This window comes from Stenella coeruleoalba (genome assembly GCF_951394435.1).
Source record: "Stenella coeruleoalba genome assembly, chromosome: 4".
Lineage (NCBI taxonomy): Eukaryota > Metazoa > Chordata > Mammalia > Artiodactyla > Delphinidae > Stenella > Stenella coeruleoalba.
Genome location: NC_137149.1, coordinates 71,685,953 through 71,830,131, shown reverse-complemented (window position 1 = coordinate 71,830,131; position 144,179 = coordinate 71,685,953). Strand labels below are relative to the sequence as shown.

The 144,179-nt window shown below is 41.5% G+C and overlaps 1 long non-coding RNA gene across 1 annotated transcript; it reads right to left on the bottom strand.

Annotated features, from left to right (window-relative positions):
• Nucleotides 1-91,559: 91,559 nt before the first annotated feature.
• On the bottom strand, nt 91,560-132,258 carry LOC307185989. The gene is made up of 3 exons (XR_013828231.1): nt 132,066-132,258; nt 102,819-103,044; nt 91,560-91,582 (listed from the first exon to the last, which is right to left on the bottom strand). It is a non-coding gene; the product is annotated as an uncharacterized lncRNA (long non-coding RNA).
• Nucleotides 132,259-144,179: the final 11,921 nt, after the last annotated feature.

Sequence of the window (144,179 nt, the reverse complement as noted above, 5' to 3'; positions counted from 1 at the left end):
AAGGACAGCTAAGCCATTTATCATATGTATGAAATTAAGCAAGTGACCATCTCTTTGTGTGTCAGTTTCCTCACCTATCACTTGGGAGATAATGATAGTACACCTGCCTCCCAGGGTTGGTGTGAGATGAAATGGTGTGTGAAGTGTTCAGGACAGTGCCTGCAAATGCTATAAAGGGCCAATGCATGCCACTCTGTGGCATAGGATTAAATACCTGCATTAGAGTGGGATAGGACAATAATAGTTAACATTCATAGAGCACTTATCTCGGGGCTAGGTGCTTTACATATATTAACTCACTTTATCCCCACAGCAGCCTAAGCTGTAGATAAACTCTTACTTTCATCGTCATCATCACCACCATTATCCCCATTTTACAAACGAAGATACTGTGATCCAGAAGGTTAAGTGGCTTGCTCAAGGTCACCTAGCTTGCAAGTAAGTAGCCCCGCTGGGGTTTGAGCCCCTGTAGTCTAGGACAATAGGCAACATTGGCTTCTCCCCTATTCTAGAAGATGAAGGTCCACAAACAAAGGGCACATTAGGAAATACCACATTAAATGTTTGCCCTGTGTTTCGTTAACTTCGGGGTAAAAAACTTAAACATCATTTATTTTCAAGAAACACAGCAACAGTCTTTCGCTTATGCTCTGAGGGCTTCTTTGCCCTTGTTCTTTTCAGCTCTGAGGCCGACTACCCACATCTGTGATGCCCCACCGCATTCACATCCATCCATCCATTCCTGTGGTGGAAGCTACAGTTCTGAAACCATCTCTAATTTCAGGGGCATGAACTCTTTCTCTTTCTTTCCTCTTCTCCAGGCTTTTTTTTTTTTTTTTTCTATTTCTTTCTGCCTCTTCCTTACCTTCTCCGTAGACTTCCTTTCTCTCCTTCTTCTCCACAACTTATTTAGGCCTGAAAAGCAGCCAGGGAAATGATATTTGCTTTGGGAGGAATAGAGAAAAATAAAAGTTGAGCTAGCAAGTTAAAAGAATAACTCTGATTTTCTACAAAGGGCTACTTCATGGAAAGATTGTGACTTATGGTTCTTTATAGTGGCTCTCCCTTTCTCTCTCTCTCTCTTTACTTTAGGAAAAACAAAGTTGATGTAAACAGCTGGAGACCATAACTTGAAAAACCAAGAAAGTTAAGCTGAATAAAACTTCCTGTTTTCCTCTCCTACCCAGGTCTACAGGGGGTTGGCCTACAAGGCCGCCTTCCAAACCAGATGTTTGATTCCCAAAGCTTGTTTCAGAGTCTCTGCATATCAATTAATCTTTACACAGCATGACCAGACCTTAGATTCAATTACGAGGAGCATGCTTCAGCCAAGTGCCTGCTGGGACACAGGTGCCTCTTGGGAAAAGCAGGGTAAATGTGGCCAGCACATGACATGGGACCTGCCAGTTAAATTCTCTTTTATCACAATCTAAATTACATCCAATGTTAACAGAACTCCTCCTAGAAGCCAGGTACCATGCTAAGACTCCAGATTTAATCTCATAGAATCCGCATGACAACCACACAAGGGAGATACAATTACTAGTATCTCAGTTTTATAGATCAGGAAATCAAGCCTTGGAGACGATAATTACCTGACCCGAGTTTCCACTCCTAGTAAGGGTTTCCTTCCACCCCTTCCTAACACTCAGCCCTTCCCTGTTTAGAAAAGACGAATGCATGGGAAAGAAACCTCCTCTCTGGAAAGGAGACATTATCGTCTGCGTCCCTCTGCTCCTGCCTAGGCTGCTGAACGTGTTGCTTTTCTCCTTGGCTCTTCATCCTCTTTGGAGACATGCTGCCTTCGATTTTGAAGATCCGTCTGCCTCCTCTGAGGTCACACTCGGCCAACGGTCCCAGGACCCACTGCCAGTAATAATGCAGGTTCCTTTCAGCCCATCTTTCCTCCTCAGATGCATAACCCAGAGCAGGGAGGATGAATCCCTTTCATGATAAAACTCTTTCAGTGCTCCAGCGGATCATAAAAATGAGCTCCAAGCATGACACCCATCTATATTTGTCCTTTTCACACCGAGTGACCCTCTGCCAATAGGATTAGTGGTAGGGCTGTTATTAACGGTCTCTTCCCGGCAAAACAAGGCACAAATCACGTGCTTTTGGTAGAAGCTGATTCTTGCCTGTTGGGTAGTTTTCAGTAGCTAGAAATACAAAGTCATTAAAATGGATATTTTGTTTGCTTTGTGGGATCTTCAAAAAGTCCCATCATTTCCCAACTGTAAAGATACCAGGTTTAGCTTTTCAACCAGCTAACGGGCACCCACCAGTAGAGTTCGATGCTTTTCTGGGTGGCCTCCACGTCAGGTTCAGCTCTGAGTGACCACCCCTCTCTACAGTTTGCCACATCCCCGTGGAGAGAACATCCTCACCATTAGCACCCCTACCCTATGCACCAAGCTCTTCAAGGAACAGAAACGTAGTCTTTTCTCACAAAGTTCAGGAACTCCCCGTGTATCTCCCTTGTTCTTTTCAGGCAAGGATACCGTCCGCCAGCGTTTCATGTTCAACATCTGGAAAACACTGATTTAAATGAAGAAACAAAACAGATGTCTTTACAGCAGATATTCTCAGTGGCCTTAATATCCTAATGTCACTCTGAGTCCCCAAGAAGGGAATGTAATATGTAGAGTTTCCCAAACTTTTTTGACCTTGGAATCCTTTACTTGGAAACCTCTTATGGTATTAATGTCCCACAGACACACTTTGGGAAATCACAAAGCCATACAGCCACCACATGTTGAGGACTGATCAATGCTGAACACTCTGCATCCATTTTCTCACTTAACATCCATCACGTCCTAAACGGCACACCTTATCATCATTTTACAGGCACAGAAAACAAGGCTTATGGAATTTCAGTTACTTGCTCAAGGACACACGGCCAGCAGAGGGTAATGCAATAGCAGGACCAAAGGTTTTGAATGCTAAATCTCATCTTCTTCTTTTTCCTTAAGAAACTTTCTTTCTTTCTTTCTTTCTTTCTTTCTTTCTTTCTTTCTTTCTTTCTTTCTTTCTTTCTTTCTTTCTTTCTTTCTTTCTTTCTTTCTTCTTTCTTTCTTTCTTTTTTTCTTTCTTCTTTCTTTCCTTCCATCTTTCTTTCTTTCTTTCTTTCTTTTTCTTTCTTTCTTTCTTCTTTCTTTCCTTCCATCTTTCTTTCTTTCTTTCTTCCTTCCTTCCTTCCTTCCTTTCTTCCTTCCTTTCTTTCTTTTTCTTCTTTTAAGAAATTTTTAAAATGCAGAGAGAACATAACAAACACCCACCTTTCTACTATGCAAAATTAGTCATTTCTTGTGGTCATATTTCTTTCCAGTCTTTTTTTTTAAAAAAAGTAAAATATTACAGATAAAAGTTGTTCATTTCTTATCAGGCTGCTTCCTTGTTATCAATGAACCCCAACCCCAGGAGCAAAGTCTTGAAGGACCACAGTCAAGGCTGCTTTCGGCTGCTGTCTTTTCAATCCATAAAAATATTTCCTCTCACTTATTTATCATCTCCCCAGTGCCCTCTTGAGTTCCATTCTAAATCTGAGGCACAAAGAGAAATATTTTAAAATAACATGATAAGCAAAACCTGAGGTCAGTCGCGGATACCTTGGCCCACGGTTAAGAAAGGAGCCCCATTCAGGTTTTCAGAGCAGCGAGTAGAATCTAGGGGGATATTCTCAGGTGGGGCTGGGGTGGAATGTGCTGTAGGAGCGGACAGTCCTGCGGAGCGCTAGCTGGTGACAGCACGCAGTGTAGCGGTGTGGTCTACCCGTGTGGACCCAGATGGCCCTGTGTCAAAGCCCGTTATACCTGCAATCGCTCCAGATCACCCCATCTAAGGTGAAACTTCCTGCAATTCTCTTTCTCCTTTATTCATTTTTCTACATAGTTACCCCTTCCTGGCAGTATGGTACATTTTTACTTGTTTATTGTTTCTTGTGTGTCTTCTCCACTGGAATGTAAGCTCTTGGAGGCAGGGCCTTGTCTGCTGTTCACTATGTTCACCTGCCCTCCGTGGCTGCAGCTCATCAGAGAAGATTAAGTGCTTCTGGAGAGCATGGAAGGAGACAGCCAAGAAGGAAGCAGGAAAACTTTTTTTAAAGATTTCAAAGCATCAAAGGAGAATCAAATCTCATATCATAGATGAGTATTAGTTTCTGACACAGAGAAAAAGAAGGCAACACTACAGTTGGTGTTACTCTCCTAGGAGTCTCTTTTCACAGGAGGCAAATATGGACATTTGGAAAAAGAACTAAACTCCACGCTTCATGGAACAATGTTTCCCAGTGAAGAATACTGCTGCTGGTCACTGGAGGGAGGAACAGTAAATAGAGATTTTTTACCTCCCATCTTCGGGCTCTAGAGGTAACTGTGTGAATACCAGAGGTGGTTAAACCAAAGGCACATTGAGCATCTTTGCTGTGATAACAGGTGACCCCCAGTTCCCTGTGGCTTGCAAAAACAAAGGTTTACTTCTGTCTACTATGACCCTGCTGGACTCTGCTCTATTTGGGTTACAGGCTGAGGGAGGAGCCTTTATTTACAACATGTAATTCTCATGGCAAAGGACTTCTCTTTAAATGGTGGCATAACTCATATCCGCTTGCATTCTATTGGCCAAAGCAAGTTACATGGCCAAGCCCTACGTTGAGGGGATGGGACTGTATCTTCCTCTTCTCAGAGGAGTCACGGAAAGTCTATGGCAACAGACGAGAAGTGCAATTCTTCCATAGGAAGGAAGAGTGAAGGGCTAAGAGCAATAATATGATCTACCCGCCAAATTTTTTTTATATTCCTGGAAGCTAAGAAACATCAAACCACATCCCATACATCCTTAGAAGAAGGAAAGATTGAGAAAGAAAATATATAGAATCCTGTCACAGACTCTTAAAACAAGGGAAGAAAAAACAAGAACATAGGATGTGGATGAATTTAACATCCCCTCCACCATTTTTCACTTTTGCAGGCATGGACAGCAAAATCACAGATGTCAAAAAATGTGGCCTTATGCATCACAGCTTTGACATTTGATTAATAATTTGATAGATTGCATTATCATTCCTGATTATTTGCTGCCCCTCCCTGTGAGAGGATTGAGTTTTCCTGCCCCTTTGATATCAGAATTGGTAATGTGACTTACTTTGTCCAGTGAAATATGAGCAGAAGTTTTGTAGCATTTCAAAGCTATTGCTTTGTTTTTTAAGCACCTTGATTACAAACAGGTTTCAGTGTTTGCTGTCATTTTGTAACTTTGGGCGTTTAGTTGCTACATTTAAAGATCTTTTTTTTTTTACTGCTGCAAAAAATTACAAAGTATGAATATATTAGAGTATATTTACCCTTTCCCTATTAATGAACACTTTGATGGACAGTTTTTTCTCTATTATAAACAAGATTACAATAAAAATTCTTAAACATGTGTTTTCAAGTAACTGTGGGACAAGAAAAATTGCTCGGTGGAACGGGATATACAATTAACTAGTAAAAAAGTCTTCCAAATATATAGCTCAAAATACTTTACCAATTCATATTCTTACCAGTGATGTATGTCATTTTTCTGTACCTTGAAAGCAACGTTTTTTTAAAAACATGTATTGAATATTTACTATATCTCAGGAACAAAATGCTCTGTGTATATCAATTTAATTATTATCAGAACAATGCTATGTGGTAGGTACTGTTATTATCCCCTATTTACAGATGAGGAAATAGATGCAAGAAAAGTTAAGTGAATGCCCAAAGTCACACAGTTACTAAGTGGTGAAGCTGGGATAGTAATTCACCCAACATGAGCCCAGAATTGTGTTTTGCCAGGAAAATGGGAGGAAAGTGGAATGCTGTTGTTTCTATTTGAATTGCTCTGGTCAGTGTGAGAATATCCATTTTATTTTCTGTGTGCTGGGCTTTCATTTTCTTCTGTGAATTTCCCATTTGTAACCATTGCTTATTACTGTGGACCACGTGCACCGTAAGACGGAACCCCATGATTATTCCTCTTGCTATTCACAGCCAGGAAATGGTGTGAATTCACACCCATGTGTAATCACTTTTGAGCGTGGGCTGCACCTAATGACTTACCTCTAACAAACAAAACACAGGAAAAGTGATGGGATGTCCCTTCAGAGATTAGGTTACAAAAACCTCTGACATCTGTCTTGATGCACTCTCTGGCTCTCTCTCATTTGCCCACTTTGAGAAAACCTGCTGCCATTTTGTGAGATTCCCAGTGAGGAATTGAGGACCTCAGTCCAACAGCCCACAAGAAACTGAATCCTGCCAACCACCACGAGTGATCTTAGAGGCATATCCTTCCCCCATAATTTCTTGAGATGCCTGTAACCACACTCAAACCCATGATTGTCTAATCTATCATTAATTTACTTTTATATATGGGGTGAATTAAGGACCTCCTTTTTCTTTTTTTTTTAAGTGGACTGCCAATTTTTACACCGTCTGTTAAAGAGTCCAAATTTGAGGTCATTGATTAGATATGTCACCTTCATTGCTTGTTATATTTTCAAATATATGTGAATCTGTTTTTCATACTTTCTGTCTGGCCACTGATCTATGTGTGTATTGTGTCTTAATTCTTGTCTTGAGTTTGATGACTTTATAATATATTTTGATATCTGGCAGCCTAGGATCTCTCTCATCACTGTTTTCCAAAAGTCTATTACTTAAGGTTTTTCAGATGACATTTAGAAAAATTTTTAATTTCCATGAAAAATCCTGTTAATATTTTCAATTGAAATGCATTAAATTTGTAAGTTAACTTCGGAAGAGTTGACATATTTATAATATTGTGTGTTCCCTTCTAGAAACATGGACTACCACTCCACTTCTCCAAGGTTTCCTTAATATCTTCTCAGTAAGGTTTCATAGCTTTCTTCTTGTACCTCTTGCACATTTTATTGCTGCTGTGATTGAGATCATTTTCCTTCTAACCAGTTACTGTTGCTCTATAGGAAGATCATTGGTTTGTTTATTTCATGTTTTAGCATGATATTTTCTGGTACTTTCTCATGCTCCTAGTTTATGTGTTGTGGTTATTTAATGAGAAATGGCTGCTGAAGTTTAGCAAATGCTTTTCCACATCTATTGAGGTGCTCATGTGGTTTTATCCTTTAATCTGTTAGTACAATGAGTAACATTATAAGATCTTTAACATTTTCAACTCTATTTTTGCATTATTAGGTTAAATCCTACTTAGTTATGATGTGATATTCTTTCAACCCACTACAGGATTTGATTTGCCAACCTTCTATTTAGGGTTTTGCATCAGTGTTTAAAAATGAAATTAGCCTGCTATTTTCTTTCTTTGTACCAGCTGTGTCTGGTTTTAGAATCAGTGTTAGGCTGGCATTAAAATTGAGTTCAGGTGTTTTCTTTTTTTTTCATATTCTGGGACAATTTTTGTAACATGAGAATTATACATTCTTGGGACATTATTTTATCTGTCACCTGTAAACCCATTTGGTGCTAGTGCCTTTTAAAGAGGTACTGTGTTATTTTACAAGTAGAAATCTTCTCCAAACGTGAAAAAGGAAAAAGTTTGTTTTATATTTATTCTATTTACTAAGAAAAACTTATTTTTCTCTCAAAAAATTTCTAATAGGTTATTGTTTTTATTTGGTTTTTATTTTCTTTAGTTGCTTGGAAATTTTATAGTTTTTTTTTTTATTATAAATTCTCTTTCAAAGTTACTGGTTTTCTATAACCCTGTGTAACATTTCCTATTTAGGCAGAATCCATTCACCATTGAAGAAAGACTACTTAAAATTGAAGGCTTTGGCTTTAGTTCTCCATATTAATGTAATAAGTAATCCTGGAAAATTTGTACAGACATTTCAGGATTAAAACCCAACATAGAAGTGCAGAAGTTATTTTCCCTAGATGAAACATATATGTTCTTGATTCATGCGATAATATAGTCTGGGAAAAACCTCAGACCAAAATAAAGCCTGTGCAGATACAAACACATACACTATATTCACTAATATTTAAAACCATTGGAGACAGAAGCTACTCATTATTTTAAATTACAAAACACAAGGCATGCATACGGGAGCTCTTCTCACCCTGCCCTGGACAGTGCCCCTGGAGCATCCAGGTCATCCCTCAGGTGCCTGAGGCCAAGCGGTGGCATCGTTTCCTGTTCCCAGGCAGCCCCTCATATCCCCACTGCAATGGTGTGTCCAGTGAGCAGCTTTCTTGGGGGTCAAGAAGCCATGTGGCTGACACAGTGTTGGTGCTCTGGCCAGGTGTCAGTCCTGAGCCTCTGAGGTGGGAGAGCTGAGTTCAGGACATTGGACCATCAGAGACCTCCTGGCCACATGTAATATCAATCAGCGAGAGCTCTCCCAGAGATCTCTGTCTCAACAATAAGACCTAGCTCCACCCAATGACCAGCAAGTTCCAGGGCTGGACACCCATGCCAAACAGCTAGCAAGACAGAAACACAACCCCATCCATTAGCAGAGAGGCTGCCTAAAATCATACTAAGTTCACAGACACCCCAAACACACCAGTGGATGCAGTCCTGATTACCAGAAAGACAAGATCCAGCCTCATCCACCAGAACACAGGCACCAGTCCCTTCTACCAGGAAGCCTACACAACCCACTGAACCAACCTTACCCACTGGGGGCAGACATCAAAAACAACAGGAACTACAACCCTGCAGCCTGAGAAAAGAAGATCCCAAATACAGTACGTTAAGCAAAATGAGAAGAAAGAGAAATGTGCAGCAGATGAAGGAGCAAGGTAAAAACCCACCAGGCCAAACAAATGAAGAGGAAATAGGCAGTCTACCTGAAAAAGAATTCAGAGTAATGATAGTAAAGATGACCCAAAATCTTGGAAATAGAATGGAGAAAATACAAAAAACGTTTAACAAGGATCTGAACAGCTAAAGAGCAAACAAACAATGATGACAACACAATAAATGAAATTAAAAATTCTCTGGAAGGAAACAATAGCACAGTAACTGAGGCAGAAGAACGGAGAAGTAATCTGGAAGATAAAATAGTGGAAATAACTATCACAGAGCACAATAAAGAAAAAAGAATGAAAAGAATTGAGGACAGTCCCAGAGACTTCTGGGACAACATTAAATGCACCAACATTCGAATTATAGGGGTCCCAGAAGAGGAAGAGAAAAAGAAAGGGACTGAGAAAATATTTGAAGAGATTATAGTTGAAAACTTCCTTAATATGGAAAAGGAAATAGTCAATCAAGTCCAGGAAGTACAGAGAGTCCCATACAGCATAAATCCAAGGAGAAACATGCCAAGACACATACTAATCAAACAATCAAAAATTAAATACAAAGAAAAAATATTAAAAGAAGCATAGGAAAAGCCACAAATAACATACAAGGGAATCCCCATAAGGTTAACAGCTGATCTTTCAGCAGAAAGTCTGCAAGCCAGAAGGGAGTGGCAGGACATATTTAAAGTGATGAAAAGGAAAAACCTATAGCCAAGATTACACTACACAGCAAAGATCTCATTCAGATTCGACGGAGAAATTAAAAACCTTTACAGACAAGCAAAACCTAAGAGAATTCAGCACCATCAAACCAGCTTTACAACAAATGCTAAAAGAACTTCTCTAGGCAGGAAACACAACAGAAGGAAAAGAACTACAATAACAAACACAAAAAAATTAAGAAAATGGTAATAGGAACATACATATCAATAATTACCTTAAATGCAAATGGATTAAAGCCTCCAACCAAAAGACATAGACTGGCTGAATGGATACAAAAACAAGACCCATATATATGTTGTCTACAAGAGACCCACTTCAGACCTAGGGACACATACAGACTGAAAGTGAGGGGATGGAAAGAGATATTGCATGCAAATGGAAATGAAAAGAAAGCTGGAGTAGCAATTCTCATATCAGACAAAATAGACTTTAAAACAAAGACTATTACAGAGACAAATAAGGACATTACATAATGATCAAGGGATCAATCCAAGAAGAAGACATAACAATTGTAAATATTTATGCACCCAACATAGGAGCACCTCAATACATAGGGCAAATGCTAACAGCCATACAAGGGGAAATCAACAATAACACAATCATAGTAGGGGACTTTAACACCCACTTTCACCAATGGACAGATCATCCAAAATGAAAATAATTAGGGAAACACAAGCTTTAAATGATACATTAAACAAGATGGACTTAATTGACATTTATAGGCCATTCCATCCAAAAACAACAGAATACAATTTCTTCTCAAGTGCTCATGGAACATTCTCCAGAATAGATCATATCTTAGGTCACAAATCAAGCCTTGGTAAATTTAAGGAAATTGAAATTGTATCAAGTATCTTTTCCGACCACAATGCTATAAGACTAGATATCAATTACAGGAAAAAATCTGTAAAAAATACAAACACATGGAGGCTAAACAATACACTACTTAATAACCAAGAGATCACTGAAGAAATCAAAGAGGAAATCAAAAATTACCTAGAAACAAATGACAATGAAGACACGATGACCCAAAACCTATGGGATACAGCAAAAGCAGTTCTAAGAGGGAAGTATATAGCAATACAATCCTACCTCAAGAAACAAGAAACAACTAAAATAAACAATCTAACCTTACACCTAAAACAATTAGAGAAAGAAGAACAAAAAACCCTCAAAGTCAGCAGAAGGAAAGAAATCATAAATATCAAATCAGAAATAAATGAAAAAGAAATGAAGAAAATGATAGCAAAGATTAATAAAACTAAAAGCTGGTTCTTTGAGAAGATAAACAAAACTGATAACCTATTAGCCAGACTCATCAAGAAAAAAAAGGAGAAGAATCAGATCAACAGAATTAGAAATGAAAAGTAACAATTGACACTGCAGAAATACAAAGGATCATGAGAGACTGCTACAAGCAACTCTATGCCAATTAAATGGACAACCTGAAAGGAATGGACAAATTCTTAGAAAAGCATAACCTTCCAAGACTGAACCAGGAGGAAATAGAAAATATAAACAGACCAATCACAAGCACTGAAATTGAAACTGTGATTAAAAATCTTCCAAAAAACAAAAGTCCAGGACCAGATGGCGTCACAGGCAAATTCTATCAAACATTTAGAGAAGAGCTAACACCTATCCTTCTCAAACTCTTCCAAAATATAGCAGAGGGAGGAACACTCCCAAACTCATTCTATGAGGCCACCATCACCCTGATACCGAAACCAGACAAAGATGTCACAAAGAAGAACTCTACAGGCCAATATCACTGATGAACATAGATGTTAAACTCCTCAACAAAATACTAGCAAACAGAATCCAGCAGCACATTAAAAGGATCATACAACATGATCAAGTGGGGTTTATCCCAGGAATGCAAGGATCCTTCAATATATGCAAATCAATCAATGTGATACACCATATTAACAAATTGAAGGATAAAAACCATATGATCATCTCAATAGATGCAGAAAAAGATATTGACAAAATTCAACACCGATTTATGATAAAAACTATCCAGAAAGTAGGCATAGAGGGAACTTACGTGAACAAAATAAAGGCTATATATGACAAACCCACAACCAACATCATTCTCAGTGGTGAAAAACTGAAACCATATACACTAAGATCAGGAACAAGACAAGCCTGCCCACTCTCACCACTATTATTCAACATAGTTTTGGAAGTTTTAGCCACAGCAATCAGGGAAGAAAAAGAAATAAAAGGAATCCAAATCAGAAAAGAGGTAAAACTGTCACTGTTTGAAGATGACATGATACTATACACAGAAAATCCTAAAGATGCTGCCAGAGAACTACTAGAGTTAATCAATGAATTTGGTAGAGTAGCAGGATACAAAATTAATGCACAGAAATCTCTTACATTCCTATACACTAATGATGACAAATCTGAAAGAGAAATTAAGGAAACACTCCCATTTACCACAGCAACAAAAAGAATAAAATACCTAGTAGTAAACCTACATATGGAGACAAAGGACCTGTATGCAGAAAAGTATAAGACACTGATGAAAGAAATTAAAGATGATACCAACAGATGGAGAGATATACTATGTTCTTGGATTGGAAGAATCAGCATTGTGAAAGTGAATATACTACCCAAAGCAATCTACAGATTCAATGCAATCCCTATGAAACTACCAAGGGCATTTTTCACAGAACTAGAACAAAGATTTTCACAATTTGTATGGAAACAGAAAAGATCCCGAATAGTCAAAGCAATCTTGAGAAAGAAAAACGGAGCTGGAGGAATCAGGCTCCCTGACTTCAGATTATACTACAAAGCTACAGTAATCAAGATAGTATGATACTGGCACAAAAACAGAAATATAGATCAATGGAACAGGATAGAAAGCCCAGAGATAAACCCACACACATATGGTCACTATATCTTTCATAAAGGAAGCAAGAATATACAATGGAGAAAAGACAGCCTCTTCAATAAGTGGTTCTGGGAAAACTGGACAGCTACGTGTAAAAGAATGAAATTAGAACACTCCGTAACACCATACACAAAAATAAACTCAAAATGGATTAAGGACCTAAATGTAAGGCCAGACACTGTAAAACTCTTAGAGGAAAACTTAGGCAGAACACTCTATGACATAAATCACAGCAAGATCCTTTTTTGACCCACCTCCTAGAGAAATGGAAATAAAAATAAACAAATAGGATCTAATGAAACTTAAAAGCTTTTACACAGTAAAGGAAACCATAAAAAAGACGAAAAGACAACCCTCAGGATTAGAGAAAATATTTGCAAACAAAGCAACTGACAAAGGATTAATCTCCAAAATATACAAGCAGTGCATGCAGCTCAATATCAAAAAAACAAACAACCTAATTCAAAATGTGCAGAAGAACTAAAGAGATTTTTCTCCAAAGAAGATATACAGATTGCCAACAAACACATGAAAGAATGCTCGATATCACTTATCATTAGAGAGAGAAATGCAAATCAAAACCACAATGAGGTATCACCTCACATCAGTCAGAATGGCCATCATCAAAAAATCTACAAATAATAAATGCTGGAGAGGGTGTGGAGAAAAGGGAACCCTCTTGCACTGTTGGTGGGAATGTAAATTGATACAGCCACTATGGAGAACAGTATGGAGATTCCTTAAAAAACTAAAAAATAGAACTACCATATGACCCAGCAATCCCACTACTGGGCATGTACCCTGAGAAAGCCATCATTCAAATAGAGTCATGTACCACAATGTTCATTGCAGCACTATTTACAATAGCCAGGACATGGAAACTACCTAAGTGTCCATCAACAGATGAATGGATAAGGAAGATGTGGCACATATATACAATGGAATATTACTCAGCCATAAAACAAAAAAGAAATTGAGTTATTTGTAGTGAGGTGGATGGACCTAGAGTCTGTCATACAGAGTGAAGTAAGTCAGAAAGAGAAAAACAAATACCTTATGCTAGCACATATATATGGAATGTAAAAAAAAAAAAAGTTCTGAAGAATCTAGGGGCAGGACAGGAATAAAGACGCAGACGTAAAGAATAGACTTAAGGACACAGGGATGGGGAAGGGTAAGCTGGGACAAAATGAGAGTGGCATTGACATATATACACTACCAAATGTAAAATAAATTGCTAGTGGGAAGCAGCCGCATAGCACAGGGAGATCAGCTCAGTGCTTTGTGATCACCTAGAAGGATGGGATAGGGATGGTGGGAGGGAGACGCAAGAGGGAGGGGATATGGGGATATATGTATATGTATAGCTGATTCACTTTGTTATACAGCATGAACTAACACAACATTGTAAAGCAATTATACTCCAATAAAAATGCTAAAAAAAGTCCCACTAGGCGCATTTACAAAATAGCAGGGTTTCCCCTCTTCCCCTCCCTGGGAGCCTTGGGAAAGTTGATTTGGGCCCCACTCCTCTGTAATATGGGGCATAGATGATTGCCTTCAATGCCTGGATTCACCCAGAGAGTGTAACAAGTTTGCACTTTGCCCTGATAAAATTTTATACACTTTGAGCCAGTAATGGTAATGTAGCCTCATGATAAGAAAACCAGGTGAGGCAGCAGCCCTGAGATGAGGCTGCATTACTAATTCTGGTCACTAAATAAAGGTATCAGTAACTTCAGGCAGCAGTTTGCAAGGGTACATCAGCTGTCTCAGGTTTCAAGGCAAAATTATAGAGGGCAAATTTGATCCCTGGCACACTCCCATGCTCTTTTCTGAATCCCATTCCCACAGCTGTCCTCTTCTTCCTTATCTCCCTATGTGGTAGGTTCAATGGTGAGCCCTTAAATGATATATCCACCTAAAACGTGTGAATGTGACTTTATTTTGGAAAAGGGTCTTTGCAAGATGTTACTAAGTTAAGAACCTTGAGATGAGATCACCCTGGATTACCTGGGAAGGCTCTGAATCCAATAATAAGTGTTCTCATAAGAAGAGAAGAAGACAGCAGGAAGTGATGTGAAGACAGAAGCAGAGATTGAAATGATGAAGCTCTAAGCTAAGAAATACCAAGGATTTCCAGCAGCCACCAGAAGCTAGGAGAGAGGCATGGAGTGGATTCTTCTTCAGAGCCTCCAGATGGAACCAACCCTGCTGACACCTTGATTTCAGACTTCTGCTCTGTAGAGTCATGAGAGAACAAATTTCTGTTGTTATAATCCACCATGTTTGTAGTAATTCATTATGGAAGGTTCGGGAAACTAATACACCTCAGTGGGGAGTTCTCTCTCTCTGTCTAAAACTTCTCCGTCCCTCTCAGGTCTTCCTTCCAAAATTTCCTCCCTCATTTCCCTGACCCATTAAAACAGTCTCTGAATTACTACTGATTGAATTAAAGTGGTTTGCCATACGTGTAAACAAACTTTAATTTTCATTTGGTGGTTCTGAGGAGTTTGTGAAAAGCTCGTGAGTACTAGTTGGGGAGCTAGTACTGAACTGGGGGTCCTCCTTCCCGTAGCTAATGTGCGAGAGTGGTCACTCCCGCTTTCCATGGTCTCTTCCTTCTTGGTGCAACTTTACCAGCAAAGAGTTTTAAATAAAGGAAAATTTCTTGGAAGAAAGACATTAGACATTGAGATAAAATTTGGAACCAGAATAAATTAATGGAGGAACATTATCATCTCCTGGATTCGGCATAGAGAAATCACCTCCTTCAAAGTGGTCGCTGAATAAACGTATCAGTAAACTTGGGCAGGGTACATCGGCTGTCTCAGTTGAAGTCACAGATGTCAATACATTTCCACAAGTTTCATGTTGAATCCCACCTTTCAATTCAATAGTTCCCCTAGCTTCCATGTTCCAAAGGATGTGTTCCACAAGGTCAGTCTGTGGAGGAGGTGGCATCTCCACCAATCACTTTGGAGTGACACGTCTGAACCAAATGCCCACCTCTGAAGTACAGCTTTCTCTGGGAAGTGGTAAGATTTAACAGTTCACTGAAAAAACTAGTTTACAACCAGCAAAGTTCAAACCACTCTGTTTTGAATTGGGTGAGGCTTTGGGGGAAATAGAGGTAAACAATGTAGTGAAGTTAATTTCTGGTGTAGCCAGAATTCATCTATTAAAGTTGGGGGGGGGGTGCGTGGTGAGAGGGTGGCCTTCCTACCCATCTTATCTCCTTCATTAGCTAAGCTGGATGTGCATTTTTATGAAAAAAAATCTGATAAACAAAGTGCCTGATAATGGGTGAGAGATGTTTATAAAAGCCAAGCTACAAGTGGCCAAAATAATGTAGTTCAGGCCCTTTAATGGTCTGACTTCCTCTAAATAAAATAACTGAAATCAACTAAAAGAATGATTTCTCAGACAGTGCTTTACACATTATCTGAGGTCGTCCAGTCTTATTGATTGAATTGTGTGTCCTCTGAAAAATAAGTCCTAACCCTTAGTATTTCACAATATGGCCTTATTTGAAGATAACATCTTTACAGAGGTAATCACATTAAAATGAGGTCATTAGGGTGAACCCTAATCCAATATGACTGGTATCCTTATAAAAAGGGGAAATTTGGACACTGAGACAAACATGCATAGAGGGAAGACAATGTGAAGAGACACAAGTAGAAGACATTCATCCACAAGTCAAGGAGAGAAACCTGGAAAAGATCCTTCTCTCTCAGCTCTTAGAGGACTTCTAGACTCGGACTTCTAGCCTCCAGAACTGTGAGACAATAAATTTCTGTTGCGGTACTTTATCACGGCAGCCCTAGCAAACTAAAACATCAAGAATGTAGGATTAACCTCAAAAGCATTTCTTTCTAAATTTTAGAGAATTTAAGAATGTTTAGGGGTTAATATCCAAAATATATAAACAGCTCATACAACTCAATATTAAAAAAAACAAACAACCCAATTCAAAAATGGGCAGAAGATCTGACTAGACAGTTTCCAAAGAAGATGTACAGATGGCTAACAGGCACATGAAAAGATGCTCAACGTTGCTAATTATTAAGGAAATACAAATCAAAACAATGAGATATCACCTCACACCTGTCAGAATGGCGGTCATCCAAAAGTGTACAAATAACAAATGTTGGCAAGGATGTGGAGAATTGCATTGGTGAGAATGTAAATTTCCACTATAGAAAACAGTATGGAGGTTCCTCAAAAAATTAAAAATAGAGCTACCATATGATCCAGAAATTCCACTCCTGGGCACATATTCAGAAAAAACAAAAACTCTAATTCGAAAAGATACATGTACCCCAAAGTTTATAGCAGCACTATTTACAAGAGTCAAAGTAAGGAAGCAACCCAAGTGTCCATTAACAGAAGAATGGATGAAGAAGATGTGGTATATATATACAATGGAATATTAGCCATAAAAAAGAACAAAATCCTGCCATGTTCAGCAACATGGATGGACCTAGAGAATATTATGTTTAATGAAATAAGTCAAGCAGAGAAAGACAAATACTGTATGACATCACTTATATGTAGAATCTATAAAATAATACAAACAAATGTATATAGCAAAACATAAACAGGCTCACAGATGTAGAAAACCAACTAGTGGTTGCCACTGGGGAAAGGGAAGGGGGAGGGGGGACCTTAGGGGTATGGGATTAAGCGATACAAACTACTGTGTATAAAATAGATAAGCAAGAAGGATGTATTGTATAGCACAGGGAATTATAGCCATTATCTTGTAATAACTTTTTATGGAGCATAATCTACAAAAATACTGAATTGCTACGATGTATAGTTGAAAATAATATAATATTGTAAATCAGCCATACTTCAATATAAAAAAGGGAATTTTGGAGTACACACACAATGTTTATGGTTGGCTAAAGGACTAAATAGCTCTAATAGGATATTTTAAGTGAGGTTCAAACATCTTAAGGATGGCCAACCTCCTTGGAAGCTTTGGCATAGTATGCTCTGCTTAAAAAGAGCAAAGTGTCATTTAATGAATGAATGAAGGATGAATACAGATTACAAATAAATTTACTGCTTTCAACATGATTTATGCAGTAATGTGAATCAATCAGGTGGAGAGTGAGTTACATTTCACATTCTATGCAATCTAGTCAGTCCCTTGACTAATTTAAAGAGACACAGTTGTCAAGGGATGGAGTTTATTTAAGCACTCTGAATTGGAATGGTAGATGAGAGACCACAGTAGTACTTGAAAAGCACTATGTTACTTAAGTAAGTACATTTTACTTAAGCTGGTAAATAGATATTATCCTAGATCTGCACCCTCCACCCTCTGTCTTGTCCCTTATCAATTCTACTGCTTTTACTTTTCCATAATCTTTACAGCAGACATTGTATTGATTGACACTGGAGTCAACTCTCTAGACACTGATTGTCAACCCTAATCTAGCTCCTGACCTGGTCCATTACATCTAACAGCAGCTAGGTAAGCACACCTGGATTTTTTTTAAACAACTTTTTATTCATTTATTTATTTACTTGGCTGCTTCGGGTCTTAGTCGTGGCACACAGGGATCTTTGTTGTGGCACACGGGCTTCTCTAGTTGTGGCATGTGGGCTCAGCAGCCCCACGGCATGTGGGATCCTAGTTCCCTGACCAGGGATCGAACCCATTTCCCCTGCATTAGAAGGTGGATTCTTAACCACTGGACCACCAGGGAAGTCCCTGGAGTTTTTTTTTTTTTAAAGAATTATTTTTCTCACGAATGTATTTTATTTTATTCATTTATTTATTTATTTTGGCTGCACTGGGTCTTTGTTGCTGCACGCGGGCTTTCTCTAGTTGAGGCGAGTGGGGGCTACTCTTCATTGCAGTGCGCGGGCTTCTCTTTGCCGTGCATTCTCTTGTTGAGGAGCATGGGCTCTAGGTGCATGGGCTTCAGTAGTTGTGGCACGCGGGCTCAGTAGTTGTGGCTCGCGGGCTCTGGAGCACAGGCTCAGTAGTTGCGGTGCCCAGGCTTAGTTGCTCCGCAGCATGTGGGATCTTCCCGGACCAGGGCTTGAACCCGTGTCCCCTGCATTGGCAGGTGGATTCTTAACCACTGCCCCATCAGGGAAGCCCTGGATGTCTTTTTCAGTAGCTTACACTCGATATTACTAAACGTGAGCTCATCTTCTGTCTTTCCCTTCACGGTTCAGTGTCTCTTCTAATTTCAGTGTTCAGACTAAAACCCTGCCAGTCTCCATAGCCTCAAAATAGAGAGTCAGATATACATATTGAGATGTTTACCACGACATATATGTTATATGTGGAAACAGCCTAAATGCTCAACTATAGAGGAATGGTTTAAATCAATCATTTTAATGCATATAATGAGTTATGATATATTCATTTACAGTAGGTTTCCAAGGAATGTTTAACGACTTGAGATGGGGCCCATAATATAAAAGTAAATAAATATAGACACAGAGGGAAAAAATGTAATATTTTAAAGTCAGACTTCAGTCAGGAAAACAAAAACACCTCCTGTCTTCCAGGTAAAGAAGGTTTTAATACAAGGAATACGAGGATTCCAGAATTGTTGGACAGGCTGGGGGAGCCGCCCTGATCATCCGAGCCTGCATCCCTGAGGCAGGTGGCTCTCAGGAGCTCACCGGGAAGCCTCTGCAAATCTCAAGAACCCCCAGGAAGTTCTGGCCACTGCCTTTGTCTGTAGCAGTGAAGTGGCTGGTTTTCAAAGGCTCATTCCCCTTAAGCCACTACGAAGTGCACAAGCTCCTCCTCTGGCGCAGCTGCCTCCAGGCTTAACGGCCTCTCCTTCTAGGTTGGCTTTCAAACTGACATGAGCGTCTCTTATTAGCAAATCCCAACAGGAGAACCATTGGGCAAGAGGATTCTGGGAACTGTAGTCTCCAGAAAGAGCTAGTGGTGATGTTGTGGCGATAGCAGATATTCAGTAAGTTACTCTAAATTACTGTGCTTCCATATAATGGAATACTATGCAGGAACTAAAAAGAATCAGATGGCTTTACATATATGTTACAATCAAAAGATTCAAGACATATTACATAAGAAAGGGATATTGCTGTACAATAATTACAGTATAACCCCATTATAAAAAATTTTAAAACACGTGTTGCTATAAAGAAATATATTTTTATAATTGCAAAGAAAGCTATCTGAAAGGTCATATATGAAATTCATAGCCACAATTAATTCTGGGAGAGAGAGTGGAATTGGGGGTTAGTGAAGAAGAGCTTCCACTTTTTAATATACTTCTTTATTGTTTGACTTTTTCATAAAAATCAATTCATGTACTACTTATATAATTTAAAAATTTGAACTATACTTATATACATATATATATATGTATATGTGTGTATATAGGTATATCTATCTATGTATGTATATAGATATATATCTCATCTATCTATCTATCTATCTATCTTCATTCATGCATTGTAATGTGCCAGATATTGGGAAAAAAATGATGACCAAAACAGACAGAGTCTGGGTCTCCATAGAACTTATAGTTTCCCCTTCTTAACAACCTTTAATGAATTCCCACTAGTGACTTGTTAAGTTCTTGCCTCTCTTTACCTACTCATTTTCACCAGCTATCCATCTGAGTCTCTTTATTTCACCTCCCAGAGGCATTCTCCTCTCTTTCTTCTTGTTTAAATTCTATCGAAATTCTACAGACTTCAAGGTTTTGTTCAACTCTTAGTTTCTCTATAAAATATTGTGACTTGGGGAACGATTCCCAAACTTTAAGTCCCATCCTGATCTGAAGGTCAATGTCAAGTTTCTCCCTGGGAAGCAATCTTCCTGCCTTGTCAACATTGTCAAGCACATGGCTATTTACAATCCATTTAATAGACAAGGAAACGAGGCTCTCTGAAAGCCAGACTGTGTTTCCCAGCTGCCTGAAATAAATGCAGTGAAACTGCCTCTACTTCCACTCAGTCCTGATATTAGATGCTGTCTGATGTCTGTTTGGATTGTGCTGTTTTGAGAGGAAGGCTTGAAGGAACAGAGCTCAGGAGACATGTGATACTTTATACACAGCACAGACTAGCCCTCTGTTCCCTTGTTGAAGATTGTCAAAGTGCTCATTTTCTATCCATAGATGTAATTTGAGATCAAAGGTGCAGGTGTTTTGTAGTAAACAAACAAACAATGGACTTGCCTTTCAGCAGGAAAAGAAGAGGAAGCCTTAGGAAGCCTTCACCTTTTCTCTGAAATCTTCTTGAATAACTCCCTTTTATAGCCATGTTCCCACGTAGGATTAACCTGAATGCTCTTGCTTCCAGAGGGTTCCGTTCTTCATGAAAATATGTCACCGATCACACAGGGTTATGGATAAGTATAGAAGTAAAGGTCTAGCTCCCCTGTGACATTGTGCTACTCTCTGGAAAGATGGTAATTAAGAGACGTGCCTGGCCTCGATGAGCTCACAAGCTCAAGTTTCTCAGAACATGTCACAAGTTCCTTTGGGATCTAAGCTTCCTGGTAATCAGGCCTGTGTTCCTATCCCAGCTTGGACAGATGGCACCAGTGTGTGATTCCACTTGGCTCTCGGGACCAGCATGAATGAAGGTCCTTGAGGGTCCAATGTAAATAACATTCATCAGTCAACAACTATTAATTGAGCGCCTACCAAGAGCAAGGTGCGGCAAGGGTAGGGACCTGATGCTGAGTGAGATGAGCTCCTTGCCTTTTAGGCAATTGCACACCAGAGGTAAGTTTCCTTAGTTTTATTATAACTAAAGGCTCTTTCTGTTACTATCTTCTCTATGCCCATGACTCTCTGGTCTTGTGATTTTGAGCCTCTGCCACTGCCATGAAAAAAACATGCCTAGGCTATCTCCCTAGTCTCAGGGGAAGGATGAAGAAGTTATGCAGCAAAGCTGAACTGTCCCAGCCCAGTCCAGGCAAGTGAGCTGACACTCAACTGGCCATCAGCCCCAAGAGAATAAGTTGTTGCTATTGTAACCCACTGAGTCTTGGGGTTGTTTGTTATGCAGAGAATCTAAGCCAATCCGCAGTATGATATTAAAGTCCGCGCCCCATTTACAGCTGGGCCTTGGCTAGCTGTCTTACAGGTAGGCAAGTTTGAATATTCAGATAAACGACACGATCTTTCTTTTGTTCCTCAGATTACGACTCCTACAGTTCTTAAAATTTGAAGGACGTAAGAATTATGATTAATTTGATTAAGTGAGATTTTTCTATTTACTCACTCATTTTAGAAGCTAACCCCAATTAAAGTGGAACTCCACTATGTTTATCCACATTTAGGTTGTAAGCTTCTGGAGGAAGGGACTGTATTACATTTATCTCTGTGTCCGCCTACCCCCCCACTCCACTCCCATGCTAGCTCAGTGTTGGTTTAATTGAATTGTTTTGTAGTCATTAAGCATCCCATTGCACAGGACAGCGTTTCTAGAGAGCTCTAGGGACACTGTTTGTTGCTGCCAAAAGCTTGCAAGCTAAGGTGTGTAAGTGTTCATTCAAACATTACATAAATCTTTTAATTGAAAATTTAAAGCCAGGGAACACCAGTCTCTTGGGTGTACATTTCCCTTGCCAATTAAAGCAGCAAGATTTTCTTCCTCTCTGCCAACCAGGTGCAAATTAGAAACAGGATATTTTAGAAAAATTGTCCCTCCCTCAGATTTCATCACACAGCTGCTCTCAGCTCACACACCCCGGCAATTACAGAATGTCCCAGGAACCATTGCACTTGAAGGAGGCACGTTCAAAGTCCTGGCCTAGGAACTGGAGATCTTCTGTAGGAGGCCTGACCGAAGCTCCCACTCTGGCTGCAGGAGGATACAGCCCATTTCTCTTCCCAAACCTGCCCCTGTGTGATCTAGGTCAACACAGCCAACCTCCTTTGTTTGTCCAGCTGGACATTAGGGATAATGACACCCAACTCTCTCACCAGGGTATCGAAGAGTTCAACAATTAATCACATTGAAGCCCTTGGTTGAAAAGGGCCACAAAAGTGGGCAGGAGAGAGAAATCCCCTTCAGCGAAAAAGGAAGAGCTGTGGCAGAAAGACCCCTCCAGCAAAAAAGCCCTTCCCCTCCCACCCCTTAGGTTCCCCGGGTATTAGCTAGAAGACAATCCGCTTGTCCCCCAACTGCAGGGACCCATGTTAACTTTCGCAGAGCCCCTGCCTTTTGACGTTTGTTTAGGAGGAAGCACCCTTGCCCGGAAGTGAGGGTGGACCTTACCGCACACCAGCAATTCTGTCTCCGACAAGCTTTCTCATGCCTCCAACTCTTTCCTCAGCTTCAAAAGCTGGAGATTGATGGTCAGTTAAGGGAAAATCCCAGTTTTCCACAACTTCCTATTGCAAGTCCTGCCTGATGGTCTCACATCTCACTTGGGAATGTGGCTTCTGTATCTTGACACCTCAGGTAAACTGTAACAAGAAGAATCCAATTTTTTTAAAATTAATTAACTAATTTGTTTATTTTTGGCTGTGTTGGGTCTTTGTTGCTGCTTGCGGGCTTTCTCTACCTGCGGCGAGCGGGGGCTAAACCTCATTGCGGTGCACGGGCTTCTCTCATAGCAGTGGCTTCGCTTTTTGCGGAGCACAGGCTCTAGGCACGCGGGCTTCGGTAGTTGTGGCTCTCGGGGTCTAGAGCACAGGCTCGGTAGTTGAGGTGCACGGGCTTCGTTGCTCCGCGGCATGTGGGATCTTCCCGGACCAGGGCTCGAACCCGTGTCCCCTGCATTGGCAGGTGGATTCTTAACCACTGCGTCACCAGGGAAGTCCCGGAAGAATCCAATTTTAACACCCCGTTATTTTGCTGGTAAATTGCCAGGCTCATAGGCACCTGATAAATTTTGTTGAGTGAATAAATATTGCTATTTCTTTCTTTATCATTTGTTTTGTTTTGTGTTTTTACTCTCCAATTAGATTTTCAGCTACTCTAGGACAGAGACTATGCCTTGCATAGAGCAGGACCACAGTGAGTCCAAGTAACCCAAAGTATGGTCCTGGGACCACTAGCATATATTATATCAGTTACTGGTCTCAATAGAAGTCTCATTGTCAGTTGTCCTAGCAAAGTGCCACTAAATTTCCTTGCTTTCTGTTTCTCTCTCCAAGAGCAATTTGTACTTTTACACTGTAGAAGAAACAAATAAAACCAGTCCTGATTTATCACAGTATATTTAGTGTATTTTTGACAGTTCTATCATGTTTCTAATGTTACACATTTTTTCTCTTTCTGTATTTTGAGAAAGGTACAAGTTCAACTCATCCTCCAGCATACAATAATCCCCCCCACATACTAAATTTATTGTTGAAGTGTTTGATTTCTTTGAGATTTCCCTTTATTGTGCCTACTGCCCTACAGGCATACAGTAAACGCTCAATAAATGTTACAATCTCCTGTCAATAGAGTTTTGATGAGAAATTCAGTGATTAGTAGGAGAGAGTGGCAAACCCAAAGCATTAGGGTTATAACATATTGGCATAAAGATCGTTCTTGGGAAGAGGACAGAGAATTATGAGGAGAGACAGAGTCTGTAAATGGGTGAGGTAATTAGAAACACCTGGTGTGCAAAGATCAGTGACTGTGTTAATGTTTTGGTAAGGATAATCACAATTTTAGTTATTCTCCAACACTACAGATTTCTGTACTGACTCCTATTGTTAAAATATGCACCTGCAAATCTCAAGTAAAACTTTTTTTACTTGTTTACTTGTCTCTTGTTGAGCTCATCTTAAATGTTGGCTGGAACTTCATTTTTTACTAGGGGAAACTTTATAGCTATTATCTGGAATGATGAGTACATGCCTTGAAGTTAACAAGGATTTCCCAGTGGAAATGTTTCACTGTTACAAACTGGGAGCATTCAAGATGCAGGGAATAACGTCAGCATAGGAACTGGGCATCCATTTCTCCCTACTGACTTTCTTGGTCTTTTTGGACCTCTGCAGAAGATTATATAAATTCTTTGGAATTTGACCTTATACACAAGCTGGGAGAAGGATCCCACAAAAGATTGATTGCTAACTCTATAGTGCTCTACACAATGTGATGTCGTATAGTTGGAGTGCAAATGTGGATAATCTGAGCCTCTCGCTGTAAATGAGAATATGACAACAATAGAGAAAAATTAACAAAAGCAAATATTGGTTCCTCTAAAGGATCACCCAACTTGACAAAACTTTAGCTAGACTAACAAGAACCAAAGAGTAAGGATTCAAATTACTAAAATCAGGAATGAAAGAGAAGATATTAGAATTGACCTTCCAGAAATAAAAATGATTATATGGAAATACTATGATTAATCAGTTTATCTGGATGAAATGGAGAAATTCCTAAAAAACACAAAATACCAAAACTGACTCAAGAAGAAGTAGAAAATTTAAATAGACTTAGAACAAGTAAACAGATTGACTTAGTAATTTAAAAACTTTTCACAAAGAAAAGGCCAGGCCCAGATGACTTACCACTGAATTCTACTAACCATGTAAAGAAGAAGTAATGCCAGTTCTTCACAAACTCTTCCAAAAAAATAGAAAAGAAGGAAATAGTCCCCAGCTCATTCTATGAGGCCAGGATAATCCTGTTACCAATGCCAGACAAAGACATCACAGAAAAAAAAAGTAGGGACCAGCACCCCTATGAACATAGATGCAGTAATCCTCAACAAAATACTAATAAAATGAATCTAGCAATGTATTTTAAAAAGGATTATACAACATGACCAAATGGAATTTAACCCCCAAATGAATTTTATGGTAAGTAAATTATGTCTTAATAGTAAGCAGTTTTTAAAAAAAGGAAAAAGGAATCTGAGATCCCAGGCACAGTTGTATTTTGAGGAAGATCAGTGAGGAAGTTTCCTAACTACAGTATCTTCTGGACGTATTGAATACCCACTTGGTACCATATTGTTTAGTTCTTCACATCTCCCCTGAACCTTTTTGTGCCCCTAACATTTCCCCTGAACTGATTTTTGTCGGCAGCTTTGTCCTTAGATTTACAGTAGACATCTCAAACTATACATATCTCAAATTGAACCCTTGATTCTCTCCAAATCTGCTTCTTCTCCACTTTTCTCCATCCCAGTAACTGGAATCACCATTCACCTAATTGGGCAAGCCAAAAACTCAGCTGCCATCCTCAGTTATAATCTTTCCTCCCACATCTTGTTACCAAACCAAACTTCGGCCCACTCACCCATGCCCAGTACAGCCAATCTACTGGTACCGGGTGGTGGTGAAAGAAAGTGCAGCATTTATTGTAAGGCACTATACAAGTAGTCCAAGACAGTTAGTGCTCAAAAAGCCCGAACTCTCTGAGCAAAGCATTTTATAGGCAAAATTTTGGGGGCGGGATGCAGGGTATGTGACCCTCCTCTGATTGGTTGGTGGTAAGTTAACAGGGTGGTGTTCCAGGAATCTCAACCCTCAGCTTTCTGGTTCCAACCAGTCTGGGGTCCACGTCAGTGTACTCAGCCTGAAGTTACCATCCTCCACCTGGGTGGGGGACTTAGTTCCTGTAGAAGAACTCAGAGATATGTATCAGGCCCAGAGAAGGAACCAGGCCCAGGCCCCATGCTGCACTGTTGTTTCTTTCTGCATTCCCTCACTCCTCTAATTACTGTTTGAATCTACGCTTTGGAACTCAGAGAAGGTCTAGGAGGCTGAAAGATTTTTCCTACAAACAAGAGATGGGGGACACAGAAAGACCTTTGTATTGGGGAGGGCCCCACAGAGTCCTGAATGGTTTCAATCCCTCAGCTAGTCTTGATTATACAACTCCAAAACCTATCCTGAATCCATTTACTTAAATTCCCTCCCTGCTATCAACCTAATCCAAGCCACCAACATCTCTCTACTCTGCTGGGCTCTGGTCTAATCTCTGGCCTTCTACTCTTGCCCCTACAAAATCCATTCTCTTCACATCAGCAGACTAACATTTAAATATATAAATCAGATCATGTCACTCACTTGCTTAAAAACCTCAGGGCATTTCTGGTAGTCACCCTTTCAGATGGCCTCAATGATATCTGCCTTCTTATATTCATGCCCTTGTGGATTCCATTCTCACACTGAATAAGGCTGACCTGTGCAACCACTAGGATATTGTGGAACTGATGCTTTGAAAATTCCAGTGCTAAGACATAAGACACCATAGCTTTCATCTTGCTCTTTCTCATATCACTTGCTTTGGGGGAAGCCAGCTGCCATGTCATGAGGACATTCAAGCAGCCCCTGGCAAGGACTACATGACAAGGCGCTGAGGCTTCTTGTTAACAACCAACACCAACTTGCCGGTTATTTGAGTGCACCATCTTGGAAGTGGATATTCCAACTCCAATCAAGCCTTCGGTGACTGCAACCCTTGCCAACACCTTGATTATAACCTATGAGAGACTGTGAGTGAAACCACCCAACCAAGTTGCTCCTAGGTTCCCGACTCACAGGAACTATGTGAAATAAAAAATATCTGTTGCTTTACACCACTAGATTTTGGGAAAATTTGTTACATGGTAATTGATAACCATTATAGATTTTGGTACATGGAAGTCAGGTGCTAACATAACAAAAACAAAATGTGGGATTGAAACCAAGCAGGACCCTGTGGGGACCTCCCAAATATAAAGGCCTTGCTGTGTCCCCAATTTCTAGTTTGTAGGAAAAAGGCTTTCAGCCTCTTAGACCTTCCCTGAGTTCCAAAAGTCACATAAACAATCACTGTGTAGGAGAGTGAGGGAATGCAGAAAGAAACAATAGTGCCTCGATGGGGCCCGGGCCCGTTCCTTCTTTGGGCATGTTCACAACAACCTGATACAAATCTCTGAGTTCTTCTACAGGAACTAAGGACCCCACCCAGGTGGAGGATGGTAAGTTGAGGCTGAGCACAAGCATGTGGACCCCAGACTGGTTGGAACCAGAAGACTGATGATCGAGATTCCTGGAACACCACCCTGTTACTTCACTGTCAACCAATCAGAGAAGTGTTACACACCAAAATTTGTCTATAAAAACTTCTTCCCTGCAACCCATTGGGGAGCTCAGGTCTTTTGAGCACGAGCCACCCATTCTCCTTATATGGCCCTTGCATGAACATTTCTCTGCTCCAAACTCTGACAACATTTCAAAGTTTGTTTGGCTTCACTGTGCGTCAGGCACACGAACTTGGGTTTGACAAAAGGAGTAAATTTGTAATCAGGAAGTGGGTGAAAGAACTTTTAGGAAATTGTGCTAGTGAAAACCTAGGAGTTTTGACTAAGGTTTAGCAGAAGCCCACTGGTCCTAGAGGAGGCTACCAGAGAGAATTTAAAGGGAAGGAAGAAAATGGCCTTGGAAACTGGAGGAAAGAGGTACGCAATGGTAGAAAATTTAGCAACCCTAAACAGTGGGATTGTGGGAAAAAAATATGTGCCCAGTGAACTAGCTGACCTAGGGAAGGAAATTTCCAGGCAGTGCTGGAGGAGCCTCCTGCTTTCTTCTTCCTGCTTATATTTAAATGCAAGAGGAAAGAGATACAATTGAGGAAGGATTTTTAAACAAAAGGAGTCTGGACTTGCAGGTTTTGAAAATTCTCAGCTTCTTCTAATGACAAAGAATAAAATTTTAAATTGGCTTTGAGGGAACATCAATTCTACTGCAGCAATCCATAATTTGTTACACAGCAGTACATAATGTATATACTTTCCAACACTTTCAGAATGAAGTCTTTAATCCTTTACCAAGGCCTTTAAAACTCCCTTTTATCTATCTCTCCAGCTGACCAACTCCTGTAGCACCCTCTTCCCACCTCACTGGGCTCCAGCCAGGCTGAATTTCTCTCTCATTCTTTAACACTCCAAGCTCTCTTCCATCTAAGTGACTGTATCTGCTATTCCCTCGATTTCAAATGCTATTCCCCCACATGTCCATGGATGACACTTTCTTGTCTTTCAGTCCTTCCTTTTAATTTAGATCAAATACAAAGGGAAGGATTAAAAGAAAAGCCAAAGTTTCTCTAAGGAGGCAACATTTCAGCTGTGGTCTGAATGACAAGAAAGAGTTATTAGTAAGTATCATTCAATAGCTGGTATTTTCATTTATTGATTTGTGTATATTTTAATTGTCTCTACACCCCATCAGAAATGTCAATTCCATGAGAGACCTTGTCTTTCTTATTTCCCACTATATCCTCAGTACTCAGAATGGTGCCCAGCACATAGTAGGAACCTGATAAATGTGTGGTGAATAAACAATTGAATGAATGAATAAGTGAATGAATGAATGCCTAGTTTAGGGCCACATGCCACAGCTAGCAAGGGTGAAACTGGTAACTCAACATACTTGCCCTTAACCTCTCACCTCAATTATTAGAACATTTCCAATGAAATTAATGTTGTTAATGACTTCAGATCTCGATATATATTGACACAACGTTTTTCACATGTATTAACAGAAACACACAATCTACCCAGAACAAAAAAAAATTGTAAAATAGTAGTTCAAGAGGCTCTTATCTTTTTTTTTTTTTTATAAATTCGTTTTATTTATTTATTTGGCTGCGTTGGGTCTTCGTTTCTGTGCGAGGGCTTTCTCTGGTTGCGGTGAGCAGGAACCACTCTTCATTGCGGTGCGCGGGCCTCTCACTGTCACGGCCTCTCCTGTTGCGGAGTACAGGCTCCAGATGCACAGGCTCAGTAGTTGTGGCTCATGGGCCCAGTTGCTCCGCGGCATGTGGGATCTTCCCAGACCAGGACTCAAACCCATGTACCCTGCATTGTCAGGCAGATTCTCAACCACTGCGCCACCCGGGAAGCCCGAGGCTCTTATTTTGTTATTATTGTAAGATGTATTCAAAGTCTGAAAAAGTATTAATTTCATTTCATCTTTTCTTTCTATATATTTTCCATAGAATTTTCCTTTTTTCTACCACACTCAGGTAAGTAAGGATTTAGGAGTTCATCCTTTCTCCCTTTATTCCTCTTCCCAGATTTCACAGAAAAAATATATGACCAAAGAAAAGCCCACTGAAGGGAATAATGAATACTGAGAGGCCATATGGAGCTGAGTGGAAGCCATTAGAGTCACTTCATCTTGTTTGGAGGGTAAATCACTGGCAAGTGCAGGCGTGACATGAATTCATTGCCACATGGCAGGGAGTGTTCTGGCTGAGTGATTATTTTTGCAACTCCATCTGCCTGGCATCACCAGAGCCTCCAATAGCATGCAGGTACATTGAGACAATCTCACCTTGGTCGGGGGGAATCCAAGCTCTTCCATTATTGGGTTCCTCTGGGGCTTATGGGGGTCCTTTCCAGCTGAGAGGTCTGTTTTGATCTCACTAGGGGTGAAGTCCGTTACTCTCTCTGGGATGGCCCTATGGGCTCACTCAGCAGCCCTCAACCATTTTAGCTTCATACTGAAAGCTTTTCTTGACCCAAGGAAGCAGGAGACGTAAACAGCACCCAGCTTTGAAAACTGTGGGCAAACTGTGTCTCAATTATAGTGTTCTAACCGGTAAGTCTTACTCCTCCCCCATAATAATCCCTCAAAACTCACACACACAAACACACACACACACACTACCTCACCACACACATTGACACATACACACACATACACCATACATTACATATATACATAAACACATAGATACACACAAACACACACACGATCCCTTTAACAGTGACACTTTCAAATTAGCGTAAAAACACAAAGACTGTGCTAGGTTTCCATACTTGTATCTTGCTCATCTTAATTAAGATTTCCTGGATTTGTTCTTATCTAAATTTCTTTGCAAGTTACATGGAAGTTAGATAGGCAGGAAGGCTAAATTGAAATAATAGTGAAAATACTTTCCCAAGGCTTGGTCTTTGCCTAAATGCTCATCCCAGCAAACCAGAGCAGCAAAATGCAGTGCAAATTGGTAGCTATGGTGGGAGGTGACAATGTAGTGTCTACACATTGCACCCTCAATTTCTAGTACCTCCTGGGCTCTCTGTCTGGAGCAATATTCTAACTGGGGATTTGGCATCAAATCCTCTCTGGAATAAACTAAGAGCGTGACAGAGAGAGCGAGAGAATTTGTTTCATAGATGTTACTTGGCCATGATGGCATCCATTGAAAAGGTGGTTTGACACACAGGAAAGGGTAGGGGTAATTTGGGGACACTGAGGAAGGGTGTCCCTGCTCTGCTTATGGGTGCAGGACCCAGATCAGTCATCAGAAGAACCTCATCAGCCTGGTCAGGCATATTTCCTAGGGAACTTTAGGCTTACCTGATCCCATACTCCAAGAAGCCTCCACAGCTATCAATTTGTCCCCGGGATATATAGATTTCATTAGCCCCCTCCTGGGATTTTCGAAGCCCCCAAGCCCACAGTCTGTACAAACAAATGTTCTCCTGTCCTTTCTGCCTCTCAACCACCAAAAATTATGTAAATGCCATTACCTGGTACTGTTTATGGAATGTTTGTAGACTGAACAAAGGTTGTATCATGGGATGGACAAATCACTCACCTAAGAATTAGAAGATGTGTGTTCTGGTCCTCTGCTGAGAGTTATTCCCTGTGTAAACTTGGGCGAATCCCGAACCTCTCTGAGACTAAGTCTCCCCGTCTTTAAAACGGAGACAGTGGTAATATCTGCTCTTCCAAACGGGTCAGGATCAAAGGACTTGAATATGTGTAACAGCCCTAAAAGGTGTGTTCCAGAGGAAAGGCATCATTGTGGTTTATGTCAGGGGGCTGCATGGAGTTTATTTATTAGAGTTTATAGTTTATTTCAGGGGGCTGTATGGAACCCAGCCGGAGAAATCTTTAATGTCCTTCACCACCCCACCAAAGCATGTTATTTTATGTATACTAGTGATTCTCAACTAGAGGCGATTTTGCCACCCAAGTGGCATTGGCAATGTCTGGAGACAGTTTTGACAGTCATGGTTGTGGGAGAGGGAGCAGAGATGCTACTGGTACCCAGAGGGCAGAAGCCAGGGTGCCTCTACAGATCTAAGAGTGCACAGGGCAGCCCCTCACCACAAATTACCGGATCCAAAACGTCAATAGTTCTGAGATGGAGAACGCCTGATGTGTACATATGTTTACACCCTGCGCCTTAAAGCCAGAGAGCAGTTGTTGGGTGACTTGATAGCTGCTAATCCTCTGATACACACCCTGAAATCTTCTCCTGGAGAGCTGAGCCAGGTAGAGGGTGTGAAATCCCTTGCAGCAGTTTCAAAGGGGGTGGGGTAGAGGGGGAGCTCCTGAAGTATCTAAACCAGTTCCTGTCAACGTGTGGTCCTCAGACCAGCAGCATAAGCACCTCCCGGGGAGCTTGTTAGAGATGCAAAAACTAGGCCCTCACTCCAAACATGCAGAGTTGGTGGGCCCCGACAGTCTGCATTTTAGCAAGCCCTCCTGGTGATTCAAACCCAGGCTGTAGTTTGAGAACCGCTGACTGAACAATAGTCACAACTCAGATTTTGCCACATAGCACTTGGAAAAGCATTAGCTTGGGCCCAGCTGTGGGGACTCCTGACAATCTTTTCAGCCCAGGAATCTCCCTGCTAGCAGCTCTATGCTTCAAGGAGCTTAGGCAACCTCTAGCTGCAGAAAGCAAATGTCGTTATGACTTAGACCTCTTATTACAAGACGCCTTGCTGAGAGCCACCTGGGGGGAGAAATGCCGCCAGATGGCACACATTCAGATGTGATCAGGCTTTAAATTTAGTTATTTATTTATTTTTGGCTGTGTTGGGTCTTCGTTTCTGTGCGAGGGCTTTCTCTAGTTGCGGCAAGTGGGGGCCACTCTTCATCGCGGTATACGGGCCTCTCACTGTTGTGGCCTCTCTTGTTGCGGAGCACAGGCTCCAGACGCGCAGGCTCAGTAGTTGTGGCTCACGGACCCAGTTGCTCCGCGGCATGTGGGATCTTCCCGGACCAGGGCTCGAACCCGTGTCCCCTGCTTGGCAGGCGGATTCTCAACCACTGCGCCACCAGGGAAACCCCCAGGCATTTTGAATGACAAATTTTTTCATAGCAGAGGGGAGTGTGAGCTTAACGCTTCCCTGCAAGGGGCTGGCTCCATGGTCCATGGCCCTGCCACAAGGTATGGCATGATATGAAGCAGTACTCTCTCTGGCTGGTCCTCTAGGGATGTGATTGAGGCAGGCGGGGTGGACAGGCACTGAAGTTTCCAGAACCTGTGACTTTTCCTTCATGAGAGTCTCCTCAGCTTCTAGACATTTACTAGTGGACCCAGGTTCAAACCCCAATGGGAAGAGAACACAGCAAATTCCCTCTGTCTCCACGTCAGTTATCTGGTTCTATCTCTGAACGTTCTCTGATCATGTGGCCCTGCGAAAGTTAGTAAACCTTCTCTAGATCACACTGCTTCATAAGTAACTTTGGAGGAATAATACCTTTCCACTACCTCATCACAATATTCATTCATTTAATAAACATGTATTCCATACATACGAATGGAAGATGCATGATGCAAACTCAACTGGAAACACACACATACACTCAATTGTTTATAACATAAAGTGATAAACGCTACATGAAGCCTGATGGGAGCCCAGAAGAGGAGATGTGGAGGTCATCCACCGAACCCCAGTCCCCTTTGTTCTGATAGCAGCACCCAATTCAGCGTTGGGTAACTAGGCTTCTCCCGTTGGACCCAGTCTTGGTGGAAGTGTCCATCAAGCAGTACAGCTCTCTCCTGGCTGAGGGCAGGCCCGGGAGCCATGCTTGTCCAATCAGCCATTTGGTCCCTAGAATTACATTTTTGAGCTAAGGAAGCAAAGGCTGAAAAACATTCGTATCTCATTTATCCTCACAGGGAAAGTATGAAGAGACTATCTGTCTCTATTTCCTGGATACCAGTGCTGCTTTCTGAGAAATTATTGTTCACCTTTTTCCTTCAGTTCTGCAAGGACCCAACATCACAACCAATAAATGCCTTCTTCCTGACCCAGAGTTGTTCCTGTTGCTCACAACCAGGGGACTCTAACTAATACAGGGATTGTGAGTATCAAATGGGCAAAGATAGGTTCACTGGGAAAGCTCTCTGAGCTTGGGCATCAGGACCCCTTCCAAGGCACTCATATGAGCCCCGGCAGTGTGTTCACATGGTTGTATGTTTTCACCGCAAAAGGAAGATTTTAATAGTAATTGGTTACAACCGCTGCTCCTTTCCACTCTGGCTTTCCCTTTATCACGTTTTCCCTTGTCTTGGGTGAAAATGGAGCGGCCAAAGGTATTTTGAGAGCTCAGCTCAGGGGAAGCCAAGTTAAGAATACATTTAGTTTAGGTTTAATGGAATACTTATTAGATTTTCAGTCATTTTCAGATATAATAAAGTTATTTCTAGTCATTCCAGTTTAGGAAAATCACAGGTTTTAGGCATCCTAGGTCACCTATAATAAAAAAATTTTTTGATTAATGATGTTAGAGGAATGACTAAATTATATTGCTATTTCTCTATTGAGAAATTATATTATAATATTATGAAACTTGTGACTTGAAGAAGTGATAAAAGAATATGCAGCCAAAAAAAAGTTAGGGAAAAAGTAATATAAAGATGTATCAGGTAATTGATTAAAGTATTCACTGATTTTTGTGATGTATTGTCAGCTTTTCAAAACTTGAATTTGTTGTGATTTTTCTCATTCTAAGTAAATATTCATGTTTACATCTAATTTTGTATTCTTTACTTAAAGAAGTCCTTCCAAATTGAATAAGGATCAGGTCTACAAAACATGATCTACCCCTGAAGATAAGATTATATATAAAATATATGGGATGGCCCTTTGGAAGCTGTGACTCATATGTCGATGTAAAGGATGACTGATTCATCCAGCAAACATTTTATTGGGAGCTGCCTTTATGCCAGGCATTGGGTAGGTACTGAGGATACAAAGTAGAAGAAGGCAGTGGTTCCCAAACCTGGTTGGGCAGCAGAACTCTGATGAGCCTTAAAAATATATAGATGTCTGGATCCAAATGAGACCCACTGAACCCAACTATCAAGATGGAGCCTGTGAGTCTATATATTTAACAAATTCCTCAAGGGATTTTATGCAGCTAAACCAGAATTGGTCCTCCAGCAATTAGAAGGCACTGGAAGGACACTGTAGGCTGTTCTTGCTGCCTACAAATTACTTCAATTCCAGTGGGAGAGACTGAGAACTAAGTTCATAATTACAGTATTCTGTGATAAAGGCTATGAGAGAGATATAAGCATTTAAGAAACAGGGAATTCATGTACATCCTCATCAGACTAGAAGGTTAGTGAAGGTTTCTTTGAGGAGGTGATGCTTACATTGGACCCATTTCGGGTTAAATCAAGGAAAGTTAAGTCCCTGCTTTTCTCAAGGTAAGCTTGTACTTTCACATCCAAAAGCTAAAATGTTTGACCTTGGTTGTTTCCTAGTGTACCAGCACCATCCAACATGGCAGCCCTGTCACTGCCTGTGTTTATATAGATGAGAAGACTGAGGATTATAGGGGGTAAGCAGCCTGCCCAACCCAGACAGCTAAGTGGTGAACCAAAGCCCCAGGCCCTGGCGGTCTGACTCCAAGTTCACGTTCCTCCAACCTCAATACATACGACCTCCATTTAATCACACACAGGACTCTGGAGGGCATCAGCCTATAGAACCTCGCTATTCAAAGTGCGATCCAAGGACCAGCAATGGGGTCATCAGTGAGCTTGTTAGAAATGCAAAACTCTAAATCTATTGAATCAGAATCTGCATTTTAAGAAGGTCCTGGGGCATTTGTGTGCCCAGGAGAGTGAGAGGAACACTGTTCTGGAAAAGAGGGGGCAGATGAAGAAGCCAGCTTCTTTCCTACAGATACAGGCCAGCTTTATCCCAAGGGCGTTAGGATTTGATGAACACATTCTTCTCCAGAGGAGGGAATTCCCAAACATATAAAAGAGGATGCTATTTCCACTGAAATTTCTCACTCAGAGGTTCTGCTTCCCCCACCCATTTTGTTTTGAACTTCTACACCCATGCGTTGTCCAATATGGTAGCAGCTGGTCACATGTGGCAATTTGGCATGTGGCTAGTCCAAATTGAGATGTGCTCTAAGTGTAAAAGGCACATCAGATTTTGACGACTTAGTATAACAGAGAACACTTTTTCATCAATAATTGTTTGTATTGATTGCAGGGTGCATTGGTAATATTTGGGATATATTGGGTTAGATTAAATGTATTATTACAGTTAATTTTTACCTATTTCCTTTTAATTTTTTTAATGTGTCTTCTAGAGCATTGTAAACCACATTCGTCCAAGGACAGCAAGCATTTGGGGCTTGTATTCTATTTCTGTTGCACAGCATGGACCTAACACTTGAGTTTCGGTAGTAAAGAAGGACTGAAATTTCTCTGCTTTTCTATCAAGTGATGAAAGGTGAGAGCAGATTCTCTAAGGTAATTCACAGGATCTACATTTCCGTTGAGATCAGGTTGGAGTCTGAGCAGGGTGCTTTCTGCATGGGCTGAGGCAGGAGAGAGTCCACGTCTGTCTCTGTGGGTTTGACAAGAGCTGGTCTCTATGTGCATAAGGGCTTTGGATTGGGGGCTGGGAGAGAGTCATTTTCTGGGAAGCAAGGTGGGAGAGCTGGGGAATGAAGGAGGACTCAGTGTTGTGGAGGCCTCCACAGTACAGGTAGACGCATTTCCCATGCGCTGGCCACTTGAGGGTAACAGTGATGTTTTCCTCCTTGAGTCCTTCTTAACTCGGGACATGCTTAGCTACCTTACAACCTAAATGGATAGAGAATACGTAGATGGAATAAATATTAAATTGCATCTCCATGAATGATTCACATAAAGGTTAACAGAAAAAGAAAAAAATGCAGAGCAAGTCATTTTTTCTATACAGTTGCCTTTCAAGCACACATTCTGGGATTATATGCCAGGAAAACCAAGTGGGGACAATGAGCTAGGTGCTTCCTGGAGACCAGAGCTGCAGCCCATATGGAGTTTTCCAGGCCTGCCAAGGTTGGCTTCACTGTGAAATAACCTTCAGCTGCTCCTACGAGCTGCTGCTTTCAGCTGAGTTCAACGGCTTAGTTCCTCAGCTCAAGAAGTGGGGAGATCCCTGAAGACTGCATTTTAAAAAACAAAACAAAACCTTGCTAAAGGTGTTCCAGCTTTTCCTGTCCCAACCCAGAGAGCTGCTTAGTGGAGCTCATGGATGTCAGTGCTATAGAACATTTCAAATACGAAGGGAATTCTTATGATTTCCTAGTGAATTAGAAGGGGGCTCATCTTTTGGTGGGGGAAGGGGGTGGTAGTGGATTTAAAAACATTGATTATGGGCTTCCCTGGTGGCGCAGTGGTTGAGAGTCCGCCTGCCAATGCAGGGGACACGGGTTCGTGCCCCGGTCCGGGAAGATCCCACGTGCCGCGGAGCGGCTGGGCCCGTGAGCCATGGCCGCTGAGCCTGTGCGTCCGGAGCCTGTGCTCTGCAATGGGAGAGGCCACAACATGAGAGGGCCGCGTACCGCAAAAAAAAAAAAAAAAAAAAAAAAAGATGTGGTACATATACACAATAGAATTTTACTCAGCCATAAAAAGGAACAAAATTGGGTCATTTGTAGAGACATCGTGGATGGACCTGAAGACTGTCATACAGAGTGAAGTAAGTCAGAAAGAGAAAAACAAATATTGTATATTAACGCATATATGTGGAATCTAGAAAAATGGCAGAGATGAACCGGTTTGCAGGGCAGAAATAGAGACACAGATGTAGAGAACAAACATATGGACACCAAGGGGGGAAAGCGGCGTGGGGGTGGTGGTGGTGGGATGAATTGGGAGATTGGGATTGACATATATATACTAATATGTATAAAATAAATAACTAATAAGAACCTGCTGTATTAAAAAAAAAAAAACCTTCTGGAAAGGATTCACCATTCTATATGCCATTAAGGACATTTGTGATTCATGAGAAGAGGTCAAAATATGAACACTAATAAGAATTTGGATAAAGTTGATTCCAACCCTTATAACTTTGAGGGGTTCAAGACTTCAGTGGGGAAAGTAACTGCAGATGTGGTGGAAATAGCAAGAGAACTAGAATTTGAAGCGGAGCCTTGAAGATGTGACTGAATTGCTGCAAATCTCATGATAAAACTTTAATGGATAAGGAGTTGCTTCTTACGGCTGAGCAAAGAAAGTGGTTACTTGAGATGGAATCTACTCCTGGTGAAGATGTTGTGAAGACTGTCGAAATGACAAGGGATTTAGACATAAGCTTGGTTGATAAAGCAGTGGCAGGGTTTGGGAGGATTGACTCCAATTTTGAAAGAAGTTCTACTGTGGGTAACATGCTATCAAAGAGCATCACATGTCACAGAGAAATCGTTTGTGAAAGGAAGAGTCAATCAATGTGGCAAAATTCATTGTCGTCTTATTTTAAGAAATGGCCATCAGTGACCACCACCCTGATCAGTCAGCGGCCGTCAACATCGAGACAAGACCCTCCACCAGCAAAAAAAAATATGACTCACTGAAGGCTCCACTGATGGTCAACATTTTTTAGCAAACAAGTATTTTTAAATTAAGGAAGGCACATTGCTTTTTTTAGACATAATGCTCTTGTACACTTCATAGACTACAATATAGTGAAAACATAGCTTATATGCACTAGGACACCAAAACATTCATGTGACTCACTTAATTCTGATATTCGCTTTATTGCAGTTGTCTGGAACTGAATCTGCAATATCTTGGAGGTCTGCCTGTACTTGGGGCCAAGATACACACTTGCTTTATGGGACAGATGCAGGAACAAGTCCCCTTGGCCACAGCGGTAGCCTGCCAATCACCCTGATGAGCGCCTTTGGAGTGTACTCGTGTTTTGTGGGCAGAGGATACATGGAAACAGAGTGGATCTCACCATGGTTTTCTCACATTAAAACCATGAATATTAAAGGCCTTGTATGGCTGGTGTCTATTTAGTGTTTCATGAATATTAGGTTTCTCTTGGTCCTTCCGTCCCTTTCTATGTTCAACGCTGATGGGCTTGTTTTGCTTATTAACTTAATATTTAACTTATAAAACTCTGACTACATCTCACAAGGTGCTTGCTTACTCATTATCTATACTTGTGTTATCTCATGAGTTTCACATCTCCTATAGTAGAATCGAATATTCTCAAATGATACTGGAAACACACATCACAACTGTTTAACGCAAACCATTTCCATTGGGATAGAAGCTCCCACAAGTTAGACTTTGTCCGTCTTGTTTATTGCTGTATCTCTAGTGTCTAGTGTATTATGGGTACCCTTTAAATTGTTGAATGAGTAAATGAATGTCATTGAAATATGGAAATACAGAGAATAATTAGGCTAAAGAAAGGAAAGAAACACATGCAAAAGCTTCCTCTGCTAAAAGCCATACATGGGTCCCAAGTCACAGATGCCCTCCTCTCCCTTGTTTTTTTTTTTTGCGGTACGCGGGCCTCTCACTGTTGTGGCCTCTCCCGTTGCGGAGCACAGGCTCCGGACGCGCAGGCTCAGCGGCCATGGCTCACGGGCCCAGCTGCTCCGCGGCACATGGGATCTTCCCGGACCGGGGCACGAACCCGTGACCCCTGCATCGGCAGGCGGACTCTCAACCACTGCGCCACCAGGGAAGCCCCCTCTCCCTTGTTTTAACCAGGTCTGTGATTCTGCCAGAGCAGCGAATCTCAAAGTGTGGCCCCCAGACCAGCAGCTTCAGCATCATCTGGGACCTGGGTAGAAATGCAAATTCTCAGCTCCCCAGACCTCTCCCCCATCTACTGAATCAGAAACTCGGAGGGTGGGCCCAGCGATCTGTATTTCCAGAAGCCCTCCAGGTGATGCTGCACGTGCTCAAATTTGAGAACCACTGTGCTAGAGTATTGCGGTGTTATTGTGTTTTATTTCAAGACATTTTTCTTCCAGGATATTTTGTTTCTCCCCTCTGGAAATAGGAGTCCAGCTTCATTTGTTTGTAAATGAAACCATACATGTGTTTGCAGCCTCCTGGGATGATGAGTCTACCTCACTGACAAATACTAATGGGCAAGACCCTCCCAGGACACCCACAGACAGTGCACAACCTACAGGCTGGCTCTTTCTAGAGTGAAAATCCAACCGGAGAGACAAGAAAGAAAGAATGGTGAAAGAGGGAAGTATCAGGACAAAGCCAGCCACGTGAGGGATTTTCCTCCAAGGTTCATTGGGAAACTCAGGCATGCGCTACCTTTGAGAAGAGCACCCTGTCTTATCAGCTGCCCGGTCTTTACCACCAGGCTTGGAGCCTTTGGGAGAAAACAGATGCAACTGGGGCCCAGTGGGTGGTAGATCAGAGAAAGCAGGACCAGGAAGGGAACTTGGCATCACACGGCTAAAATAGCCAAGCATTGCGTTTGTCTCTCCATGAGTTTTGTTTTTGGGAATTACAAATATATTTTAAAATCATGCTCTGTTTAATTCTAAATATAAAAATAATATGGTTATTGCAGAAAATTTGGAAAACGTAGGAAAGTATGAAGAAAAGAATTGAATCATCCATTACTTACTGCCTAAAGATGACAACTCAATGTTTTAAGGTATTGCATTTGAGATAGAAAAGTTAATAATAGATGTCTATATAATATTTTTATACAGAGTAGGAAAGCTTGATTTTGTTTCCTTTTAAAATACTATATACTAATATATAGTATACTATATATTTTAATACTACAACACTGTATATAATTCTTCTAAGCATCATTTTTCATAGCTACAAAATATCCTGTCATGTATTTTGTTTAGCCATTTTCTCATTGTTAAAGATTTAGGTAGTTTCTAATTTAATGCTAATATAAATAACATCTTCGGGTCTTTCCCTGAAGCTCTATTTCTTTAGGCTTGATTCTTAGGAGTAGAATTACTGGATCAAATGGCATTTTGTGGGTGTAGTGTGAGGTGGAAGGGTGCATCTAGTCGGGCAAGAGCACGGAATTGGCATTCAGGAGACCTGGGCTCCAACCCCAGGTTTGCCAGAGATTTGCTGTATGGTCTTGAACACGTCACTTCCTTTCTCTGGATGTGAGTTTTCTCCCATGTTAAATGAGAGAGCAGGAATAAGTCCTTGCATCTTGAATGGAAGTATTATACCACTCAACTAAAAAATGTAAAGCATTACTTTTTTATTAAAACAAACTCAGGTATACTATGGAGCAATTGTAGAACTTACATTTTTTTTTTATCCCCCTCCTTTCCCCTTTGGAAACCATAAGTTTGTTTTCTATGTCTATGAGTCTGTTTCTCTTCTGTAAATAGGTTTGTTTCCATCATTTTTTAGATTCCACATATAAGTGATATCATATGATATTTGTCTTTCTCTTTCTGACTTACTTCTCTTAGTATATAATCTCTAGGTCCATCCATGTTGCTGCAAATGGCATATTTCATTCTTCTTATGGCTGAGCAATATTCCACAGTATATATATACCACAATCTTCTTTATCCATAGAACTGACATTTTTATTTTAAGATAAAATACAAAACTCCAAAAAGCTTCCTGCTTGTATTTGGCCAGTTAGATTTCTCCCAGAGACCTCCCTCAGAGTACGTGTTCACTATCCTTGGCCCACAGGCGTATGTCAGGGAGAAATTTGAGAAGAATTGAACTTGGTGATCTTATATATTGCTTGCAGTCTGGATATTCTGTGCATACGTGGTTCCTGTCCCGTAAGCTACAATATCTTTAGCAAATCTTCCAGGTCTGAGTTAGTCTTCATCCTGGGATTGGGATATTTTCATACATTTTTCTATTGGCCAGCTTCATGTGGACTCAGGTTAAAAAAAACTCTTAGGGTTTCCCTGGTGGCGCAGTGATTGAGAGTCCGCCTGCCGATGCAGGGGACACGGGTTCATGCCCTGGTCTGGGGAGATCCCACGTGCCGCAGAGCGGCTGGGCCCGTGAGCCATGGCCGCTGAGCCTACGTGTCCGGAGCCTGTGCTCCGCAACGGGAGAGGCCACAACAGTGAGAGGCCCGCGTACCGCAAAAGAAACCCCCAACAAACTCCTAAATGTATTTTAAAACCTGATCAATCCCTCCCTTCCCTACAGCTGCTTAACACACATCACACTGGTTCATAGAAGCTCACCTTCAGGCACTACTTCACTCACACAAAAATACTTACTTTTGTCCAACACTAATATGTATCAGACAACATCATGAAAGGTCAAGTACAAAGATGAATAAGATATAATCTCTATCCCTGTCTTCTTGGAGTTAATAATTTATTTCCCTCAAAGTATCCCAGAAAACACCCAATGTCAATAGGTATCATTTAAAAAAAAAGTGTTCATATGAAATATGTTTGAGAAGTGTTGAGTTAAAGTAAGTTAAGCAGGTTTATTTACTGCAGGACTTTTCAGAACCTTTAGTGTGCTAATACGCATTGTGAATCCTCAACAGGGATATAAAGTGTGCAGTGTTCCCAAAGTTATTTGTTTAGGAAACTCTTCATTTGTGGAGGATCTCTTGGCACACAATTTGAGAAATGCTGACCTAGTAAAATCTAATCAGTGTATTTGCTCAACAAACAGGTAGTAGTTTTATAGGTAGACAACAAAATACACAGGGAACTGAAGACCGATTCTTCCTCTTGAAGAGCTTTCAATCTAATAGGAAGGGCAGTCCTGAAACACACACAGGGAATATCCACAAATAAACAGATGAAAATCAGTATGAAAGTGTGGAGTCAGCAGAAAACGGAAGGGAAATGATTGAAATTAATCAAGGAAAGTTTCATGGAAGAAGTAAGGTTTGGAGACAGAATTTCTTTCATACACTAAGATTCCAAAATTATTTTTCTTAAGAAAATAATGCAGGCTCATTAAGGAAAAAAAATGTTTTAATTACAGAAAAGTAAAATAACCCCCCCGAACACATACACATACACACACACACACACACACACACACACACGTGTGTGTGTGTGTATGTATATATATATTTCTTTTAATGAGGGAAGATTTTCTACTAGTGTTTTTAATATGCATAGGTTTAGGAGGAGTTATTTATAATAAGTATAAATAAATATTGGGTTTTTTTCTTGCTAAGATAGGGAAAAATTTGCACTTCAAAGCTATGCATTGTTTAGATCACACCCTTCCAAATTATCCTGTTCTAACCCTCCATTGTCTTTGAGCTATTTTACAATTCTGCAAATTGTAAATAACTGATAGCAATGCAAAAATAGTTCTTGTACATAGACGCGCGCATACGTAGACATTCACTTGACTTTCCTCCCCCATTGTGGAAGAAACCAGTTTTGCTTCCACTTGCAAATTTGTCTCATCAGCAGAAGCCACAAAGAGAGTTCTCACCAGATACCAACCCTGCTGGACCTTGATCTGAACTTCCAGTCTCCAGAGCTGTGAGAAAATAGATTAGTGTTGTTTACGTTACCTAGTTTATTGTTAGAATACCTAGTATTTCATTATGGCAGCGGAGAAGACTAATATATTACCATCATACCTTGTGATTTCACAATATTCCTTTGATGGAATACTGCAGAGTTTACTTGGCCATTCTTCTACTGATGAATATTTGGAGTGTTTCTATTTCTTAACTTCACAAGTTGATGCATAAGTCTCTCTCAGACTTAGCATTACTTCATTACTTCTTAAGAGAGATTTCCCCAAAGCAGGACTACTGAGTCAAAGAATATGGGAAGTTTTCAGGCTCTTGATCCATTTTGCCAGGCTGCTTTCCAAAACTCTGAATGAGAGTTCTCTTTTCTTGCCAAAGGGCTGGTTAGTTCAGACCAGTGCTTGTGTTCACCCCAGTCCGTTTTGGGACTGAAAGTCAGCTTGTATTACTTTAAAAAATCTCTTCTACTATGTTAGATAGGAAATAGTATTATCTCAGTTTGGGGTTGTCTTTTAATTAAAAATGTATTAACAATATAAAAGAATATATGAAACATTAATAAATACAGTGAGATGTGGACTTCATCCATCAGAATTCTCTTGGAGAATACTATGTGTGTTAGGAAGAAATGTCTTGATGAGATGGATGGGGTAGGGATGAGACACCAAAAAGCCTGCTCACGTAGAAAATGATGGTCACTGACTGCTATATCCTCACCTCCTAGAATAATCCTTGGCAAATGGCAGGCGCTCAGTAAGTCTTTGTTGAATGTATGAATAATGGAGTCTGCTTTCTAAGGAGTAGGGGTTCTATTAACTGGAGAATCCTTTCTTGTGCTGGGTCCTTGCAATGAGTTTCAGGTGAGAGGCAGGAACAGAGGCAGCTGAGTTGATCTGTCAAATAGAAGTTGGAAGAGTTTGAACTTCCTGGGATCATCTTAGTGAGAGAGTATGGAGAAAGGACAGGGGGCACTTAACGGAAAAGAGGGGGGAGAAAATCATTCAGGATGGAGGGTGAGGTTGAGACAGGACTTTGGAGTACATAAACATCATTTTTTTTTATTTATTTTATTGAAGTATAGTTGATTTACAACGTCATGTTCATTTCTGCTGTACAACAAAGTGATTCAGTTATACTTTTCATATTCCTTTCCATTATGGTTTATCACAGGATATTGAATATAGATCCCTGTGCTGTACAGTAGGACCTTGTTTTTTTATCCATTCTCTATACAATAGTTTGCAACCGTTAATCCCAAACTCACAATCCCATCCTCCCCTTTGCAAACCACAAGTCTGTTCTTTATATCTGTGAACATCTTAAAGGAATTTTTAAAGTGGCTTCCTGTGGGATGGGTGTTGCAAACCCTCTCCTCTGTCTCTCTTTCAGTGTTTAGCAAAAGCTGCCTTTCTTACTAATGCTTTTGTGTGAGTGGATTCAAAGAGGTGCTGAGTTCCCCATGACCGCACAGAGGGGAGAGAGGGACAGCTAGTGAGCACGCAGGCGTGGAAGAGTGAAGTGACATGTGTATGAATGAAAGAATGAGAAGACAGAGAGAGATCACTCTCCTAAAACACCCACCCCCCTCTGTCTGGTGAGTGGTGTCCCCAGGGCTGTTTAAAGTGCAGGTGGCTCGAAGCACGGGTATAGAGTAAGGGGCCTTTGGGCAGGTATTTGTGCAGTTTTGAGTTTTATTGCACATTTCCTGGTGTGACTTATTGAAAGAAAATGTCTGTGAGTTTTCACACACTGCTTCTAAAATGTATAAAAGCGGCAGGGCTCGCAAACGTTGAGTTTCAAGAACAGTTTCTTTTAAACTTCATATCTAAAAATGAGTCCCGTCAGTTTTATAGCTCTCCTGTCCGTTATTCCAGTTTTGAATTCTGTTATACAGTCAATCCAGTGTAGCTTTAGGCTCTCCTAGGGCTTTTAGAGTTTCATTATCTTTTGATACGTGCACCTGCAATCTACATTAGAACGAAGAGGAAACGGCCCTGTTTCCACTGCTTGATGTCCATCTTTATGGCATATGAAAACTAAGCCTGATTGAATTACCTTCATATTCAAAGCTGACCCCAGACTCCTATCTCCTGTCTCCTGGGTAGTAGCAGAAGGCACTATAGTTTTCAAAGGACTTTGTATAATTCTCTTTTTAACAACTTCAATGAGGCTAAAAGTGGTTAATGGGCAAGCTATTTTTCAAATGTGGAAGCGAGGGTATAGTAAAGTCTCGAGGACAGCAAAGTCACTGGTTGTCAACCTAGTGAGTAGGCTGTCACCTCTCCCATATATTCTTCCCTCCAGGCTAGGGACCATTATTACTCTTACCTTTTAAAACATTTGAAATGTTGGTTCTTAAAGTTCCAAGAAAGAACTAGAACAAATTAGCTTTATGACCACATTAAAAGTCTAGAAAAAACATTCAGACGGCATCCGTGTGACACTAAACTCACTCTTTTGTTCCTGTAAAGTTTTCCCCTTACTATTTGTTTTGATTTTCTCATTACAAATATGATGTGTGGTAATAAAAAACCCCATAAAATACAGACAAGGGATTCTTTTTTTTTAAACATCTTTATTGGAGTATAATTGCTTTACAATGGTGTGTTAGTTTCTGCTTTATAACAAAGTGAATCAGTTATACATATACATATGTTCCCATATCTCTTCCCTCCTGCATCTCCCTCGCTCCCACCCTCCCTATCCCACCCCTCTAGGTGGTCACAAAGCACGGAGCTGATCTCCCTGTGCTATACGGCTGTTTCCCACTAGCTATCTATTTTACATTTGGTAGTGTATATATTTCCATGCCACTCTCTCACTTCATCCCAGCTTACCCTTCCCCCCTTCCCCCTCCCTGTGTCCTCAAGTCTATTCTCTACGTCTGCGTCTTTATTCCTGTCCTGCCCCTAGGTTCTTCAGAACCTTTTTCTTTTTTTATTTTTAGATTCCATATATATGTGTTAGCATACGGTATTTGTTTTTCTCTTTCTGACTTACTTCACTCCGTACGACAGTCTCTATGTACATCCACCTCACTACAAATAACTCAATTTCATTTCTTTTTATGACTCAGTAATATTCCATTGTATATATGTGCCACATCTTCTTTATCCATTCATCTGTTGATGGACACTTAGGTTGCTTCCACGTCCTGGCTATTGGAAATAGTGCTGCAATGAACATTGTGGTACATGACTCTTTTTGAATTATGGTTTTCTCAGGGTATATGCTCAGTAGTGGGATTGCTGGGTCATATGGTAGTTCTATTTGTAGTTTTTTAAGGAGCCTCCACACTGTTCTCCATAGTGGCTGTATCCATTTACATTCCAACCAACAGTGCAAGAGGGTTCCCTTTCCTTCACACCCTCTCCAGCATTTATTGTTTGTACATTTTTTGATGATGGCCATTCTGACTGGTGTGAGGTGATACCTCATTGTAGTTTTGATTTGCATTTCTCTAATGATTAGTGATGTTGTGCATCCTTTCATGTGTTTGTTGGCAATCTGTATATCTTCTTTGGAGAAATGTCTATTTAGGTCTTCTGCCCATTTTTCGATTGGGTTGTTTGTTTTTTTGATATTGAGCTGCATGAGCTGTTTGTAAATTTTGGAGATTAATCCTTTGTCAGTGGCTTCATTTGCAAATATTTTCTCCCATTCTGAGGGTTGTCTTTTTGTCTTCTTTATGTTTTCCTTTGCTGTGCAAAAGATTTTAAGTTTCATTAGATCCCATTTGTTTATTTTTGTTTTTATTTCCATTACTCTAGGAGATGGGTCAAAAAAGATCTTGCTGTGATTTATGTCAAAGAGTGTTCTGCCTATGTTTTCCTCTAAGAGTTTTACAGTGTCTGGCCTTACATTTAGGTCTTTAATCCATTTTGAGTTTATTTTTGTGTATGGTGTTAGGGAGTGTTCTAATTTAATCCTTTTACATGTAGCTGTCAAGTTTTCCTAGCACCAGTTATTGAAGAGGCTGTCTTTTCTCCATTGTATATTCTTGCCTCCTTTATCAAAAATAAGGTGACCATAGGTGCATGGGTTTATCTCTGGGCTTTCTATCCTGTTCCATTGATCTATCTTTCTGTTTTTGTGCCAATACCATACTGTCTTGATTACTGTAGCTTTCTAGTATAGTCTGAAGTCCAGGAGGCTGATTCCTCCAGCTCCATTTTTCTTTCTCAAGATTGTTTTGGCTATTCGGGGTCTTTTGTGTTTACATACAAACTGTGAAATTTTTTGTCCTATTTCTGTGAAAAATGCCATTGGTAGTTTGATAGGGATTGCATTGAATCTGTAGATTGCTTTGGGTAGTATAGTCATTTTCACAATGTTGATTCTTCCAATCTAAGAATATAGTATATCTCTCCATTTGTTTGTATCATCTTTAATTTCTTTCATCAGTGTCTTATAGTTTTCTGCATACAGGTCTTTTGTCCCCTTAGGTAGGTTTATTCCTAAGTATTTGATTCGTTTTGTTGCAGTGGTAAATGGGAGTGTTTCCTTAATTTCTCTTTCAGATTTGTCATCATTAGTGTATAGGAATGCAAGAGATTTCTGTGCATGAATTTTGTATCCTGCCACTTTACCAAATTGATTGATTAGCTCTAGTAGTTTTCTGGTAACATCTTTAGGATTCTCTATGTATAATATCATGTCATCTGCAAACCGTGACAGTTTTACTTCTTTTCCGATTTGGATTTCTTTCATTTCTTATTCTTCTCTGATTGCTGTGACTAAAACTTCCAAAACTATGTTGAGTAATAGTGGTGAGAGTGGGCAACCTAGACAAGGGATTCTTGATTTTCAAGTCTCAACACCTGATTGATCTTTTGGTTGAAGGTGATGAGCAATCTTCCAATATATGGGGCTGTTCTTTATCGCAGCTCAAACAACTGATCTTTTCCAGCGCTTTCAAATCTCTTCTTGGAGTGTGACCCATGATTTAAATTATATAATTTTTAGATATTGAATAATCTGTCTTTGGTATACATGCACATAAAATAAAATAAAACAGAATTTTCATAAATGAATACTTACCCTTCTTACCTATGAAATGCACTGATCCTCCCATTCAATTCTTTTACTTTTAAAAAACTGTTCTGGTTCCCTTCCCATCTTAAATAAATATTTTCTTAAATACAGGTTCCTGGCCTTGACCAATGAAAAGGTATAGAAATAATGACCCACCCAATAACAATAAGTATCTGTAGTGCCCAGATGTGTTCTCTAAATACTATTTCCCACTGAAAAGAACCGGGGCTCTTTGAAAAAGTAGTTTGGGTCTGGGAGAGAAAATATTTTAAATGGGCCAAAATTAATTGTTCTACTAGAAAGGAAGGAAGGTATTAAAGAACATTAATGTCATGTCACATTGACCCAGGAGCCAACCTGAAGAGCTTCCCACAGACAAAAGATGGGACAATTTAAGCAGCAATAAAAATAATAACTGCAGTGGATTGAGACACACCAAATATATTAGAATCTATTAGTTTATAATGAGACAAAAAAACCCCTCTAATTGGTAATTTCTGGAGGATGCTAGGGAACCAACTTATTATTCTAGAAACTGGTAAATAAAGGGAAACAATCAAGCATTTATTCTGCCTTTCCTGTATGGATTGTATCCCAGGGAAACCAAGTAATTGTTGAAGGAAAGTCCTTCTTTACAGGAGAAATTAGGCCAATTAATGCATTGGGATGTTAGAATTAGAATGGACTCCTTTTTTTCATGAGTGGGTATAAAAGGGTGATATTCTAATGAAATTATGGATCTAGGTAATAATCACTAATAACTGCTAAAATCATTAGGTCAAAGCAGATGCCCAGATCAGGCTGATAACATCTGAGCCCACTGACCAATCTTGACCTCACAAAAAAGAAAGACTGCCAGACATTATGCAACGCAATAGGAAGTTCTCAACATCTCCAAGAGTAATCTTGCAGAACATGGAAACCGGTTCTGATCAAACCTTTAACTCTATGTACTATTTTACAGGAAATGCAGAAGATAGAGTAAATGCAGAAGACACAGTAAATGTTGGTAGAAACCACAACAAAAAGGAGGCTGGAGAAGTACCTTCCGATGCAAAGCTGAGGAGGATTGTCTGCTGAAGTTACAGTCGGTGGGGTCCAGCAAGGGAACCCCCAAGAGCCCACAAATGCACTTCAAAATAAAGGGAAAAGCTTTGAACATCCAGCAGGCTCAAAGAGACTCAGCTTTAACCTTCTGCCAGGGCCAGAGGGAACCAACACAAGATTACACGGGTGTCAAACACACCTCTCCTGTCCTTGATGCCCCCTATTCCTCCACTTCAATCCTGGACGACCCAGGGCCACCTGGTGGGCTGGGGGCAGAGGTGGCGGGCAGAGCATTGGCAGGGGAATCTCATCAAGCACACCTGTAGGGGTTGGGGATGGGAGCTTCCACTTCAAAGGAAGTAGTTTTCACTATTAGATGGGACTAAAGTTTAATCACAGAAGTGCAGCTATTCTTTTTTTTTTTTTTTAACATCTTTATTGGAGTATAATTGCTTTACAGGGGTGTGTTAGTTTCTGCTTTGCAACTGTTCTTATAATGAAAATAAACACACATCTTGTGAGGAAAACGTAGTAGTTACATAGAACAAGTTTGAATAGTGAGTCAGGGGAGAAAGGAGGGGAGAATAATTGCGTTGTTTCCTGCTCTTAAACTCACCAGTTCTACTTCTACGACCAATGCTGTTTAGCAATGTGGTACATGCAGTGTATTCTAGTTTAGCAAAGATAAACTCTTTTTTTTTGGATTCTGCCAACACACTGAGTTAGAGAAAATGTTATTCACCAGACACCACTGTAAGGAGAGCTTTGCATTCATTTGGAAGAACTCCTTGGATAACTCATTGAAAATGGAGGGTGAGATTCCCAAGGGCACATTCAAGCAGCAAGGATGACAACCCCCAGAGAAAGGAGAAGGGGACAAAGGAGATAGAACAAGAGTGAGAGATTGTGTATTGTGCAAAGTGACCACCTACCCAGGACCCTTCAAATCTTTGGTTTACTAGAAACTCATTTACGTCTGGTGTGAGTGGATGTTCCCTTCTAGGAAGCAGTGAAGGGCTGAGGTCCGCACAGGACCCTCAGTCTATGTGATATCTTTGTACAAATTAGAAAAGATACCCCTCAGGTGAAACAAATTACAAAATGGTATACTCTCTGGGTGGAGGAGTTATCTAAAACACTCCTTCCTCTGGGCTTTCCTTGGAGAGCTGAGCTGGAGCTAGATTTAGTGGCCATCCTGTCTCTGGACAGGGCGCCTGTGTGCAGGGTCCATGCTGTGTCTAGGTGGACAGTGGCCCTGGTTCTCAGCCCAGGTTGATGGAAGAAGAAACAGCACAAATGGGCAAGGAGCCAAAAGGCAAAGAAGACTAACAAAGTATAAGCCCCTCCAAATTTGCAGGAAAAACGAGGAAGGGCTGTGGAATTGGGATTTCAGGCAATCTTCTATAATCTTACAAGTCAGCCTGTATATACGTGTCAACTTCTGTGTACTTTCTCCATGGTTTATCTAATCTTGCCAAATTGTATATAATTCAGGGGATAAAAATCTCAGGACTGCCTCATCTATCACTGTTCATCGTTCCTAACAACCAGATAAAAGAGACTAATCAGAATGAACTAATGAGGTGTGTGGCCTGCCTTGGACTTTTTCTGGGACCCCCTCTCCTCTCCAGAGCTGGGGCTCAGCGCCTCTCTGCAGGCGGCCGCTTGAGCTCCAACGGACTCGCCCCCGACTCCCCAGCTACCTCTGCACACTCCACACTTTATTTCAAGGGGAACCAGATGGCAGGTCTGGGTAGGGGTCCCCTGAAAGAAAAACAAGGTGTGCAGGCAAAGAAAATAAACACAGAGGAGAAAGAGAGAAAAGCAGCTGCTGGTGGGAAAATGTGGGCAGTGGGCTGAATAGCTGCCTGAGATGTAAATGGAGAAGACCCCCCGCCTAACCGGATCTGCTGCTGCGTCCGAGGTCAAATCAGGGTGTTTTCTGGGACCGGGAGCCTGTGCCATCTCTGTGGTCAGACGCTGAGCAACAATGGCTGCCTTGTATTTATACAAGCACCTGAGCGCACCTTCTCCCCGGGAGAAGCTGGGGAGAGCGGAAGGATGTGGTGGAAGGTGGCTGGAACCCCGGGAAGAGGAGTTTAACTCAAGAAGTGAATGCATCATGCCGGGGAGGCTGGAATCAGGAAGGGCGGAGGGCAAGATGCTTGAAGCCACGGGTCACAAGAGGGCGTTCTCTGGGCTGTGCTTTGGTGAGTGATCTGGGAGACCTGAGGTCATGCTGAGCCTCTCTCTGACGGGGCTTCAGATGTGCATTTGGAGCAATCTCTGGGAATATTTCAGTCGGTAGCAGGAACTAAAAACATCAATATCGCAGTGGCAGGACAGTGAGAATGTCGAAGAGATAGAATTTCAGGGAATAGAAGCGCTCAGTCAAATGGTAATAGTGAGGGTGTAGTCTAACAAGGTAAGAGGAAATGTAAAATGAGATTCCAGACTGGTCTCTAGGTGTTCTGCTCCCCGCCCCTCACTCCAATCAGGGGAGACTCTGGGAGCTCCCATTCGTGGTGTCCTGGGGTATTCACAGATGAGGCTGCTTTCGGCTACAATTTAATAGCTACAATCTAACTCCATTGCTGAAACAACAAAGATATTTATAAACTCACAGAACAAGAAGGCTGTAGGTGGGGCCATTCCAGGGTGGTTAATTCAGTGGCTCAAAGACTTCGTCAAAGACCCAGTCACTTTCCATCTTTCAGCTTGGCCAGTGTCCGCATGAGGGCTTTGTCCTCAGCCCAACCCCCCAGCTGGTCATAAGGTGGCCCCGGGATTCCCAGCAGTCAAATCCATGCTAGACACAGCCCAGGAACAGAAAGGAGATGTGTCTGCCATGCGTCTTTTTACATGTGAGGAAACCTTTCCCGAAGATTCCCAGCAGACTTCATTGCACATCCAACTGGCCCAAGGGTATCACGTGTTCTGGTCTAAACCTGCCATTGGCAAGGGGGATGATTAGCTTAGACCAGGGGTCAGAATGGTTTTCATATTTTTAAATGGCTGAAAAAAAATCAAAAGAGGAATAATGTTTCATGACATGTTAAAAGTATATGAAATTCAAATTGCAGTGCCTATACACAAAATTTTATTGGAAGAGAGTCACACTTTCATTCATTTACGTTGTCCATGGCCTCTTTCACACTACAATGGCAGAGCTGGGTAGCTGCAGCAGAGACATGGTCTGCAAAGCCTAAAATATTTACTCTGGCTTTTTACAGAAAAGGTTTGCTGACTCCTGGCTTTGACCATTCAGGACCACCCTCAAGGCTGGAGCTGGGGCTGGTGCCCCTGAAACACTTAGCCACCTGGAGGAGGGGAATGATATAACCAAACTGGGCTTCTTTGGAAAGGAGGAAGCAAGCATGAAATAGACATTCCCTTCCCCTACAGCCACAGTTCACTCATTAGTCCAAGGCTAGGAATGTCCTAAGCCAGGTCAATCTAATTTTTTGAGCTTGAAAACAAGGAAGGAGGCCACCGCCTCCCTGGTGTCTTGATGGTCAAAATGAGCCAGAGAGTTGTCGATGGCCAAGTTCCCAGTGCTGTTGAGGACACCAGTTTGACAGAATGCAGCAAGTTTCAGAAACAAGAGATGGAGAAGAAGAGAGAGCATGCTGGCAGTGTTCATGTCCCTGGTTCCAGGTGGGGCCCAACCGCAGACTTCATCTTCCTGAGATTTATGATGGAAGGTCCATCCCCTGGACCTTCACCACATTCCCCATGTCACCCATGCAAGTTTCATGTGAGTGTAATGCTTCACTTTCAGACAAATGAGACCTGGCTGCTCCAGGCTTCAAAGTATCCACGGGGGAGCTAGAACTTTCCTCCTGAAAAGGGAACTAATACCAGAAGGCCACTACTAAGGCCCAAAGGGTACACTCAGCCAGTAAATGTCATAGGACTTCAGACGGGAGAGGAATGGCCATGAGTCGGTGGCTCAAAGAAAAGTTATGAATGCAAGTAAACTTAAGAGAGACCTTAAGGCAAGGAGGGAAGTTTCAGGAATCTTACAGCTGGAGAACTGCCTGGGCAGAGCCAGAGGTGAAAATGCACACAGAAGATTCCGAGCAGTGTAGCAGGCCAGTCTGACCTATTTTGTGGCTTGTAGATGAGTCAGGGTAGATCAAAAGCCACATGAATCCATGGATAATTGATGATCAGGGGCCTGACATGATACCTTTCACAGCTATTATTATTATTATTATTACTATTCGTTCAGATTCTGATGTAGCTTCACTTACGTATCTGGAATGTGTAGTAAAATTCTGAATTCTCTTTTACTGTGTGTATGCTGGTAATTCTAGGCCTACCCTCCTTAGGAAAGCACTGCTAGTAGAGTTTAGATATTTTTCAGTGTCCTTTCAGAATTATACATCAGCCACTAAGTCGGAATGACCAGGCTCCGCCAAATATTACTGAACTGAACAAATCGGGGAAGCTTCCTACACTCCATAATTTCCTCAGTCAGCCTTTTTTGACACTTTGAAAGATGAGGCAGGGAAACTGCTGGTCTCCTGGTAATCATCACCACCTGTTCTCTAAGCAGCCCCCCCCTACCCCCAGTAACATCTCCCCACAGGAAAGAGAGGGAGGGGAGGAGGGAGAGAGTCAGCCACACGGATTTGGCAGGTCTGCCTGGCGAGTGTCACTTCTGCAGACCCCTCTGCAGGGTCACAGTCTCCTGTTCTGGGAACCAGCCCACCCTTGGCAAAACTGGGGAATGGCCACCATGTCTTTGAGGCTCCCTATCTCCTTTTCGTGCTTTCTCAACTTTCTATCTTTCTCAGGCTTCTGGAGGCTGCCCAGTGCAACCTCGCTGCCAGGATCTCCTTCTGTAAGATTATCTGGATCATGCCAACAGCCTCTGTTTAGCCTTCCTGCCCCCAACTGCACTCCCTTCAAGGCAACCCTCCACGCTATGGCAGTTTGAGTTTTGGAAAGTGTAAACCTGACCTCACGACCCGCTTGCACCCAGATTAAAGTCCTTCAAGGATCCCACACTGCCTGATAAACAGAGTTCAAGTGCCTTGATATCATGCAGACCGGCAGTTCTCAAAGTGTGGTCCCCAGACCAGGAGCAGCGTGCTGGACCCTGGACCTTCATCCAGACCTACTGAATCAGAAACTCTGGGTGGGGGGGTGGGGATAACCATCTGTGTTTAGCAAGCTCTCCTGGTGCTTCCGATGTAAGGCCAAGTTTGAGATGCACTAATGTAGGCAATCCCTGCCCACTGACCCAGACTCGTAGCTCCCTACGGCCCAACATACACCCTATGGTTTAGCCCAAAGATGGCAGGGACTTCATACAATCTGTCAATCATTCCAGGCTTTAGTGTCTACCTGATGTGCTGTGTTGAGGGTGCTGAAGCCTTAGCCTTGGTGTATTGGGCAGGAGAACCGTTCCACTATTGACTATGCTGTCTACATGTGTAAGGGATAGGGTATTCGTGGCACGATGCCAGGCCCTTTCCAGTCTCACTCCAGCCACAGATTTTCAATCCCCCCAATTCACCAAGGCTTGTGTGGCATTGGTTTGATGGAGATACCGGCCACCCTGGCAGAAAAATGTATATTTCAAAAGATGACAACCTGGAGAGGGTTAAATTTAGCCCTAAAGAACCAATCCCTAGGAAGGAATTGAGGGCATTCAGGGTACCAGGGTGGCGTTTGAGGGGAGGGGGGGTGTGCACTGGAGCCCTGTGTACCTACGTCCCTTTGTGTGCTTAGCTGTAACTGTTTAGGGACAGGACTCAGCCCCAGGGCAGAAAGGAGACCCCATGTGAGGCAAGCCAGCCCCCTCATCTGTTGCTGGAGACGGATACTGTGGCCAGGCTCCTGCTCAGGATCCCCAAGTCCTAAGGGGGGATTTAAGTGTGATACTTAATTTTTCCTACACAAAAGGCAGAGGGCAGGGAGGCCAGACGGGGAGGGGCCAGAGGGACTGTAGGAGCCAACACAGCTGGAAGCGATTAAGACCCAGTCTGGAAGGCAGCAGACAGGTAATAGTCGGGGCCCGGTAGAGCTACAGAAAGAAACCTTTGCCCTAGAAGTGTCTGGCATCCCCCTCTGCTATATTTTGACTCAGTGTCTGACATGGCTGTGGAGGTTTCCACAGTGGAAAATGAAAAGCCCTTAGCAAGTAACGTTGCACTCTGAAGTTGGGGGCTATTTCGGATTGCTTCACACACGCAAGGGGCAAGATGCTCCCACCAGACCTACCTGAAGAAAAATATAGTTTAGAATTTCCTCTGAACTTTTTTCCTTTCCTGAAGGCTGAGGTTTAAATTTCCTGCTTGGGACATTCAGCTGCACTTTCTTTCAGATGACTCTACAAGGCATGCTTGGTCCCTCTCCTTCCTCCCTCACCCAGATCTGTCCCAGACTGGCCAGGCAGGATGAGCGTGATGGCAACAAAGCCCCTCTCTTCCTTCTACTTCGAGAGTTTCACACCTTCCTGGACATTATAAATCTAACTCTTATATTTCACTTTTTCAAGGAAATCTACTTACCAAAAAAAGGGAGCTTTATGTCCCTCTTTGTTACGGGGAAAAAAGGATTTACTTACAATGATCCATACATGACATATTCCAGCACAGCCCACAGTGATTCCCTTGTCATCATACACGAAGGAGGGATGCCAACAAAAATGGGCGTGGGTTTCATCTTAGAAATTTCACCCATGCCCCTCTCCAAAAGAAAGAACAAACTAAGACGCAGAAGCATTTTGAGGAACCCTGCTTGACGCGCTGTTTCCCCTGAATTGAGCGTGCTTTGCAGGAGTACAATCTGTACGCTATTATGCCTAATTTTCTAAGTCTTTGCTAAGTTGTATCAGGCCTACCACCCTGGCTATTAAATGTCACTTAAGACCTAATTAATTTAACTGCTCTGACAAGTTTAAATTTGTTCCAACAGAGACCATAATTTGCCTTTTCCTAACTGATAGTGCTACAGGCATATTTTTAAAAGAACTTAAAAAAATTTAACTAAGCAGTATATGTTCATCATAAAAAAGTCAAAAAATAACAAAAATAAGAAAAATTTTAAAATCACATAATTTTGTCATACAGTTATAAACAGTATAAATACCTTGATGTAAATCCTTTCCCCCCCTTTTTTTTGTATGTATCATGAGAGGTGATATTTTAAAAACTATTAATGAGTATTTTCTTTTGCATTTTCATGTTCGTGACTCAAATAGGATCTTGCAGACAGTGCATGTAAGAGCCAAGATTTGTTCAAGGAGAGAGGATTTTTTATTGAGATACAATTGACAAACAACATTATATTAGCTTCAGGTGTATAACATAGTGATTCAATATTTGTATATACTGTGAAATGATCACAGTAAGTCTAGTTACCATCTGTCACAATACGTAGTTACAAATTTTTTTTCTTGTGACTTTTGAGATCTACTCTCTTAGCAACTTTTAAATATGCAATACAGTATTATCAACCATAGTTACCATGCTCAACATTACATCCCCATGACTTATTTATTTTATAACTGGAAGAGGGGAGAAAGTCAAAAGCCCACATCCATGTGCAAAAAAACTATGGAGAGAAACAGGGAGAAACAGGTGGGATAAGACTTGTAGAGCTCAGTCTCTCTACTTCAAGACAGAGGGATATGTCAGGTAGGATGAGAGGAATCCCAAGGATAGAGGACTTTTGCCCACTTGATAAATCTTAGTTACTCAGCGTAAGGCCGGGTGTGATTTTCTCTAACTATAATCAGTTCCCTGTATCTGCTATTGGAAAATTGCTGCTGTAACCAAGGGACCCGACTGTCCATCATACTCTGATGGCTACCTCAGGAATGAGAAGTAGATGAGGAAAAAGTCTGAAAAACTGGGTATATAGATCCACAAGGGACTCTGTTACCTAAACAGACTGTCCCTAACATGGAAGAGTTGATCAGATTGGACTAAATTTATCCGACCCCCATTTCTACCGAGCAAGGTAGGAAGCTTGTGACGAAAGTCAAATCAATCATCAGTTAGTAAAGAAACTACTGTTTTTTCCCTGCACATCTGAATGTAGTCTGAATGAATTACCACCCCAAAACTTACATATAAAAGTGTCTGGAAACGCTGGAGCCGGATTAGAAAATGCAGACTGATGATGTAAGCTGCTTCTCACCCCGCCCCAGAGATTTGCCGTGCAGACCCCAAATCACTTAGCTGTCCCAAAATACATACCCGGACGTCGGGGGTCCCGGAGGAGGACACTTGAGCTATGTAGGACTGCAGTTCAGACATGAGTGGTAGACGGGGTGGGACAGAGTCAGAGGTTTGATTTCAGGGGGCGACTCCAGGACCTCATGAATGAAGAAGGCTCCAGTGTGGCGGCTGAGGTCAGCAGTAGGGCCTGGAGGTCAGAAGGACGAGGGCGTCAGGGTTAAGGCAGGGCTGGGTCTGAACCCCCTACCACCCAGGCCCCCTGCAGCCACTGTGAGCCCTGTGAAGGAAGGGGTTGGGTTAAGGGGTACACAAAATCCAGGGAAGGGCATTAGATCCCCAACCTCTTAAAAACAATTCAAAAATCCCCGAAGTCTGAACAAGAAAAGTTATTTCCAACTCGGACACAAACTCATTTAATAGGAAAACCTCACCTATACTAAGCTGAAGGTCTTTATGGGTTTCTATTTATCCCACTTAGTATGAATATTCTCATATTTCACTGAAGAAATAGTAATAACCCCACACCAGGGGTGTTATGGAATACACAGCACATTATCTCTCTCAAATCTGAAAAATTCTGAATTTGATATACATCTGGCCATGAGTTTCAGATAAGGGATTTATATCATGTATTTCAGAATTGTCCTTGCCACCCATGCAATGCACAGTCTTAACTGAGTAAAATTCTCTTTGCTGTCCCGGCATTAGATTTTCTCTAATACTCTCAACGAGGTTATAGAGTTTCATCTAACAGATACAACTGACATTTATTTTCTTTATCTGGTTTTTTAATGCTGATTTCATGGATAAAGAAACATTTAGCCAACTTTTTATTTCCAGTTTATGAGGAAGCAGGAAATGCCATTCTTTTTTTCCAGTTTTGATGTACCTTCTTTTTTTTTTTTTACTTTCCTTTTTATGCTTTATTCAGATTGTATGGAGGAGTGATGTTATCATACTGTAGATGGATAGCTAATTATTTTGCAACACTATTTGGGGATGCACTTTGGAATCATATAATCAGGATAGAGATTGTGAAGGAGAGGAGATTAAGACTGAGTGTCTGCTACAAGCCACACTTTCTCCCCTACCATTTACTGTAATCCTCATGAAATGATAAAATGGTAATTTTACCACTACTCTTTAATGTAAACCTCATGAAAAGTTTGTCAAGTAATATTCCCATTTGTGTAGTTGAGTAAACTGAAGCTCAGAGAGGTTAAGTAAGTTGCCTAAGGTCACAGGCAGTAAGTAGCAGAGCCAGGATTCCCTGTCTCATTCTTTCTAAAGAGCAATGGTTTCCTAGCTTGTCTCAATACCATTGGTCTTGTCTACCGTCAGTGGCCCCCTCCACTTGCCTTGAATCCCTCCTCCAATACATCTTTCCAATGCTCATTTCTGTTCAGGGAACCTTCCTGCTGAAAATTCTCCAGTGGTCTCCTACTGCCCTCAGAATAATATCTAACCTCCTTATGCTGGTATAGAATACCATTTATGATTTGACCCTTTCCCACATTGCTACCTCCATCTCCAAGCTACAAAGAACTACTTGTCATTTCCTAAAATGTCTGTTCACTCTTCTTACTTGCACAAATTATTTCCTCTACCCAGAAGACTTCCCACTGCCTTTTCCCCAATCCTCCTTACTAATTAACTCTCATCTCCACGCCACCATAGTCTAACCAAGACTACTGCAGAAGCCACTTCATAGATCTCTCTGCTCCTACTCTCATCCACCCTATGCATCTCCCCCCAATCCATTCTCCTGAGAGGAGCATATTGTGGTCTAAAGCATAAACCAGATCTGTCACTCTTCTGCCCCTGATGGCCTACACTTACCATGGCTCACAAGGCCCAGCACGGCCTGACCCAGCTCACCTGTCCACCCTTCCCCTCGAGTACCCATGCTCCCTCCACACTGGCCTCCTTCCTGTCTCTCGTCACCACCTCAGGGCCTTTGAGCTTGCTGTTCTCTTGGTCGGGAATGCCCTAGTTCTTTGCATGGCTAGGTGCTTCTCAACCTTTGGGTCTCAGCTTAAATAAAGCCTCTTCAGAGAGCCCTTTGCTGACTGTCCTTCCACACATTCTAAATTCAAGAGTGTCGTTCTCCCTGGCTGCCACCGCTGCTGTTCTCCATCACAGTATCCCATTTATATCCTTCCCTGTGTCATAGCCATGATCCTTTGATGTACTTGTTTGTGTATTTATTATTGCTCTCTCCCACCAGACTATCATTCTATTCTCAGCACCTGGGCATCGTGTGCAGCCCAAATCTGTATTTGTGGAATAGAAGAGTGAATGAATGAATGGCTCCGCCACAGCCCAGCACAAGCAGCACCTCATTGCAGAAGCTTTCCCCGACCCCTCCCAGCTAAACTGGGCTTCTTATTACAGATATTGATTTTCTCACACTTCTCCCCATCCCCCAGGCCGGTTGACCATGAAGAGAAAAGACAGTGTGTGTGTTCTTCGCGCCAACCACAGTGCCTGGTGCAGATGGTGAGGGGTCCATAAATGTCTCTTGAATTAATGAGGAGTGAATCCACGAAAAGAAAACAAAAACTGCCACTTTCCATGACAGCTCACAGCTCCAACCACAGTCACCTCCGCCTCATTCTCTCCGGTAACCCTGCTCCAGTGCAGCGCCTGGCACCAGGAAGGTATTCAGGAATATTTGTTAAGTGGAGGGATAAATATGTTTTTAAAAGAAAAAGACCTGCAGGGCTTATCTTTGTATTAGCAATTTCCCTTTCACAAAACTTTGCTTAAGCTTTGCCTTCATGGCATTTTTGTCACTTGCCAAGAAGAATATGACTTTTCTGAATCTAAAAATATTGGAAGCATTTTTTTCTTCTAGCCTTGGTCCTCTTGACATTCTTTGGATAACTCCACATTAATCCACCTATTCATTTATCCACGTACATTTTCCCAGAGTTCCCAGAGGCCCAAGCTCAACTGTCTACACCGGAGCACTCTTTTTTTTTTTTTTTTTTTTTGCGGTACGCGGGCCTCTCACTGTTGTGGCCTCTCCCGTTGCGGAGCACAGGCTCCGGACGCGCAGGCTCAGCGGCCATGGCTCAGGGGCCCAGGTGCTCCGCGGCATGTGGGATCTTCCCGGACCGGGGCACGAACCCGTGTCCCCTGCATCGGCAAGCGGACTCTCAACCACTGCGCCACCAGGGAAGCCCCGGAGCACTCTTTACTGAAAGACCCCAAAGCACAGAGCAACTCTTCAGCTTACCGGGCAAGAAGGACTTAGCCCTTATTACATTAAGGAACTGAGACCCAAGAAATGGGAGAGGATGAAGCTCTTAGGATTTCGAGTCCCCACTTCTAGCCCTGGTTTGATGGACTCGGTTCACCCTGGCCCATTACTTCCTCGGAAGCCATCAGGAGTCACTACACGTGGCCACTTTCTTCGGCTTCTCTCCTCGCTCTGCCCCACCCTGGCTCCACCTCCCCTCCTCGGTGTGCGATTGACCCTACTGGCCTCCCCAGCAAAGGAAAGAGTATCTGGAAATTCTGGGAAGCCCAAACTAGTGTTTTCTCGGATACGGTATTCTTAAAAGTTCAATGGAAAACCACATATAACTTTTTTTTTTTCCATTTGTTTTCTGATTTTAAAATAATACCTGTTCATTTTTGTAAATATCAGAAAATACAAAAAGAACAATGAAGAAAATTAGGCACCAGCAATATCATGCCACAGAAATAACTACTATGAATATTTGTAACATTTCCTTCTACTTAATATAATCATATTCAACTTTCTTTGTGTATCTTTTTTTTAAAAATATCTTTATTGGAGTATAATTGCTTAACAATATTGTGTTAGTTTCTGCTGTATAACTCCTTTTTTTGGTCTTTTTTTTTAACATCTTTATTGGACTATAATTGCTTTACAATGGTGAGTTAGTTTCTGCTTTACAACAAAGTAAATCAGTTATGTCCCCATATACGTATGTCCCCATATCTCTTCCCTCTTGCGTCTCCCTCCCTCCCACCTTCCCTATCCCACCCCTTTAGGTGGTCACAAAGCACCGAGCTGATCTCCCTGTGCTATGCGGCTGCTTCCCACTAGCTATCTATTTTACGTTTGGTAGCGTATATATGTCCATGCCACTCTCTCCCTTCGTGCCCGCTTACCCTTCCCCCTCTCCGTATCCTGAAGTCCATTCTCTAGTAGGTCTGTGTCTTTATTCCCATCTTGCCCGTAGGTTCTTCATGACCATTTTATTTTTATTTTTTTAGATTCCATATATATGTATTAGCATACGGTATTTGTTTTTCTCTTTCTGACTTACTTCACTCTGTATGACAGACTCTAAGTCCATCCACCTCACTACAAATAACTCAGTTTCGTTTCTTTATATGGCTGAGTAATATTCCATTGTATATATGTGCCACATCTTCTTTATCCATTCATCTGTTGATGGACACTTAGGTTGCTTCCATGTCCTGGCTATTGTAAATAGAGCTGCAATGAACATTGTGGTACATGACTCTTTTTGAATTATGGTTTTCTCTGGGTATATGCCCAGTAGTGGGATTGCTGGGTCATAAGGTAGTTCAACTTTTAGTTTTTTAAGGAACCTCCATACTGTTCTCCATAGTGCCTGTATCATTTTACATTCCCACCAACAGTGCAAAAGTGTTCCCTTTTCTCCACACCCTCTCCAGCATTTTGTAGATTTTTTGATGATGGCCATTCTGACCAGTGTCAGGGAGCCTGATTCCTCCAGCTCTGTTTTTCGTTCTCAAGATTGCTTTGGCTATTCGGGGTCTTTTGTGCTTCCATAAAAATTGTGAAATCTTTTGTTCTCGTTCTGTGAAAAATGCCATTGGTAGTTTGATAGGGATTGCATTGACTCTGTAGATTGCTTTGGGTAGTATAGTCATTTTCACAATGTTGATTCTTCCAATCCAAGAACATGGTATATCTCTCCATCTATTTGTATCATCTTTAATTTCTTTCATCAGTGTCTTATAATTTTCTGCATACAGGTCTTTTGTCTCCATAGGTAGGTTTATTTCTAGATATTTTATTCTTTTTGTTGCAATGGTAAATTGGAGTGTTTTCTTAATTTCTCTTTCAAATTTTTCATCATTAGTATATAGGAAAGCAAGAGATTTTTGTGCATTAATTTTGTATCCTGCTACATTACCAAATTGATTGATTAGCTCTAGTAGTTTTCTGGTAGCATCTTTAGGATTCTCTAAGTATAGTATCATGTCTTCTACAAACAGTGACAGCTTTACTTCTTCTTTTCCGATTTGGATTCCTTTTATTTCTTTTTCTTCTCTGATTTCTGTGGCTAAAACTTCCAAAACTATGTTGAATAATAGTGGTGAGAGTGGGAAGCCTTGTCTTGTTCCTGATCTTAGTAGAAATGGTTTCAGTTTTTCACCATTGAGGATGATGTTGGCTGTGGGTTTGTCATATATGGCCTTTATTATGTTAAGGAAAGTTCCCTCTATGCCTACTTTCTGGAGGGTTTTTACCATAAATGGGTGTTGAATTTGTCCAAAGCTTTCTCTGCATCTATTGAGATGATCATATGGTTTTAATCCTTCAATTTGTTAATATGATGTATCACATTGATTGATTTGTGTATATTGAAGATTCCTTGCACTCCTGGGATAAACCCCACTTGATCATCGTGTATGATCCTCTTAATGTGCTGCTGGATTCTGTTTGCTAGTATTTCGTTGAAGATTTTTGCATCTATGTTCATCAGTGATATTGGCCTGTAGAGTTCTTCTTTGTGACATCTTTGTCTGGTTTTGGTATCAGGGTGATGGTGGCCTTGTAGAATGAGTTTGGGAGTGTTCCTCCCTCTGCTATATTTTGGAAGAGTTTGAGAAGTATAGGTGTTAGCTCTTCTCTAAATGTTTGACAGAATTCGCCTGTGAAGCCCTCTGGTCCTGGGCTTTTGTTTGTTGGAAGATTTCTAATCACAGTTTCAATTTCAGTGCTTGTGATTGGTCTGTTCATATTTTCTATTTCTTCCTGGTTCAGTCTCAGAAGGTTGTGCATTTCTAAGACTTTGCCCACTTCTTCCAGGTTGTCCATTTTATTGGCAAATACTTGCTTGTAGTAATCTCTCATAATTCTTTGTATTTCTGCAGTGTCAGCTGTTACTCTCCTTTTTCATTTCTAATTCTATTGATTTGAGTCTTCTCCCTTTTTTCTTGGTGAGTCTGGCTAATGGTTTATCAATTTTGTTTATCTTCTCAAAGAACCACCTTTTAGTTTTGTTGATCTTTGCTATCATTTCCTTCATTTCTGATCTGATCTTTATGATTTCTTTCCTTCTGCTAACTTTGGGGTTTTTTCGTTCTTCTTTCTCTAATTGCTTTAAGTGTAAGGTTAGGTTGTTTATTTGAGATGTTTCTTGTTTCTTAGGGTAGGATTGTATTGCTATAATCTTCCCTCTTACAACTGCTTTTGCTGCATCCCATAGGTTTTGGGTCATCATGTTTTCACTGTCATTTGTTTCTAGGTATTTTTTGATTTCCTCTTTGAGTTCTTCAGTGATCTCTTGGTTATTAAGTAGTGTATTGTTTAGCCTCCATATGTTTGTATTTTTTACAATTTTTTCCTGTCATTCATATCTAGTCTCATAGCATTGTGGTCGGAGAAGATACTTGATATGATTTCAATTTTCTTAAATTTACCAAGGCTTGATTTGTGACCTAAGATATGATCTATCCTGGAGAATGTTCCATGAGCACTTGAGAAGAATGTGTATTCTGTTGTTTTTTGGATGGAATGTCCTATAAATATCAATTAAGTCCATCTTGTTTAATGTATCATTTAAAGCTTGTGTTTCCTTATTTATTTTCATTTTGGATGATCTGTCCATTGGTGAGAGTGAGGTGTTAAAGTCCCCTACTATGATTGTGTTACTGTCGATTTCCCCTTTTATGGCTGTTAGTATTTGCCTTATGTATTGAGGTGCTCCTATGTTGGGTGCATAAATATTTACACTTCTTATATCTTCTTCTTGGATTGATCCCTTGATCATTATGTAGTGTCCTTATTTGTCTCTTGTAATAGTCTTTGTTTTAAAGTCTATTTTGTCTGATATGAGAATTGCTACTCCAGCTTTCTTTTCATTTCCATTTGCATGCAATATCTTTTTCCATCCCCTCACTTTCAGTCTGTATGTGTCCCTAGGTCTGAAGTGGGTCTCTTGTAGACAGCATATATATGGGTCTTGTTTTTGTATCCATTCAGCCAGTCTATGTCTTTTGGTTGGAGGCTTTAATCCATTTACATTTAAGGTAATTATCAATATGTATGTACCTATTACCATTTTCTTAACTGTTTTGGTTTTGTTATTGTAGGTCTTTTCCTTCTCTTGTGTTTCTTGCCTAGAGAAGTTCCTTTAGCATTTCTTGTAAAGCTGGTTTGGTGGTTCTGACTTCTCTTAGGTTTTGCTTGTCTGTATAGGTTTTAATTTCTCTGTGAAATCTGAATGAGATCTTTGCTGGGTAGAGTAATCTTGGTTGTAGGTTTTTCCCTTTCATCACTTTAAATATGTCCTGCCAGTCCCTTCTGGCTTGCAGAGTTTCTGCTGAAAGTTCGGCTGTTAACCTTATGGGGATTCCCTTGTGTGTTATTTGGTTTTTTTCCCTTGCTGCTTTTAATATGCTTTCTTTGTATTTAATTTTTGATAGTTTGATTAATATGTCTTGGCGTGTTTCTCCTTGGATTTATCCTGTATGGGACTCTCTGTGCTTCCTGGACTTGATTAACTATTTCCTTTCCTATATTAGGGAAGTTTTCAACTATAATCTGTTCAAATATTTTCTCAGTCCCTTACTTTTTCTCTTCTTCTGGGACCCCTATAATTCAAATGTTGGTGCATTTAATGTTGTTCCAGAGGTCTCTGAGACTGTCCTCAATTCTTTTCATTCTTTTTTCTTTATTCCACTCTGTGGTAGTTATTTCCACTATTTTATCTTCCAGGTCACTTATCCGTTCTTCTGCCCCAGTTATTCTGCTATTGATCCCTTCTAGAGATTTTCAAATTTCATTTATTGTGTTGTTCATCACTGTTTGTTTGCTCTTTAGCTCTTCTAGTTCCTTGTTAAACGTTTCTTGTATTTTCTCCATACTATTTCCAAGATTTTGGATCATCTTTACTATCATTATTCTGAATTCTTTTTCTGGTAGACTGCCTATTTCCTCTTCATTTGTTAGGTCTGCTGGGTTTTAATCTTGCTCCTTCATCTGCTGTGTGTTTCTCTGTCTTCTCATTTTGCTTAACTTACTGTGTTTGGGGTCTCCTTTTTGCAGGCTGCAGGTTCGTAGCTCCCGTTGTTTTTGGTGTCTGTGCCCAGTGGCTAAGGTTGGTTCAGTGGGTTGTGTAGGCTTCCTGGTGGAGAGGACCAGTGCTTGTGTTCAGGTGCATGAGGCTGGATCTTGTCTTTCTGGTGGGCAGGTCCACATCTGGTGGTGTGTTTTGGGGTGTCTGTTGCCTTATTATGATTTTAGGCAGCCTCTCTGCTAATGGATGGGGTTGTGTTCCTGTCTTGCTAGTTGTTTGGCATAGGGTGTCCAGCACTGTAGCTTGCTGGTCATTGAGTGGAGCTAGGTCTTGGCTTTGAGATGGAAATCTCTGGGAGATTTTTGCTGTTTGATATTACGTGGAGTTGGGAGGTTTCTTGTGGACCAGTGTCCTGAACTTGGTTCTCCCACCTCAGAGGCACAGCCCTGACGCCTGGCTGGAGCACCAAGAGCCTGTCATCCACACAGCTCAGAATAAAAGGGAGGAAAAAAAAAGAAAGAAAGAAAGAAAGAAAGAAAGAAAGAAGAAAATAAAATAAAATAAAATAATTAAAATAAAAAATAATTATTAAAAAAAATTTTTTAAGTAATAAAAAAAAGAAAGAAAGAAGAGAGCAACCAAACTAAAAAACAAATCCACCAATGATAACAAGTGCTAAAAACTATACTAAAAAAACAAACAAACACAAAAAAAACCAACAGAACCCTAGGACAAATGGTAAAAGTAAAGCTATACAGAGAAATTCACACACATAACCATAAACATACACACTCACAAAAAGAGAAAAAGGGAAAAAAAAATATATATATATATACTGCTGCTCCCAAAGTCCACGTCCTCAATTCAGGATGATTCGTTGACTATTCAGGTATTCCACAGATGCAGGGTACATCAAGTTGATTGTGGAGATTTAATCCGCTGCTCCTGAGGCTGCTGGGAGAGATTTCCCTTTCTCTTCTTTGTTCTCACAGCTCCCAGGGTTCAGCTTTGGATTTGGCCCCGCCTCTGCGTGTAGGTCTCCGGAGGGCGTCTGTTCTTCGCTCAGACAGGAGGGGGTTAAACGAGCAGCTGACTCGGGGCTCCGGCTCACTCAGGCCGGGGGGAGGGAGTGGCACGGCGTGCGGGGCGGGCCTGCGGTGGCAGAGGCCGGCTTGACGTTGCAGCAGCCTGAGGCGTGCCGTGCGTTCTCCCCGGGAAGTTATCCCTGGATCACGGGACCCTGGCAGTGGTGGGCTGCACAGGCTCCCGGAAGGGGGGTGTGGATAGTGACCTGTGCTCGCACACAGGCTTCTTGGTGGTGGCAGCAGCCTTAGCGTCTCATGCCCGTCTCTGGGGTCCGCGCTTTTAGCCACGGCTCGCACCCGTCTCTGGAGCTCCTTTATGCGGCACTCTTAATCCCCTCTTCTCGCGCCCCAGGAAACAAAGAAGCAAGAAAAAGTCTCTTGCCTCTTTGGCAGGTCCAGACTTTTCCCTGGACTCCCTCCCGGCTAGCCGTGGTGCACTAACCCCCTGGAGGCTGTGTTCTCACCACCAACCCCAGTCCTCTCCCTGCGCTCAGACTGAAGCCTGAGCCTCACCTCCCAGCTCCCCCCGCCCCGGCGGGGGAGCAGACAAGCCTCTCGGGCTGGTGAGTGCCGGTCGGCACCGATCCTCTGTGCGGGAATCTCTCCACTGTGCCCTCCGCACCCCTGTTGCTGTGCTCTCCTCCGTGACTCCAACGCTACCCCCCTCCGCCCCCCACAGTCTCTGCCCGCGAAGGGGCTTCCCAGTGTGTGGAAACCTTTCCTCCTTCACAGCTCCCTCCCACTGGTGCAGGTCCCGTCCCTATTCTTTTGTCTCTGTTTATTCTTTTTTCTTTTGCCCTACCCAGCTATGTGGGGAGTTTCTTGCCTTTTGGGAGGTCTGAGGTCTTCTGCCAGCGTTCAGTAGGTGTTCTGTAGGAGATGTTCCACATGTAGATGTATTTCTGATGTATTTGTGGGGAGGAAGGTGATCTCTACGTCTTACTCCTCCACCATCTTGAAGCTCCTCCCTCTATGTGTATGTTGTTGAATTCTTTCTCTTCACTGTTTAGGTGCTCAATAAATAAATGAATATGTAGTTTGACTTTTTCTCCAAAAGTGAGCTCATACGGTATATACTGTTTTGTTATCTAAAACCTAAAATCTATTTAATGACAACATCATATCAAGAACATTATTTCATTGAACATCTTTTTCTACAAAAATATTTTTAATAATTTAAAAGAATTTTCATTGGATTCCTTTAAAATATAGCTGCCTGGGCTTCCCTGGTGGCACAGTGGTTGAGAGTCCTCCTGCCGATGCAGGGGACACGGGTTTGTGCGCCGGCCCGGGATGATCCCACATGCTGTGGAGCAGCTGGGCCCGTGAGCCATGGCCACTGAGCCTGCGCGTCCGGAGCCTGTGCTCCGCAATGGGAGGGGCCACAACGGTGAGAGGCCCGTGTGCCGCAAAAATAAAATAAAATAAAATAAAATATAGCTGCCTAATTTTCTAAAGTGTAGGTACAAGTTTTTAAGCAATCCCTCATTGTTGAAAGATTTAGATACTTTTTGCCTTTCTTTTTCCATTAAAAATAACACTACAAGGAGCAGTGTTGCCCATTGATCTTTGTGGGTATATCTGATTATTTCTATAGTATCCATTCCTAGTGGTGGAATTACCAGAGTGAGGGTTACATATGTTTAACATTTGTGATGTGTATTGGCACCTTGTCCTCCAGAAGACTTGCCCAATTTATCCTCCCCAGCAGTGAGGCATGGGGGTGCCTTAGTATTGCCTGCAGTTAAATGCTTTTGAAATATCATTTATATTATTCCAGTGTAGTGTTATCGAAGCAAGATGCCTTTACTACTTCGTCTGTTTCTTCAGCTTGAACATAAATAAATTGCTCTAAGTAGTTGCATTTTTCTTGTAAAGGGAATGTTTGCTGCTAACAGATCTTCCTGTCAACTAGAGGAAAAGCTCCCCATCCCCAGTGTTAGATGATGAGCATCTTGCAGATTCGTGGGCATCCTCAGTCTGCTTTTGGTCAAGACTTTGGTGATTCCTGGTTTTAGTTCAGATGAAAACAGATAATGGCATCTGCTTCCAGTTCCCCTTACAGGAGGCTGAGCTTCTGCAGGATTCCAGATGCCTTTGGGATAACACAGGTGGAACGTGGGCTGTACCTCAAGACATGGTCACCTCTGAGGTATCCAGCTAGCCTGTGAGGCCTGTGTCAGAGACCTCCTCAACAAAGAGTCCCACCCAGGGCCTGAATGTCCCCAACCAAACCCTTTCCTTCCTACCTGCCACAGATACCAGTCCTTCTGTTTTATAGTAAGTTTGTTGAGTCTATCCTTGTCTGTGATCTTTTTTATTTTTATTTATTTATTTTTTTTGCAGTACACGGGCCTCTCACTGTTGTGGCCTCTCCGGTTGTGGAGCACAGGCTCCAAACGTGCAGGCTCAGCGGCCATGGCTCATGGGCCCAGCCGCTCCACGGCGTGTGGAATCTTCCCAGACCGGGGCATGAACCCATGTCCCCTGCATCGGCAGGCGGACTCCCAACAACTGCACCACCAGGGAAGCCCTCTAAGTACCCATTTTTAAAATCAATATTCTGTTGGTATATTTAAAAATTCCATTTCTATGTTTTAATTTTAATTTCATTAGTGTATTATAATCAACTAAATATTAGTAGCTATATACTCATACCTCCATATTAGTAGATGCCTGATACTGATTGCTGCTTGAGGAAATAGCTCTCTGTCGAATATTTTCTAATATTTTATGTGGTATTATGAAGATGACTTGTCATTCTCTTCCATTATCCGCATCCTACCTTACAGCTCTCATCCCAATGTTTTGCTAAATGAATTCTTTTCCCCATTCTTTTGCTAAAAGGAGGACCATTTTGTTTAGTGCTTTATAGAAAGTGACTAATTTCAAAGACAGAGGAAAATAGGCTTCTTCACTGCCTTCCAACAGAGGACATGAAATGGACCAGGAGAAATCAAAAACTCTAAAACGATGTGAACACTCATCTGAATATTTTATCCATTGGGAACCTGGCCCCATGAGGCTCCAGCTTAGAGGAACTAATAGAACACAGATGGAAAAAGCTCTACCCTGGCCTCAACAGCTACACAGGGCAGGGCCTTGGGAAAGGCTCTGGAGTGGCATTGGCCCGGCCCACTGGCCTGGAAGCTTGGAGGCTGACCTTTCAGAGGCATGTAGCCCCCTCAGAAGAAAGAGGGCTGCTCCCTGACACCTTCAGAACTGACTAGTGTGGCTGGAAGCTCTGCAGGCACATTTTCTTGCTGCAGTGAGAGTCTAGGGGGGGTATCGTGCAGCTGTGAGAGCTCATAAAGCCAGTACGGTGACTTCATCTCTGGCCGGCAAGCAGAATGTTGACACAGAGCGGGAGCCGCCAGCTAGAGCTAAATAGGGGTGAGCAGGAAAGCCTGGAAAGGACTGGAGCGTCGCCTGTGCGTGTTAAAAACCGCACCCTGCCAAGAATGGAATCATTTTGCTATAAAGCAACAGTATCTTGCATAAGCATTGAAGGAACTGGTAAGTATGCAGGCCCCTGACCCAGGTTTTATTTAACAGATGCCCAGTGTCCTTCATCTGGCTCCTCGATGGCTGGCTGGGCCCCCCTAGGATAGGGAGTTCATTTGTGTTAAGTTGGTTTCAATCAATCCCTAATGTTGAGGGGTGTGTGTGTGTGTGTGTGTGTGTGTGTGTGTGTGTTTAGTAATATCTATTTAAGTAGGAAGCTTGAGAGGTCTTCCCCTTCAGAACATCTACAGAACGTAAAAATTCTCTTGCTTTGGCAGGAGAAATTTGGGACTTATATAGAGCATATAATCTGTGGTGAGGGTTGGTTCTGAAAATGCTGTTGGTGGTTGTGTTTTTGACATTGAATAGCTAGGCATGTAAGGCCAAGTTCTCTCATATGGTCACATGGTTTTTCCATAGATCATGTTACCATGTTATTTAGGGCAATACCTTGAAATAGTCATTCATTTTTGGACCTTGTGATAGGTGCATATCTATTTGAATTCTAATTTCTGGATACTGGATTATATTTTATAAACTCCAGGGCAATATGTTGTTTAAAAGATACTTTGTGAGTCTTTTTGTTTGGTGGGCCTGGGAGAATAAACATTTACATTTACAAAAGAAATATTCTATTATAATAGTGGACAATCTTATTATTCATAAACGTCAGAATGCGTCAATGTTATTTACAAAGTCCTTCAATGTTTTTTCAAAATAGCAATGTATTTTTCCTATCACTTGTTAATGCTACATTCCATCTCATAATATTTTTCAAAGGATATTTTTAAAAAACGAAGATATCAAGGGACAGCTTTCAAAGCATCCATGTACTAAATATTGGCAATGTTTTTTCACTCGTTGCTCAAAGTGTTTTCATGAAGCCATGAAGTCCCTGATACGTTCTGGGCACTACAGATCGACCATACCTGCTCTTCTCTAGGTATTTCCAGTTAGAAAGTCATTTAAAGCAAGGCTTGCAAACTAGCTCTTAGTTACTCATACGTCATGGTTAATCTGCTGTCGCACAGCTGACCTTCAGTACCAGTGGGATGTCACCAGGGCTATCCCCTTCTCAACTCTAGGATTAAGTGAGTCTCCTTTAGAGTGTAAGTCAGAATTCTCTATGAGCCAGTCTGCAAAATCGCTAGAGAGCTGCTGTGAGAAGAAGAGTCTTCATATAAGAAACAACCGTAGCAAAGATGGAAGGAAGGTGGAGCGGTAATTAGCGATCTTTGCTGCATACACTCTACTTCGACAGATGAGAAAACTGAGGCCCAGAAGAGTTACCTGCTTAGCTTCAAGAGTTGTAACTATTTAAACACCCATTGGAGGCAAAAGGCACGCTTTTCTTTCTATTATTCAACATGTATTTGTTCCCCAAGCGCTGAATATCTTCTATGAACCGAGCCTACATCAGTGCCATGGAGAAGTGGATGGAAGCCGGGCTTTGGAGAGGATTTGTGTCCAGTGAGGCAGATGGCCAGGAGCCAGGTGATAAGCATTGCTGTGTTTTGCTGCTGCTGCTTCTCTTACTGTAGTTTCCTTCTTCTTGGATCTAAATTCAAGTTGTTACTTATCCTTGGAACAACTCCGTTTTTCCATCCCCTGCTGCTTACCAAGAGACTATATATTACGCCCAAATGTTCCTACGTTTATTTTCACAGGAGCCGGTAGTGACCTGTCTGAGGGTCATAAGCTTTGAATTGTCTTTCTGGTGGTGATGGTGAGTTTGCATGAAGACATTGGCACTCATTCTGTCCACCTCTTAATTAAGGATGCCTTTCAAATAACAAAACTCCATAAATATTGACAAACTGGCCCAGTTTGGAGCACAATCTGGACTTTGAAATGGAAAAGACCCAAGATTACAATAGAGTAAAGAGAGGAAGAGCTACAGAAAGGGGTTGGATGGTCATCTGCAGCTGTCGAGTTCATTCTGTTTGATCGAATTCCCTCATTTGGGTGAGGCCAAAGCTGTATGCATACTTAGCCGCACTCCTGGCCTCATTTTAGAGCACCACCCTTGTTTTTCTTTCTCCTTTCATTCCTCTTTCAATTTACGTTTTCCTCCTATATATTTGAATCCCTTGAAGCCTCCTTAAATTTTTTCTGGAACAAGGCAAAATATAAATTAATCAATAGGTAAAGATTTTTCTGCCAGTGACGACAAGCCCACTGGGGACAGGGCCACATGCTTTTTTGTTTGTTTTGGGTTTTTTTTGCGGTACGCAGGCCTCTCACTGTTGTGGCCTCTCCCGTTGCAGAGCACAGGCTCCGGACGCGCAGGCTCAGCGGCCATGGCTCACGGGCCCAGCCACTCCGCAGCATGTGGGATCTTCCCGGACCGGGGCACGAACCCGTGTCCCCTGCATCGGCAGGCGGACTCTCAACCACTGCGCCACCAGGGAAGCCCCACATATTTTTTAATATCACAGAAGGCCTTGCACATACTTGGAGCTCAACAAGCCTGACTGATTTAAACTTGATAATTCCAGGAGTGGTGGTCTATAGTGTCCCTTTAGAAAGTGTAGAGAAGAATTTTAAGAAAACAAATCAACTAGTGGAATATATATAATTATATTGTCCAGTGAAGTCTTTAGTCTCATAAACCTATGAAAGTAAACTGGATTGGATTGAAGGGTCAGACTGAAATCTTTTGTTATGTCCAGCATTAATTTTAGTACATCTTACAGATGGTGACACAGATTCTATGTTTTTGTTGTTGTTGTTTTTTGGGGTTTGCCTATATTTTCTAAAACACATCCTGAATCCTTCACCTCTCCCCATCCTCGCTTCCACAATGCTGCACGCTGCTTGCAGCCCCATCACCTGTTACCTCGATGACCCAATGGCCTCCTACTGGTGACCCTGCTGCCTTTAGTCCCTCTCATGCATTCTCCTTACAGCAGCCAGAGAGGTCTTTAAGAGCTGCAATCTGGATGTGTTGCTTCCCTGCCCCATTACCTTCCATGGCTCCCTATTGCTCTGTGGATAAATATCTTCTTGTGTGACCTGCAAGGCCTAACGTGACCACAGCAGCCTTTCTCAGTTCCTAGGACGCTCCACAGTCCTGGCCTCAGTGCCTTTACATGTGTTCTCCTCTCTGTGGAGGTGACTCTGAACTTAGCCTTAGGGCTTGGCTTCCTCAGAGAGGCCTGCCCCGACTCCTCAGATTGATAAAGAAATGCTGATTATTCGCTGTCATTCTTCACTGTGCTTTTCATACACAGGATTTGTGACAACCAGAATGAAACAACTATTTGGCTTTTATTTGGAGCACAGTGTCTGCTTTCCCTTGCTGGACCGGAAGCTCTCCAAAGGCAGGCACGCTTGCCTATCTTGCTCACTACTTTATCCGGAGCAGCTAGCCCGGCACATAGTACGTGCTCCATACATGTTTGCTGAGTGTATGAAAAAATACAAATTGTAAAAGAATCAGACCCTGATGTCTGGTATCCCGATAAAACCTTTGAGTTTGGAAAGATGTTTAAGGCATGGCCGGAGCTGGAAATTAAAGAGGCGGGCTGAGTTGGGAGTGATGTGGTGAAGGTATACGTGAAACAGGTTCCACAGGCCCTGAGAAGCTGATCAGAATGTGAGCTGAATGAGGATCCTTGTGAACATCGAGTAGAGAGTCCCCAAATCCGAGCCCGGGGTCTTTTCCTCAGTTGGGGAAAACAAAGGCCTATCCGATCTTCCCCACTTGCTAAGCCTGCACATAAATGCCTTGATTTACTTCTGCATCCTATTTTGCACATTGTAGATAAATCTGTGATTATCTTCTAGGAATTCTACTAGGTTGAAGCCAACACACTAAATAAGTCACAGGTCACGATTCCTTTTAGAAATAATCACAAGTTGAATTTCACTTCACCTTTTCCTGGCTAACCTTTGGAATTTCGACTTATTTCTTAGCATCTCAGGATAAATTAAGAGCTTTGGGAAATGAAAAGCAGCATCTATGGTTTGAGAAATGCAGGCATCAGCCATCAGAAACAAAGCATCCACGTAATTCTCAATGTTACTGTTCTTTGGAGTCCCAGAGCTAACCTCACTGCATCTTCTTTTTCTTTCTTTTTTTTTTAAAGAAGATGTTGGGGGTAGGAGTTTATTCATTTATTTTATTTATTTTTTGCTGTGTTGGGTCTTTATTTCTGTGCGAGGGCTTTCTCTAGTTGTGGCGAGCGGGGGCCACTCTTCATCGTGGCGCACGGGCCTCTCACTGTCGCGGCCTCTCTTGTTGCGGAGCACAGGCTCCAGATGCGCAGGCTCAGTAGTTGTGGCTCACAGGCCTAGTTGCTCCGCGGCATGTGGGATCCTCCCAGACCAGGGCTCAAACCCGTGTCCCCTGCATTAGCAGGCAGATTCTCAACCACTGCGCCACTAGGGAAGCCCTCTTTTTTTAATATTTTTCTTCCATTATGGTTTATCCCAGGAGTTCACTGCATCTTCTATTTGGTGATATTGATTTTGTTATTTTTGAATATATTAGCCATGGCAAAATACCTATATGAAGTTTTTTAGTTATTCACTTCATTAAGAAGACAGAATTTTTTTTTAAATTGAAGTATAGTCGGTTTACAATGTCATGTTAGTTTCAGGTGTACAGCAAAATGATTCAGTTATACATACATATTATTTTTTAGATTCTTTTCCATTATAGGTTATTATAAGATATTGAATATAGTTCCCTGTGCTATATAGTAGGTCCTTGTTGGTGATCGATTTTACATATAGTAGTATGTATCTGTTAATCCCAAACTCCTAATTTATTCCTCCCCCGCCTTCCCTTTTGGTAACCAGAAGTTTATTTTCTATGTCTGTGAGTCTGTTTCTGTTTTGTAAATAAGTTCATTTGTATCACTTTTTAGATTCCACATATAAGTGACATCATATGATATTTGTCTTTCTCTTTCTGACTTACTTCACTTAGTATGATAATCTCTAGGTCCATCCATGTTCCTGCAAATGGCATTATTTCATTCCTTTTTATGGCTGAGTAATATTCCATTGTATATATGTGCCACATCTTCCTTATGCATTCCTCTGTCGATGGACATTTAGGTTGCTTCCATGTCCTGGCTATTGTGAATAGTGCTTCTATGAACATTGGGGTGCATGTATCTTTTTGAATTAGAGTTTTTGGAAAAGACAGGATTTTTAATTTTGAAAGAGTAAATTTTGGTGGGACCTTTCATAAACATAGAATGTGCCCAAAGACGTGCATACTTACTCACTCGAAAAGAACGTCCTGTCTGCCTATCATTGACAGCTGCTTGGAAGTGAGCGTTAGTTGCTATAGGAGACAGAAAAAGACTCAAACCCAGCCCTTGCTCTCAAAGTACTTAAGAGCTACCATGGGAAGCCAGAGAGGACGACGCTCTTCGAAACTATAGTTCAAGGAGAGGAGTTGTAAGTGTTGTTATAGAAGCACACATGCAATTCTATGTATCCTACCGTGTTTATGCATCTTCTATATACGTTTAGATAAGGGAAAGAGTCCTTCCAGATAGCGCTGTCTTGAAAGATTCTAAAAGAAAGTCAGATTTGAAACGGGCCATAAAAGATGGTAGGTTTTCTTTTCTTTTGCTTAGTTTTTTTTTTATGAATTTATTTATTTTATTTTTGGCCGCATTGGGTCTTCATTGCTGCACGCGGGCTTTCTCTAGCTGTGGTTCGTGGGGACTACTCTTTGTTGTGGTGCGCGGGCTTCTCATTGCAGCGGCTTCTCTTGTTGCACAGCACGGGGTCTAGGCACGCGGGCTCAGTAGTTGTGGCTCGTGGGCTCTAGAGCGCAGGCTCAGTAGTTTTGGCGCACGGGCTTAGTTGCTCTGCGACATGTGGGATCTTCCCGGACCATGGCTCGAACCCGTGTCCCCTGCACTGGCAGGCGGATTCTTAACCACTGTGCCACCAAGGAAGTCCCTCTTTTGCTTATTAATTTACTTTATTTGTTATAAAGAAATAAATATATGTAGACAGTATCAATGAATGAAAATGATCAAATAAAAACCTAATAATATCACTACACAGAGATAATCACTGTTAACAGCTTTTCCCTGTATGTATTTATGTTGTTATTTTACAAAATTGGAATCAAATACCGTATAACATTTGTAACCTGCTTTTCTCATTTAGCAAGTTGTCATAAACATCTCTCCATGTCTGCTTGTCAGTCGATACACGGGTACCTTTTTTTACCTGGTAGCAGCTAGGAAGGAAATGTCTGAATCTGAGCTGCAGGATCTTCGAGAACAAAGTCTAGGAGAAAAGTGTAGTCTATGTGCGGGAAGTGCACTCAGTGAGGCCCCGGGAATTCCTGCTGAGTGCACAATTCCAGACTGGCCATTTCTCTTCTTGGCATCAGATGATCCTGGCAACACTTCAAAAACACACCACAGTACATCTTACCATTCTGTTTAATAACCTGGTCTATACAATCAGCCCAAGTGCTACTGAGATGCTTGGGGAAACAAAAGGTCATTAGAAAAATTCTCTACCCAGTGGAGCAGAGCTGTGGTCACTGTTGGGAGTGTCCCTGCCTTTTGATTCATTGCCAGCTGTAGCAAATGTGGCATGTGGGTGGCCGTATTTTTATTCAGAAGAGCACTGCCAATTAGATGGTGAAGGCCTGCAATTTTCTGAATGTTTATAATCTAAGTGGGTATGCTCAGGGTGCGGCCTGGTGAGAAACTTAACATTCCACTTGAAAACAGGCTAACCAAGGGCCATGGTGCACAGACTGGTTGTTTTTCTCTGAAACAGAATAAATTTTCAAGTGCCCGACGTGAATGTGAGGGTGGTTCAGAATGTCTGACCTCCAACACAGGAAGTTAGTGTTTGCCTCTGTGGCAGTACTCTGGGGAAGAAACGTTGGTAAGCTAAAGTTCATGGTGATATTATCATGAGGTTTTGGACCTACTCATGCCCTGAGAGCGAAGACTAGTAGCATCTTGAAAATAAATGTCCTGTGGCCAGATTGGAGATACGCAGAGCCGCAGACAGTTCTATTATTCATTTGCTTACACACAGAGTGATTTATTAGAGGTCTGTTACCATGTGCCAGCCACAAGGCAAAATTCCACTAATGGCAAATCTTTCAAATCTGCCTTATTTGTGGGAGCAGGCAGGGAAAACATGACACCTGGCCAAACTGTGTCTAGCTGCAGGAAAAACGTTACACCAAGGATCCAAAGAGCAGGATTGAACCAAGCAGAGCAGGCCGTGTGTCCATGTGGTGTGACTGTCCTGGGAGTTTTTAGGGCCAGGATTGGATGCTCCCACAGTGAAAGAGCCCTTGGGGAGACCCCTTTGATTTATAAAGTACAGACTTCACAAGGAAAAGGAATTATGAAGCAACAGCCTCATGCCAGGGAGAGGAGGGTTTATCTCATAGCCCTCGTAAGGAGCCCACCCCCCCCAGCCGTTGCTCCTATGCCTGTGTTCTCTGCCCCATGCTCCCAGAACGTGCCAGAATGCGCCCATTCTATGTCACCTGCAGTGGAGTCAGATTGCTCCTTATTTCTTCAGAGAAATGTTGGTTCCTTCTCCCATGCTGCAAGCACCCCAACTGTGCTCTCAGGCCCACTGAGTGAGTCAGTCCTGACCAAACCCCTCCTGCCCAGGCCTTTCGCGAGGACGGGCACACCTTGGTAACTGAATGCTCGTGGTAGTCAAGAGGGCAGGCTCTGGGGTGTGAGCTGTGCAAATCCACCTGGGTGCAAATTGCGGATTGATAATAATTAGCTGTGTGAACTTGGACAAATTATTTAACCTCTCTGTGCCTTGGTTTCTGCATCAAAAAAGGAGAAGGGGGCTTCCCTGGTGGCGCAGTGGTTGAGAGTCCGCCTGCCAATGCAGGGGACACGGGTTCGTGCCCCGGTCCGGGAAGATCCCACATGCCGCGGAGCAGCTGGTCCCGTGAGCCACGGCTGCTGAGCCTGCGCGTCCGGAGCCTGTGCTCCGCAATGGGAGAGGCCACAACAGTGAGAGGCCCGCGTACCGCAAAAAAAAAAAAAAAAAAGGAGAAGGGATAATATTATCTACCTGCTAGGGCTGTTGTCCTCACATTAAAAGACGTAATACTCAAAAAATGCTCAGAGGTGTTCCTGGCACTTAATCAATATTAACCTTTATTATCACTTTAAAGTTATTATCATTATTACAGAACTGGGAAGGCTCTTGAACATTTATTATCGTTTTAAAGTTATTATTACTATTTTGCAGCAACATGGAGGGACCTAGAGATTATCATACTAAGTGAAGTATGCCAGACAAAGACAAATATCATATGATATCGCTTATATGTGGAATTTTAAAAAAATGATACAAATGAACTTATTTTACAAAACAGAAATAGATTCACAGACATAGAAAACAACCTTATGGTTACCAAAGGGGGAAGGTGGAGAGGGATAAATTAGGAGTTTAGGATTAACATATACACGCTACTATATATAAAATAGATAACCAGCAAGTTCCTACTCTATTGCACAGGGAAATATACCCAATATCTTATAATAACTATAATGGAAGCGAATCTAAAAATGAGATATATACATATATATGTAAACCGAATCACTTTGCTGTACACCTGAAACTAACACAGCATTGTAAATCAACTATATTTCAATAAAAATTGACAAAAATAAAATGAAAAAATAAAGTTATCATTACTATTACAGAATTAGGAAGGCATGAATTTCAGACTCTTTCAGCCATAGATAGTCTTCACTGCTCTCAAAATTTAGTGACTATACAGAAACTCTTTTATCCTCTTTTTCTAGCCCATTTTCCCCCTACCATTCATCAGATGATGAGTGAGTGGAAAACAGAAATGAAGTCTTTGCTCTGGATCTAAACTGAAATTAATTTCCACTTCAGTTTCCTTGCCAAATCCTGTGGCTGGAGGGACCAGCGAACGTTGCAGGATTTAGAGCTGTAATAGGGGAGGGAGTGCGGTCGGGAGCCTGCAGCAGGGGAAGAACGAAGGAGGGGGGTCTGAACTGGGTCTCTTGTGTCTCCCCTTGAAGTCTCCTTTGTGCCCAGAGCGGGGATTCAGATGAACACTTGAAAGTGGCAGTGTGATAGGTATTGCAGTTGCCTTTTGGGGTTGTTAGGACTTGAGGTATTATTTCAAAAATGGCTGTGACATCTCCTCCAAAGTTTTGCCAGATGACATAAACCACCAAATCTTCCACCTTCATATTTATGGGGAATTTTGTTAAATGTTTTCCCTGTGCCCTCATGTCTGGACACACCTCTGTTTCGAGTCGAGAAGATCTGTGTCCTATGACTAAGAGGCCCCAAAGCATTATGTTAAAATTCAATCAGGGTATCACATATTATTCTACAAGCCAGAACGAACCCAGGGGCTAGAGTGGCCTTATGGGGCTGTTTCATCCCAGGCAACCAAAGGGAATTTGGTTGGGAAACAGGGTAGCAGGCCTAAACAGGTTCTTTAATGTTCACCAGAACCTGCAAATCACCAAGTATTTCATAAAATTCTTACTAAAGGCTTTCAGTCGAACTCAAAATACGAAACATTTAAAAATGTGCATAGTGGATTTTTAATAGAGTCTGCCACAGTTATTATGAGTATTTCCTCGGAAGGAGACTTCTCAGGTTCAGATCCTGGCCCTACCGCTTATCATCTGTGTGACCCTGAACCAATCTGCTGACCCTGCTGTGCTAGTTCCCTCATCTATCTAATGGGGATGATAGTAGCCACCTCCTAGGGTTGAGTAAAGGAAGTAAACCTTATAAAGCCCTTAAAACAGCACTTGGCTCATAATAACCCCTCAGTTGGTGTGAGTTATGAACATAATTTTAATTTTCAAGTGTCTGGTCAACCGCCTGTGTAGAATCACAAACACATCTACCTCTAAATGCTTAAGAAATAATATATTTTTTAAAAATTCTTTTAATTGCAAAATTAATATCTGATCAATGAAAAATTACAACAGTGATTTTATTTTTTGAATAGACATACCATAAAGAATGAATATTTTAAAGTATAGGCTTGGTAAAATACTTTATCAAGGTAAAAATACCATCAGATTTTCTCTTTTGTCCCTTGTTAAGGAGGAAGAAGAAGTTGATTTTCAGCTATGCTTGAATCTAGAAAGGTCCAGAAGGTTGCTGTCTATGGTCCATTGAACTCTCTACCAAGTCATCCACTATGCTTCCGTTGTGGGCATGGATGGCCAGGCCTGCCAGCTTGCATCAGGGCTTGGTCTGCATTTCCATCCTTCACCTAAAATCAGAGATATTTACATGAAACTGCGAGTCTCTCCTCTCCTCAGTCTATTCTCTAGCCCACGATTTTAATTACCTTCTCTGGAAAACTCACATACTTATAGCTCCAGCCCAGACTTTCCAAACTCTGGACTATCTCCAACTTAATATGTCCTCCAGGGTGTCCAAGAAACCTTGAAATCAACATAGCTAGAACTGAACTCATCATCTTCTCTCTCAAACCTGATGCTCTTTCAAGCATCCCTGTTTCATTGAATGGCACCACCGTTCCATCATTCAAGCCATAAACTTCAGCTCAACCCTGACACCTTCTTCTCTCTCGCCTTTTACCCAACTCTTCACCAAATCTCATTGGTTCTACCTCTTAAATTTCCATGGAAGCATTTACTTCTGCATGTATCTACTCCGATTCCCACTACTAGTACTTTAGCTCAAACTACCCACATTGCTCATCTGGACCACTGCCTTTTAGCTGGGTTTCCCAAATTCACTCTAGGTGAGCAATCTAGAGTAATCTTTTCAAATCTGATTAAGTCACCTCCCTGCTTAGAATACTCAAATGATTTTTCATTATTTTTAGAATAAGGATAACTTCTTGACTTCTTAATTCAACCTACAAGGTCCTACATGGTCTGGCCTCCCCCTTCCCTTCCTCTTTCATCTTGCAATCCAGTTTCACTTGGTCTCTCCTCCTCTGTCCTTCAGGCCTTCTTTCTGTCCTATCTTTTTCACACTCCCTCTTGCCACAGGGTCTTTGCACATATTGCCTTGAATGATCTTCCATCCTTTCTCAGCCTAATCAATGCCTACTTTTCTTTTTAGCTCAAGCATCACCTTGGCAAGGAAGCCTTTCTTGACCTCCCTGATGAGATCAACTTCTTTTAATAAGGGATCTCTGAACACTGAATACTTCTGACAGTACTCTGTTAATGTATTCATCCAAGGAATATTTATTGAGCACCTACCATGTGTCAAGTTCTGTACAAGGTGCTAGAGCTATATCACTGAACAGGGCAGACAATGTCTCTCTTATGGAGCTGCCATTTTAGGATGGGAAACAGACAATAAACAAACAAATAAATATAAATGTCACAGGATGATAAGTATTTTAAAAACAGATAAAGCAGGGAAGTGGAACGGATACATGGGAGGGTGTCAGATTTGCAGTTTTCCATTTGTTTGTATGGTTATTTGATTAATACTTGTATTTTCCACTAGACTGTAAGCTCCAAGAGGGCTGGGTTTTCTCACCATTTATCTTCAGCATTTAGCACATATATATGAGGTAGTGCCTATTTAATACTAGACATCCAGTAAAAATGGTTGAATAATTCTCATCCCAACTAACAGCAATTGTACAGAATGGAATACAACACTGTTGGGTTGCCTTATATAAGTAGATATTAATATTTTTTTAAAGTGATATTTGAAAATGAATGGCATGTCTCACTTCAAAGCAATTTAACTTTTTAAATTCCTATATTTGAATGTAACACAGAGATCTTGGGAAATTTCAGACACTGAACACTGAGTGCACTTTCTTCTTAGATGAAAAAAAAAATCCTGAACACTTCCTGCACTTCCTTAATTTTTACACTTGTAAATGATTTTCAAATTGAAAATCAAAAACGTAATTAAATTAGTGAAATCTTCTGTGGCGGAAGAAGCCAGCTAAAACACGGCCCTGCTTCACAACTGGTTCTGTACTTTTGGAAAAAGCATAATTCTCCCCAAAGAATGGGCAATGGCCCTAAAACCATATGCTTTAACTCGAGCTTTGTAGCTATTTCAAGAAAGCAAGAATAACTACATTTTCAAAAGGTTTATTTTTCTTTTCTATAGAGAGAGTCAGCATTTTTGAAAAACAGAGGGTTTGTCTGCTAAGCATTTCTGAGTAAGGCAAAGCGCCCCCTGGTATATCTGCTTTATTTCTCAATTAGAATGAAACCTAAAATAGGGGGGAGGATAGTGAGGAAAAAGTAAATGCAAACAGGATTTTTTGGTGACATTTAATTTTAAAAGCACTAAATCTGTCTGCAATAACTATTCTAAATTGTTTTTGTGAATTTACTATGTAGCAGGTTTTCTCTTGGTTTTCACATTTTCCGCTAAAGGAGCTCTTGAAAAACAATAATTTTGTAGAAATCCCTCCAGAAAAATGAAGAGGAGGAAAGCTCCAATAAGGCAGAAAATTGTGCTGAAAGCAGAATTCTAGTGAGACGGATATGAGGGTGGGTATGGGGCAAGGACACATGAATTCATGGCCATTTGGTAAAAAAATGCAAGAAAGCAAAAGCACAATGAGTTTGCTTTGAAAAATTTCCAAGAACAGATCATCCTAACCAAGCAGTGTTACCAGTTGACCATAGAGCTCTACTGACATCTATTGCACAAAAACGTAATGACATTCTATGCAATGAAACACTCTCCATTGTTATATACACTAAAAAGTAAAATATTTATGTATCCATATAGGTCAAGAGAAACCATAGCAATGGAAATCCTTCAGTGGAAGGCTTTTTTATGTAACATTTCATTTGTTCCTTCTGCAATAACCCTGCAAGCAGAGCAGAGCAATGATTATCAATCTCATTTCACAAATGGGGAAACGATTTTCCCAAGATGACATGCCTAGTGAGGGACAGACCAGGACAAAAACAAAAGATTTCTTCCATCTCAGAGCTCTTTCTCCTGCAAATCTCTCTGCATTCACAGTACTGCCTTCCCAGCTTCAGAGGACACTGAAAGACGTGTCCTCCAAAGGTAGATAAGAAGGTCTCTCCTTTTTTTTTTTTTTTAACATCTTTATTGGAGTATAATTGCTCTACAATGGTGTGTTAGTTTCTGCCTTATAACAAAGTGAATCAGTTATACATATATATATGTTCCCATATCTCTTCCCTCTTGCATCTCCCTCCCTCCCATCCTCCCTATCCCACCCCTCTAGGTGGTCACAAAGCACCGAGCTGATCTCCCTGTGCTATGCGGCTGCTTCCCACTAGCTATCTATTTTACGTTTGGTAGTGTATATATGTCCATGCCACTCTCTCACTTCGTCACAGCTTACCCTTCCCCCTCCCCATATCCTCAAGTCCATTCTCAAGTAGGTCTGCGTCTTTATTCCCATCTTGCCCCTAGGTTCTTCATGGCCTTTTTTTTTTTTTTTCTTAGATTCCATATATATGTGTTAGCATACGGTATTTGTTTTTCTCTTTCTGACTTACTTCACTCTGTATGACAGACTGTAGGTCCATCCACCTCACTACAAATAACTCAATTTCGTTTCTTTTTATGGCTGAGTAATATTCCATTGTATAAATGTGCCACATCTTCTTTATCCATTCATCTGTCGATGGACACTTAGGTTGTTTCCATGTCCTGGCTATTGTAAATAGAGCTGCGATGAACATTTTGGTACATGACTCTTTTTGAATTATGGTTTTCTCAGGGTCTATGCCCAGTAGTGGGATTGCTGGGTCATATGGTAATCTCACACCGGTCAGAATGGCCATCATAAAAAAATCTAGAAACAATAAATGCTGGAGAGGGTGTGGAGAAAAGGGAACACTCTTGCACTGTTGGTGGGAATGCAAATTGATACAACCACTATAGAGAACAGTATGGAGGTTCCTTAAAAAACTAAGGCCTCTCCTTATTTGGGGGAAGGGGAGGGGAGAAAGGCATGATCTGATCTCAATCCCAGGGAAATTAATTGAGTAGTCTCTCTAAATTTGTGCTACCCTAGCCTCTAAAACCACAAATTACAAAAATCCAACTCCCTAGCAAAAACGGTCATTGGAAAGTAACAAACAACTAACTTTTTCTCTGTTTCCAAACAAAAAGAAAAAATATATATATATATATCACCCCCCAAAGTTAGAGTTTTTTCCTCCAGTATATTTTACCCTGTAGACAGATCCCAAGCATCTAATTTTAAGTTTGTCCATTTAATAGCAAAGACAACAAACAAACAAAAAACCCAGGAGACCAGACAAATAGTAAAAAAATTATAAAAAGAATAACTGCGGGGAGTACAGATAGCTTATGGGAGAGAACATTTGCTTTCATTTGGGTTTCTAAAAGGATTTATTTGGGGACAACTGTGGCCCCAATTCAGACTTCTGACCCAATTTCAACCTTTCCAAAGGCTTTTAAAAATGTTTGAGGTCTCATAGTTAAAGTACTATAAAGTCAACTTATTCTGAATAAAATTTAATAATAACTATGCACTAAAAAGTGAATTTATATGAACAGGTTTAAATATTTGGGGGGAAATGTACCTTTCCTTATTCATCTAGGGGAATCATGATTTGTTTAATAAATGTTATAAGAGCGTTTTTACTGGTGAAAGGGTCATTACCTATACCCTGGTTCATTTTAAAAAGCATAATCTCAACTTCTTTAATTATAGCTTAAAAAGCAATCAAAGAGAGCAGACATTTGTGCTTCATCTGACCTATAACCAGGATTAAACTTTCTGAAAAAAAGTTAAAAGATCTTTATGAAGAACTTTTAACTTCATCTTCATTATGGAATCTGATCTTTTTACACTGAGTTGATTACAAAAAAATGTCCAAGAGAACACTCCTAAAATTTAAAATGAGAAGGGAAGGGGTAGGGTGGTATTTAGAACTTAAGGATTTTCCCAGGCCATCAGTTTTAAGATTTGACCCATTAATATATGTTTTCATTGGAATCCTAAAAGCAAAGGTTTTAATGAGGGAAAATGATGGTTATTTGTTGAAACAATATAATTATTTGTTTGAACAGAAAATTACTATAATTTACTTCAACTCCCATCCAGCTCAGGATTTCATTTTCATATCTGTTTCCTTTGACATAGAAAATAAACATATTGGAAGCTGCTGAGAGATTTATTAGGACATCTTGAACTGAGCAAGAAATAATTAGAAATTGACTACCTACCAATTTGGTGTGTTCTTAAGAGTTTGTGTTTTCTGCCCATAGAAGTTTTAGCACGATGAGCAAAGGAACAGTTTGTCAATTGCTGTGTTAATTTCAATGAGGAAGAAGCCAACCCAGGTCATTAAACAGCCACCTGGTCTGCTTGCTGACTACATTGACTTAATTAACCTAATACAATACTTCCTCTGAAAGGGTGCACAATAGTCAAAACCTCGAAGTAGGAACAGGAAAGAAGTTATGAGAACCTGATAGGAGTAGTTCATCTCAAGAAACGAGTAAAGGTTGTCATGGTCAAGAAATGTCTTATAACAGGAGTCGCATGTTTAAATATCCTTAGGAGCCACAGAGATGACATGCGAGAGAGGTGAGGGTTGGAGTTATAATCAGGTGGTAAAGAACGTGACAAATTGGACAGCACGTGCCCTGATTCAAGAAGCAGCATCTATTACCCTCCTCCAGTCAATTATGTGAGGTAAGAATGTCAGCAGAGGTCAGGAATCAGGAGTTTTCATTGAAATCTCCCAACTTTTAAAATACTGGCTATTAATTCAACCCAAAGACTCAGACAGGGCCAAACCAAGAATGTCTGTAGATTGCATTCAACTCATGAGTCACCAGTTTATGATATCTGACATGTAACATCTGGGCTGCATCAACTTTGCATTTCTCGTGTGTATATATGTGTGTGCTTGTGTGTGTGGGGGGGTGTATGTGTGTTACACAGACGTAGATTTACATATCTTAGATCTATCTACATAGCCAAGGATGAGTCAAATTGATGAATTAAAATAACAGCCCCCGCCCCCTCCAAAAAATCAGTCTGCTGATGGATCCCCTTCAGCTATGTGATAGACACTGGTAAGGCTAACAGGGTCATCCTCCAGGTCCCCTCCCCTCCCAATTCTTCTTGGGCCTCCCAACTCCTACCTCTGCCCCAGTTTCCCACCTTTGCTGTACTTTGGCCTCCAACAGGCAGAATCTGCAGTTCTTCTGTGCAGGACGCTTTAGACCAACTGAAGACACTTTGCTGACAGGTGCAGAGAACCAGAGGTACATCCCGCCTAGGGCAGGCAGCCCTTAACTACTGACTTTCTGGCATGGGAGTATGAAAGCCCGACTCCCCTGCCTTGGATTGGGGTGACTTTGAGCTGGAACATCCACCCCAGAGCTCCCCTGCAGGATTACGATGATGCTTCCTTCCACAGGACTTTGTCTCCATTGGACCCTTGTTTGGCTTTCTCCTCTTCCCGCCTCTGCTCCCCTATTCCCTTTTGGTCACCCCTGGGAGCAAACCCTTCCTTGATAAATCGCTTGCACATAAACCCTTATCTCAGAATTCTGCTGAAACCAACCTAAGAGCACCAGCCTCCACTGCACCTTAATTTCCTCTTCCTTATTATGAGGACAGTAATGTTACCTACCTCCTAGCATGACTGTGATGATTAAATGACTTAGCGTGTATAAAGAGCTTAGAACAATCTCTGGCAATCACTATGTAAGTGTTGGCTGAAAGTATCTCTCATGATGTTAAGAAGATACAAATAAAAATGAAACCATCATCATCTTTTTTTCAGCCAAGTTCTGTTTTCTAATGCAAGCACATATTGACTTAAACTTTGGAGATATATATATATATATATATATATATATATATATATATATATATTAGGATATAGTCTTGCAATCCTTTTGGGCAGGAATTAAGTAAATTATACTTGCTTAAGACTTAGGGCTTTGCACAGGGATATCAGCTCGGTGCTTTGTGACCGCCTGGAGGGGTGGGAGGGAGGGAGACGCAAGAAGGAAGAGATATGGGAACATATGTATATGTATAACTGATTCACTTTGTTATAAAGCAGAAACTAACACACCATTGTAAAGCAATTATACCCCAATAAAGATGTTAAAAAAAAAAGACTTAGGGCTTTGAAGTATATATATATTATATATATATATATATATATATATATATATGTGTGTATATATATATATATATCAGTACATCTTTCTGTTTTGCAAGATGTACATATGACCACATGACATGCCTCTGTGATGAAACAGGATCCCCAAAACAAACCCAACCTAAGCGCAGAATGGAGGGTGTGCTTATAGGTGGCAAAACCACCAGACCGTGGCATGGGACATCACAGACACATCAGACCTCCTAATGAAGCATCACAATTGATTCAGCTGCAGCCCATCTGTCAAATGAACAGGGCATGGTAAGTTTAACTCCCATGGTCCATTTGTTTCTTCTACATTGATGTGGCGTAAGCTTCCTGTCTTTCCTGCAGAAACAGGCATCTCTTTCCAAATTTCTCCATTGTTGTCAACAGCACCGTCATCTTTCTAATCCCTCAAGATTACAAGCTTAGGATAGTTTATTTCCAAATTCATCCCCCCCAACCAATCTATCATCATGTTTTGCTTACTGCTTTTTCATGAAGCTCAGCAGATCTTTTCCTTTCTGAAGCTGCCACTGTAATTTATATAAGCCCTAATATGTCATGTTTGGGGATTCCCACTGCTGACTTGTTCTCATGCCTTCTTGTCTCTTCTGTCTTCAAGTCATTGTCAATATAGCTGGTAGAATACTCTGTTAGACTTTTCATGATTTCTTTCTATAACCAAAGTGCATGTATAACCTGCTCAAATTATTTAAAATAAAAGTATGTAGTGCAACCTATGTGCCTGTTCTAAGTGCTTTACAAATAAAGCAACCCTCCAAGGTAGGAGCTGTTATTGCCCCGGTTTTATAAATGAGGAAACTGAGAGACAAATAACTTGCCTGAGGTTATCAAGCTAGTAGATGTCAGAGCCACGACTCAGAGTCACAGCAGTCGGGTTCCAGGGTCCGTGCACTTACTGTCAGGCACCTACTGACATACTGCCACACCAACCCTGCCTCCCAATCAACACTGGCTGTCACCATTGTCAACCTTTACCACTACCTTCTCCCAAACCCTCAGTTATCCTCATTTCTGAGTTAATGTGTGTCATTTTGTAGAAACGTTCTGGGAATGGTGAGAAGATGGTTTGTTTGGGAGATTTAAGGAGGAGAATCATAGGAAATAACACTGGGGTGGGTGATATTTTGGTGAAGAATCAGGCTACAATTATAGGCTGATCTGCTCATGAACACACTAACTAGTGAATGTATCTATCACTGGCTCTAAAAATGTTAATAATCTCAGTTTTTCCAGCCTCCCACCTTGAGATATGTTCTTAGGGAACTTGGCCAGAGTCTGCTTTATGGCCCCACTAAGTCCTTTTCCCCACAGACCAGGAACCAACCTCACAAAGAGCCTATGGGTAACTCTCATATTCTTGGATTCCTTAAACCTCCAAGACTCTTCCTCAAAGGTTGGAGCAGGGATTATCTCTCTTTGTTTCAGAGTATGAATTCCAAATTTCCAGTGCTATCTCTTCAATAATTTTCCAGGATGCCTAAGGGGTCTTCCTGCCGATAGAACCCAAATGTCCTGCTGAATGTCCCACAGACCCCATGAGAAATGGAAACATTAGGATACACTTATGACTCTACTACACTTGAATATATATATATTTTTTTAACTTAATGACTTTGAGGATTACAAGTAATGCTTCCATTATTACCACACTGATGTATGTTACTTCACGCTCAGAAGGCCCACCTGAATTCTTATTTACCTTCAAACAAACTAAATTTGGCTGTGGCCATCAATCTTTAGTAATCTGCCCATCCTTGTCCTAATTTGCCCACCCACACAATTAATTTTCAAAGTAATTGCTTAAATGATCATTAATATCTTCCTTAGGAAAACATTAATATCTGCTGAATCTTTTAACCAAAATATAATTACTAGGGGTGGTTTCATAAACGATTACAATGAAGCGCTAAAAATCAACAAAAATATAATATGTTCCAAAACCTTGGCAACATAACTATTAAACTGAAGAAAATAAAGACTTCACATATATGTGATTCATTCACCACAGGGAATGGCTTCATACAGTAAAATACAAAAACAATACTATAGAATGTATTTTATTGTATTTCTTCGAACTAACTCAATTATAGAGCCATATAGCAGGAGCAGATTGTGGTTATTTGGTTGGGGTGAACATAAGTTTTTAAATTATTGTTTTCAATTATTGAACCCAAAGGGAGGTGACAAAGAATAGTTGGACGTTAATTCCTTTAAAATTATCCCCTGAGGGAATATAGCAACAATTTTATTTCATTGTAGCTAAAACATAATATCAATATGCCTCCCCCAACCGGATCAAACGTGACACATGACAGAACCATTGGCAGCAGATGAGTTGGTGGCATGAGATCAAAGCAGGAAGGGGGCAGGAAGCACTCAAAGTCAAATTCTCTTGGCCAAAATTAATTAAATTTGCAGATTTTAAATATTCCTTATGATACTGTCTCAGGATTCAGAGCAAGGTTGTAGAGGGTTTGTATCTTATATAAAGTTCTGCTCCTAGCTGAAATCTTAACTTCAACAGTCACACCCTAGGTATCTCTATTAAATAATTCCTGGAGGGGGTCTTTAACAAAAGATTAGTTAAAAATGCCAAAACCCACTTTAAAGCATCAATACTGTATAAAGCTTGCCATACATTAATTTGGGCATCAATAATCACCATTCAAGCATGAATTCACACCAAATCTCATTTTAAAAGGGGTGTAATTTACATTATTAAAATATAAAGAAATGTAGAAAATTAGTAAGAGAAAATTAAGCGTAGTAAAATATTTGAAGGCAAGGTTAGTTAGTACATTAAAATATAATGTACAGTTGTGAGAAATAGTTAACAAAACTGGTTCTAAGCTTCATAGAGGCCAAAGCAAAGAGAAAAACATCTTAATGTATGAAATTCACAGAAATCATAAACATAAGAACAGAACACATTTTCAGTGGAAATCAGTCTTTCTTAGTATTAAGACCTGAAAGTAATTTTTTTCATAATTCTTCATAAAGGAGGTCTGGGCGAATTCAGTTTTAGCCATAGAATCTTCCTCAACAGCCCAGTACATGTGCTCTTTCCTTTTTCTAAACTCTTAACATGTTCATTTGTCTTTCATTCCAAAATGTTTATTGAGTACCTGACATTTGTGTCAGATGCTGGGGAATTCAATGGTTGAGCAGAACAGACCCAAACTTGTTATGGAGTTTATAGTCTGGTGAGTCAGAGAGAAATGAAGTTTTTGAAAACCACATAAACAAACATGTAACTATAATATATATCTATAATGCAATATATAAATATATATGATTACAAACTATGATCAGTGCTATAAAGGAAATCTATGAGGTACTATGAAAACAAGTGGTTTGATCTACTTTTAAAGGCCAGAGAACACATCCCTGAGGAAATGAATGAAGGTTGTGCTTGGAACTACAAAAGGAGTGAGTACTATCTCATTTAATACTACGTTGTATAAATGCTGGAGAGGGTGTGGAGAAAAGGGAACCCTCTTGCACTGTTGGTGGGGATGTAAATTGATACAACCACTATGGAGAACAGTATGGAGGTTCCTTAAAAAACTAAAAATAGAACAACTGTACGACCCAGCCATCCCACTACTGGGCATATACCCTGAGAAAACCATAATTCAAAAAGAGTCATGTACCACAATGTTCATTGCAGCTCTATTTACAATAACCAGGACATGGAAGCAACCTAAGTGTCCATCAACAGATGAATGGATAAAGAAGATGTGGCACATATATACAATGGAATATTACTCAGCCATAAAAAGAAATGAAATTGAGTTATTTGTAGTGAGGTGGATGGACCTAGAGTCTGTCATACAGAGTGAAGTAAGTCAGAAAGAGAAAAACAAATACCGTATGCTAACACATATATATGGAATCTAAGAAGAAAAAAAAAAGGTCATGAAGTACCTAGGGGCAAGATGGGAATAAAGACACAGACCTACTAGAGAATGGACTTGAGGATACGGGGAGGGGGAAGGGTAAGCTGGGACAAAGTGAGAGAGTGACATGGACATATATACACTACCAAACGTAAGGTAGATAGCTAGTGGGAAGCAGCCGCATAGCACAGGGAGATCAGCTCTGTGCTTTGTGACCACCTAGAGGGGGGGGATAGGGAGGGTGGGAGGGAGGGAGGCACAAGAGGGAAGAGATATGGGAACATATGTATATGTATAACTGATTCACTTTGTTATAAAGCAGAAACTAACACACCATTGTAAAGCAATTATACTCCAATAAAGATGTTAAAAAAAAATACTACATTGTGTTTTGGGGATTCTTTTCCCTATTGTTTAGGGGGGAGGGAATCTGGTCTTGTCTTCCAAATTTCCCCTGAGGATGCTGAGCCCCTTTTGGCATAAATCATACCTTCTCCTTCTGTATCCTCCATCCTGCCTCAACCATGTCAGGGACACTGCAGGACTCAAGAAACCCTTGATTCGGTCAACTGCAATTGAAGAAGAATACAATATAGTTTAACACCACCACCACCAAAAGTGCTCAGCAAGAAAATATAGCTCCCTTAGCCTCAACTCTTAGTACTTTGGACTAACGAATGTTTTCATTGACGGGAAATTCAAATACATCTTCCAATCACTTTATTATTATTACAAGTTTTCAGGGGGACTGGACTTCCCCTGCAGAGAAATTTAAGCTGGAGAGCTGGAAAAACCCATGCTTTGTCACAACCTGGGACTTTCTCTTCACATGCTGTTTTTCTTCTGCTCATAGTAACTGATATTTCAATATTCCCTCTGCAGCAAATAACCAAGCAGCACCTGCAGACCTCTTCTCTTGTTGCTACCATAACAAATTGTTAATTATTCACAAATACCACCAAACTGTTGCAACATGCCCCTGAGGTCACTTAAACCAGTCTCAACTTCTCTCTTCCCCTTTTCTCCTTTTTTTCTACTTCCAGTCTTCCTTCCCTCCCTCTCTTTTCTTTCCTGTAACCCTCACACGCATCTCTCTCCCTTTCTAACCCTACTAGCTTCCCTTCTCAGGATGTAAAAATAATAAAACCTGATGATGCTGCATCATGACGCAAAGCCTGTGGAGATCGGTGATTATGTGCTTGGTGACTTCACCGCTAGATTCGGGCTTTTCCTGCCTTGGAGGTGCAGGAGATGCGGCTGGCCTTGGACTCTCCCTGCGTGTTTGTAGGCGGCAGTTAAGGTATAGGCAAGGAAAGAAGGTCCGGCAGAATAAAAGGGAACTGATGTTCCTATCCTACATGGGACAGGAGCAAATAGCAAGGGAAGATATTAATAATGAAACCAGTGGGAATGGGCAGAGAGCAAGGCTGGAACCCGAAGAGAAAGCCCTCAATGGGGAATGAGCAATGTATAGTTAGGGAGTTTGGGTTAGAAAACAGAATTTTGAGGAATTCCCAGAACCGACGACATAAGAGACAGACCTTAGTCTTGGGCTGAGTCTGGAAGGAGGAATCGCTGTTGAGGGTCCTTTGTCCAGGTAACATTTTTCCCCCAGCTTTATTGAGATATAATTGACTTAACATTGTGTAAATTTAAGGTATACAACGTGTTAATTTGATACACTTGTATATTGCAAAATGATTACAACCATGGCATTAGCTAATGCCACCATCACGTCACATGGCTACGATGGCAGAGCGATGAGGGAGTGTGCGGTTAACTGCAGCATTCTGGGGTCAGACAACCCAAATTGGAATCCTGATCCTGCTTCTTAAGCTACAGGACCTTGGGCAAGTGACTTACCTTCTCTAAGCCTCATTGCCTGATCTGTAAAATGGGGAGAATAATATGAACCACAGTGGTAATTGCCCAAGAAGTGGTAGCTCTTATTATTTCTTCTTCTACTATTACTATTCTGACAATGTCTAGCGTATGATAGGTACTAAATTTTGTTGTTGTTGTTGACTGTGGAAGGGATATATGTGCTATTTTGGAAAAGTAAGGAAAAGTTCTTCTCATAGGACAAAGTGCAACCAATCAACAGACTTTAAAAAACTTCTTTCACGTATTACGAACATTGGCTGGACATGAAAGAGCTTGTTTTGAGCCTTGACAGTCCCCATGTGGCCACAGAGCCCTGTCCTATGCTTATTTTCCTGGATGTCCCCCTATCATACAATCGGGTTTGCTTCATTCTTTAGGAGCTACAATCTGCCAATGGAAACATCAGCATCCTCTTTCCTCAGGCCAGCAAGCTATGCTATGGAAAGGAAAACAGCCCTATTGACCTGCACTTAGATGCAACCTTGATTTGGGGCAGCCAGGAGCTGAGAGGCTGGACCTCAGTGTTGATGGTCTCTGGGCAAAGATCAGAGTTCTGATGATGTGGATTTCAATCAACAGCATGGCAAGAAAAGTGACTGCAAGTCATCTGCACTCTCTGTGACCCTGACAATGTGACTGTTAGGACCACCCATGCCAGTTTGGATGACTAAAGCAAATGAGAAGCCTTAAATAAACCAAGCAGAGATGTCAAAATATTAGGATGGTCAGATCCCATCTGGCATACTGTGTTGAATTTTGGAGACCATATTTTAAGTGAATATCCTAAAGTTGTGTCCCAAGAATAGCAACAAGATGAGAAAGATAATGATAATTTATGGACCACAGCACACAGATGTGTCAGGTTTTTAGCTCGGAATTAAGAGCTAAATTCAGGTTTTTAGCTCTGAATTAAGAGCTAAAAAACACTGAATAAGCATCATCCCATGGAATGTTCACCACAACCCCATAAGAGAGCTAGTGGTCCCCATGGGACAGACAAAAACACAAACACTAGAGAACTATAGGTAAAGTTTCTAAAGTCACAGCTAAAAAGCTATGAAGATGAGTTACAGCCTCAGGTGTGTTTCATTCCAAAGTCTCTCCTCTTTACAGTTACAGAGATTTGGAACATGACCTTTCAGAAGAGGCTGGGAGAACTTGAGAATGGCCAAGATGGAGAAGAATTGACAAAGACAAGACACAGCATTTGTCTTCATTGTAAGAAAAAAACACTTTTTTTTCCTATTTAGCTACAGACCTTGATTCTAGGATGGAAGCTTCTTAGAAGCAGGTTTGACTTAATATAAATAGGAATTCTCCAACAGCTTGAGCTGACTTAACAAAGAAATGGGCAAGTTCTGAACGTCCCCACATATTCAAGCAATAGCCCAGTGTTCTTCTGACAAGGAATGTGGTAGAGAGACCCTTGCATCAGGTGATGGCCAGACCATTACTTCTAAGATCTCATCAATACCAGGATTATGCAGTCCTGAGTCAGCATCTGCATTGTGTGTTATCAGGTCATGTTACACACACAGCAGGCCAGCTCTTGAGTAGAGCAGTGTCTAAAGGAGGACTCTTCTGATCTCAAATGACTGAAGGCCCAACTCAAACTGGCCTAAGCAAAAACTAATAAAAATGGAAATAAATAAACCAGAGGGAACATACTGGCTCAAGCAACTGAAAAGTCATGTAGCTGTGGATGTGGCTAGAAATACCACTGGATCTAGTCACAAACAATAGCTTCAGGATCTGACTTCTTCCTTTTTATCCCTCAGCTCTGCTCCATCTCTCTTGAGTGATTCTCACTTATAACATCAAGTTGGCTTCCAGAATTTCTGGGGGACTACATCCTTCCAGGTTCAAAACCATCACGAGAAAAAAAAAAAAAAAGTTGAGCTGAGTGTGTTTGTCCCAACATTCCAATGAGCCCTGTGATTCACTTTGATAAAACTGGCTTCAGGACCTCTTATGTCCAGAGAAATGAGAAAGTCTGATTGACCTGGGCCGGTCCACAAGTCAATTCCCAGGAGACCCACCCAGACCACACAGACAGAAGTGGGGAAAGACTAGATATTTTACTCATTCAATGAACATTATTCTATAAAAAAAGAATGAAATAATGCCATTTGCAGCAACATGGTTGGACCTAGAGATTATCACACTAAGTGAAGTAAGTCAGACAGAGAAAGACAAATATCATATGATATCACTTATGTGTGGAATCTAAAAAAGTGATACAAATGAACTTATTGACAACACAGAAATAGATTCACAGACATAGAAAACAAACTTATGGTTACCAAAGGGAAAAGGGGGAGGATAAATTGGGAATTTGGGATTAACAGATGTACACTACGATATATAAAATAGGTAAACAACAGGAACCTACTGTATAGCACAGGGAACTATATTCAGTATCTTATAATAACCTATGATGGAAAAGGATCTAATATATATATAATATATACATACATATTTATACATAACTGAATTACTTGGCTGTACGCGTGAAACACTGTAAATCAACTACAACTTTAAAAAATGAATATTATTGAGGACCTACTATGTGAATAGAGCATTGGGCTGCGCACCAGCGAGCATACAAAGATGACTAAAACAATCAAACCTGTTGTGTATGACAGCTAAAGGACGGTTCATTTGTACTGAATGACATTTAGGAAACGGTTTTACGCTCATCATTTTGCCTTTGTGTAGGAAATCTTATTTTTCTCATATTATGAAATCTGGGGGACCTCTCACTGGTTCTCAATCGAGACAATTTTACTGTCCAGTCCCCACCTCCTGGGGATCATTTGACAACATCTGGAAACATCTTTTGTTGTCACAAGCAGAGGAATGCTCCCGGCATCTGGAGGGAAGAGGCCAGGGAGCTGCTAAACATCCTATAATACACAGGACAACGCCTGAAAACAAAAATATGCCTTGCAAAATGTCAATAGCACTGAGGTTGAGAAACCCTGCTGTAATGGAAAGCACATTGCATTTGCAATGTCCAGAAGCCTCCCTGTTACAGGTAAAACTCTATGGTACTGTAATAACTGATAGCACAACAGTATAGCTCTAAAATGGGAGAGGCGTGCCACATTCAGATTGGAACAAAGGGTAGAGAATCAGGCCTGGGCTCTGCTTCATGCAGAGGCACTGCCAGTAATTGCTCACAGGTGGTTGGTCACCTACTCTCTCATCCTAATGAGACCATCCCCAGCTGGAACGCACGCCACATTACCTTCCAGCTTCCAAACTGATCACCCAACAATCAGTAACCCAGGATCACTAGGAATTCATACCTGCTGGAAACTAGCCAGACAGCTAATGAATTGCACAGGGTTGCTGTCAAACACACGTCTTTAATTGGTCAAGAGACCTAACTTCATTTCAAAACTATTTGCTTGCCTCGCAGATGGGTGTTCCAGATGTCAAGGACAGAATCCTGTTGATGATCCAGGAACTGTGCCAAAAATATTTGCTGGCAGTACTCCAAGGAATTGACTTCACACTCTTTGCAGTGGGCTAGAATCGGCCAGTGGTCGTGTGAGGGTTCTTATTGAATTTGTGCTGCACAACCAGATCTCACGGCCCAGAAACCTCATCAGCCTACAATGAAATTCCACCTACACTATCACTTTAGCAAGTCTGAAGCAGACTGGCAGATTGAAGGACAGAACATGAAAAAAAAAATATGACTGAAACTGTGTTATTTCAAACCAAAGAGCCTTCTTCTGCCTTTCTGCCTCATTCTGAATTTGAAAATTCCTCCTATAATAAACTAATCCATGAATAGTCAAATATCATCACTTTTAGGCCATGTCTATTCAAACCCCCCAACACTATCATTTTATTTATTCAATTTTGCCAACGGGGAAACAAATCAATGGTTTCACTAATTTAGCATTGATTTCACTTAAATCGGTAGTTCTCAATTTTGGCTTTATGTTGGGACCACTTATGGAGCTTTTATAAGTCCTAGTACCCAAGCCACTCCCTCGACAAATTCTTACAATTATGTAAGAATCTCTGGAGGTGGAAATCAGTATTTTTAAAGCTCTCCTGTTGATTCTAAAGTACTCCTGCCTACACGTCCATACTTCCCACTTTATGATCTGGTAACCATGAATGACTTAAGGAGGCTTAGACTATAAGCATGACCTGAGACTTACCACTAATGAAGGAAAAAGGAAGGCAAGAAAGGGAGGAAGAAAGAGAGGGAGGAAGGGAGGGAGGAAGGGAGGACGAAGGAAGGAAGGAAAGAAGGAAGGGAGGAAATGCATTTCAGACCATTGCTATAGGTTCATTAGACTTGGAATTTGGGTTTCATGTATGCATAACTTCCTCTCTATTAACAATAAAAAAGTAGCTCTTCAGTTCTCTTGTGCAGAAATAATTCTGCATAGTGAAAGTGGTTTTCTACAGTTTATGCAAGTAGAAAAGAAAGTCATAAACATTTTAGACCAGAGAGTGTAGTCAACGCTGAGATAGATCATTTTCTGGTATTACTACTTGTTTACCCATGTTAATAAAAATATTGAGCCACAGACAACTGCACGTGGTTGGGGACAGAGGAGAGACTTCTCAATTTCATGTTAGTCCATTTAGGGAAGCACAGATGATTTCTATGCATTTGCGTTAGCCTTAACTAGAGACCACAGCTCTGTTATAGATTCTTGGCTTCACTTGGATCATTAGAGCTAAGAGATGCCACCCACCTCCTTGAGCTTAGATTTTCCTAAACTAGTGGGACATAAAAGACAGGACGAACGTTCTTCTTCCCTGGTACAGGAGAGTTCTCTGGCATTTAGCCTCCCTGCAGGATCAAAAACTACCCTTAAAAACTTCATAAATTCTGCCTGAGAGTTATGTTTTTCCAAGCCTAGGTTGCTAGTCCAAGCTGTTTCCTGAAATGAATGACCAGTTGGAGAGAATATATGTTTGGAATCTGCATCCATGGGGGTTGTATAACCATCTCAGGACTAGATCCCTTTTTCCTGGGAGTGGTATGCTTCTCATAGCCCCTGATAGCTCATCATAAAAGGTTGTTGCTGGACTTCCCTGGTAGTTCACTGGTTAAGACTCCACGCTTCCAGTGCAGGGGGCAGAGGCTTGATCCCTGGTCGGGGAACTAAGATGTCGCATGGCACGGCCAAAAAAAAAAGGTCTTTGCTAAATTACTTGCTGTCGCTCCCAGTGGAGACAGGAATGTTGGATACCATTTCAGGCAGTGAGGATAGGTGGATGGCAAGGCAGATGCAGAGAGGGTATGGGGCGGTAGGCCTACTCGTCTGAGGCCTCAAATATACACTCAACTTTATCTCCAAAGCATGGAATTCATAGAGTTTGGGAAGATTCAAAGGCGTTATTCGTTACATCCATTTCATGTATACCCCACTAGCTGTCTATGGTGCCTCTAATATATTATGAATTAATATTTTAATAAATTCTGAATTTCTTATGAATAACATCATTACATTGCATTGTTTTTTCATGTGTTGAAAGTGCTAATATAGGGCTTCCCTGGTGGCGCAGTGGTCAATTGAGAGTCCGCCTGCCGATGCAGGGGACGCGGGTTCGTGCCCCGGTCGGGGAAGATCCCACATGCCGCGGAGTGGCTGGGCCCGTGAGCCATGGCCGCTGAGCCTGCGTGTCTGGAGCCTGTGCTCCTCAACGGGAGAGGCCACAACAGTGAGAGGCCCGCGTATCGCCAAAAAAAAAAAAAAGTGCTAATATATTAAATGTAAACATTTACAATATACTACGATTTTTATAAACATGTTTGGATATGTCTGTTTTTTTTAAATGAACCTCAAACTATGGGAGTGGTCAAGGTCTCTCTCAAATTCTGAGGGGCCAGGGGGAAAGAGTGTGTGTCAGGAGATGGTCCGCAGAACCCTTCCGGGGGGAGCAAGGTATTCCATGTGGCTCTGTTCTCTGAAGCTCGGCTGGGGCTGGGGCTGGTAGCCCTTTGATCTCCCACATGCTGACAGAGCCACATTTGGCTCTCCCTCAAGCTGGCATAAAGGAGAGACCGGATCCCCTTTGAAGGGGTCCTGCCCAACAGAATGCAGACAGATGCTGGAGGAGGAGGTGCCCCCGGCGCAGAGGCCTGCTGGATTAACCCTCTGCCCGTCTGCTGCTCTTTCACACCTTCCCTGGTGAGCAACCAGAGGCTGAGTTCAAAGGATACACAAGAAGGGCCCTGGCCTCGCCGGTGAGCACTCCAGTACCATATCCTGAGAAGCTGGACATGCCCTAGACCTTGAGTTGAAGACCTAAACTTATGTCTATGGGTTTTCTCAGATGATGACTCTACAGTGGAAAATTCTTCTCAGTGCCGCAGCACCATGGTTAGAGGTGCTATTGCTAATAAGAAGGGGGAGTACAAGTGGTTAGGCTAAATAATTTTTAAAAGAGCCAGTTCTAACCTTGTTGTAATAACAGAGCCAAGGATGATGGAGTAGTTTTCTACTGCAACTGTTAACAAATTACCACAAACTTAGTGGCTTAAAACAACACGAATTTAATATCTTATAGTCCCAGAGGTCAGAATTCCAAAATGGGTCTCACTGGGCTAAAATCGAGGTGTCAGCAGGGTTGTATTCCTCCTGAGGCTCTAGGGGAAAATCGGTGTTCTTGCCTTTTCCAGTTTCTAGACATGCATTCCTTGGCTTATGGACCCTTCCTCCACCTTCAAAGCCAGCAACAGTAAGGCAAGTCCTTCTCACCGAGCATCTCTCTGGTTCTGTCTTCGGATTCCCTCTTCCACATTTACACTTGTGATTACCTTAGGCCCACACAGATAACCCAGGTTAATCTCCCTATTTTATTTTTAATTTTTTTTCTTGGCAATTTTTAAAATTTTATTTTTTCCCAGTTTCACTGAGATACATCTGACATTTCATTAAGATATAATTCACTGAGAATATTGTATTAGTTTAAGTTGTACAACATAATGATTTGAGATAGATAGATAGATATAAATAGTGAAATGATCATCACAGTAAGTTTAGGTAACATCCATCATCTCACCTTGTTACAATTTTGTTCTTATAATGAGAACTTTGAAGATCTATTCTCTTACCTATATTTTTGTATTCTATGGAAATACCATAATCTCCCTATTTTAAAGTCAGATGATTAGCAGCCATTAATTCCATCTGCAAGCCTAACTCCCACTTTCCCCACAACATGTAACCTAACATCTTCATGGGCCCCAGGGATGGGAAGGTAGACCTCTTTGGGAGGTCATTACTCTTCTCCCATAGGTGACATGGATACATTACAATTGGAGATTAAACAGGCTTTTATTAACAGACATTTATTGAACACCAATTTGCACCAGGGACGTAAACACTAGACACGAGGAGAGAAGGCAGTGTGAGAAGTAACAGGATGGATGCCTCGGCAAAGAGGAAGGAATGGCTCACTCTGCTCGGTGGGGCAGGGAAGTCCTCACGCGGAGCATGCTGTTTACCCAAGAATCTCACTTATTTCCGCCACTTTCCTGACAGTCACGTCAGAGCTGCAAAACTAAGTAGACAAATGGGTTCGTGTACCACCCTCACCATTGCTAATGTTTAATGGAGCACTTACTGCACGCCAGGTACTGTCCTAAGATGCTTTACTTATACTAACTCATTAAACCCTCGCAACAATCCAATGAGGCAAGTGCTGGTATCTCTTTAGTAGAGAAGGAACCTGAGGCCCAGAGTCTGCATAACTTGCCCAAGTTCGCAGAGCTGGAAAATATTCTTGCTCTTCCTCGTTCTGCTGGCTGTGTTTGTCATTGGTGTGGCAAAGAGACAGAAAATGATAATAGTAGTAGTAATAGTCATAGCAAGTGTCTATTGAATGTTTTCTCTTTACCAGGTGCAGTACTAAGTGTCCTACACACGTGAACTCACTTAATCCCAGCGACACCCCTGAAATATAATTATTATTCCTACTGTCCTAATAAGTACATAGAAACTCAAAGACATCCACTTGACCATGGTCACCTCATCAGAAAGTGGTGTTCCAGCTCATCTAGCTTCAGACCCTGTGCTTGGGAAAAGAAAAACAAGGAGACAAAGTATGGCTCAGTGCAGTGGTTCTCAAACTTCAATGTGCATGAGAATCACCTGGAAGGCTGGTTAAAGTCCAGATGTTTCTGATTCAGTGGGAATCTAGTGAGATCTAGAGCTCTAAGCTGTGGCTATGGCAGGAGGAAATGACAGATCCCTTGTTCTTTCAGCACTTCAGCTATGTTGAACTTTGACCTTTGCCTCCAACCATCATGTGGAAAATTTCACCATAGAACCATATGGGTGATATGATCATGGAGTCAGGCCTCCCAGAAACCTGGGAGACAATTTCATCTCAGGAGAGCCTTATTAGAGCCAATCCTATTCTCCTAGAACTTCTGGTAACAGTGATGGGGACATTTGTGGCGTCAAACACCTGGTGGGTCTGTGAGGACTGAGAAAAGACCTTGGAGACATGAGCACTTATATACATTGTATCATTATTTTTTTTCTTTAAAGGGTAAACAGTGTCTCATTTCAAACATTTCGCCTTCAGTCATGTACTTGAAACAAAACCAGTGCCAGAGTCTTTTGGATTTGATGAAAGCTTAGCTTCATTTTTCCCCAGAAATGCCATCCCTCTGCCAACCTCCTCATAATTAACTGCTGGTCATAACCTTCAGCTTGCACTTTCAGACACGCCTGGTAGAGTTCTCTTCTAAGATGCTAAAATCACCAGAAAGAGCCATAGACTCTGAGAAACTTTTCAGGTGTTAAGATATAACAACAAAATTGACTTACTGAACACTTTCAATATTATCTCCTTTGGACACAAAATATATTCCCAGGAGAGTTAATCTGATAAAATAAAATGAGAGGCCAATGTCGTGATTTATTAGAGAGATAGTTCTTGGAGAAGTAACGTCCAGGCCCTGGAGTAAGGGCTGATAAACACCTGGAAAACAGGGCCATGAGCATCAGGAAAGCCTGGTGTCTGTTATGCAAGTCTGTGAGAAAATTAGAGATAGAAAAGGTCAGTCTGGGGCTTCCCTGGTGGCGCAGTGGTTGAGAGTCCGCCTGCCGATGCAGGGGACACGGGTTCGTGCCCTGGTCCGGGAAGATCCCACATGCCGCGGAGCGGCTGGGCCCGTGAGCCATGGCCGCTGAGCCTGCGCATCCGGAGCCTGTGCTCCGCAACGGGAGAGGCCACAACAGTGAGAGGCCCATGTACCGCAAAAAAAAAAAAAAAAAAAAAAGTCAGTCTGTGTCCCCATCTCTTAAACATTGCAGACTAGTGTGTGCTTACACACACGCACACACACATTTTTTAAAGGGTACCCAGAATTTATTTTAATCATGTATGGTAAGACATGACAACATGAAAATGACGGTCATGAAGGAAGAAGTTTCTTATCCTCACAGATTCCTAGAAACAGGAGGCATGAGACACCACACAGGGCCACCCAGGGAAGCTCTAGGGTTGGTGAGGAGGCAGAAGGAGTGAGGGGAAAACGTGGGCAAGAGCCTTTATTGTGGTTTTTGTGGGAAGGGTAAGCAGCCTTAGGCTAGTTTGAATAAATTCAGCGAGTTCTGGGGCATAGGGGCTGTCCCTGGTTGTCTGGTATCTGGCCTTGGAGTGATCAGGGAGGGTAAATAGTGGCCCAGAGTGTGAGAATCCAGTAGAGAAGGTGGTTGGGGGAGAGGGTGGACTTTGCAATGATTGGTTTGCATTTGAAAGGCACACCCCTGGGAAAGTGGGTGCTATCTCTAGGAATTAGCTAACCCTGGAAGGGCAATCCCTCCAGGGCCAGCAAGGTCCCAAGATGTCAAATCATCAGAATACAGAAAATAAGACACATACAGACACACACACACAGAGCTGGGAAGTTTTACAGCATAATACCTTACATCAGGCATCCGTTTGATTTCAGGATTGTTTTGTGTTTCTTCCATAGACCCTTTGCTGGCAGTAGATGCTTTTTTCCCCCTGCAAGCGACTAGCTCGGTAATGGATGTTGCTGTCTTGTCTCCGCATCTCATGTTGTTTTTATCACCAGTGTAGTGGTGGGAGGGGAGGGGGGGCGTCCAGGGTTTTAGCTTTTCAGGGCCTTTCAGGAGCTGCCCCAGCCCTGAAAGAAAGGTGAGATCTAAATTTGGTGTAAGTCTGATAGGAAAGAAAAAAGGCCTCGCAGACTGATGAGAATACTGATGATAGCAACTCCGTATATCACTGACACAAAAAAATTTCGAGGATTTTGGCAAACAGGTATTCTCTCAATATCCTCAAGAGGCAAATTAGGGGCGTATGGAAGCTTTGGTGTTTGTTTACCAGCACTCAGCTCCTTGCCCCTTTCTGATACCATACTCGATTGACCCCCTCTCCCGCCAATACTGCCACCAAGGTGGGTGACCCAGGCTAGGCCAATCCTAGTGTCCCATCTTGCTGGCCACATGGACCTTCACCCAAGCTGGAACAACCCCAGCCCTTCCCTGGGAGTTCTCTGCTGGTGTCTTCTAGGTTCAAAGAGCTAAAATAAAACAAACACTTAAAGAAACAATAGTAATAACTAATATGTGTTGAGTGATTATTAGATGCTGGACATTCTCAAAACACTCTACATGGGTTATCTCTTTTAGCTTGATCTTCACAATCACCCTATAAAGGTAAGTACTGTTTTTGTCCTTATTATAAAAAGAGGAAACTGAGGCACAAGATAGTTAAGGAATTTGCTCAAGGTCATGACCTTGTAAGCAGTAGAGCCAGGATGCTGCCTGAGGCAGTCTGATTCCTGAACCCAAGCTCTGAACAATTATTGTCTATTTTCTCTGGAATTGCTGGCAGCTGTGTTCCCTGCTGTTTGAAGGAAACATATGTGGTAGAAGAGAATACTAAACTGTTTCCCATTAGGAATTGTTTTCAACTGCATATAATAGAAAACCCAAATAACACAGCCTTCAACAAGATTTAGGGAGTTAAACTTTTCTTTTGTATAATATGAAGTGCAGAAGTAGGCAGTCCATGGCTGGAATGCAGGCTTTCAATGTCATCGGGGATGCAGGCTTGCTTTCTTCTCCTCTGTCTTTAGTGCATGGTTTCCATCATCAAGCTTGCTTCGTCATCCAAGATGGCTACTTGGAGCGCCAACCATCAGGTTATGATTCCAAGCAGGAAATACGACGAATGGAGAGATGTGGGAAATGGTGGTTTTATCAACTCTTAAAGCCCCACCTGACAACTTTTGCTTATATCTCACTGGCTGCTCTGGACTGAAGGGAACTGGGAGTACAGTCTTCAAGGTGGTAATTCCAAGGAAAGAGGGGAGAATAGGTGGCAGTTCTCAATTTCTGCTACAAACACAGATATGTTCTAACAGGACACTAACAAGCAAAATTCTGTGTGTCCAACTCACTAGCTCGTATGTGCAAAACTGGGAAAAGATTTCAGTCTTCTGAACTCCAACTCAGGGAACTTTTCATCACACAAAGAGCTCACCTCCTAAAGCAGTAGCCGATGTTGAGCTTGGCATCCTTTTAAGCTCAGGAAAAGCCGGCAAAATTGAGTAGAATCAATCCACTGGCATCTCCATATTATCCTGGGGCTCGTAGAAAGCCTCATGCAGGAGAACTAGCCTGTTAGAAATGAGACATGCAGCAGGACAATGCCAACTTTCTCCAGGGGCTACCACGGACAGTGCTGACTGACATCCCAGGCAAATCACACAAGCTGGTTTCAAAGTTCTCTTGCATATCCCAACCCACCAAGGACTTAGACCACCAAATCCATTCCATAAGAACCTAATAAGGCAATTATCACAAAGCCCCCAGAGCATACGAGAATGCTTTGTTCACAAAGTCCAACAGCCCTTGTAAACAGGCCCTAAAACTGGATTTCTCTCTAAATTTATGAGAGCAGTGAATTTATATTATTTCATATATCATGTAAAAATGAACAGCGCCGTGACATTTACAAGGCCCTCTCCCTCCTGTGTTATTCTTTCCTCGATATATATTCATACATACACAGTTAGTTAGACTTGACTCAATCTTTAGGAAATATACCAAGAATGCAAAAGGGAGAGCATTGCTGGTAATTAACCCTACACATCTGTCATTAGAAGATGGAAGAAGACGCTGATTCTTCACAGATGTACACTTACCCTATATGCACATTCACATAGTCTTTAGGCAGCCCTCGCCAGACCCTACACACCTCATGGGCTTTTGTTTGTTTGTTGTTTGTTCATTTTGGCTTCTGTGACTTTGCATGTGTTTTTCCCTCTGCCTAAAGCACTTTTATCTCCCTATCGGTCTGATGAACTCCTATTTGTCCTTCACAGCTCCACTCAGATGTCACCTCTTCTGCGAATCCTGAACTCTAAATCCCCTAGGATTCTCAAAACAAATTCATTACCAACAAGGGCCTACTGTATAACACAGGGAGCTATACTTAATAGTTTGTAGTAACCTATAAGGTAAAAGAAGCTGAAAAGGAATGTATAGACATGTGTATGTATAACTGAATTGTTGTGCGGTATATACCTGAAACTAACATGATACTCTAAATCAACTATACTTCAAAAACAACCCCATTGCTTGCTCTCCTGTGCCATTGCAGGTACTCAGCATAATTATCATAACAAATTGTTACTTATTTGTTTTCATGGCTGTCTCCTTAACTGGATCGTGAACTCACCAGCAGGAACTGTGTCTTATTTATTTGTACATTCAGTGCTGGTTACACAGTAAGTGCTTAGCAACATGGTCGAATTTTAAAGTGCATTGCGTTGGACAATAGCTCCCATCTTACACTGGTTTTCCCTGAACATATGACCCCACCGTTATTCTCTCCCTCACGCACAGACTTGTGCTCCTCAAGGAATTGTGTTCAATCTCACAGTGCTCAAGTTGCCCCATTCGTCTCAGCACCTGAATCCAAAGTTCTGAAAGTCTCAAACTCTGATGCGAGGAAATCCACTTCCCTCTTTGCACCCTGCTTATTTTTACTTAGCTTCTCTAAATTCTTCCCAAGAATCAGAACCTGTGAAAGAGGAAAATATGTCTTCTAACTAAGCAATTACAGATAAGGTTTTAATTTCAATTAAAACTCCCTATCTGATCCAGGAAAACCAAGGGGATATTATTGGATCAGGAAAGTTCCATAAGATACTCCTTATCTCCAAGTCAGACTGGCAAACTCTGAGCTCTGCTGGAGCCTGTTGGACTGTGGTTGGGAGGCTGTGATGGGTGGAATAGAGGACTGAGTGAGTGTATTGGCAAAGGACATTTGAGGGAGGGTGGGCAGGATGCCTGGATCAGATGTGGTTCATGTACAAGATTATCGGACTTAGTTTTAGAATGAATTTTATATGGTTGATGGGCATAAGAAGGCCCAGCTTTGGAGTTAGTCAGATTAAGGTTTGAATGATGACTTGGTCAATTACTAAGCTTGGTTCATGACTAAACTTGTGAGCTTGGGCATATTCTTTACTGGACCTTAGTTTATCATCTCAAAAATGAAGACAGTAATATGCACAGGGTGTCTGCTGGGATACAGTGAGCTTATCCCTTTAAAATATCTAGTGGCACATAACCAGAACATAGGAAGCTGAGTGTTACTCTCCTTCTTTCCTCTTTGAAACACGTGAGTCAAGAGATCATCATCCCTGACTGCCCTCCCCCTCGACCCCCTCCCTCAACCTTTAGAAGAAAAAGGAGACTTGCTTTGCCATTGAATGGAACCAGTGTAGGCACTTGCATTCACTCAACCAATATGATTCAATGAATATTTAATGATGAATTGGACTACATCCCTTCTCTCAAAGAACTCACAGTCTAGAGAAAAAGACAGATCAGTAAGAGTTAAGATTTTATCCCCAAGGGCAATAGAGAGCCAGTGAAGAGACCATCATACGTGCACAGAGTGTAGAGAATGGATTGGAGGCAGAGCGAGGTGATGGCAATGCCAGTGAGATATTTGCAGCCTGATGGAAGGGGTTGCAGTGGACAGTTATGGAAGGAGAAGGGCAGTTAGAGCAGGTGTGCTGATTTAACACAGTGTAAACAGGTAGATGACAAAACTGGATACATTGAATGTAAAGGAGGTGAGGAAGGAAAGGAAACTTAAGAGTCATTTATGAGAGAGAAATACAAGGGAAGGAGCCTGTTGTGGGAGCTGGGAAGAAGGGTGGATAAGTTCAATTTTAGACACTGAGTTTGCGATCCTATGGGACCTCCGCATAGAGGTGTGCAGTGGAAAAATGGATGGGCAGTTCCTAAACACAGCAAAGAGATGTGGGCTACGGGCTCAGACTTGGGAGGAAGAATAGAGATGGCAGATGACCTGCTGAGATTATCCAAGAAGGGTACATAGATCCTAAGCCTTTGATCAGGAGACCAAATAAAATATTTCTTTATCACTTTTAATTATGAGGTTGACTATGTCTTTGGGGCCTATGGTTGTGTAGCTAAAATGTGAGCAAAGGGTAAACCAAAGAATCAGGAACAGGATCCTACCACAGCCTCAAGAACCCATAACCGGTCCTCTGTGGTTCAAAGATAGTGGCTTCTCTGGTCTCTCTTCCCCAAACATGTTTTGATTTGACTGATGTTCAGAGAAAGGACACAGATGTGGCTGAGCTAATGCATGACAAATGTAACTGTCTCCCTGTCCCAGATTTCCACAAGCAATTTAAGGTGCAAATGAGTATGGGCAGAGCTATGAGGATAGGACTTTTTCCTAGCTTGAGGTAAGCTGGCCCTCCTCCCTAATTTCCTGTAAAGGTACAACCTTGTTTATCCTGTGTTCTTCCAATGACGTCTCTGGTTTTCAACGTTCAATTCAATGTGCCCATAGTAGTTCCTAGGTGCACGGTACTGGTTCTGCCTGGGTCATGTGGCCCTGACAACAGCATATCATCAAGTCTCCAGGCAAGAGCAGCCTTTCTCACCTTGAATTGTACATGAGTCTTCTAGAGTCTTCAGATATCCTCTGGGATCAAGTGGCACAGCAAGATATCCACCCAAGCAGATGGGTCCAATTTCAGTTGCTCTTTTTTTGGCCAAAGGAATCCATATGGGCATTTACAGTAGCCACAGTGATTGCAAATTTTAACATATCTGAGTCATTGAGATAGCCATCTAAGAAAGCTAATGTTGGCAGGCCTATTCACTGAAGCATCTCAAATCCAGTGGAAGGAAATACAGTTTCTCATGGACACAGAGTCAGTTTCACACAACGGCTACACAGTTTTTAAAAGCTCTGGCTCTGGAGCTAGACTGACTGGATCCGATCTGTGGCTTCGGTGCCTATTAGCTGTGACCTGGGACTTCTATTTTTCCAGTCTTTAAAATGGAAATAATAATCCTACCCATGTCACTGGGTTATTGTGAGAACTGAATACAGGTAGCATGCCTAAAATTGTACCTGGTACATAGTAAATACTCAATAAACGTTTGGTATTATTATTTATATTACTATTTCTACATGTTTCTAGAAGGAGGATAGTGTGCTCAAGCTTGTCTCAGTCTCACATAGTCATCCAAAGAAAATATCACAAATATGGAGTTAATTAAGAACAAGTGCCTGGGAGTATGTCAGAGTCAACTTCGAAGAGCTGGAGTTGGAACGCTAGCTGCATACAATCTGGCTGATGACGTCTAACAGAAGCTAAGATCATCAACGTGTTATGAAAAGGCCCAGAGCACTACTTAGTGTCCAGTTTGCTCTGACCAACCACATTCTAATGACTTGGGTGCAAATGAGTCAAAAACACACGGACTAGATTTCCTGTCAAATACACATGGGTTTCAAAATTAAGGGGAAGGAGAGCTTGCCAAAATGCATTTCGTAATAATCACTATAATAATGAATGGCTCATTGAGCCAGAAACATCAATGGATCATCTGTGATCCTCATTAAACCCATGAGGCAGCAGGTTGAAATACTCAGGAAATACTTAGAAAGAGATCAAAGAGGCTCTGTCCCATCAGTGTTTGAAAGCTGAAATATGACTGATTGGAGAAGAAAAAGGAAGATGTTTCTTTTTTTTTTGGAGGATTATTCCAAAGGAATATGACTTATTTAGAGAAAGTAGTCTATTTAAAGCAACATCATTAAAAAAACAACAACAAAAAAAAAACCCAAAAAACCGGCACACTGTTCTAAACAGGGGTTTACTATAGGAAGATGTTTCTTAACTGTGGTCGGGAGCATGGCACTAAGAAAGAGAAAAAAGAAAGATTGAAAGGTGACAACTTGCTTCTCTGGACCGAGTGCAGGGTTGCATTTTGGGAGGCTGGATCCCATGACAGTTCTTCCCTAGTTAGCTGTCGGACCTTGGACAAGTTCTTTCACCTCCTCAAGCCTGTTGCTTCATCTGCAAAGTGAGGATTTGGATCCAATGTCCTCTAAGCTTTCTTGCCACGGTGAACATCAGTAGGCATTTTTTAGCAGAAAATAGGGACTTGAATCCTCTTGGTGTCTAGTAAGAGAATACCACTCCAAATTAGAAACAATATGTCAGGTACTTGAAGATTTGGAAGAGAAGAACGTTGGAGACAAGAAAACTTTCCTGATCACAGCAAATCTCTGCTTTTGCCAGTTGAAGGCCTCACTGAGGAAAGCTGAAAGACGCACATCCAGATGGGAGTGTTTTAATAAGGCACTTTTGGCCCAGTCTCTTGCTGCTGCAGTCAACAGCAGTTTCTGCTAATGAGTTTTGACAGGATTAGAAATATTAAAGTAAATTACAGATGTGGCAAATACACAGTTTGACTGAATTACAAATGTCTGGATGAAAGAAAAAAAAAAAAAGCAAAATTCACCTAAAGCCAAATTATCCTAATCAGAGAACATACTTCTGGGATAACCACAATAAATCTAAATAATAATAATTATTATCAAACCTTTATTATTTAACCTTTTATTAGCTAAATTGTACACATTTACCATTAAGATTTAGAGGAATAGTTTCTGAGCTTTGCCAGTTGCTAGATTGTTCCTGGGGTTACTTGCCTTCATGTTTGCCGCACTGAATAGCCATTGACTTTAAACTGATAGCAGAAAAGGAGGGAGAAGGTTTTTAGATACTTCATTTTTCTCTAGTACTGTCTCATGTTCCTCATAGTGTATATTTTTTCTTACATCTGGATCAATGGTAATTTTTCATAGATGCTGCTGTACATGATTATGAAGATTTTCCTCCTTACATAATTTTGAGATGAAAAAGTTGGCATTCTGCTTTTAATTCATTCACCCAAATTCTTAAATGGTCTTTGCCTTCAAAGAAATAACCCAAATGGGGGTTAAATCACTCAAAATTAAATAATTTCTTTAAGATTATTTTGTTTAATGTTAGGAATGCTAATACACCAAACGATTCCACAAAGATTCTAATTATGAATAAAATCGAGCTTGATTATTCAGCCTTGTGTTATTGTTTTAATTTTTATAAGCACTTGTTGGCTAGAAAAGGATATAAACTTCTTCCTAAAGCTGTGTAGTTAATACATTCTCTTAACGTTCATACAATGAATCAATTTACCTATTTAACTGTTCGAACATTCTTTTTGTTTTTGTATGTAAAATTAACAACCTTCACAATAATTAGTAATATAATATTACACTCTTTGAAATTAGTAAGTGTACACCTACTTCAAAGAAATAATAGAATTTCAACATATAAAACACATAAAGAGATTTTTCATCCAGGTTACATCAACAGTGCTTACCTACATTTAAAAGTGAGTATTCAGTTGTTAATAAATTTGCTTTGTTCACAATATAGACTTTGTTACAATGATTAGATGTGATAGACGTGATTGGAACTTATCCAATCGTGCACTCACTGAGACCAGCCAAGTTCAGGAAGGCCAAAAATGATACTGAAGAGGCATTTGGCTATTCAGCCTTCCAACAGTGGGGACCGATGTCGAAGTTAAGGGGCAACTTTTGACCAAAGCCAACCTGCAATGCATTCCCGCAATGTTCACAGGGCTTCCCTCCAAAGCCTCTTAAAGAGAATTCTTCGCTCAATTCATTTCTGGGCCTTAATTTCACTATTTAAGGCTATGGCTGGACATTAAACTGAAGAGCTTACATTTATTAACACGAGAGAGGCATGGACCTCAGTCTGGAAGGTGAGAGAGATCAGCTGAGGCTGGAGAGAAAGACAAAGACTAGAGACTGTCAGGGGGAGCAGCTGCTGTAAAGATGCAACTCTGGGGAGAGAGAGATGTTTAAAGATGGGGTTTAGGAATGTTTGCTGTGTACTATGTGGCAGTTTTCCATTTACTGCCTCTTCAAAGAGACTTTCATAAATTTTCTTTCCAGACATTTTGATGTGAAATTTTGTTTCCTCCTAGATGAGTCACATGCTTATTATTTTGAGAACACAAAGGCTTAGTCTCATTCAAATGGCAAAGAAGAAAAAGTCAAAATCACGCTGTCCTTGAAACACTGTTCACATTTAAATAGCTCTTGGTTAGAAACAAGTGGAAATATATTTCAAGCACATATAGGAATGTTCATTTTGACTCAGCAATTCCACTATGAGTAATCTAGAGTAATTAGAAATGTAAGCAAAGATCTATGTGCACAGGTATTCATTATACCAAGATTTGTAGGAGCAAAATCAGTGGAAATCTTCAAAAGAGAAACGGTTCAGTAAACGGTACATATAATCACATGATGGAATGTTATGTATGTATCTATTAAAATGATGTTTTCAAAGAGACTTTGATTAATTTGGAAAGGTCTCATATTTTAAAAGCATTTTTTTAATCAGTATAAAATATAATTTTATGACTCTGTGATGTATTTTTACCAGTATAAAATATATGTTTAACATAGATGTTTCATTTGCATCTTCCTGAAAGTTTTCCAGGCCAAAACAGTTTTGGCCAGACTAATGGAATAGAACTTGGACCTTCAAGTACCCATTTGTCTGTGCTTTGTAGCCCTTTGAAAACAATTTCCCCAGGGAAAAAACGTTGGGAACAAGCACCTCTTCAGCTCACTTCTAAATAAATAATGGGATGGTCTTCTAAAAAGATGGGCAAGGTTAGGCCACTTGATTTTTCCAAGAGGATTTCAACCCTACCTTCATTATTTTACCCCAACTCCTGGAATCCCCACCATGGTCACCACCCAAACTGTCTCTTAAGACCAATGCGTCCATATCAGTGGTTCTCAGAGAGTGATCTCTGAAGTAACAGAAGCAGCAGCACATGGGAACTTATTAGGAATGCAAATTATCGGACCCCACCCCAAGCCCTCTAAAGCAAAACCTCTTGGGGCGAGCTGACAATCTAGGTTTTAAGAAGCCTTCTTGGGGAATCTGATGTAAGCACAAGTTTGAGAACCACCGTTCCATGTTTAACTCCAGGGTTCATTGGTAGTAGACCTCACTACTGTACTCACCAATACTTACCAGTCCTTGGATGAAAAACATTTTAAAACTATATTTACAGATGATTAATTACAGGATATGAAGTCCATCTATTTTTCTTCAGAATCTAAAATCTACCGCCATAGATGGTGCTGCTCTCTCACGTTAACTGCCTTTCCTGAACTCAACTTGGTCTTTTTTGAGGGATGCTACGAAACACAGACCACAAAATTCATCTTTTGTCCCAGTTGGGATGCTCCTGAAGTAGGCCTTCCCTTCTCCACTCTGGCACTCTCCCCCTACTTGAAATGATATATTTTTAACTTATTTACTTGGTTATTGTCTGTCTCTTTCACTAGAATGTAAGATCCCTAACACAGAAACTTATTAAATACTGTATTCCTAACACCTAGAACTGCCTGAACCAGAGTAGGTGCTTAATAATAATGAAAAAATAAATGAAAGAATAAATAGCATCATTAATTACATTACACAATAGCCAAGTATTTATAAGATTACTTCTGCCTGGTCATAATATCAACAATAGCAGTATTTCTGCTGACAATTTGATCTGTTTTTAATCTTATGAACACCAAGCCTTTTGTAATGGACAATGCTCCCCGTTTTGGAATTAGAAGCTTACAAACTTAGAGCAAACTTTGTGGAATGCCAGAAGCATAAAAACCAGAAGGTTTTTATGGTTTGGAATTTTTAGTCAATTCCTGATTCCATTTTATGGTCTTACCTTTGTTTTTCCTTCCACTGTTCCTGTTTTTAACTGATGTCATATCACTCTGTTCTGTGACTTAGAGTGTGGGTACTTAAGCACAGTGTTCTGGTTCAAATCCCAGTCTCACCACTTATTTCCCTTGTGACCTTGGGCAAATTATATAACCTTTGTCTGCCTCAGTTTCCTCATCTGTAAAATGAAGATCACAAGAGTTTTTACTTTATATGGTAAAGTGCTTAGAATAGTGCCAAGCTTTTAATAAGTGCTGTCGTGCTGGTGGTGGTAAAAGAAACAAATAAGTAAACATAGAGATATAAAGAAAATATGCTCAAATGTTTATAGTGGTCATCTCTAGGTGCAGAGTTGGGGAATCATTATTTTCTTTTTACCGTTTCTGTGTTTTCAAAATCTTAAAGAACACGCTTTAAAAAAAAAGCAAAAATAATAGCTCATGCAGTAGTGTAGTTGAGTTTAAAAAACATGACAGGAGAATTTACTCCAGTCATATCCCTAAAGAGCAATATATAGATCTGTCAGAAAAAAATCAGCTCTCTAGTTTATACAAAGATATATGGCTGGTGTAGATGACTGTGAGAGACACAGAGAGATGATTCAATCACAAAGATGACAGTGTTGGCTTATTTCCCTCAAGAGTTCCTAAAACTTGGACATGGACATGTAGGAAGATGGTGGTGGTCATATATACTGTGGTCATACCACAGTAAATAGTGTTATTTTAGGGTTTTACTGCCATTTCTAAACTTTTACTCTTTTTTTTTTTTTTTTTTTTTTACTCAGCCTAATTTTAAAGCGCAAAATAACAAAGGAAGTAGCAAACAATAAAAGGCACGTAAAGTGTAAGGCTCATTGCCTGGTTGAGATGGGGTGCTGGGTTGCCTCGCTTGCCCTTCCAGATCCACCCTTCACCCTGCTCTGTGTCCTGGGACACTCACCTCTATGGAGTCTATCAGTTGGGCTTCTTTGCCCCCTGGTTCCTGTCTGTTTTGGCCAATGGCCGTCCCTGGCAAGGGATTCAAGGTCAAGAAGAGAAAGATGTTGGGATATTTTGCTCCACGTTCCTTCCCTACTGCGTTGGCAGTGGTTGCGGTCCTCCACCAATAGCTACACCTCCTGTCAGGCAGCCATCTCCTACAGCTGCAGACTCCTTCCATGTACCAGCAACTGCTTCTCATGTCTCCTCCAGGCTCTGGCTGCAGTGGCTTCCTTCCAGCTGCAGCCAGCCCCAGGAGGTCCCACCATAACTCACTGGTTTCCCTTAACCCTCCCCAGACCTTCATTAAACTCTTGACAATGATTTGTTAAAGTGTCAGGAGAGCCAAGACTCTGCCTGATGTGGGGGCAAATGCGCCAAGAGAGATGCAGTGAAGGAAACCAACCAGACTTGTACACATTACGTAGTTCCAAGCCTCCTAGCAGCCAAGTCAAAGAGAAGAGCACGATGGATTACACGCTCTCCTTATCTGACAAAAGGAAGCATAGCTGGTAGCAGAAAAGGATGTTCTTGCTTTACTCAATATTCTGTGATAACCTATATGGGAAAAGAATCTGAAAAAGAGTGTATATATGTATATGTGTAACTGAATCACTTTGCTGTACACCTGAAACTAACACAAAATGGTAAATCAACTATACTCCAATAAAAATATTTTTTTAATTTTTAAAAATTCTTTACTCTGGGCCCTGAGTGGAATTTTTCACATGCGTCTTTACACAGTGCAAGTGTCCGTACATCCCACCTCCATCATGGTGCTCTAACTCCTCATGTAGGAAGAAAGTGATCAGCATCAGGGTCAAATCAAGAAGTGGGGCAAGGGCTTCCCTGGTGGCGCAGTGGTTGAGAGTCCGCCTGCCGATGCAGGGGACGCGGGTTCGTGCCCCGGTCCGGGAAGATCCCACATGCCGCGGAGCGGCTGGGCCCGTGAGCCATGGCCGCTGAGCCTGCGCGTCTGGAGCCTGTGCTCCGCAACGGGAGAGGCCACAACAGTGAGAGGCCTGCATACCGCAAAAAAAAAAAAGAAGTGGGGCAACAGTGAGGAAGATTCAGCACCATGAGGGCAGCTCTCCACACTTAACCAAGGTGATAATCATGCCTGTGAAATAACCAGACTGCCAGGAACTTTGTGGTATCTTCTAGAAAAGTGCCTCTAGGCACATAGAAGACTCTCAATAAATAATAGCTGAATGAGACAATGAATACCTTAAAATCTCTGAAGCACCACATCTTGGCCTCTGGGCCTCAGTTTTTGAATGCCACATTTCCCATAAGGAGGAAACATGATATAGTAGAATCAGGTTCTCAAACTTGGCTGAACATTGGTGTTATCTGAAGAGCTGTGACAAATACAGTTGCCCGGGTCTTATGACAAGTCCTTCTGATATCCTTGGTCTGGGGTTCAGCCAGGGCATGAAGATTATTCCTAACATCATCCAGAAGATTCTGATGTGCAGTCCAGACGGAGAACATGGGTTTGCAAAATGTTCTGAAATTGGAGTCAAGAGCCCTGGGTCCAGACCTCAGCTCTAGTAACGACAAGCAGAGAGTTCAACTCCTCTGAACTGCAGTTTTCCCGTGTGTGAAATGAAGACAAAAATATCTGCCCTGAATATCTCACAGGCTTTTGCGTGAATTAAGTAAAATTATGTCTGTAAAAATGCCTTGTAAACTCTACGCTCTACATAGACATCACCACCATCATTAACACGTAACAGGAAATGTGTTAACATATTGCTGTTAGTGACACATAAACCTGCTTACAATGTTGAATATTCTCCCTCAGGTCACATTTTAAAGTCCCCACAGAAGTGCATTTGATGTTGAAGACTTTCTTGAGATGCTATTTGAGGTCTGTAAACCATTATCCCCCAAGTTAAACAAGACACACCACACTTGGCAACAACACTGATAGCTCAAAGTAGAGGAAAAAGGCTTTTTCTTTAAACTCGATGAATTTGTAAAAAAGCCATGCTGAGAATGTGAATTTCCACGGTTGTTTGGCTACACATGAGTACAATCTCAAGCTTGGTCATGCTAGAGAGTCCAACTGTGGCCCAGGATGGATAGACTTGACCCTAGCATTATTCTTTCTCTCCCAGATGTGTGTCCTATGGTGATGATCATTATCTCAGGTGCTTAGCATTTTAGAATCCTTGAGTCAGTTGGATCCCTTCCATTGTTTATTCATCCCCTTAATGTGTGCGATCATAGGAGATTACATTCCTTTTTGAAAACCCCAATAGATATTTTTAAAAATTCAGTCCAAAAAAGTTGGTATTACATACTCTACTAGTATAATTCTATTCAAATCTAGTGGGACATTTTGAAACTTTCTTTGGACTAAAACAAATAGTAGAATTCAAATGATACATTTTTATAAAACTGTAGATTATCTTCTATTTACTTGAAAAATCTGTTTTCCTTATAAAGTGTTTAATGTTCACTAGATCCCATTTAATTTCTATAAAATTTTCCAGGATGAGGAGTCGGAGGAGAAAACCCTGTAGGTTTTTTCAACCTAAACTTTCCTGTAAGTTCCCTTAATCATGCAAGTCTCATGCTGGCTCATCTTCACATGCCATTTCCTAGAGCAAAAAAAAAAATTCTCCCTGATAGGTCTGGAAGCCTTGTCTATCACATCTGAATTCCTTAGGAAAATCACTTCTTGCTAATGCTATGATTTTAATTCAACCAAGTGCCTCTGGCATCTCTTCAAGGTTACTCTAGGCCCAAATGTCAGCTTATAAACTCATTTGTACAGATATTGATGGGAGATGGTGTAGATTTCTAAAAGGCCATAGGAATGTGAAGACATGGAAGGGGCAGTGTAGAGAAGGTCACTTTGCCTGAAGAATCTGCCTGAAAACACCCAACTAAATGTTAGCTCTGTAGATAGGAAACAGAACAGAATCCTCATAAATTTCAAAAATATAATAAAATATGTTTAGAAAGTGAAGAGATTAGATTTAAAGCAAGATAGGGGAGAATTCAGAAAAACACTGATACATTTTTAAAGACATACATTGGAGTACTTTGATTCCTTGATAGCACTTATATGCTCTAATGATTTTATATGTTCAACTTAACAGTTCAACAATTAGATGACAAATTACATGGTCCTGGCATGTAAAACCATGCCCAGATGAAAGTCACCCTTTTTAAGTATACAATTAAGTGGGTTTTAGTACATTCACAGAGTTGGTATATTCACCATAACCACTAATTATAAGTACATTTTCATCACCCTAAAAAGAATCCCAGACCCATCAGCAGTCACTTCCCATTCCTCCCTTACCTCAAGCCCTAGCAAACACAAATCTACTTTCTGTCTTTATGTATCTGCCTATCTTTGACATTTGCTACAAATGGAGTGATATGATATGTGATCTTTGCATTCATATTTTCCTTTAATTCTTTAGACGTTGTTTCCTTTAGTTCTCTGGAAATATTTGCAATAGCTGACTTAAAGTCTTTGTCTAGTAAGTCCAACAGTTGGACTTCCTCCGGACGCATTTCTATTGACTTCTTTTTCTCCTTTGTATGGACCATACTTTTCTGTTTCTTTGCAAGTTGGAAACCGGATATTTTAAATAATATAATGTGGCAATCCCAAAAATAAGGTTTTCCTCCTCTCCAGGGATGTTATTGTTGCTGTTCGTTTTTGTTGTTACTATTTGTTTGCTTAGTCATTTCCTTACTAATTCTGTAAAATCTATATTATTTTTTATTTGCAGCCATTGAAGTACCGTATTAGCTTAGTGGTCAGCTAATGATTGTATAGAGATTTCCTTAAATGCCTTGAACCAGTAAGTTTCCCACTCTTTTCTGAGGAGCTCTGTGTGTATATTGTGGCATGACTTCACCGCTGTGGCAGTTTACAGTTCTGCCTCAGCCTTTACTACTTGCTTATACAGAGCCTCAAGGTCAGACAGAGGCTAGAAATTAGAGCCTTCTCTTTCCTGATAGTGCACATGTGTGTGTCCTTCCAGGCTCCCAGTAATATGCTGGAGCTTTTCAAAGTCCCCCATTCCAATTTTCCCTTTGGAAGTCCCCACCTGGTATCACTGCCTCCAGCCATTGTGATGCTAAACAATTGCCATTGATCATTTACAACAAACATCCTGGGAAAAGGGATTTCGCACTGAGCTAGGTCTGAGTCAAGTTAAACAAAGACAAGCTCTGCAAAGGAGGTTTTCAGAGAGCTGCCAGACAGGTCATTTTATGACAAATTTCTGGAGATGGGACTTGGGGGAGCTCCAAATCCATCTGCCTTCTTTAGGGGCCATGAGGCTGTTGACATAGCTGTTGTCATGGTTGTAAGGCTGTTCATATTCAAGGCTACCATAAAACTGGAGAGAGGAAAATGAGATAGGGATAGTTAAAATGCCACAAAGTATGCTGTCCTTATCAAGATACAGCCATTTTTCTTGAATAAGCACTCTTTAGATTTGTGCAAACTTTTGATTAATTTCCAGAGAACTGAAAATTTTAATTGTGAAAATTTTTACCAATGTTTTTGTTGCTTTCATTGAGGAGTGGATTTTTGGATGCCCTTATTCCACAATTCTGGAAGTACTTTCTCCCAAATAATAATTTCTCAAGTGTTATTGATTGAGATAGTCCTGGTTTGGGATCACAGCTCCAATTTTAGTCAGCCATGTGACCTTGGACAAAGTATGTGACCTTCCTAAGCCGATCGGTTTTCACTTCAGAAAATTTCTTGGAAAATCTTTGTAAGAGCCCATAATAGATGCCCACAAATGTTTATTTTTCTTTCACTTTGCCTGAAATGAAATGATACTAGCACTCCACTCTAGTGAGAGATCTAGTAGCAAGTCTGCTATACATTAACTGTTAACCTGGACAGATTATTTAACTCTAGGTATCTATATCAGCTATAAAATAGAGGGGTTTGTTAACCTCCCAAGTCCATTCTTTTTTTCTTTTTTTAATAAATTTATTTATTTATTTATTGTTTTGGGCTGCATTGAGTCTTTGTTGCTGTGCGTGGCTTTCTCTAGTTGCGGTGAGCGGGGGCTACTCTTTGTTGCGGTGCACGGGTTTCTCATTGTGGTGGCTTCTCCTGTTGCAGAGCTCAGGCCCTAGGCACGCAGGCTTCAGTAGTTGTGGCTCGTGGGCTCTAGAGCGCAGGATCAGTAGTTGTGGCACACGGGTTTAGTTGCTCCGCGGCATGTGGGATCTTCCCAGACCAGGGCTCGAACCCGTGTCCCTGCAATGGCAGGTGGATTCTTAACCACTGTGCCACCAGGGAAGTCCCCAAGTCCACTCTTGCACTCTGTTTCTATGAAAACTTGGTGCTTTCTTTTTCCACTAAGCAAATTAATAATGCAAACAGGCAGATTTTTCAAATTTATGCTAAACACTGTCTCTAAGCATTTTCAAAGTCAAAATAACATGATCCATTTACATGCACAAAACACATCATTACAAATTATGTTATCAGCTTGTTAAATTAGGCATTCTTTTAAGCAGAAAATTATTAATTTTTGTGATATTAACTCCTAATGCACTAAAAGAGTTATAACTATTAATTCTGATTTTCATGAATTTGAACTCTCTCTCTATTTTTTTCTACATTTGTAAAGGCATCTCAAGCAAGAAAATGAAGTTCAAAAGTGCAAGATATTCAAATTTTGGATTTAAAACAAAATATAGGTAGTTATCTCAAGAGTTAAAATATATTTAACTATTACCTATAATATAATAAATATAATACAAATGTATAATATAATAAATACTTTTTTTCACTCAAGACTAAAAGTGTGCTTAGATTCAATTTCAAAAATAAAGTGAAACAAAAAGACTAAGCCTTCTTTCCAGTTCACTTGGAGTGGCAGTCTTTTCCTGCAAAAGTTTTTGCATAATTATATTTCTAACTCACAGGACCTCCCAGATTTATTCATAGTAAATACCTGCAACTACAGTATGTCACTCTTCACTCTGAAATCTACTCTAAAAGAAACTACGTGGTATCAGACTGTGAGAAATAATGTGACCTCGTGTCTGTCTTCTGACATGACTGCACTGAAGTCTTCATTCATTTCTCATGTCTACTTGAAAAGCTGTTTCATAGCAGTAAATCCCCCTTTTCCAAGCAACTGAAAACACTGGGCAAGCTGAGGACAAAAGGGTCCAAAATTTATACCTGAAATGCAAATGTGGATTCTTCCAAATTTTTAAAGTAACTGTTCACTTTTGATTACAGAAATGATATATTTTACAGTTAAAAATTATAAAAGTATCCAAAAATAAGAAAAAAATGTCACCTATATGTTGATCATGCAGATACGGTCGTTCTTAATATTATGGTGTTTTTATTTTCTACCCACACATGTATATATAAAATACATGTATATATATATATTTAAAATATGTTTTATATTCTCCCTCTCTCTCTCTCTCTTTCTCTCTCTCTTTTGCTCTCCAGTTATCCCTCAATATCTATGAAGAATTTGTTCCAGGATCCCCGCAAATACCAAAATCCAAGGATGCTCAAGTCTCATATAAAATGATGCAGTATTGGGCTTCCCTGGTGGCGCAGTGGTTGAGAGTCCGCCTGCTGATGCAGGGTACACGGGTTCATGCCCCGGTCTGGGAAGATCCCACGTGCCGCGGAGTGGCTGGGCCCGTGAGCCATGGCTGTTGAGCCTGCGCGTCTGGAGCCTGTGCTCCACAACGGGAGAGGCCACAACAGTGAGAGGCCCGCGTACCACAAAAAAAAAAAAAAAAAAAAAAAGATGCAGTATTTGCATATAACCTACATACAACCTCCCGTATACTTTGTATACTTTAAATCCTCTCTACAGTAGGCATAATACCTAATACAATGTAAATAGTTATAAACACAGTGTCAATGCTATGAAAAATATTGCCAGGGCGTGGCAAATTCAAGATTTGCTTTTTGGAACTTTCTAGAATTTTTTTTTTTTTTTTTTTTTTTTTTTTTTTGCGGTACGTGGTCCTCTCACTGTTGTGGCCTCTCCCATTGCGGAGCACAGGCTCCGGACGCGCAGGCTCAGCGGCCATGGCTCACGGGCCCAGCCGCTCCACGGCATGTGGGATCTTCCCAGACCGGGGCACGAACCCGTGTCCCCTGCATCGGCAGGCAGACTCTCAACCACTGCGCCACCAGGGAAGCCCTAGAATTTTTTTTTTTTAATACTTCCAATCGGCAGTTGGTTGAATCCGTAGATGTAGAACCTGCAGATATGGAGGGCCGATTCCATATGTGTTATATATATAGAGAGAGAGACAGAGAGAGAGAGAGAGAGAGAGAGAGAGAGACTTCTTTGAGAGAAAACTAACTTTAAAATATAAGTGTACATTGGGATTCCCAGGAAAGGAACAATGAAAAGAAGAAGGGGGAGCCCTAACCATGCAAGTGTTCCTAGGGAGGGCAGCCCTTAGCTAGGGATCCTAAGGTGCAAGTGTCAGCCGCTCCCGATGGCTGACCCTATATCCCCTTGGCCCACCCCCGAGTTCACCTTCAGCTCCGGTGGACTAGCGCTTAGCACACTGACAGCTGCATACCTCAGCACCACCTCTCTCTGCCTTTCTGTATGAGGGCTTTCTCCAGCACCAGAGTACCCACCATGGCAGAAATGAGGGCTATGCATGTGCCCGATCGCATGAGTCCCTTTTCACCAAACCTGCTAGAGGTACTGTCACCGATGGGTAACCGACCTATCAGGAGCCCTTTTGAGACCGACCAAACATTTGATGTCAAGTTGATTACAAGGGACCCCTTCTACTCTAGAAGGAGCAGTGATTTATGGTAAAAGAAGTCTGATAAAGGGCACATAACCATGGAATTCATTGCTCTTACCATATAGCACCATCATGCAGAATCTCTTGATTGCCCTGGTAGAGCTTTGAAATGGGCTCTCAGAGGCTCAGCTAAGGCTCTCGCTGGAGGAAAACACATTGTAGAGCTGGGGCACTGTCTTCCCAAATGCAGTCTATATGTGGAATCAACAGCCACTCACAGTGCCATGTCCCTAACAGCCAGAAGACAAATGCTAGGAACCAAGGGGGCGGCAGCGTCCTGCATTCCCGGTCCCTGCTTCGGGGAGTTGTGCTTCCACCGCCACAATTTTAGGTGCTGCAGGATCATGAGCCCCAAGAGGAAGTAGAGGATGCTTCCACCAAGACGTATAATAAGAGTTCCACTTAAACCTAAGTTTACAGCTGTCACCTGGTCATTTTGTGAACCTGATGATTGTAAGCCCACAGGCCAAAAAGGAGCCATTTTACTGTTGGAGGGGGCCAAGCCACAAGAAACTAAAGTTGCGTCTTCATAGTGGAGGCGGGAAAGTGTACGGCAGTGGGTGACTTCCCCACAGGGGAGGGGGCGGCGTGGGGTATGGGTCTTGGCCCTTCCCCCCGCAGTCAGAACTCTGAGCACCTAATTGCAGCAATCACAGACAAAGACGAGGTAACCGGGGCTCCGACACCTCAGGGATGAGGTTATGGGCCATCCCATCAGGAAAGTAGCCTAGGCATGAAATGATGGCTCAGAGTGACAGCAATCTCGAATGAATAGAAGGACGTGTGTGCGTGCGTGTGTGTGTGTGTGTGTGTGTGTGTGTGTGTGTGTGTGATGGATTTCAAGTATGGCCTCAGGTCCAGCTGCAACACAGGAACTGCAGCTTGTTGTGTGAGCACTCCCGATTTTCGTCCTTTTCTCTTCTTAGAGACTGGCCGGCCACCACCTCGAAGCATAACAGAGCGGATGCATGGATCTGAGCGATGCAAACAAGGAACGACTTTACTGTTGCAGGGAGCCAAGCCACGAGAAGCTAAGGTCGTGTCTTCATGGTGGAGGCGGGAAAGTGTACGGCAGTGGGTGAATTCACCACGGGGCGGCATGGGGTACGGGTCTCGGTCCTTCCCCATCCAGTAAGAACTATGAGAACCTGGTGGACTGGAACAGACAACGGTTGCCGTTCCACCCCTCCACTCCTAGACAATTTGAGGCAGGTTGTCAGCTGCCTTCTTAACTACTTGCCTCTCTTTGCTTATCTGCCTGAGGGTTTTCTCCATCCCCCTGAGGGAATTTGTGCAGCCCTCCTGCAGGGCAACCGCAAATGCCAGGGATGTTGCCCATCCAAAGATAACTCTCAATTCATGAAGGACAGAAGCTGATGGATAAATACTGCAGCTTCCTTGCCTCTGATGGAGGTCAATTCTAGGACATATTCCACGTGGTTTCTCCAGGGGCCCCCAGGAGGTTGAACTCAGTCACTGACAGTGGTAAGTCCTCATTGCTGCCCTGCGTATCAGCTTTGACCACTTCCCTCCTTCACTTTCCCTGTTGCCTTACTCTGTTCTTTGGGATCACCTTCCCAAATGGAGGACCTGCACTCCAGTCCTTGCTTCTGGGTCTGCTTTTGGGAAAACTCCAGTTCAGACAGTGTTTTAAAGGTTAAAAACAAAAGCACCAACAGGGAATGAACAGAGGCAGAGATAATACCCAGGAGACAGGAGTGGGCAGTGCAGAGATCATGGGCACATCCTTCCCCAAAGTTCATATCAAGGACTGGAAAGAGAGACAGCAGGAGAACAGAGGGGCCCAGGACTCCAAGTGGACACCCTCTGCATGGATGGTAGCTTAGGTGGGGCACCCTCATCCACTCAGTTTAGAAGAGAATTGATGGGAAGAATTCCAGGAAATCTTATGAAAGGGAAGTACATGAACAGGGCCTCAGGGAGCATGGGAAGTCTGCATTTATTCATGCGCTCATTCACTCAAATATGTATTGATGGCCCACTGCTTGCTGGGTATCATTTGAGGCCCTGGGGATACAGCTAGGAACAAACTAGCAAGACCCTGCCCTTATAGAGCTCCAGTTCTAGCAGGGGAAGACAGACAATAGACACAATTAAATGTACAACATTAGATGTGTGCTATGATGAAAAATAAAGGTGGGTAAAAAGAATGGTAGGAGTTGTTTAGCTTTGTTTCTGTTTTGTTTTAAGGTTAGGGGTCTCTTGGGGATTCTCTGATTAGGTGACATTTGCACAGACACCTGAGTGAATGAGGAAGCAAACCGTGCAGGTTTCTAGGGGAAGCACAGGGAAAAGACATGGCGAGGACAAATGGCTGTCGTAGCCAAAACCCTTCAATTAGACCTGGAGCAAGCCATCTGCCTGATCAGCATATTTGTTTCCTATCTCTGAGGTAATAAATTACCACAAATTAGTGGCTTAAACAGTACAATTTATTATTTTCCATTCTGGAGGTCAGATGTCTGACGTGACTTTCACTGAGCTAGAATCGAGGTGTCTGCAGTGCTGTGTTTCTTTCAGAGGCTCTAGGGAGCATCCATCTCCTTGCCTTCCAAGCTTCTAGAGGCTGCCTGCTCTCCTTACCTCATGGCCTCCCCTTCCTCTATCTTCAAAGCTAGTAATGCTTTGTCCCTTTGACCCTTCTTTTGTCCTCACATATCTCTCTGAGCACAGGCCTGGAAAGGTTCTCTGCTTTTAAGGACTCATGTGATTAGACGGGGACCACCCAGATAATATGGGATAGTCTCACAAAGTCCTAAACCTTAATCACATTTGCAAAGCCCCTTTTGTAAAGGTAACGTATTCACAGGTTTTAGAGATTAGGGCGTAGGCATCCTTGGGGACCATTTTTCTGCCTATCACAGTGTTTGGATGAAGGATGTGGGCAGGCTCGAGGTCTTTCCTGATATAATTAAAGATTTTGAGATGAGATCATCCTGGATTATCTGGGTGGGCTCTAAATCCAACGACAAGGTTCCTACTAGAGTGAGGCCGAGGGAATTTTGACACAAAGAGGAGATGGTGACGTGAAGACAGAAGCAGAGTTTACAGTTACGCAGCCATAAGCCAAGGAATGCTGGCAACCACCAGAAGCCGAAAGAAGCAAGGAAGGATTCTCCCTTAGAAACTTCAGAGGGAGAGGGGCCCTGCCAAAACCTTGATGTTGGATTTCTGGCCTCCAGAACTGTGAGAGAATAGATATCTGTTTTAAGACACCTAGTTTGTATATTAGAAAACTAATACACAAGTGCATCCAGGGTTACCGGATTCTCTTACTTTCTAAAATTAGGTAGAAATCCAGAATTTTTTACACGTGAAATCTTATTTTTAAAGGTCGACAATGTTTTCAATGTTAAAACACTGGACCATCCAAACAAAACACATGTGCAGGTAAATTCTGAGTCACTGGTACCAATTTGCCATGTTTCTGCTAAATATTCACAAAGCCTTCCCAACGCTTAACCACTCATTAGTCAATACTGACTTCAACGCACATCCCCAAATCAGATTTTTTTCTTTATGGGCCTTGTTCTGGAAATAGACTAAATTGGTTTCTAAAATCACAAGGTGGAAAATAAAAATCACTTGTTCTTTACATCCATCATTGTTCAACACTAAAAATGAGAAACATTTCAGGTCCCCTGTTTGATACATTTAGGGATAACAAACGCATCGATTAGTTTTTTTGAACTTGACATATGTCTTTCAACCCAAATCTGTGTCAGAGACAGATGCTAAGTTGGGCATGTTCAGACATCCACCCTCGTTAAGAGTTTGGCCAGCAAACACTGGCTTACAGGCCCTTGACCCTGTCAGAAGAAATCAACTGTGAGTCCATCTCCACTTCTCCTCTTTCCAGAGAGTTTTGCTTACTTGCTATTAGATTCATTCCTGTAAATAGTTTTAATTTGCTGTCTCCCCATTAGCATTTTTAGGTTGCTAAGTCATTTTGCCTGGATTCCAAGGTAATTTTGAAGAGGAAATAACAACTAATCTTCCCCATATTTGGGCTAGGCCTGGCCAGCAGGAGATTGGGCTTCAGTCCCAGTTTGCCACTAAACAGCTGCATAACCTTGGCCAACTCTCTTCACCTCTCTAGTCCTCAATTTCCTGTAGCCGATCTCTGAATTTCCTCTCAGCTTTAAAAATTATTTGGACAGGGTAATTTAATTATGCAGTAAGATCTCAAATCTAGTTCATCTTTCTTCAGGTTTACCCAAGGGTAGGGAACGCAGGACGCTTGCTCGCGTTCATTCACCAACCATTCACTAGGCTTCTACCATGTGCCAGGCGCTCTGCCAAACGCTGGGGCACAAATCTGAATACAACACCGGCCCCGCCCCACGGATCCCACAGTCTCTTGGGAGCTGGGGGTGCAGCTGCAAAGAAATCAGCAAATATGATACAGGGCTACGTGAGAGGGCTGCATGGAGCTCAAGAGAAGCCTTAGAAAGGCCAGGCAACTCACAAGGGAACAGTCAGGGGAGGGTCATTGAGGGGGTGGGGCCTGCAGGACCAGCAGAGGTTAGAAAGGCAAAGAGGAGAAACAGCAGCCCTCACAAAAATATAAAGGAATAAAACAGTCCCCGGAAAGCGCATGGCACTCCGAGAATGGCCAGTAATTTTTAGCTGAATGAATAAAACGGGATGACAACCACAACACCTGAACTACATTTTCATTCATTCTTTCAAGGAACAGGATCCTCTAGATGTTGCCAAACAGATGTGAGCTAACAGTCTTACTACTAAATGAAATCTGTGTAATGGTCACTGTCACAATGGCTCACAATGGACAATGGTCGTTTTCCACGCACCCGTTTATATGAAACTTTAAAGTTCTTGGGTGCAGAATAGACTCCCCACCTTATCCTACCTCAAACTTGTGTGGCTTCTTGACTCCACAACCCAAGCGCTGAAAATATTCACAGAGCACAAACAGGAAGTTAAGGATAAGATAAAGCTTTTCAGCTTACTATAAAAGACCAAGAAATACTGTATTTCTATGTGAAGGACATGTTCCTTCTAATTTGATGAGAATGAGAGTCATAGCAACATACTGTGATTCCTTCTTCCTGAACATTCAAGCACATAAAACGCAAGATCTACAGACGCTGACCTCGCATAATCTAAAGTGTGTTCACAAGTTGTTCCAGCTGATACTTTCAAAGGAAACAGGCAAAGAAAAAAAACTGTAAAAATAGTCAGCAGTCAATAGCTCTTCCTAAACCAGTTAAACGGCTACAGAATTGACCTGTGTACAAGAACTCTCTGGAACTTCTAATTAAAGAACCTCATCTGACCTTTGGTTTAGAACAAATGTCTTTTCAGGAAATTCAGCTGTAAGAAGGTGTTAGCATCTTGGGAGAACGAGGATTGAAAAATGTACACCATCTATTTTCCTTAAAGAATAAAATCACAGCAAGCAAGTTAATTTGTGCCCATATTCCCAGCGTGTTTATGCAACTGCTACGAGGTCAGTTCAAATCTTTTTATTTTTTTAAAAAATTCTGAAGAACTCAACAGGACTTCTTGTGACCTTTTAAATGTTGGAAAGGCATACTACACAAAGGAAGCACTCACCAACTGGTGAAGACACAAAAGAATGGAAACAACCACCAACTAAGCACACTTAGCAGAAAGCCAAGGCAGGAGGATCCAACCTGGGTTGGATCAGCACCTTTCCCCACTGCCTGCACCCTCTCCAACTTCTTTTTGCTTTATCATTGCTGAAGATGGGAATCTATTATATCAGCAGTCATATGCATTCTATTGTATCTCAAGGGACTGTTGAATCCTCTTTTTATTAAAATTATTTGATCTCACTCATTTAGTTCCCTTAGAGAGACCCCCAAAAAAAGGACCATTTAAAATACATGAAAAGACTTGAAGTTCAGGCCTGTTTTATTGCTGGTGTGATCAGTGATTTAAGCTATTTCACGTACAAGCCATGAACACTTGTCAAAAGGATGATGTTTTGCAAAATGAAATATTTTCTCTTAAACATTCCCTTATCTGCAGCAGACTTAGTTGGATATGCCTTGACTCATGTTAATTTTGCTTTTTATTTCTCCTGAATAGTCATGGTTTTATTTACCTTTAAAACTAATTGGTAAATTTACCTTTAAAACTAATTGGTAAAATATGGGAACTTGAAAAAGCAAACATGAATCATACTTATTCTTTGGGTTTTATCAGGTAGATCAGGCTGAAGTTAATTTTCTTTGTCTTCTGGGAAAACATTCAAAAATATTACCTTCTTGTGCCATTAACTTTAGTTTGAGGGAGCTCTTTACTCTTTTCCAAGGCCAATGCAGTGTTCTGGATCCAGGAGGTCTTAAACCCTCAGAAAGAGGTGATAAGACAAAGGACTGAACTTGTCCTTGCTGTAGGTCCAGTGCCTCCCTCCCCTCCAGCCAGGAAGCCACTGGCTTTAGGTCCTGCTTACTGCCTGTAACCTCCTGCAGGGCATAACAAAATCTGATTTCTCTCTGGACCTCCATCACCAGATACATAAAGAAGCAGGTGTTCAATAACCATTTGTTGAATTGATTAGTTTAGTGGCAAAAAAAAGATAAAACTCGAAACAAAATAATAATAAAAAATAACAATAATAGTTAACATTTATCGAGAGCTGCTAGTGCCAGCCAATATTTTAAGTCCTTAAACATTTTTCAATTTGTTAATCTTATACAATAAAAAGAGGCTATTAGTATGACCAATATGAATGTCAATTATTAGCAATAGCCAATAGAAGGTTCTGCTTGTATTCTCCAGTTTTCAGATGAGAGAAATAGGCAGACAGGGTAGTCATCTGTTCAAGGTCACGAAGCTGATGAGTGATGGATCTGGGAGCCACACCCCCAGGCAGTCTGACTTCAGAGTCCATGCAATTAACCGTGACAGCTACGAATTGCCATGTATCCAAGGAGTTCATGAGTTCTATCCACTGCTATAAACTGTTGCCCCAGACTTTGTGGCCCTTTCCCCATCACATTCCATCATAAGTTCCACTGGCCCACATTTCAACAGAGAAGCTCTGGGGGCACTTGACGTCTCAGGATGCTTAGATGACCCAAATCCTCATTATAAGAGTAATAGATATAGAGCGCCTCCATTGTGTACAATGTCTTCCAACATTTAAAAGGCTGTCACAAGAAAAGGGAGTTAAATCAGTTCCATGTTCATCCAGAGAAGAAAATAAGGACTAGTGGTGGAAATTACTGGAAGGCTGACTTTTCCCCTAGTCCTTTATTATTTCAAATATAGAGAAAAGTTGAGAGAATAGTAAAATGAACACCTGTATACCTATTCCCTTCAGCCATTAATTTTTTGTCATATTTATTTTATTTACTATATATAAGCATATATGCTATTTTTCCTGAACCATTTTAAAGTTAGTTGCAGATATCATAATACTTCACCCTTATTTTTAAAATGCATCTCCAGTAATAAGGGCTTTCTCCTACATAACCACACGACCATTATCCACACCTAAGAAAATTAACAATAAATGAGAAGATGGATTTGATACAATATATTAAGGAATTTGTTCAGAATTAGAGCTCCCCAAAGATCAAGTATGAAGTGAGTTCTCCATCGCTGGTAGAATGAGTTCATAACTACCTCTCAAGGAAAACATAGAAAGACCATACATATCAGGACTTGCTTGGAATTCTAGGTCCTTCCTGGGTTTGAGTTACATAACTAAAGTCTCTTCCCATTATCTTATCCCAGGAGACAGAACAAAACCTAATCTACTTTCCTAGAAAGAAGTGTGCTTTTTCTCCTTCTGCCATCATCCCAGTACCTATTCTCTCATAATCCCAGGTATCTGCCCACTGGGGCCACCCAGCCATCCTTCCTGGCTCCACTGCATAATTATTGACTCTTGAAGTTGGAAGATTCCATCAAGGCCACCTATGTTAGAGCCTGCTGGGCATCTTAAAAACAACCTTCCCCCACCCTGCACCCACCTTCCTCACTGCCCCAAAGCTGAATCTGCAGTAGCTCTTCAAAAGCTCCAAGCCCAGCCTGATGCCTGAACGCTCTTCCCAGAAAGGGAAGTCTGAACGCTGGGTCCCACGTGGGGTTATAGTTTATTGGCCTGAGCGCAAGGAAGGACAGGACTGATCTATGAGCCCAGAGTATGGGGTCGAGGATTATCCGAGTTCAGGGACAGTGAAATAGCTAGACCAAGTGAAGGGGCCATCCAAAAAGACTAGGCTGAAAGTCTGGCTCTCCACTAGGCAATGGAACAGAAACCATATTAGTCAGGGTTTTCCAGAGAAACAGAATCGATAGGATATGCATAGATAGATAGATAATCATTTGTCAATTGATTGGTTGATTGATTGATTGATTAGAAGTTACAGGTTCAGGGTTTCCCTGGTGGCGCAGTGGTTGAGAGTCCGCCTGCCGATGCAGGGGACGTGGGTTCGTGCCCCGGTCCGGGAAGATCCCACATGCCGCGGAGCGGCTGAGCCCGTGAGCCATGGCCGCGGAGCCTGCGCGTCCGGAGCCTGTGCTCCGCAACGGGAGAGGCCACAGCAGTGAGAGGCCCGCGTACCGCAGGAAAAAAAAAAAAAAAAAGAAGTTACAGGTTCACATGATCATGAAGGCTGAGTAGTCCCATGATCTGCCATCTGCAAGCTAGAGACCCAGGAAGGCCAGCAGTATAGTTTGAAAGTCTGAGAGCTAAAAAATTGATGGTGTAGATTCCAGTCCAAGTCCAAAGGCTTGAGAGCCAGGATCTTTGAGGGCAGGATGAGACCAATATCCAGCTCAAGCACTCAGGCAGAGGGAGCAAATCCTCCCTTCCTCCACCCTTTTGCTCTATTCAGGCCCTCAATGGATTGTATAAAGCCATATTGGGGAGGGCTGTCTGCTTTACTCAGCCCACCAATTGAATCGCTAATCTCTAACAGAAACACCCTCAGAGATACACCCAGAAATAATGTTTAACCAGCTACCCGGGCACCCCTTGGTGCAATCAAGTTGACACATAACATTAACAATCACAGAAAACTAGGATCCCAGAGGTTGAGAGAGACCGGTTGGGGGCAGAGCCTAGTAAGAGATGCTAAGCTGTTAGCAAGGCACTCTTGATTAGCGTCCACACCCCCAAATGAGTCAGGAGGAAGCTAAAGGAATAGAAGCGAGTGGTTGCAATGAAGCCCAACTTGCAAAAAGAGGTACGTGAGCTAGGGGAGCAGGAGTTCAGTCTTCTAATCCAAGGAGTCTGATTAATTTCACGATGCTCTACTCAGAGCCCAGCCCACTCTGAGGCACTCTGCCTTTCCTGTCCCCTACCTTGTAATCTGAAGCCACCTTGCCAACCAGAGAGAAGAAATGACTGAAAACTTTGAACAGGGGTTAAATATCAGTGGAGGAGGAAACAATGGGATAAAAAAAGACAGAGATGCTGTAGTAGAGGGAGGGAAAAGGCAGAAAGAGAGAAATTCCAGAAGAGATGCTGTCTGCTGACTGGGAGGGATGGTCACAACGCATACTAAGGAAAAAAAAAAAATCTAGGGTCTGACAGAACACAGGGGAGGCTGACAGGCCAGCAAAACCAGACTCAGTTCCCCTCCTGCTGTGAACAGGATGATAACTCTTGAATCAGAAGTAAAGAATGAATTGAACATTCTCAAGATTGCAGGTGTGGGCTTGACCACCAACAGGAAGACCACTGTGATACAGATGACACTGCCAGTCTTTTGTACATGGGGCATAGTGCAGAGCTACTAAGAGCTTTACAGAGGTTATCACAGGAGAAAAACAACTTCCCCGTACTCAACTATTCCTCCAGAAAGAAACCAGAAATTCACTTGTTTATTTTATTAAGAAAATACCACCTTGGGCTTCCCTGGTGGCACAGTGGTTAAGAATCTGCCTGCCAATGCAGGGGACACGGGTTCGAGCCTTGGTCTGGGAAGATCCCACATGCCGCGGAGCTACTAAGCCCATGAGCCACAACTACTGAGCCTGCGCATCTGGAGCCTGTGCTCCACAACGGGAGAGGCCGTGACAGTGAGAGGCCCGCGCACCGCGATGAAGAGTGGCCCCCGCTCGCCGCAACTGGAGAAAGCCCTTGCACAGAAACGAAGACCCAACACTGCCAAAAATAAATAAATAAATTTTAAAAAACATGTGGCAAGTAATTGAGTTAATTAAAAAAAAAGAAAATACCACCTCGTCTTTGTGTCTTACCTTCAATAAATGATGACTGGACAGAGACAGAGGTGGAAACGTGGATGCTTCCGAACTTCCCCTTTCCTTCTTCTCTGGCTATAAGCAAGGAGAGAAGACGAGAATGAGCCCGGGGTCTAGAGGAAGCTGGGAGAGGAGGCTGCCTCTCAAGCTGCGTGTCAGGAGAGACCTGAGCCCCAAAGATTGTGGTCTGCCTTCCTTCAACACACTCATGATGGCTCTGCAATGTGTCGGCTTGGCTGAACTACACTTCCCAGAATTCCCTTTTCTGCGCGTTTCTAGGTAGGGTGGGCCATAAGAGACATTTTGGTGCGAGATTTGGAGAGCGAAAGTGAAGAGGCAGTCATATTGGCTCCTGTGCTAGCAAGGTGGGCGCTTGCTCTTGTGTATCATTCTGTCTGCCGACCCACCTCCTTGTCAGGCAGCAGCCAGCTCTGCGACTGTCCCCTGGTCCCCTGGGTCCTGCTTCAGCGTTTCTTCTCCTGGGCTAGGTGTGTGTTTAGCTCCTTGGTGCAGGGCGCTAACTTCTCCTGCAAGATACCACATCATCAAGGTTGGAAGCAAGGAGAACTGACTTGAATTCCAGTCAGTCTTCATGGGTTCCAGCTTGTCCTTGCTCTCTCCCGCTTGACATCCATTCCCCCTTCCCAGCCACCTGCCCTGTGAACTTCAAGCTCGTGATTAGACATAAAAATATATCTCATGCACAAGTAAGATATAGATATAGATATAGATATATGCTTCTCTGATTGAACCCTGACTGATTCAATTCTCAGAGGAGAGTTCCAGGTCCTCCCCAGGACACGCTGCTCAACGTTTTCAAGGTCACATTAATTTTCCACCAGATTGTTATCAGCAAACCATTTTATATGCTCCCCTGTCAGGAGAAATAAAAACACAAGAATGCAGCCATTTCGAAGAATTTTCTCAAACACCTCCAAGCTGACAACTTGTATTAAACATTCTGTGTCTCATTCCAAGTAGAAGAAGTTAATTATTCCCAAGCTATACGTGTTTTTGTTGTTGTCATTTTTAATCTCTCTGAGCATTGAAAAGCCCCTTGTTAACTGTGCAATTTTGAGCAAGTAACTTCAACTCTTTGTATTTCATTTCTTCATCTGTAAAATGGATCTGTAACAGGATTGTTGTGATGATTAAAAATAATGACAGTAGGGCTTCCCTGGTGGCGCAGTGGTTGAGAGTCCACCTGCCGATGCAGGGGACACGGGTTCGTCCGGGAAGATCCCACATGTCGCGGAGCGGCTGGGCCCGTGAGCCATGGCCGCTGAGCCTGCGCGTCCGGAGCCTGTGCTCCGCAACGGGAGAGACTGCGACAGTGAGAGGCCCGCGTACCGCAAAAAAAAAAAAAAAAATTTTTTTAATAAAAAAATAATAACGGTAAAGAAATTTGTATAGTATCTGGTCCAGAATCATTATTCCATTTGGAAAATAAGGAGAGAAAGCAAGGAGGTCTTGAATTTTGCCTGAAGAAAAAAGAAACTTAGCCATCTAGAAGAGAACTTGGAATCAAAAGATCAGGCACAGATGCGAAGAAAGAGCTCAGGAATTTTTCTAGATTTACTCTAGGGGCTGTGGCTAAATAAACTTTGAAAAGCCTTTTATTTTAAGAAGGAATAATAAGATGAAGACTTCTTTAGTTTGTTGAGTAATTGTGCTTAAGAGACAGGGACACCTGCTTCTAGAGGTCACAAGAAAAATGTAAGGACTTCAGAATATTGAAAGAGAAAATAGTAGTTTATCCTTTTAAAAATTATTTTTAGAAATTATTTTATTGATAGTTTTAAATGGGAACAATTGCTTATCGTACAAAATTTAAGATATACAAAAATACATATAATGAAAAGCAATCCTCCTTCCCCCATTTTCTCTTTCCTCTATTACCCATTTCTTGTATATCCATTCAGAGACAGTCTATACATGTATAAATACACACACATACACACACACAGACCCATCTGACAGAATACAGGTCAAGTAGACATGTATGCTTTATGTAATTATACAATATGTATTTCATATATTGTTTGTTTTTGTATAGTTTATTTTACATATTCTTCTCTACTTTGCTTTTTATACCTCACAATGTATCTTGGAACTTCATTTCAGTACAAATATGCCTGCCTCATTCTTTTTAATGGTTGCATAATATTCGGTTTTATAGATGTGCAAAAAGTACAATAATTTTTGACCTGTACAATTACATTGTTGCCATTGTTTCACTATTAAAATAATGCTGCAAAAATAAAATAAAAATAAAATAAAATAAAATAATGCTGCAATGAACAGACTTGTACACATTATTTCACATGTGTGTGGTTATATCTTAGGTTAAATTCCCAGAACAGGAAATTGTTGAGTCAAAGGATTTGTATGCTATTTATAGATATTGTTAATATAATTTTGTTAGAGATTTTATCAAGTTTTACTTCAACTATACAATTCTCTGTTTCCCTACACTAACAACATTGTGTTATCAAAAATTTCATATTTACCAATCTGGTAAAAGATATAACTCATTTTAGTTTTAAGGACATTTCTCTTGTCATGAGTAACGACTGGATCTTTTCATATTTTAAGAGTTATATAAAATTTTGTTTTCTGTGAATTATCTGTTAACATGCTTGCCCAATTTTCCACTGGTGGTTGGTCTTCCTTATACCTATTTGTAGGAAAACTCTTTATACTAAAGAAATAAGCCCTCTGTGATATGAATTGTAAATACAGTTTGTCTTTGGTCTCCTGGCTTTGTGCTGGTTTTATCAAGCAGAATTTTTTCAAACAAGCTGCATTTTTATATCCTATTTTGCTTCTGAAAAGTGCTGATCTACCAAAGCTTCCTGAGAGCTCAAAAGTTTATTCATGAAAACCTAGATTAAAACTCCCAAATAATATTAATTTAATAAAATATTGCTTGGATTTGACCTAAGATTGAAACCATAGGTGGAAAAATTTCTCCAAAAATATTTATATCCTTGGAAAAGCTTGAAGGATTCCATAAATAAGTATTGGAGAAATATAAAGAAATACCCAGTTTGGGACAAAAACCGACTTATTAAGCATTAGTTTAATTAGTCCTTTCTGTTTCAACTATCAGTATTGTGAAGGTATCTGTGCTAAATACTGAACCAGAAAGTATTAATTTAACAAATTTATTAACTCTTATTAGTGTAAAAAAAATTAACTATAAAAGAGCCACAAACTACAAGGTACACTAGTAACCCACAGGAAGAAAAGCCCCAAACCGAAAAGCCCATGTCTGCAAACATTTCACAAAGCTACATTCTCCTCAAGACACTCTTCTCACAGCCTGTCCAGAGAAGCTTCTGCTGAGAAGCAAAGGGCAAACCACCTCCAGAAACCAGAGCATTTGGACTTGTGTGGCGTCTCTGACGTCACAAAGGCATCTCAGTGAGTTTTGTCCCCTGAGATGGGAGCAAAATGGAGTAATTCCTGTTCTCTAATTGTAAAAGTCAAGTGCTATCCCAGAGCCAAACTGAGAGAAAGATACAGGAAGAAAGATACAGGCAATCCGGGGCAAAACAGGAAGGGCAAGAGGGTTCCGCAGACTTGAATGGACCACAGACAAACCCAGCAGGTATTCAGAAAAGAAAAACAAGTCGCATTGCTATCCTGGGAAGGCAGCCATCGTTTAGCAAGCACTCTCTCTTCCTAGGCTCTCCTTGGAGAAGGATCAAACCCTCAGCTAGGGAGCCCCGTGTCTGTGACCCCAGAGACCTCGAACGATCGTTTCCGTTTGTGCTTGGCGTTGTCACAGATGCTGCTGGTTCCCTTGCTGACTCTGGCTCAAGGACCCATTGCCATCCCTCCAGAATGACTTCCCTTTGGGGTCCCTTTCCAGGTTCTCTCAACTCTGGTTCCTGAAACAGCCTTTTGGTTTGTGGTCTTCCATTTTTCAGTAGCTGAAGGAGACACTGTCAGGAGGTGCAAGGAAATATGTTGTGGAAAGGAGCTGCTTTTTACCCGCCTCGGCCAGCATGAAGCCAGAAAAAGCAGTGTTCTTTTCATGGCTTCACTCTGGGTCAATGTGGGCCAGAGGGAAGCAGTGGAGTAGGCTCTTCTGTGGCCAAGGACAGAGGAAGCTGTCTAAAATCAATATATGGAGTTGTCTCACACCATCAGTTCTCACTTTCAATATTTTAACCAGACTTTCTGCCCCTCTCCTTCTCTGCCTGCCCTTTCAGCTGGAGAGCACTGTGGATTCCACAGAACAGCGAGCATCTGAGAAATATTGGGACTTAAGGAAGTGGTAAATTATGCAGATGCTGTTGATAAACGGGGTCTCTAAAGCCAGCTGTCTGTCGCTATGCCAAAGCCTTGGCTCAAACAAATGGTCATAGCTCTTACAGCCAGCAGGAACCCCGGAGACCATCAAATACAGACACCCTTCTTACAGATGAGGCAGAGAGAGTAAAGGTGCTTAAGTGTCTTGTCCAGGGTCATTCAGCTGCAATTGGCAGAGCCAGGATGCTGAGCCAGGTCTTTTGACTGGAGGTTCTGTGTTGTTGCCATGATCCACATGTGCCGTGATCCACACATGAGCAACTGGCTGTCCATAGGCTGGGATTTTGTGAAAGGATTGCTGCACCCTTCTTTGAGCTAGCCTCAGCAAGGGAAATGTCATACACACACACATAAATACACACACACACACCCTATGTACAGTGCCTTTTCAGTCCTCAAGTCAGAAAGCAAACCCTGGACTTCCTGGTGGCTCAGTGGTTAAGAATCTTAAGAATCTGCCTGCTAATGCAGGGGACACAGGTTTGAGCCCCGGTCCGGGAAGATCCCACATGCCGCGGAGCAACTAAGCCCATGCGCCACAACTACTGAGCCTGCGAGCCACAACTACTGAACCCGTGTGCCGCAACTACTGAAACCCGCACACCTAGAGCTGGTGCTCCGCAACAAGAGAAGCCACCAATGAGAAGCCCGCGCACCACGACGATGAGTAGCCCCTGCTCGCCACAACTAGAGAAAAGCCCACGCACAGCAACAAAGACCCAACACAGCCAAAAATAAATAAATAAATTTATAAAAAAACAAACAAACAAACCCTTAAGCCTTTGGGCTTCTAACAAGCTGTGCACAACCTTCCCTAGCCAGTAATTGGGAGGTTTCTATAATATCAAACAATATATCAGCCATTCATTTGTCTAAGACAGTGAAAATTTTGACCAATCTGAAAAAGTTACCTTTACACGTAACTCCATTGTAATTGCTCAAAGGTGTTCTCAGGTTTTGAGAATTTCAGATGGTTTAATAAATACTCCTTGCTGTTTATCTTTTGACTTTGGTGACTCCCAGATGAGCCTTGTCCAAAAAGAAAAAAAAAAGATTTAGGGAAAGGAAAAATTACGGACTTTCAGCTAAAAGGCTGGATTTAAAAGTTTTATTTGGCTCACATCGTGTTTGGCCTGGGAAGCAAGAGTTTTCCCTCAATTCTGGTCTAGAATTACATGTCTTACCATTTTTCCAGATATCTCATCTTTTCTTACAGATGTCACTATTATAATAAATTTGTTGGAGTAAGACATAGGACTGGCTGGGAAAGGTCAAAGGGCACAGAGAATCCCATTTCTTGAGCAACAATCTGGTCAGGGATGGTCACTTACTCTTCATACATTGGTAGCTGGCAGTCAGTGCTGGCTGTGAGCTGAGACTCCCACTTACAAGGGAACTAAAAAGTCATCATTTTCCTAGCTCCCAAGGAAAAAGCAGGGTTCTGCTGCCATTGAATAAGGGGAGTTCCAGTATCACCCACAGATGCTGTAGGCAAAATAAAATCAGATCTTACCAATCCACTACGGTCTTCCCTGCTGATGACCCTTTCTCAGATACGAAAGTTACCTGCCACAAGGGAAATGTGCTATCAACCACCCCAGAGAGGCATTTCCTCTCTCTCCTTGTACTCAAAGCATTACTTGGATGGCAAGTTTGGTGGACTGGCATTTGGAGGATGAAGGGGAGGGGAACAGGTCAGTGGTCTGTGCTATTATCACCACCATCACTCTCTCAGCCAGCACTGATTGTCACTGGGTCCGCACAGGACCTTTGGCGACAGCTCCCTCCTTGATAAAAGCAGCCCTCAAGGCTCAGAGGCTCAAGACCTCTCTGAGAAGGACCCCGTCTCTGAGTGTGTCTGACGACACTTTACTGATTATGCGATGAGGAGCTAGGGAGCCGGGTGTCCTGTCTTCCTGTCTTCTGGCTCCTGGACACACCAGAGTAGTCTATGCACTCTGGCTCTACACTTACCTTTCCATTTTTACCTCTCTTCCCTCCTCCATGCAATCCAGTTAGAGAATCAAATCTTAAATCAACAAATCTGTAACTGGAGAGGAAGGAGGGGTAGGTACAATCTAATGGCTGTCATGATGTATCTGTTTTCTAAGTCTTAAAACACTTTATTTCAACTTAAAAATATATAAGTGTACCATTTAAATTGTATACAATATATATTGTATATTAAATATATAATACATCATCATAAAAATAGAAAAAAACATAAATATATAAATATACAAGGTATTGGTCAATGTGTAAGGCCAAGGCCTTTTCTTTTGGTGTGAGTACATTATTTGATGACCTGTAAAATCGTCTGTCACCAGCCATACCCATAATTCATTGCCTGACATTCCCAACTTCAATTTTTTAAAGATGAACAGAAATTTAAAGACACTTCCGTATCAGTTAAAGGACAAAATTTTTCTGAATTTCTATTCCTTTTTTTCCAGCCCTTGTCTAACACACGTAGTTATCACTTATCTTTAGTTTGTGGCAATGAATATTTTGTGAGGTCTACAACAGTGGTCATAAAATAAATAGAACCATAACATCTTCTATCACTGATTTCATGTGTGATCATGTTTCATTTAACATTTGTAACTTTTGTTCTCTCTGAGAAAGGCACACTATAAAATGGGGAGAGAAATTCAAATAAAAACTAGTACACAAATGTTCATAGCAACACTGTTAAAAATAGCTAAAAGGTGCAAATTACCCTAATGTCCATCCACTGATGAATGGATAAACAAAATGTGGTCTGGCCACATGAGGGAATATTATTCAGCCATAAAAAATGAAATACTGATACATGCTGTAACATGGATGAGCCTCAAAAATACTGTACTAAAAAGAAGCTAGGGCCTCCCTGGTGGCGCAGTGGTTGAGAGTCCGCCTGCCGATGCAGGGGACACAGGTTCGTGCCCCGGTCCGGGAGGATCCCACGTGCCGCGGAGCGGCTGGGCCCGTGAGCCATGGCCGCGGAGCCTGCGCGTCCGGAGCCTGTGCTCCGCAACGGGAGAGGCCACAACAGTGAGAGGCCCGTGTACCGCACAAAAAAAAAAAAAGAAGCTAGACATGAAAGGTCACGTATTTTACGATTCCATTTATATGGTATATCTAAAACAGGTAAAGCCATAGAGACAGGAAGCAGATTAGTGGTCATCAGAGTCTTGGAAGAAGGATGATATGGGAGAGACTGCTTAAGGGGCACAGGGTTTCCTTTCAGGGTGATAAAATATTGGGGGACTAGATAGAGGAGGGGGTTGCACAACATTGTGAATGTACTAAATGCCACCGAGTTGTACACTTTTAAGTGGTTAATTTTAGGTTATGTGAATTTTAACTCAATACAGAAAAAGAATGGGAGAGAGGGAATAGGTCCTAAGAACTTAGGAATAGGTGTCCCCCAGCACACACCCACTTTCACTCATGTGGTACACGTACAGGTACATACATGAGTGATGTCCGTGACCTAGGGCTTCCTTAGCAGTGGGTCCTTCTGCCTTCCCAGAGGTTACTGCACAGTTACTCCTTCGTTCTGTACCAGGGGCCTATTGATCTCTCAGACCCTTAGCACCACTGTAACCATCTTACGATCGTCAATTTCTCCCTACCCAGACTAAATCCCATTCTCCTCTCCTCAAAGTCTGCACTAAAGGGACTGCCAGGATCCAGCCTTGATTGGCCATTTGGGACACTCTCCTGAGATGACCCCAAGAGGTCTCACTGGGCCATTTCCCACTCCATGAAAGTGACCAGGGGCGTAAACTGCATATCCCTCCACCATTTGCATTCACTGAAGGACATTACTTCCTTTCCAGAGCACAGATGGGCCACATCTGGAGATGAACACACCAACTGCTTCTCCCAAAACGTAGATGTCGTAAGCTAAGCCCTGCTGGTGCTGCACACATTAGCCACACTGCCGTGCCTGGAATATGTATCTCAGGATTGGGTGGGCTCAGCGACCTCTGACTGAAGTTGCCAAATGTTCCACAAGAAGAGGAAGAAAAAGAGCTCCAATGGGACAGCTGAGCTCTGAACAGGAGTTTCTCCCATCCTTATCTCTGGGAGCCCTACATAAAGCAGATCCTGCCCTGGGAGCCCATCATGAGATGCGGTAAGCCTCGGAGAGGAGGATTGAGGCTAACAGAAAGCAAATGTCTTCTTTGGCAACATCCACAGCTGACGTCAGTGTATTTTTCTCTCCATTGTTAATGAAAAAAAGGTTATAAGAAGACAGCTCTGTGGAACAGGCTAAATACAAAAATGTTCTGTTTGACTCTGATCATTTGCACTTCCTATGATAAGCAACACATGGCAGCAACCCTATTGTGTGAATGTACTAAATTAACAATTTAAAGATCTTTGCCACAAAAGTTTATCTGCTGGGGAAGAAAACGGCAAAGGACTAAAACAAGAAGAATGACTCCAGCAAAGACACAAATATATGTTTGAACGTACGTAATGAGCATGATTCCGTTGGTAACCTGCTGTCCCCAGATTCCCTAGTTTCTGATGTTACCCTTTAACATCCAAATGAAATGGCTGGAACCTCCATCCCACGTGCTGTGGGAAAGACTCCAACCCCTGCCAGGAATTGCTTGGGGGGCAGGGGGAGATTTTCATTCTGTAGACCTGTCCAGGCTGAGCCTTCTTTCCGGACATCACATTCAGCTCTACAGAGGTCGCCCTCTCTCACTGTCCTATTTCATGCCTTGCTGAACACAACCCAATGCGCTTTGTCCCCCAGAGAATCACGAACCCAGGGTTGTTGTGCATCGCCTGCTTTGAAGTTGGGGACATAGGAGGAACTGACAGCACAGTAAGGTAAATGGCAACAAATAAAACTGTATTAGACATCCCTTGGTTGTTCCCTGGGGTAGGGAATTTTTTCCTGCTGGTCATGGTCTGTCCCCCAGACTGCAGCTTGTCACCAACGTCTTGCCTTCCTCTACCCTCCTGAGACGCTTTTCCTATGAACTCGAGTTCCCAGCTTCAACCCTCCTAAATAGTGCTTATTTTCTGACGTAATGCCGTTACCTACCACATCGCACGCATGCGCACACACACACACTCTAAACTATTCTCTGGGTCTAACTTTGCATCTCCAAATACCCCCAGTTAGTGTGCTCTACTAAACAAAGGATCTCCGCCTCCAAATCTCCACCTTTTGATAGCAGAAAACCCTCACAGAAGCTTCCAAGTTCCAGGATTTCCATCACCAACCTATATCACAGGTTATACCATTGGGAGGGAGGGACAGGGTCAGTTTTTTGAACTGTGCAGGGAAAGGTGCGGGGGGGGGTTGCCTATTCAAAACTGGAATCATATTTGAGGGAAAGGGATGAAATAGATACTAGGTAGGCAATCAGTAGTTTCCCCTAGTCTTCTACCTCAGATCTTTGTAAATGGGGTAGGTGTGTGTGAATAATAACAGATTTGTTCCCCTTAGCTAGAACAAGTCTGGAAATATCGTGGGAGCATATTGCTCTGGAATCAAAGGAGATTTTATGGGCAATAGAAATGGATTATGCAAAAATATTAAGGAATCTCTAAACAGATCAAACAAGCTCCAAAACCCTGCATTCAAGCTAACATATGGAATGATGTTTATGCCTCAAGCTTGAGAAATAATGTTTTGTTTAACTCAATATGGAGGTGTACGATGAGAGTAACAATAATGAATTTGTGTGAATTGTGAACAGGAGTGAATTTGTAGTTTTTCAAAACTGCATTCTAATGTGTTGTCTCATTTGATCGTGCTTAAATGTGCTACAACTAAGGGAATCATTCTGCCAGTTTAATTTTTAAAATATTTCATTTTCATTGATTAAGCCACCGTTTTATGGAGATATTCAGCCTCCTCAAGTGCATTCTGACTTCAAGAAGCTGGTTAGACTGCCCTGAGAACCATGAGGAAGAAGCAATGGTTGATGATTTCAATCTGGAAAAAGGAAGAAAGATCAACCATTTTTATAGTTCTTCCTAGAGGAATCGCATTAAAACTAAATAATCTGGGCTTCCCTGGGGGCGCAGTGGTTGAGAGTCCGCCTGCCGATGCAGGGGACGCGGGTTCATGCCCCGGTCTGGGAGGATCCCACATGCCGCGGAGCGGCTGGGCTCGTGAGCCATGGCCGCTGAGCCTACGTGTCCGGAGCCTGTGCTCCGCAACGGGAGAGGCCACAGCAGTGAGAGGCCCGCATACCGCAAAAAAAAAAAAAAAAAAAAACTAAATAATCTTATGTGAGTACTGGCAACAATTTTTCCTCTTCACGAAAGAGTTGCTGCTTCTGAAATTTGGGGGAAAGTCATAAAATATCTATTAATTGGTTTTATTTTTAAATATTACTTAATCAATCTAAAATGTTTTTAAATTATTGATTCCCAATATAGCCAAGCCAATCTTTTACCCTTAGCCAAAAAAAAAAAAAAAAAATCGGATTAAAATACATTAGAAACATCCAACTGAACAGAAATTGTTTATGAATATGATACCACAGAAAATAGTCATCTCAGGGTCCTCCTACAGAAAAGTCCACAGTTCAACAGCTATATCTAACTTTCAATACATCAAATACATCAGTTTGTCAGAATGAAATTCTCAGAATACACATGTATGTCCTTTGAAGTATAGCAAATCCCTTTAGAATGTTTATTATACCTGTTGAAGGACGTTTACACTAAAACAGGTCAAAATGTAAATTCAGGAAGTCAAAAAATACCATGAATTTGTAATAGCCTAAGACAAATTTGGCTACCTAGAGTTCGTGGGATGTGCTCTGTAAGTTAGCTTCCATCTGTGTACACTGTGAACAAATTAAAATTTCCACAAAAGCAAATAATTTTCACATCTCCAATTCATGCATTCTCCTGAAAACTCATGACTCTAGCAGATCCAAGGAAAGAAACCACTGAGAAAGGCTGTAATAATTTTAGGGAGAACATTTTACAGTTTGTGTTTCACTTCAATTATCTCTTTGCTTCTTGTGGATGTTTGATTTATTACTGCTGTCAAGAAAACTCCTCGGTTTCTAGTAAGAAGCTGAAGAAAAGCTGAGACGCCCACATCCCAGATGTCCAAGGTTCCAGACACATGGCATCTGTGCAAATATGAGTGATAAAGCTCTGGTTTCCAATCTTAGTTGATGAAAATCAAGCTTTCAATTTTTCCTATCCCTCTAGTGGTTATATCCCTTTTGAACTTTATATTTTAAAGTTTAAACCTCCAGGAATATTGTAAACCAATGAGCCAAAGATTTTATTTGAAGAAATAAAATTATTTTTAAAAGTATCACATAATAACAATACCCCAAATCTCTATGAAGCAGATTTAGGAAAACAATCCAAATCTCAAATAACCCCAAATCTCCAGAGATAAACACACTTTTCTCAGGAAGGGAAAGACAGAAACACTGGAAAGCAAATCTATATTCAAAAAGTTTCAATCTGAAGCATTCTGGCTAATGAAGTCTCAGAGGCTTATTCAGAATACTTTATATCTACTAATAATTATAGCCATCAAGTTTCCAGAAGGTATACAATTTTGCATTTTGTCAGAAGTTTTCAGGTTTGTATATATTCTTGGGAATACTTAGTCTCAGTCCTACTTTGGGGGTCTTTGGGGGAGACTATGGTTGGGGACCAATAAATATGTATCCTAAGGGGTTTTACAAGTGGTTCCGAGCTCTCCATGTGCCTGTACTGGGCACTGTTAGCTTCCTGCACAGAATCTTTCTTCCTTCTTCCTTCCTACCAACTTAGGTTGAGCTCCCGCAGTAGCAGAAC